Source organism: Haematobia irritans, chromosome 4, assembly GCF_050003625.1.
Source record: "Haematobia irritans isolate KBUSLIRL chromosome 4, ASM5000362v1, whole genome shotgun sequence".
Classification (NCBI taxonomy): domain Eukaryota; kingdom Metazoa; phylum Arthropoda; class Insecta; order Diptera; family Muscidae; genus Haematobia; species Haematobia irritans.
Genome location: NC_134400.1, coordinates 203,883,251 through 204,027,429, shown reverse-complemented (window position 1 = coordinate 204,027,429; position 144,179 = coordinate 203,883,251). Strand labels below are relative to the sequence as shown.

At 30.3% G+C, this 144,179-nt stretch overlaps 1 protein-coding gene and 2 long non-coding RNA genes across 11 annotated transcripts; 1 reads left to right on the top strand and 2 right to left on the bottom strand.

The window, feature by feature from the left end:
• Nucleotides 1-47,930: 47,930 nt before the first annotated feature.
• Nucleotides 47,931-49,641, bottom strand: LOC142234074 (uncharacterized). Its single transcript, XR_012721553.1, has 4 exons — nucleotides 49,320-49,641; nucleotides 48,891-49,254; nucleotides 48,495-48,826; nucleotides 47,931-48,430 (listed from the first exon to the last, which is right to left on the bottom strand). It is a non-coding gene; the product is annotated as an uncharacterized LOC142234074 (long non-coding RNA).
• A 192-nt stretch (nucleotides 49,642-49,833) lies between these two features.
• LOC142234482 (uncharacterized) lies at nucleotides 49,834-50,306 on the top strand. Its single transcript, XR_012721632.1, has 3 exons — nucleotides 49,834-49,969; nucleotides 50,034-50,139; nucleotides 50,205-50,306. It is a non-coding gene; the product is annotated as an uncharacterized LOC142234482 (long non-coding RNA).
• Nucleotides 50,307-62,709: 12,403 nt separating this feature from the next.
• On the bottom strand, nucleotides 62,710-132,927 carry sty (sprouty signaling antagonist). Of its 9 annotated transcripts, none has more exons than XM_075308527.1 (4): nucleotides 132,717-132,927; nucleotides 122,666-122,900; nucleotides 121,183-122,354; nucleotides 62,710-66,743 (listed from the first exon to the last, which is right to left on the bottom strand). In XM_075308527.1, the coding sequence occupies exon 4, from the start codon at nucleotides 66,500-66,502 to the stop codon at nucleotides 64,289-64,291; it is 2,214 nt and encodes a 737-aa protein (XP_075164642.1). In that variant the 5' UTR covers nucleotides 66,503-66,743; nucleotides 121,183-122,354; nucleotides 122,666-122,900; nucleotides 132,717-132,927; the 3' UTR covers nucleotides 62,710-64,288. The 9 variants fall into 9 exon arrangements, with proteins under 9 accessions (XP_075164642.1, XP_075164643.1, XP_075164637.1 ...); XM_075308528.1 differs by having other exon boundaries at nucleotides 121,183-122,236; XM_075308522.1 differs by having other exon boundaries at nucleotides 121,183-122,897.
• Nucleotides 132,928-144,179: the final 11,252 nt, after the last annotated feature.

Here is a 144,179-nt window from a genome sequence, read left to right as displayed (position 1 = left end):
CACAAAATTTTCTGTAGAAATAAAATTTTCTATAGAGATGAAGTTTTCACAAAATTTTATATAGAAATCATATTTTGAAAAAAATTTCTATAGAAATAAAAATTTGCAAAAATTTTTTCTAGAAATAAAATTTTGAAAAAATTTTCTATAGAAATAAAATTTTCACAATATTTTCTATAGAAATAAAATTTTGACAAAATTTTCTATAGAAATAAATTTTTGCCAAAATTTTCTATAACAATAAAATTTTGACAAAATTTTCTTCAGAAATAAAATTTTGACAAAATTTTCTACAGAAATAAAATTTAGACAAAACTTTTTATAGAAAGAAAATTTAGACAAAATTTTCTATAGAAAGAAAAATTTGACAAAATTTTATACAGAAATAAAATTTTGACAAATTTTATACAGAAATTAAATTTTGAAAAATTTTCAATAGAAATAAAATTTTGACAAAATTTGCTATGGAAAGAAAATTTTTACCAATTATTCTATAGAAATAAAATTTTGACAAAATTTTCTATAGAGATGAACTTTTCGCAAAATTTTATATAGAAATCAAATTTTGAAAACATTTTCTCTAGAAATAAAATTTTTACAAAATTTTCTATAGAAATAAAAAAAAAAACAAAATTTTCCATAGAAATAAAAATATTTCAACATTTTCGTTTGAAATAATATTTTGACAAAATTTTCTATAGAAATAAAATTTTGACAAAATTTTCTATAGAAATAAAATGTTGACAAAATTTGCTATAGAAAGAAAATTTTGACCAATTATTCTATAGAAATGAAATGTTGACAAAATTTTCTATAGAGATGAACTTTCGCAAAAATTTATATAGAAATTAAATTTTGAAAAAATTTTCGACAGAAATAAAATTTTGAAAAAAAATTCTATAGAAATAAATATTGGCAAAATAAAATTTTGAAAAAAATTTCTATAGAAATAAATATTGGCAAAATTTTCTATAGAAATAATATTTTGACAACATTTTCTATAGAAAGAAAATTTTGACCAATTTTTCTATAGAAATAAAATTTTCACAAAATTTTCGATAGAAATAAAATTTTCTATAAAGATGAACTTTTCGCAAAATTTTATATAGAAATCAAATTTTGAAAAAAATTTCTATAGAAATAAAATTTTGACAAAATTTTCTATAGAAATAAAATGTTGACAAAATGTTCAATAGAAATAATATTTTGCCAAAATTTTCTATAACAATAAAATTTTGACAAAATTTTCACAGAAATAAAATTGAGACAAAACTTTTTGTAGAAAGAAAATTTAGACAAACTTTTCTATAGAAAGAAAGTTTTTACCAATTTCTATAGAAATAAAATTTTGACAAAATTTTATACAGAAATAAAATTTTGACAAATTTTATACAGAAATAAAATTTTGACAAAATTTGCTATAGAAAGATAATTTTGACTAATTATTCTATAGAAATAAAATTTTGACAAAATTTTCTATAGAGATTAACTTTTCGCAAAATTTTATATAGAAATCAAATTTTGAAAAAATTTTCGATAGAAATAAAATTTTGAAAAAATTTTCTATAGAAATAAAATTTTGAAAAAAATTTCTATAGAAATACAATTTTGACAAAATTTTCAATAGAAAAAAACTTTGACCAAATTTTCTATAGAAATAAAATTTTTACAAAATTTTCTTTAGAAATAAAATTTTGACAAAATTTTCTTTAGAAATAATATTTTGACAAAATGTTCGATAGAAATAAAAATTTTTCAAAATTTTCTTATGGAATAATATTTTGACAAAATTTTCTACAGAAAGAAAATGTTGTCCAATTTTTCTATAGAAAAAAAAAACTTTGACAAAATTTTCTATAGAAATAAAATTTTCGCAAAATTTTTTCTATAAATAAAATTTTGACAAAATTTTTCTATACAAATAAAATTTTGACAAAATTTTCTATAGAAATAAAATATTGACAAAATTTTTTATAGAAATAAAATGTTGACAAAATTTTCTATAGAAATAACATTTTGACAAAATTTTATATAGAAATACAATTTTCACAAATTTTTTCTATAAATAAAATTTTGACAAAATTTTCTATAGGAATAAAATTTTCACAAAATTTTTTCTATAAATAAAATTTTGACAAAATTTTCCATAGAAATAAAATATTGACAAAATTTTTTATAGAAATAAAATTTTGACAAAATTTTCTATAGAAATAAAATTATGACAAGATTTTCTATAGAAATAAAAATTTGACAAAATTTTCTATAGAAATAAAATTTTAACAAAATTTTTCTATAGAAATAAAATTTTGACAAAATTTTCTGTAGAAATAAAATATTGACAACATTTTTTATAGAAATAAAATTTTGACAAAATTTTCTATAGAAATAAAATTTTCACAAATTTTTTTCTATAAATAAAATTTTGACAAAATTTTCTTAAGAAATAAAATTTGTAAAAAATTTTCTATGGAAATAAAATGTTGACAAAATTTAATATATAAATAAAATTTTGACAAAATTTAATATATAAATAAAATATTGACAAAATTTAATATAGAAATAAAGTTTTGACAAAATTTTTTATAGAAATAACATTTTCACAAAATTTTCTATGGAAATAAAGTTTTGCAAAATAAGTTTTTTTGTTTGGTAATTTTTGGGTAAAATTTTCTACCAATTTTGTTAGATTTTTTTTTTGGTCCTAGATTGCAAATTGACTATGAAGGAGAATTTTTGGAACGTAACTGGTAAATTTCTAGCGACTACGACAAAGCTGGCAGAATAATGCCAAATATGAGATGTGCTGGACAGACAATCAAAAATCTTGCACGTATACTACGTTCACCATATGCTGCGTTGAGCAATGCTGTAGGCCTCAGGCAAATGGTACCCAAAGTGCAAAGAGTGAGCACTCTACGAGTGATACCTGCTTACCGTACAATCTTATTGGATCTGCTAATAACGGAAAGCTCTGAGATACGAGTGTTACCCTTTATATTTCGGGATTGGACAACTGTAATGTCGGCTACCCTAGTGTTGCAATCTCCCAACTAAATGCTCTATCGTAAAGTTTGACTTTTTTCAGGTTATACGTTTTCAAAACGTTTTGAAATACGAGCGATAGCTTTCATGTTTACATCAACTTAAAAGATTCATCTCGCATATCTCCCAGCAAGTTAATGTGAAAAACTGTTTACCAAGAGCCTTTTGTCCAATACCCTCAGCAATACCGTATTTCTCAGAATAATACGGTATAAAAAGAAAAATTCGGCTACCATGCTCATAGCGTATTCCCGCTTACAATTTAACTCTTGGGTAATGCTACAGAGAAATTCTTCCTCATAGGACATTCCCCTGCAAGATTAAGTAAGTGTAAGTTTGATCTAAGTTACCTCCAGCATTATTTGGTAATGAGAGTTTTCGCTAGGCTCAACTAAAAGGCTACACAATTTATCTTCACTTATACAGGTGCCTGACCGGGCAAGTTCAAATCAAATGAGATGACCAAAACTAGGGTCTGTCTTATACCAAGAAACTAATCGTTTGGTATTTCAAAATATCGTGTGGGCGGTAAAAAGGGCAATAATTTCTCTCCTCCAATAAAAAAACGTACACACTGAAAGGAAAAAGTACGTCATGAGGATGAATCTTTACATCACGGTGACGAATTTTTCGTCAAAAATGAGCTAACGTAACATTTCATCCCATTGACGATTTTATCGTCATAGCGATGAATTGAATTCATCCCTGTGATGAACTTATTTATATCCCATATACAACTATGTTACGTCCAGATGATGAATGTATTTCATCTATGTGATGATATTTTTCGTATCTGCGATTATTCTCTTTCATCCATGCGATGATGCAATTCTTAAAAGTATGATTCTCCTTCGTCATCGCTACAAACGCCATCGTCATAGCGATGAACTCTTTCCCTAAATTTGACGTAATCCATTCATCAATATGATGTAATAGATTCATCAATTTGATGTAATCGATTCATCAATACGATGTAAATCAAATTGATAAATTGATTATTAGAAATATTTTCTACGACACTTTTAATAAACAACCAAATTGTTTTTTATTTTAATTAAATTTAAATTTTATTTATTTGAAATATGTACAACTAACGAAGTAAAAACGTATACAAAATTTTCATACACATCTACCAAAGCTGTTGATTTTGATAAATTGACCATCTTGACACACAAACATTCTGTTACCTTAATTAGTGTTTAGATTACCAAGGATGAAAAGTTGTATGGTTTCATCCTGTGGAGTAAAAAAATTATAAAGAAGAATTTAAAAGTGAAAATTTTAAATTATTGTAAAATATATTCGATCTTTTTAGAACAAAATTTAACTCACCCTTTTTGTGCCCAACTGTTCCTTTTCGTTTTGAATTGTTTGCTCATCCAATTCATCTTTATTCTTTAATTTCTTTATCCGTATTCGGTTTTCACAGAACGAAAAATGTTGCGGCATTTACCTGTAAATTTAGAAATACTTCCATAAACATATAACATATAAATGTTAAAAAAAAAAATAAATTGACCAAAAAATAAAAAAATCGTCATTTTTACTCACATTTTTGTTTTTCTTTTCACTCTCACATCTTTAAGCATTAGCCCTTTATTTTCGGCACGCGCGACCACCTTTACACTTTGGACTAAACTCAACAACTGAGAGGAACCATTTGAAATGTTCTTACCGCACAGAAAAAAAAACAATATTTCTACCACACAACTACGTATGGATGTGTTATTGCATTAGTATTTGAATACATGTCAACGGAGTAGATTAAACTTTTCATCTATTTGATTACTATTTTCGTCAATTTGACGACTTTTATTGTTCTCATATGTCTTGGAAGCCAATTTAAAAACAAACATGTGAACAAATGTTTGCTCAAATACTCGTTTGAGTTAAGTTAAATGTGGAGAGAGCATGAAATACCCAACAAAAATAACTTAGCTCTCATTAATAAAAGCTGTGTACAGTTATTTTAAAAACAAAACGTAGCAAGCACATTTGGTTGTGTGTGTGTTTTTTTAGGTAGAGAAATAAACACACATCTATAGAACGTATGAATTTTATCATCACATTGAACACTGTTTCGTCACATTGACTATTGATTCGACTTTTAGGTGTTTCACTTTAGTACTAATGGAAAAATGTAAATTACAAACATCTATATACTATATACACCGTATATCGTTTTATGTTTTAGTTAGCATTGAGATTTTTTGATACACATTTCAGAGAAAAGTGTGTTTCATCAATTTGAAGATTCTTTCATCGCATTGACGAAAACCAGCATCCTTGATACATCATGAAAATAAAACACTTAAAACTTTTGTCCAACTTCTATTAATATGTGTAATTCATATACTGGGACTTCATATAAACGAAATTAATTTAAATCAAATGTTAAATTTGGTTAACTTTCGCTGAATCGGGAAGAAAATAATTTCGTCTCATAGACAAAACTAGATCATCAATGTGACGAACTATGAAAAGAACAAAAATTGACTTTGATGATTGATTTCGTCACGTGGACTACCGAAATACTCCCATGGACGAAACTTTTCATCGCATAGACGAAAACGCATTGATGAAACTCAATCGTCAAGGTGACGAACGCTTTTTCTTTCGGTGCACCAAGAGGCTACAAAGCTAATTTCTTAACTATCTGCGAAAAAGTTGTTCTCTAATAAAAATCAATGTATGTTAGTAATCAGATTTTTCTTATCTTGCTGTGGTATATGTCTCAGTTGAAGCATATCGTCCTTGGGTAGTAGAAACAATGTAACTTACGAGTAGCTATAGATTTTAATCACTTGTATTGAATTCCATTCTGCCCATAGTCGTAGCAGCACCATTCTTGAATGAATGAATATATTTTCTCGCTGTTCCCGGTATTGTATGATCGGTCTCGTCTTTTTTGTGTGTGTATGTGTTGGATGTACATCATTGAGCGGATGAATGGACGGTCGTCGTTCTGTTGGGTGTTTCGGATTAACTCATATTCTCTTTTTTTTTTGTTATGATTTGCAATTTGACGAGGTTGCCGTAATGTGGGTGCACATATATTTTGTTTTTTCTTTTTGGTTCCTCGCGCAGTGTTCAAAAATCATGTTATTATATTGTGAAGTTATTGAATGGATGTAATTGTACCGCTCTATATTTTGCTCTCTCCCTCTCTCTCTTGGGAACCCTTCCGAATGTGTTTTGCGAAAAAAAAAACTCTAGTGAAGTGTTAATTTTTAAAGATAACTTTGTCGAATTATTATTTATGTACGAGGGATTGGCGTTTGGCGGGATTGGACAATCTGCTCTAGCGTAAAACTTTACATTTTTGTGGATATACGTGCTCAAAACGTTTTGACATACAAACGCTATTTGTGTTGTTTACAGCAACTCAAAAGATTCACCTCGCCCAAAAAAGGGAATTAAATCTTGTGTGATTATTTTTTACAACATGGGCTAACTCAATAACAGTGCATCGATAGGTTAGTTAGGTTGTGTGGCAGCCCGATGTATCAGGCTCACTTAGACTATTCAGTCCATTGTGATACCACATTGGTGAACTTCTCTCTTATCACTGAGTGCTGCCCGATTCCATGTTAAGCTCAATGACAAGGGACCTCCTTTTTATAGCCGAGTCCGAACGGCGTTCCACATTACAGTGAAACCACTTAGAGAAGCTTTGAAACCCTCAGAAATGTCACCAGCATTACTGAGGTGGGATAATCCACCGCTGAAAAAGTTTTTGGTGTTCGGTCGAAGCAGGAATCGAACCCACGACCTTCTGTATGCAAGGCGGGCATGCTAACCATTGCACCACGGTGGCTCCCAACAGTGCATCGATGAACTTAATTCAATTTTTCGCTATGAAGCTCCGTCAAGGACCAGTGTTTATCGATGGTATGGAAAAATCAACCGAATTTCGTGAAGGTTGTACAAAATGAGTTGTTGTTTCGAAACAACTCAAATAATTGATCCAATTAATTTTTTGATTGAAACGTCTTCAATCACGAAATGGGTCCATTTCGGTCCACTTTTACGTATGCCCCCATATAAACGGACCCCCAAATTTGGCTTGCGATTGCTCTAAGAGAAGCAAATTCCATCCGATCCGGCTGAAATTTGGTACATGGTGTTAGTATATGGTCTCTAACAACCATGCAAAAATAGGTCCACTTTTACGTATAGCTCCCATATAAACGGACTCCCAAATTTGGCTTGCGATTGCTCTAAGAGAAGCAAATTTCATCCGATACGATTGAAATTTGGTACATGGTATTAGTATATGGACTCTAACAACCATGCAAAAATTGGTCCATATCGGTCCATAATAATATATAGCCCCCATATAAACCGATCCCCAGATTTGGTTTGCGGATCCTCTAAGAGAAGCAAATTTCATCCGATCCGACTGAAATTTGGTACATGATATTAGTAGTACATAGTCTCTAAGAACCATTCAAAAATTGGTCCATATCAGTCCATAATTATATATAGCCCCTATATAAACCGATCCTCAGATTTGAACTCCGGAGTCACTTGGACGAGCAAAATTCATCCGATCCAGTTTAAATTTGCAACGTGGTGTTAATATATGGCCGCTAATAACCATGCCAAAATTGGTCCATATCGGTCTACACTTATATATATATATATATATATATATATATATATATATATATAACCGATCCCCAATCACACAAAAATTGGTCCATATCGGTTCATAATCATACTTGCCACTCGAGCAAAAATAATCTAGCAAAATTTGTCGAAATTTTATTCCTATAGAAAATTTTGTCAAATTTTATTTCTACAGAAAATTTTGTCAAAATTTTATTTCTATAGAAAATTTCTTCTCAAAAATTTATTTCTATAGAAAATTTTGCCAAAATTTTAATTCTATAGAGAATGTTGTGAAAATTTTAAATCTTTTGAAAATTTAGTAAAAATTTTATTTCTGTAGAAAATTTTGTCAAAATGTTATGTGTATAGAAAATTTTGCTAAAATCGTATTTCTATAGAAAATTTTGTCCAAATTTTACTTCTATAGAAAATGTTGTCAAAATTTTATTTTGTCAAAATTTTATTTCTATAGAAAATTTTGTCAAACTTAATTATATACGTATTTAATCGGCCATTTTAAGTTTAATATATACCACGTATGGACTACGTGGTATATATTACGGTATTAGGAAGTTTTAAGATCGACAAAAGTTACCGCAACCCAAGTAAATCGATTGTGGATGACAGTCTTCAGTAGAAGTTTCTACGCAATCCATGGTGGAGGGTACATAAGCTTCGGCCTGGCCGAACTTACGGCCGTATATACTTGTTTTCAATTAATAAATTAATTGATACAATTAACTTTTTAATCAAGATATAAACATTAAGTCAATGATTGAAAATTTTTAATTCAATACAATGATACAATTAAGTTTTTAACCAAACCCGGAAGACTTAAGGTGCGGTCACACTGGCTAAATATTTGACAGAATTCAAAAAAGAATTATCTCAAAGAAACCTTGTTTTGTATATTGTGGCAGACATCGGGGACCATTCATATTTTGTGAAAAAATATTTCACTATTTTTAATGCAATGACGACGACACTTTTGAGTACCATTTTAAAATTCCGAGGAGAAAGCAAATAAAATTGGCTGTAAATGTTTTAAAAACCAATACTAATACCAGTAAAAGATGCTAAAAGGTCCTTGCGAGAAAATGCTCTTATCTCTTCCATGCGAGAAATGGTTTTCATCAACGTTTGATTCCGGCTTTTCGACAAGAAGACCCAAAACTTTTTGTTTTAATTTGGTGTTTTTTTTTTTTGTTTTGCTGCCAAGACTATGCATGCAAACGACTTATTCATATCTCGAACTGTCAGACTTCAATATGTAATTTCTATAATATAATTCGAATCATTTCTTTTATTTGCCAACAAAAACTCAAAGATTTCAAAATATTTAAGCCTGAGTGTTTCTGAAAAAATATCATTCATTCATTCATTAGCAGTCAACAGCAGACAGTTTTGCCATGGCATAAAACTGGAAATTTCTACAAACAATCATATATAAAAATTTCCCATAACACTTCAAAACATTTTTAGTTTTACTCCACGAAAAACGATAAACTTGTTCAAAATTTCACAAAAATGTACACACAAAAAGTACGAAATACAAACATTTAGCAAATTCTATTATTAACTACTCTCTATAATTAAACTACTCTCCTTGAGTAATAGAACTAATAACATGTTGGCTGATAAGTCCCCGGTCTGACACATAGATGGCGTCGCTAGTATTAAATGCATATTATTTTTATATAGTACCAACCTTCAAATGATTCGTGTAAAAATTTGACGTCTGTAAGTCAATTAGTTTGTGAGATAGAGCGTCTTTTGTGAAGCAACTTTTGTTATTGTGAAAAAAATGGAAAAAAAATTTCGTGTTTTGATAAAATACTGTTTTCTGAAGGGCAAAAATACGGTGGAAGCAAAAACTTGGCTTGATAATGAGTTTCCGGACTCTGCCCCAGGGAAATCAACAATAATTGATTGGTATGCAAAATTCAAGCGTTACCGACGAAAACATCAAAAAAATCCACTAAATTTTGAATGACCGTAAAATGAAGTTGATCGAGACAGCAGAGGCCTTAAAGATATCAAAGGAACGTGTTGGTCATATCATTCATCAATATTTGGATATGCGGAAGCTCTGTGCAAAATGGGTGCCGTGCGAGCTCACATTTGACCAAAAACAACAACGTGTTGATGATTCTGAGCGGTGTTTGCAGCTGTTAACTCGTAATACACCCGAGTTTTTCCGTCGATATGTGACAATGGATGAAACATGGCTCCATCACTACACTCCCCGAGTCCAATCGACAGTCGGTTGAGTGGACAGCGACCGGTGAACCGTCTCCGAAGCGTGGAAAGACTCAAAAATCCGCTGGCAAAGTAGTGGCCTCTGTTTTTTGGGATGCGCATGGAATAATTTTTATCGATTATCTTGAGAAGGGAAAAACCATCAACAGTGACTATTATATGGCGTTATTGGAGCGTTTGAAGGTCGATATGAAGAAGAAAAAAGTGTTGTTCCACCAAGACAACGCACCGTGCCACAAGTCATTGAGAACGATGGCAAAAATTCATGAATTGGGCTTCGAATTGCTTCCCCACCCACCGTATTCTCCAGATCTGGCCCCCAGCGACTTTTTCTTGTTCTCAGACCTCAAAAGGATGCTCGGAGGGAAATAATTTGGCTGCAATGAAGAGGTGATCGCCGAAACTGAGGCCTATTTTGAGGCAAAACCGAAGGAGTACTACCAAAATGGTATCAAAAAATTGGAAGGTCGTTATAATCGTTGTATCGCTCTTGAAGGGAACTATGTTGAATAATAAAAACGAATTTTGATAAAAAAATGTGTTTTTCTTTGTTAGACCGGGGACTTATCAGCCCACCTTTTACTTACATATTTATACCCTAAACCACATAGTGGTCAGGGTATAATAAGTTAGATCGGCCAAAAAATGTGCCTACCAGAAATATTGATTTTAGACCCCATAAAATATATACCGATCGACTCAGAATCACCTCCTGAGTCGATCTAGCGCTTGGTGTCCGTCCGTCCGTCCGTCTGTCCATGTATTCCGGTCGCAATTATTAACCGATTTTGATGAAATTTGGTACAAGGAGTTTTTTGGGCCCAAGGACGAACGCTATTGAATTTGGAAGAAATCGGATCAAATTTAGATATAGCTCCCATATATATGTATCGCCCGATTTCGACAAATGGGGTCACGTTGCGCTTTTTTTCAAACGGATCGTCACCAAATTTGGCAGAAGGTAATCTTTTTCACCGCCATTCAAGTCTGCAAAATTTCATGCAAATCGGTTCAGATTTAGATATAGCTCTCATATATATGTATAGCCCGATTTACACAAATTTGGCCACAAAACCTTTATTTTTCAACCGATCTTACTCAAAGTTGGCAAAATCTAATCTTCTATAGCACTAACTATATGTGCAAAAAATCATCGAAATCGGTTCAGATTTAGATATAGCTCCCATATATATGTATAGCCCGATTTTCACAAATTTGGCCATATAACCCTTATTTATTAATTGATCTTACTCAAAGTTGGCTAGATCCAATCTTCTATAGTACTAACTCTATGTGCAAAAAATCATCGAAATCGGTTCAGATTTAGATTTAGCTCCCATATATATGTATAGCCCGATTTTCCCAAATTTGGCCATAGAACCCTTATTTATTAACCGATCTTACTAAAAGTTGGCTAGATCCAGTCCTCGATAGTACTAACTATATGTGCAAAATTTCATCGAAATCGGTTCAGATGTAGATATAGCTCCCATATATGTATCACCCGATTTTGAAAAATTCGCCCCTAATAACCTTATGTTTGACCATACAGGCCTCATTTCTTAACTGATCTTACTCAAATCTTGCACAAGGTAACCTTTTGTGGTATTAATCAAACCCGCAAAATATTATGCAAATTGGTTCAGATTTAGATATAGCTTCCATATATATGCATCGCTCGATTTTCCCAAAATTTGGCCATAATACTCTTATTTATTAACCAATGTTACTCAAATTTCAAATTTTGATGTACTAGCCGATCGTACTTATATGTACTTGTAGCTCTTACATAAGAATATTGCTCGATTTTTACAAATTTGTATTTATTACCCACACTAATTTAACGATTTTCTCTTTTTTTAAGAATGGGCTCAATATTAGTGGCATACTAACCCCGTAGGTGCAATATCAACACAGCCAGTGTTGCTAGAAGTAGGGGAAATTCCCTAAATGTAGGGTTTTTCTAATATTTAGCGTCTTGTAGGGACGTAGGGCCACAATGTAGGACATTTTCACTCAACACAATTTGTAATAATTTTTACATTTTGGTGGATCTAGAGGACGAAATTAGAAGCCGACAAGGCTTGATCTTTAACAATGTGTGGTAAACTTTATTCCTGTAGAAAATTTTATTAACATTTTATTTCTATAGAACATTTTGTCAAAATTGTATTTCTATAGAAATTTTTTTCAAAATATTATTTCTATAAAAATTTTTCTCAAAATTTTATTTCTGTGGAATTTTTTTCTTAAAATTTTATTTCTGTAGAATTTATTGTCAAAATTTTATTTCTATAGAAAAATTTCTCAAAAAAAATTGTTTATAGAAACTTTTTCCAAAATTTTATTTTTATAAAGATTTAACAAAAAAGATTACTAATTTGGGTAGAATTCTACCAACTGTGGCAACCGTGGTGGTAATACAAATTTATGTTCTAAGTTATATACGTTGCATATTCATGTTTTAAGATAATAAAGTACTTAGAACCATTTTTGTTTTGTAAAATTTTTTAAATTTAACGAAAAATATAGTAGGGAAAATTGTTTGGGAATGTATAGGAAAGTAGGGAACTATTTTTGTCCTTGTAGGGTAAACCGAACATTTTCCCTGGCAACATTGACTATGAGCTATAGTCAGATTGACACAAAGCACCCATAGACATGTACCCCTTCATTTTCTTAAATATGCAACTGCGGTTTATCTCCCAGACCTATATGTTACCCCACAAATGCTTATGATTACTAATTCTGTAATGGTGGTTTAGGGTATGATATAGTCGGCCCCGCCCGACTTTCTACTTTACTTACTTGTTTTTTTAGAAAAATATTTGTCTAAAAAACATTTTTTTTTTAATTTTACGAAAATTGCGCTGCTTTACTCTTGTTACCACCTATTAAAAGTTTTGTCAATATTAACGGCTGTTTGTGCATAAACAGGGTTGCCAACAGTAACAATTGATTTCGATTTTTTTTACTATCAATATGTTCGTTAGTAAACGCCATCTAGAAAATATTAAAAATTTTAAGTTGAAAAGTTGACTTTTTGCCGCTAAAATCACGATTTCAGCCATAATGCAGTGGAAACCCCAAAAAATTGCTACTCGCGCCATCTCTGTTCACTGTGCAATAATCGTTGTTGTTTTTCGTCTACTGTGTTGGAGTATTAAATATTCTTCATTCATTCATGCTGATGAGGCAGGCACAGTGGTCGATCGCAGTTTGACTGAGTGGCTGCTGGTTTATTTTTTTCGCGTTCATATTACAATGGAGATTCGTCGTTGAATTGGCTGTTGTATGGTACTAATGTGTGTGTTTGTTTCCCTATACAAATGCTGCTGTTGTTGGTTGTGTTTTGCTAGTTTTCTGCATTATTGTCATTGGTCTTTTCTGTGATTTCTATTAGTTTCCATAAACAACAAACAGCAGATATGTGTAGTAAGTGTTATTTAATTCATTTATGGCTGGTACTTCCATTTCATATTCAACGTCGTTGACTACCGCCTCGGATGAATGATTGGTATGCATACCGATTACCCACACTTAACTTTTTGCGGATGTACTTTGCGAGTACTTTGTTTGACATTATTCTATGTTTGTTTTGTTGTTGCTCTCTCTCTCTCTAAACAATGGTTACCCCACACACACTCTCATTACAAAAGCAATACGTTTGTTTTTTTTTTTGGTTCATATGCAAATTATATAGGTACATAGCACACAGGGGGCTGGGCGGGGGTAGTTAGTACAAACTTGTGGATGAATGAATGAATATACTTAACGCACTGAAGAGTCACCACATCAACCACCCACTGAAAAATAGTAGAGAATTTTTGTGTCAGCAACAAAATATGTTGAATTTTAATGGACTATAGTTGCAATGACATCAAAATAAAATTGTTTTTTTTTTTTTTTTTGTATGAAGGAAATAAAATATCCGGTAACCGGGAATTGGGAATTGGGAATTGGGAAGAATTTTTTGTCATATATTATTGCAATTCTTAAGGTTTGGTCACACTATGCAAATATTTGACCTAAATGAGTTGCAAACATTTTTCCAGGGCCATTTTTGAAATATCTGGATACCATTTTTGGAAAATATTCCTATGGTGATGATACATACCCAACATGAGCTAAAATTGTTTGACTGTGGCAATGAATTCGTTTTTTATTTCCGTTCATATATTTGCCCTGTGTAACCGTACTGTTAGAGAAACCATGCAAAAATTGTGTTTTTTAATTTTTATACAAATTTGTATTGAAATTTTCGTATAAATTTTATTTCCAAAGACATTTTTGGCGTAATTTGATTGCTCACAGATACAGGAAATTAATTGTTCAAATTAATTGAAATTGCTTCAATCACGAAAGTGGTAGTACAAAAGACACAAATAAATTAGTTATAAAAAATATATACTTGATTAAAAAATTAAATTAAAGTTAACATTTTACCGTGGTGCAATGGTTAGCATGCCCGCCTTGCATACACAATGTCGTGGGTTCGATTCCTGCTTCGACCGAACAGTTTTTCAGCGGTGGATTATCCCACCTCAGTAATGCTGGTGACATTTCTGAGGGTTTCAAAGCTTCTCTAAGTGGTTTCACTGCAATGTGGAACGCCGTTCGGACTCGGCTATAAAAAGGAGGTCCCTTGTCATTGAGCTTAACATGGAATCGGGCAGCACTCAGTGATAAGAGAGAAGTTCACCAATTTGGTATCTCAATGGACTGAATAGTCTAAGTGAGCCTGATATATCGGACTGCCACCTAACCTAACCTAACATTTTAAAAATTTAATTCAATCATAACTCATACTCATTAAATTTTATAATTTAGGTAATCAATTGTTTAGATGAACATCACCTCCCTTTTCAAGGAACTGTTTGAATGAATTAAGTAACAAGTATATATGGGGGGGGGGGGGGGGGGTCCACATGTCAAATGTGGTGGTCGGTCCATTTGCAATACCATCTACACTCAAAACAAAGTTTACTTGAATCCAAAGATTTTGAATTTAAAATTTGATGTGACAACTTGGACGAATTTCTCCAAGATCTTTAGACACAGAAAAAAATTTCACGAACATTTTTCCAATTAAAGTCTTAATTGACTTTTAAAAAATATTCAATTAAAAGTTTAATTGATTCATCAAATTTTTTAATTGAAATTAAAATCAATCACAAAAATTAATAGTATCAATTAAATTTTTAATTGGAGCAATTAATTTTTTAATTGATACTATCATTTCAGTGATTGAAGACATTTGAATAAAAAAAAATAATTGGATCATCCCAGCAAAAAAAGAGCTTCCAAAAAAGTAGTTTGGATCCCCAATCTGTGATCCGGAAGTAGTGCAAACTTGAATCATCTCCAATGAATTTTACATGGGCTTGTCATAGGACGGAAGTACTCCCTTTTTGGATCCTTTGCATTGCTTTAGAAGTTGTGACCTGGAAGTTAATTTGAATGAAGAAATTTAAAAAGCGAAAAAAATTTTTTTCAACCAATTTCACTTTTTTTTCATCCATATGTTTTATTACACTATTATTTTCCTATTATCTATTTTTTACAATTTGAAAAACTTTTTCGCTCCGACCAGGGATTGACCCTGGGTTTACTGGCACCATAACAGAACGCCTTAGCACACTCAGCCACAAACGCCATTGAACATAAAGCGTCGAAAGGTCAATTCAAATGTTTGTGATATGATCGTAATACGACACCAAGGAATAACATTCTAATTGCTTCTCGAGATGTTCTTTATTAGTATGAATGAAAAAATAAGAAACGCAAGTTCAAATCTCACCAGCGGCAATTTTTTGTATCAAATATTTTTCTAAAAATATATTTTTTTATGTTATGCATCGTTTTTATACCCACCACCATAGAATGGTGCCGGGGGTATAATAAGTTTGTCATTCCGTTTGTAACACATCGAAATATCGATTTCCGACTATATAAAGTATATATATTCTTGATCAGGGAGAAATTCTAAGACGATATAACGATGTCCGTCTGTCCGTCTGTCTGTCTGTCTGTCTGTCTGTTGTAATCACGCTACAGTCTTCAATAATGAAGCAATCGTGCTAAAATTTTGCACAAACTCTTCTTTTGTCTGCAGGCAGGTCAAGTTCGAAGATGGGCTATATCGGTCCAGGTTTTGATATAGTCCCCATATAAACCGACCTCCCGATTTGGGGTCTTGGGCTTATAGAAATCGAAGTTTTTATCCAATTTGCCTGAAATTTGAAATCTAAAGGTATTTTATGACCATAAAGAGGTGTGCCAAAAATGGTGAGTATCGGTCCATGTTTTGGTATAGTCCCCATATAGACCGATCTCCCGATTTTACTTCTTGGGCTTATAGAAACCGCAGTTTTTATTCAATTTACCTGAAATTGAAAATCTAGAAGTACTGTAGGACCACAAATACGTGTGCCAAAAATTGTGAGCATCCGTCGATATTTTGGTATAGCCCCCATATAGAGCGATCTCCCGATTTGGGGTCTTGGGCTTATAGAAATCGTAGTTTGTATCCAATTTGTCTGAAATTGGAAATCTAGAGCTATTTTAGGACCATAAAGAGGTGTGTCGAAAATGGTGAGTATCGGTCCATATTTTGGTGTAGCCCCCATATAGACCGATTTCCCGATTTTACTTCTTGGGCTTCTAGAATCCGAAGTTTTTATCCTATTTGCCTGAAATTGGAAATCTAGAGGTATTTTCGGGTCATAAAGAGGTGTGCCGAAAACGGTGAGTATCGGTCCATATTTTAGTATAGCCCCCATAAGAACGATCTCCCGATTTAACTCCTTGGGTTTCTAGAAACCGTAGTTTTTATCTGATTTGCCTGAAATTGTAAATATTCTGGTATTTTAGGCTCACAAAAACGTGTATCGGATTAAGTTTTTATCGGCCCATTTGGTAATGCCTCCATATAGACCAACTTCACTTCTTGAGGGTGTAGAAGGCGCACTGATCATGAAAATTGCTTGAAACTCAATGTAAAATTTCCAGATTTTACTTCTACAGATTTAAGATTTCAAATCAAGACATTATTTTCTAATGTTCTTGCACACTCATCAGAGATGTTGATGATTCCTCTAAAACTCAAACAAAAATGGTTCTTATAAATCCAGAATCTGATATAGTCCTCATAGGTGAAATCTTTAAATTTATCTTCGGGAAGTGTCCTCAAGCCCTCCTGAAATTTCAAAAGAACCCCTAATATTTGGTTCATGGTGGTGGGTATTTAAGATTCGGCCCGGCCGAACTTAGTGTTGTATATACTTGTTTTTTACTAAAATTGTGTTCCACCCTAGTGCATTAGCCAACTTAAATTTTGAGTCTATAGATTTTGTAAAAGTCTATCAAATTCTGTCCAAATCGAGTGATATTTAAATGTATGTGTTTGAGACAAACCTTTATATATAGCACCCAACACATTTGACGGATGTCATATGGTATCGAAAATTTAGATCTTCAAAGTGGTGCAGGGTATAATATAGTCGGCCCCGCCCGACTTTAGACTTTCCTTACTTGTTTTTCTATAATTCTGTTTTTATAAAAAATTTCGTCGAATTTTAGTTTTGTACACAAATATTTTATCAATTTTTTTTTGAATAGCCTGAACATCAATGCCAGACACCTACAGCATATGCATCGTTAACTTTGCAAATTGTCTACAATTTAATTTAATGGCCAAAGAACGAGCAGAGCTTTCATTTCCGGGTCATTGGCTTCAATTACATTTCTCCTCTTCTCGATGGAAAATGCCCATGGTTACTAAAACCCAGTAAAAGTTCCCCATACAAAAAAAAAAAAACAGCAAAAACAGAGCAACAATAACAACAATTAATGTTGTGACAGCAGAAATACTACACGCATACATACGCACAATACCATGAATTGTTTAATTCAAGCTTCGACAATACCTCTGCTCCACGGTTTCGACAACAGCCCTAACAGAGTTACAAACTCAAAAGAAGAGAAAAACAAACATTTTCAACACACACACACACAAACAAACTCATATATGCAGAAAAATACATATGTGTATGAAAATGCATATCACGAATTGTTAGTAGAGATGCCAATATGCAAATTTTGTTTTTGCTTTTTTAACAATAAAGCGATTTTCGATTTTTGTCAACAAAGAAATTAGCAGAAAATACGATGAGACTACATGGATGTAAACCTTAACACATAAAGCAAATTACTCAATTGGCTAATACTCTCGAGGACTCACAATGTTTTCGCCCTGGGAAATTCATAATGATAGGTAACAGATGAGGTTTAATATGGCAGGTCGGCATGTCGGCATGTTTCCATTTTTCTTTCACATCACAAAAAAGTCGAGGAATGGCAACCTTAAAAAAATCTCAATTGCAAGAGTTATACGGCAGATCTTCAAGAAACTCGCAAATATAGACGCCATGCATGTAGTATTAGGTATGGAAAAAATTGATTTTTCCAAATCCAAAAAAAAAAAAAAATACCCAATAAAATTCCAAAATTCATAATGTGATTAAAATTAAACAATGAGTGCTGGCCGACTCTATGTTTAGTTCAATGCACGCAGAGAAGGAATATGATAGATAGTTTTTGCAGCAAAAATATTGTTTTCTCGCCAAACATAAAATGGTTGTTGATATCAGATACATAGTGTTGGAGAAAATAATATGGTTGTGATAATAAGAACTCAAAATAAGAGGAAAACAAACATTTTCAACACATACACACATACAAACACACTCATATATGCAGAAAACAAGTAAGTAAAGTCTAAAGTCGGGCGGGGCCGACTATATTATACCCTTCACCATTATGTAGGCCAAAATTTGTGTTACCATCTCAACTATAAAGCTATATAAAGGAAGCTATATAAAGGAGACAATTTTTTTACTTCTACAAAATCTCTAGAATTAAAATTTAAATCGGCTAACGCTATCCAGTTAATTGGAGGAAACTTCCATTGAAAATGGGTCTAAAATGTGTAACAGTCTACCATATTTCCCCAACTCTAGTGTACGTATATATGGGAGCTATATATAATCTGAACCGATTGACATGTATAGTTAATAATAATTCTGCTACACGCTCACAAAAAATCGCCTCTGTAACATATACTCCCAAACATATTTTGCTTCAAGCATATACATTTTTGGCTATTGCCCAAACATTTATATGTTTGATCTCTTCCAATATATAATATGTTTGAAAGCATATTGGTCTAAACAATATATGTTTGGGTAGTCAATTTCCAAACATTTTGTATTTTTGCATCCAAATTCAATAATGTTGTCTTCCAAAAAACAATATGTTATTATGTGAACATATAATATGTTTGGAAGCATTTTGCACCCAAAAATATTATATACTTAAAAAAATTCTCCCAAACAATATTGTGCTCAAAATTTTATTTATTTATTTATATATTTACAATCATAATGAATTATGAAAATAAACAGGTAATATAGGTGCTAACAACATAGGTTTTCGACCTGAATGCTCAAAATTTTGTTTCTGCCCAATTGTATATTCCCCCACATCTTTCTCACTTCCACGAGACTTTTTAGTTCTTAGCACCTTTTTCTGTAATACAAACATTGTAGAAGAAATTATTCAATTGTATGATTTTTTTATTTTAATTTTACCTTTTGCTGGACGGGAATTCGAACAGCGGCCCACACAGTTTGTAAGGATCAAAGAAGTAGCTGATCAATTGCCCAAGGAAAAATAAAATGTTAATTTTGTAATAACAAGCAACAACCACCAACTTAATTCAATATCGCTCCCTGTTAAATAGCGCTCCAAGCTACTAAACACATATATGTTTATAGGCTATTTCTAAATTAATATATGTTTGCATCCAAGCATATTATATTTAAAAACATTTTATGTCCCAAACATAATATGTTCTAACATATTAACATATATGTCCCAAACATGTTATACTAGTTTATGAACATTATATGCTTGCACTCAAAAATTTGTGTTCCAAACATATAATGTTTATAGCCAAACATATAAAAACAGTCTTTTTCATCCGTGTATCTATGCGAAATTTCACGTAAATGGGAGTATAACTTTGGCCCCCCTGGTCATATGAGTGCAAATCGGACGGAAGATATATATGGGAGCCATATCTAAATCTGAACCGATTTCAACCAAATTTGGCACAATTACTACTAAACGTACTCCTTGTGCGAAATTTGAAGCAAATCAAGGCAAAACCCTGGATTTTGAGGCCATATAAGTTCAAATCGGACGAAAGATATATATGGGAGCTATATCTAAATCTGAATCGATTTTGACCATATTTGGCACATACAATAGTATCGTTAAAAGTACCACTTGTGCAAAATTTGAAAGAAGTCAGGGCAAAACTCGGGCTTTTGAGACCATATAAGTCCAAATCGGGCGAAAGATATATATGTGAGTTTTATCTAAATCTCAACCGATTTTAACAAAATTTTACACACTTAACGATACTATTAAACGTACCCCTTGTGCAAAATTTGAAGCAAATCACGGCAAAACTCTGGCTTTTGTGCCCATATAAGTTCAAATCGGACGAAAGGTATATATGGGAGCTATATCTAACCGATTTGGCTGATATTTTGCAGGATTTTCGAGATTCATAAAATATTTGGATGTACGGAATTTGAGGAAGATCGGTTGATATACACGCCAATTATGACCAGATCGCTGAAAAATATATATGGCAGCTATATCTAAATCTGAACCGATTTTTTCCAAAATCAATAGGGATCGTCTTTGAGCCGAAACAGGACCCTATACCAAATTTTAGGACAATCGGATTAAAACTGCGAGCTGTACTTTGCACACAAAAATACATCAACAGACAGACAGACAGACGGACAGACGGACATCGCTAAATCGACTCAGAATTTAATTCTAAGCCGATCCGTATACTAAAAGGTTGGTCTATGATTACTCCTTCTTGGCGTTACATACAAATGCACAAACTTATTATACCCTGTACCACAGTAGTGGTGAAGGGTATAAATATGGGAAACGTTTAAATCTGAAGCAATTTTAAGGGAACTTCGAAAAAGTTTATTTATGATTTATCGCTCGATATATATGTATTAGAAGTTTAGGAAAATTGGAGTCATTTTTACAACTTTTCGACTAAGCAGTGGCGATTCTACAAGGAAAATGTTGGTATTTTGACCATTTTTGTCGAAATCAGAAAAACATATATCTAAATCTGAACCTAGCTATATCTAAATCTGATCCGATTTCAACCAAATTTGGCACGCATGGTTACAATGCTAATTCTACTCCCTATGCTAAATCGGAGCAAAAAATTGGCCTCTGTGGGCAAATGAGTGTAAATCGGGCGAAAGCTATATATGGGAGCTATATCTAAATCTGAACCGATTTGGCTGATATTTTGCAAGTTTTTCAAGACTCATAAAATATTCGGATGTACGGAATTTGATGAAGATCGGTTGATATACACGCCAATTATGACCAGATCGGTGAAAAATATATATGGCAGCTATATCTAAATCTGAACCGATTTTTTTCAATAGGGATCGTCTTTGAGCCGAAACAGGACCCTATACCAAATTTTAGGACAATCGGACTAAAACTGCGAGCTGTACTTTGCACACAAAAATACATCAACAGATAGACAGACGGACAGACGGACAGACAGACAGACGGACATCGCTAAATCAACTCAGAATTTAATTCTAAGCCGATCCGTATACTAAAAGGTTGGTCTATGATTACTCCTTATTGGCGTTACATACAAATGCACAAACTTATTATACCCTGTACCACAGTAGTGGTGAAGGGTATAAAGAGCTTCTAAAAAAGTAGTTTGGATTCCGAATTTGTGATCCGGAAGTAGTACAAACTTGGATCATCTCCAATGTATTTTATATGGGCTTGTCATAGGACGGAAGTATGAACTCCAGTTTTGGATCCTTTGTATTTAGGAACATAAAGAGGTGTGCTAAAAATGGTGAGTATCGGTCCGTGTTTTGGTATAGCCCCCATATAGACCGATCTCCCGATTTTACTTCTTGGGGTTATAAAAACCGTAGTTTTTATCCAATTTGCATGATATTCGAAATCTAGAGGTATTTTAGTATCACAAAGAGGTGTGGCAATAATGGTGAGTATCGGTCCATGCTTTGGTTTAGCCCCCATATAGACCGATCTCCCGATTTTACTTCTTTTTGGGCTTCTAGAATCCGTAGTTTGCCTGAAATTGGAAATCTAGAGGTAGTTTACTACTATAAAAAGGTATGCCGAAAATAGTTAGTATCGGTCCATGTTTTGATACCGCGAAAAGAGAATGGAAATTTGATAAATGAGATTTTATTGGTCCTAGACCTAAGCCAGATAGATCGCTAAAAAATATCTTTATTTTAAAGAAGCCGCATCTTTGGCTCGGAATCAATACCAAAATCCTTAAAGGAAGGTCAAAATCTTTGGATCCAAGTAAACTTTTTTTTGAGTGTAAGGTTAAAGTGGCAGCCCGATTAAGATTCAGGCTCATTTAGACTATTCAGTCCATTTTGATATTTTATTGAGTGTGGGTAAAATTTTTAAATTTTTCTTCGGGAAGTGTACTGGTTGACCTGCTCTGGTTGGGCGAATAACTATCATCAAACCCCCCTGAAATTTCAAAGGAAACTATAATATTTGATTAATGGTGGTGGGTATTTAAGATTCGGCCCGCCCGAACTTTCTGCTGTATATACTTGTTTTTGGAACACTTTTATTTTCTTATTATCAAAATTTTACAAATTGAAAAACTTTTTCGCTTCCACCGAGGGTTGAACCTGGGTCTGTTGGCATCATAACATATATATATATATATATATATATATATATATATATATATATATATATATATATATATATATATATATATATATATATATATATATATATATATATATATATATATATATATATATATATATATATATATATATATATATATATAGTCATTTCCATGTGCATTGCTTCCGAAATATGCAATACTTTGCTAATGCAGATAATCTCATTTGATTGCAAAAACAAAATATGTTGAATTTCTTATGAGATAACCTTTGGTATTGTCTCGCTAGCAATATTTTCACCGAATGCTTGCATTCGCTAGTAGGTGATCAGGCAAATCAAAACCAACGTGAATAATTTCTAATGTTTCTATTTTTGCATTTTGTCTTAATATCCAATTTTTTGAAGGGAGAAAAATTGCCGTAGTAAAGTCTCCATCATTTCGAAATGTTGGCCCATCGAAATTGGGGCTAAATAGGATAGGATTTCGATGGGTTATCTTTACATATGTATTAGAGGGAGCAAATACAACAAAGAAGACCATTAAGAATTTATTATACCCTTCACCACTACTGTGGTACAGGGTATAATAAGTTTGTGCATTTGTATGTAACGCCAAGAAGGAGTAATCATAGACCAACCTTTTAGTATACGGATCGGCTTAGAATTAAATTCTGAGTCGATTTAGCGATGTCCGTCTGTCTGTCTGTCTGTTGATGTATTTTTGTGTGCAAAGTACAGCTCGCAGTTTTAATCCGATTGTCCTAAAATTTGGTATAGGGTCCTGTTTCGGCTCAAAGACGAACCCTATTGATTTTGGAAAAAATCGGTTCAGATTTAGATATAGCTGCCATATATATTTTTCACCGATCTGGTCATAATTGGCGTGTATATCAACCGATCTTCCTCAAATTCCGTACATCCGAATATTTTATGAGTCTCGAAATACTTGCAATATCAGCAAAATCGGTTCAAATTTAGATATAGCTCCCATATATAGCTTTCGCCCGATTTACACTCATTTGCCCACAGAGGCCAATTTTTTGCTCCGATTTACTTGAAATTTTGCATAGGGAGTAGAATTAGCGTTGTAACTATGCGTGCCAAATTTACTTGAAATCGGTTCAGATTTGGATATATCTCCCATATATATGTTTTCCTGATTTCGACAAAAATGGTCAAAATACCAACATTTTCCTTGTAAAATCGCCACTGCTTAGTCGAAAAGTTGTAAAAATGACTCTAATTTTCCTAAACTTCTAATACATATATATCGAGCGATAAATCATAAATAAACTTTTTCGAAGTTTCCTTAAAATTGCTTCAGATTTAAACGTTTCCCATATTTTTATACCCACCACCATAGGATGGGGGGTATATTAACTTTGTCATTCCGTTTGTAACACATCGAAATATTGCTCTAAGACCCCATAAAGTATGTATATTCTGGGTCGTGGTGAAATTCTGAGTCGATCTGAGCATGTCCGTCCGTCCGTCCGTCCGTCCGTCCGTCCGTCCGTCCGTCCGTCTGTTGAAATCACGCTAACTTCCGAACGAAACAAGCTATCGACTTGAAACTTGGCACAAGTAGTTGTTATTGATGTAGGTCGGATGGTATTGCAAATGGGCCATATCGGTCCACTTTTACGTATAGCCCCCATATAAACGGACCCCAAAATTTGGCTTGCGAGGCCTCTAAGAGAAGCAAATTTCATCCGATCCGGCTGAAATTTGGTACATCGTGTTAGTATATGGTCTCTAACAACCATGCAAAAATTGGTCCACATCGGTCCATAATTATATATAGCCCCCATATAAACCGATCCCCCGATTTGGCTTGCGAGGCCCCTAAGAGAAGCAAATTTCATCCGATCCGGCTGAAATTTGGTACATGGTGTTAGTATATGGTCTCTAACAACCACGCAAAAATTGGTCCACATCGGTCCATAATTATATATAGCCCCCATATAAACCGATCCCCCGATTTGGCTTGCGAGGCCCCTAAGAGAAGCAAATTTCATCCTATCCGGCTGAAATTTGGTACATGGTGTCAGTATGTGGTCTCCAACAACCATGCAAAAATTGGTCCACATCGGTCTATAATTATATATAGCCCCCATATAAACCGATCCCCCGATTTGGCTTGCGAGACCTCTAAGAGAAGCAAATTTCATCCGATCCGGCTGAAATTTGGTACATGGTGTTAGTATATGGTCTCGAACAACCATGCAAAAATTGGTCCACATCGGTCCATAATAATATATAGCCCCCATATAAACCGATCCCCCGATTTGGCTTGCGAGGCCTCTAAGAGAAGCAAATTTTATCCGATATGGCTGAAATTTGGTACGTGATGTTAGTATATGGTCTCTAACAACCATGCAAAAATTGGTCCACATCGGTCCATAATTATATATAGCCCCCATATAAACCGATCACCAGATTTGACCTCCGGAACCTCTTGGAAGACCAAAATTCATCTGATTCAGTTGAAATTTGGTACGTGGTGTTAATATATGGCCTCAAACTCCCATGAAAAAATTGGTCGATATCGGTCCATAATTATATATAGGCCCCATATAAACCGATCCCCAGATTTGACCTCCAGAGCCCCTTGGAAGAGCAAAATACTTCCCATTCGGTTGAAATTTGGTACGTGATGTTAGTATATGGTATCCAACAACCATGCAGGAATAAGAAGTTTTAAGATACCACAACCCAAGTAATTCGATTGTGGATGACAGTCTTTCGTAGAAGTTTCTACGCAATCCATGGTGGTGGGTACATAAGATTCGGCCTGGCCGAACTTGCGGCCGTATATACTTGTTTTTACTAATATTGTGTTCCACCCTAGTGCATTAGCCGACTTAAATTTTGAGTCTATAGATTTTGTAGAAGTCTATCAAATTCTTCCAGATCGAGTGATATTTAAATGTATGTATTTGGGACAAACCTTTATATATAGCCCCCAACACATTTGACGGATGTGATATGGTATCGAAAATTTAGATCTACAAAGTGGTGCAGGGTATAATATAGTCGGCCCCGCCCGACTTTAGACTTTCCTTACTGGTTTTTTTTTTATCAATTAGTGCTACAAAAAACAGGAACCTATTAGTCTGGTCATAAGACTCTAGAAATGAAAGAGAGGCCAGATCACCATCGATCACCATTATTTGTTAGTAGGATGATGTTTGTGTTGATGAAAACGTCAATGAAATTTGCAAGTCTAAGATCGCTTCTAAACCCAGCTCCAAATACGATGTATTCACACTCGAGATTCTTGCATAATGATCCAGTAAATCTATGATGTGCTGTGAGGAAGAAGGGAGAGCTCGTGTTCTATGCAGTATTCGCGACAACACTAGCATGTACAGCAGCAAATTCAAACTTGATGGTATTCAGTGTTGCCATTATATTTCTAGCTATTGTCCCCAAATTATGATGTTTTCGTCCCCAAAAATCCAAATCCCCAATTTAAATTTAAATTCCTCACAAAAATCCCCAATACACTTTATTTCTATGGCAAATTTTTTTCAACATTTTATTTCTATAGAATTTTTTTTCAACATTTTATTTCTATGGAAAATTTTGTCAAAATTTTATTTCTATTGAAAATTTTGTCAAAATTTTATTTCTATGGAAAATTTTGTCAAAATTTTATTTCTATAAAAAATTTTGTCAAAATTTTATTTCTATGGAAATTTTTGTCAAAATTTTATTTCTATAGAAATTTTTGTCAACATTTTCTATAGAAAATTTTGTCAAAATTTTATTTTTATTGAAAATTTTGTCAAAATTTTATGTCTATGGAGAATTTTGTCAAAAATTTATTTCTATAGAAAATTTCGTCAAAATTTTATTTCTATAAAAAATTTTGTCAAAATTTTATTTCTATGGAAAATTTTGTCAACATTTTATTTCTATTGAAATTTTTGTCAACATTTTCTTTCTATAGAAAATTTCGTCAACATTTTATTTCTATGGAATATTTTGTCTAAATTTTATGTCTATGGAGAATTTTGTCAAAAATTTATTTCTATAGAAAATTTCGTCAAAATTTTATTTCTATTGAAAATTTTGTCAAAATTTTATTTCCATTTAAATTTTGTCAAAATTTTATTTCTATTGAAAAGTTTGTCAAAATTTTATTTCTATAGAAAATTTTGTCACAATTTTATTTCTATAGAAAATTTGGTCAACATTTTATTACTATGGAAAATTTTGTCAAAATTTTATTTCTATGGAATATTTTGTCAAAATTTTATTTCTATGGAAAATTTTGTCAAAATTTTATTTCTATTGAAAATTTTGTCAAAATTTTATTTCTGTAGAAAATTTTGTCAAAATTTTATTTCTATGGAAAATTTTGTCAAAATTTTATTTCCATGGAAAATTTTGTCAAAATTTTATTTCCATTGAAAATTTTGTCAAAATTTTATTTCTATGGAAAATTTTGTCAAAATTTTATTTCTATGGAAAATTTTGTCAAAATTTTATTTCTAGAAAAAATCTTGTCAAAATTTTATTTATATAGAAAATTTTGTCAACATTTTATTTCTATTGAAAGTTTTGTCAAAATTTTATTTCTATTGAAAATTTTGTCAAAATTTTATTTCCATTGAAAATTTTGTCAAAATTTTATTTCTATAGAAAATATTGTCAAAATTTTATTTCTATAGAAAATGTTGTTTTATTTCTATGGAACATTTTGTTTTATTTCTATACAAAATTTTATTTCTATACAAAATTATTTCTATGGAAAATTTTGTCAAAATTTTATTTTTATAGAAAATTTTGTCAAAATTTTATTTCTATGGAAAATTTTGTTAAAATTTTATTTCTATGGACAATTTTGTCAAAATTTTATTTCTATAGAAAATGATGTCAAAATTGTAATTCTATAGAAAATTTTTGTCAAAATTTTATTTCTATACAAAATTTTATTTCTATCGAAAATTTTGTCAACATTTTATTTCTATAGAAAATTTGGTCAAAATTTTATATCTATAGAAAATTTGGCCAAATTTTATTTCTATGGAAAATTTTGTCAAAATTTTATTTCTATAGAAATTTTTGTCAACATTTTATTTCTATAGAAAAATTTGTCAAAATTTTGTTTCTATGGACAATTTTGTCAAAATTTTATTTTTATAGAAAATTTTGTCAAAATTTTATTTCTTTAGAAATTTTTGTCAACATTTTATTTCTATAGGATATTGTGTCAACATTATATTTCTATAGAAAATTTTATTTCTATGGAAAATTTTGTCAAAATTTTATTTCTATAGAAAATTTCGACAAAATTTTATTTCTATACAAAAATTTGACAAAATTTTATTTCTATGGAAAATTTTGTCAAAATTTTATTTCTATGGAAAATGTTGTCAAAATTTTATTTCTATGGAAAATTTTGTCAAAATTTTATTTCTATAGAAATGTTTGTCAACATTTTATTTCTATAGAAAATTTCGTCAAAATTTTATTTCTATTAAAAATTTTGTCAAAATTTTATTTCCATTGAAAATTTTGTCAAACTTTTATTTCTATAGAAAATTTTGTCAAAGTTTTATTTCTATTGAAAATTTTGTCAACATTTTATTTCTATAGAAAATTTTGTCAAAATTTTGTTTCTATGAACAATTTTGTCAAAATTTTATTTCTATGGAAAATTTTGTCAAAATTTTATTTCTATTTAACATTTTGTCAAAATTTTATTTCTATAGAAAATTTTGTCAAAATTTTATTTCTATGGAAAATTTTGTCAAAATTTTATTTCTATAGAAAATTTTGTCAAAATTTTATTTCCATTGAAAATTTTGTCAAAATTTTATTTCTATAGAAAATTTTGTCAAAATTTTATTTCTATTGAAAATTTTGTCACAATTTTATTTCTATAGCAAATGTTATCGAAAATTTTTATTTCCTTAACATATTTGTCAAATTTTTATTTCTATGGAACATTTTGTCAAAATTTTATTTCTATGGAAAATTTTGTCAAAATTTTATTTCTATGGAAAATTTTGTCAACTATATACAAATAGAATTTGCTAAATGTATGTATTTCGTAGTTATTTTGATAGTTTTTTGTGTGTACTTTTTTGGGAAATTTTGAAGAGTTTTATCGTTTTTCGTGGAGTAAAACTAAAAATGTTTTGAAGTGTCATGGGAAATTTTTACATGTGATTGTTTGTGGAAATCTCCAGTTTTATGCCATGGCAAAACTGTCTGCATTTGACTGCTAATGAATGAATGAGAGATTTTTTTTCAGAAACACTCAGTTTTAAAAATTATGAAATCTTTGAGTTTTTGTTGGCAAATAAGAGAAATGATTCGAATTATATTATAGAAATTACATATTGAAGTCTGACGGTTTAAGATATGAATAAGTCGTTTGCATGCATAGTCTTGGCAGCAAAAAAACAAAAACACAAAATTAAAAAATTGGTTTTTAAAACATTTACAGCCAATCTTAATTGCCTTCTACTCGGAATTTGAAAATGATACTCAAAAGCCTCGTCATCATTGCATTAAAAATAGTGAAATATTTTTTTACACGAAATATTAATGGTCCCTGATGTCTGCCACAATATACAAAATATTAGTATATTTATCTCAAAGAAGCAAGGTTTCAGTAGTAACTGTAGGCTTCCGTGCAGAAAATTAATCTGAGGCTCGAAAAAAGTGCTGGAAAAAATAATCCGCTCGTAAGGACTCAAGAGTGCACAATATACTTCACATGCATCTCTGAGCTATGGATAGCTGTGGCTCATATATTTCTTGTTTACAAGAACCTACACATAACAGGTTGGCTGATAAGTCGCCGGTCTGACACATAGATGGCGTCGCTAGTATTAAATGCATATTATTTTTATATAGTACCAACCTTCAAATGATTCGTGTCAAAATTTGACGTCTGTAAGTCAATTAGTTTGTGAGATAGAGCGTCTTTTGTGAAACAACTTTTGTTATTGTGAAAAAAAATGGAAAAAAATAATTTCGTGTTTTGATAAAATACTGTTTTCTGAAGGGAAAAAATACGGTGGAAGCAAAAACTTGGCTTGATGAGTTTCCGGACTCTGCCCCAGGGAAATCAACAATAATTGATTGGTATGCAAAATTCAAGCGTGGTGAAATGAGCACGGAGGACGGTGAACGCAGTGGACGCCCGAAAGAGGTGGTTACCGACGAAAACATAAAAAAATCCACAAAATTATTTAGAATGACCGTAAAATGAAGTTGATCGAGATATCAGAGGCCTTAAAGATATCAAAGGAACGTGTCAGCGACCGGTGAACCGTCTTCGAAGTGTGGAAAGACTCAAAAGTCCGCTGGCAAAGTAATGGCCTCTGTTTTTTGGGATACGCATGGAATAATTTTTATCGATTATCTTGAGAAGGGAAAAATCATCAACAGTGACTATTATATGGCGTTATTGGAGCGTTTGAAAGTCGAAATCGCGGCAAAACGGCCCCATATGAAGTAGAAAAAAGTGTTGTTCCACCAAGACAACGCACCGTGCCACAAGTCATTGAGAACGATGGCAAAAACTCATGAATTGGGCTTCGAATTGCTTCCCCACCCACCGTATCCTCCAGATCTGGCCCCCAGCGACTTTTTCTTGTTATCAGACCTCAAAAGGATGCTCGCAGGGAAATAATTTGGCTGCAATGAAGAGGTGATCGCCGAAACTGAGACCGAAGGAGTACTACCAAAATGGTATCAAAAAATTGGAAGGTCGTTATAATCGTTTTATCGATCTTGAAGGGAACTATGTTGAACAATAAAAACGAATTTTGACAAAAAAAAAATGTGTTTTTCTTTGTTAGACCGGGGACTTATCAGCCAACCTGTTACCATAATTAAAAAATTAAAAAAAATAATAATAAAACGTTGAAAAAGGCTTGGATTACAAAAAAACAACTAAAATTGCAAACATTTTTGTTAAGGAGTAATCGTATGATCGTTGTGTGAACTAGAAAGTTGTTCATAAATATATAGGCTACATTTCTTACCTGGATTGTTTCGTAAAATTTTCAATAGTTCATGAGCTATAGTAGGAAAAACGAAAAAATCGGTCAAAAACTGTAATTTTTTTCGACATTTTTCTGCGTTTTGAGCATGAAGATGAAATTTTTCAGCATTTTTGTTTGCCTAGTCGAGAGCTACAACTTTGCTGAATGATGCAAAAACAAATAACACAATTTTTTGAGGCATTTATAGCAATTACTCTAAAAAGGGGCGTGGCCCGCCCATTTTTTCTAAAATATTTTTTTTATAACTACAAATCTACTCACCAAATTTTGTGAAGCTAACTTGGTGGGAAGTATTTTTTGCTGCTAAAATCATGATTTCGCCCATAGTGCATAGGTGAAATTGGAATTGAAGCGATGACCCTTTATACCATTGCACCACGATGACTTCTAAAAGGCCATACTATTTTTATACCCACCACCATAGGATGGGGGGTTTATTAACTTTGTCATTCCGTTTGTAACACATCGAAATATTGCTCTAAGACCCCATAAAGTATATATATTCTTGGTCGTGGTGAAATTCTGAGTCGATCTGAGCATGTCCGTCCGTCCGTCCGTCCGTCCGTCCGTCCGTCCGTCCGTCTGTTGAAATCACGCTAACTTCCGAACGAAACAAGCTATCGCCTTGAAACTTGGCACAAGTAGTTGTTATTGATGTAGGTCGGATGGTATTGCAAATGGGCCATATCGGTCCACTTTTACGTATAGCCCCCATATAAACGGACCCCAAAATTTGGCTTGCGAGGCCTCTAAGAGAAGCAAATTTCATCCGATCCGGCTGAAATTTGGTACATGGTGTTAGTATATGGTCTCTAACAACCATGCAGAAATTGGTCCACGTCGGTCCATAATTATATATAGCCCCCATATAAACCGATCCCCCGATTTGGCTTGCGAGGCCCCTAAGAGAAGCAAATTTCATCCGATCCGGCTGAAATTTGGTACATGGTGTTAGTATATGGTCTCTAACAACCATGCAAAAATTGGTCCACATCGGTCCATAATTATATATAGCCCCCATATAAACCGATCCCCCGATTTGGCTTGCGAGGCCCCTAAGAGAAGCAAATTTCATCCGATCCGGCTGAAATTTGGTACATGGTGTCAGTATATGGTCTCTAACAACCATGTAAAAATTGGTCCACATCGGTCCATAATTATATATAGCCCCCATATAAATCGATCCCCCGATTTGGCTTGCGAGGCCTCTAAAAGAAGAAAATTTCATCCCATCCGGCTGAAATTTGGTACATGGTGTTAGTATATGGTCTCGAACAACCATGCAAAAATGGGTCCACATCGGTCCATAATTATATATAGCCCCCATATAAACCGATCCCCCAATTTGGCTTGCGAGGCCTCTAAGAGAAGCAAATTTCATCTGATATGGCTGAAATTTGGTACGTGATGTTAGTATATGGTCTCTAACAACCATGCAAAAATTGGTCCACATCGGCTCATAATTATATATAGCCCCCATATAAACCGATCACCAAATTTGACCTCCGGAACCTCTTGGAAGACCAAAATTCATCTGATTCAGTTGAAATTTGGTACGTGGTGTTAATATATGGCCTCAAACTCCCATGCAAAAATTGGTCGATATCGGTCCATAATTATATATAGGCCCCATATAAACCGATCCCCAGATTTGACCTCCAGAGCCCCTTGGAAGAGCAAAATACTTCCCATTCGGTTGAAATTTGGTACGTGATGTTAGTATATGGTATCCAACAACCATGCAGGAATAAGAAGTTTTAAGATACCACAACCCAAGTAATTCGATTGTGGATGACAGTCTTTCGTAGAAGTTTCTACGCAATCCATGGTGGTGGGTACATAAGATTCGGCCTGGCCGAACTTGCGGTCGTATATACTTGTTTCTATTATTATATCTTGTTTTGTTTTTATACCCCCCACCATAGGATGAGGGGTACATTAACTTTGTCATTCCGTTTGTAACACATCGAAATATTGCTCTAAGACCCCATAAAATATATATATTCTGGGTCGTGGTGAAATTCTGAGTCGATCTAAGCATGTCCGTCTGTTGAAATCACGCTAACTTCCGAACGAAACAAGCTCTCGACTTGAAACTTGGCACAAGTAGTTGTTATTGATGTAGGTCGGATGGTATTGCAAATGGGCCATATCGGTCCACTTTTACGTATAGCCCCCATATAAAGGGACCCTCAGATTTGGCTTGCGGAGCCTCTAACAGAAACATATTTCATTCGATCCTGCTGAAATTTGGTACATAGTGTTGGTATATGGTCTCTAACAACCGTGCAAAAATTGGTCCACATCGGTTCATAATTATATATATAGCCCCATATAAACCGATCCCCAGATTTGGCTTGCGGAGCCTCAAAGAGCATCAAATTTCATCCGATCCGGCTGAAATTTGGTACATGGTGTTGGTATATGGTCTCTAACAACCATGCGAAAATTGGTCCACATCGGTCCATAATTATATATAGCCTCCATATAAACCGATCCCCAGATTTGGCTTGCGGAGCCTTAAAGAGAAGCAAATTTCATCCGATCCGGCTGAGAGTTGGTACATGGTTTTGGTATATTGTCTCTAACAACCATGCTAAAATTGGTCCACATCGGTCCATAATTATATATAGCCCCCATATAAACGGGCCCTCAGATTTGGCTTGCGGAGCTTCTAAGAGAAGCAAATTTTATCCGATCCGGTTGAAATTGGGAACATGTGTTAGTATGTGGTCTCTAACAACCATACCAAAATTGGTCCATATCGGTCTATAGTTATATAGCCGATCTCCAATCACACAAATATTGGTCAAAATTGTATTTCTATAGAAAATTTTGTCAAACTGAATTATATACGTATTTAATCGGACTTTTGTAATTCAATAAAGGGTGATACGGTCAAACTTTGGTCAAGGGAAAACGCGTGTAAATCGGTGAAATCGTTTATTTAAAAAATCAAATTAAATTTCTTTTTCAAGTTCAATTAGTATAAAATTCAGGAAAAATATTCAGTTATGCTTTCGCTTTTCCAAATCCGAATTGCCGGGCCTCACGCTTGACACCTGCCATCAGATTTTGTACAGCCACCTTGTCCACCTTCTTCGCCGCAGAAAGCCAGTTTGCCTTGAACTGCTGCTCGTCCTTAGCAGTTTTTTTGGTCTTCTTTAGGTTCCGCTTGACAATAGCCCAGTATTTCTCAATTGGGCGGTGCGCTGGCGTGTTGGGAGGGTTCTTGTCCTTGGGAACCACCTGCACGTTGTTGGCGGCGTACCACTCCATGGCCTTTTTACCGTAATGGCAAGATGCCAAATCCGGCCAAAACAGTACGGAACAACCGTGTTTCTTCAGGAAAGCAGCAGACGTTTATTCAAACACTCTTTCACGTAAATTTCTTGGTTGACAGTCCCGGAAGCTATGAAAATGCTGCTTTTCAAGCCACAGGTACCGATGGCTTGCCAAACCAGATATTTCTTTGCGAACTTTGACAGTTTTATGTGCTTGAAAATATCTGCTACCTTTCCCCTTCCTTTTGCCGTATAAAACTCCTGTCCCGGAAGCTGCTTGTAGTCGGCTTTGACGTAGGTTTCGTCGTCCATTACCACGCAGTCAAACTTCGTCAGCATCGTCGTGTACAGCCTCCGGGATCACGCTTTGGCCGTCGTATTTTGTTTATCATCGCGATTTGGAGTCACTACCTTCTTGTAAGTCGATAGTCCGGCTCGTTTTTTGGCTCGATGCACGGTTGTAGACGATACACCCAGCTTATTTGCGGCATCTCGGAGAAAGAGGTTAGGGTTTCGCTTGAAACTACCGGCAACTCTCTTTGTCATCTCAGCGGCTTCCGGTTTTCGATTTCCCCCCGATCCAGACTTCCTGGCTGTCGACAAACGTTCCCCAAACACTTTCATTACATTCGTAACGGTTGATTTGGTAACTTTTAGCGATTTTGCGTGCGAGTAGCTCGGATTTTCGCGATGCGCGAGCAAAATTTTGATACGCTGCTCGTCTTGCTTGGACGGCATTTTGACAACTGAAGAGTGAATTCCAAAATCAAGATAGGAGCAACATTCTACACACACACACCTTCAAAATGAGGGGTGTTCAGGTTTTTTAAATGCAAAATTGAAATAAATACGTCAAGTTTATATTGACCAAATTTTGACCGTATCACCCTTTATATCACACCGTATGCACTTACTTGCAATTTAGAAGACGGTGTTAGGAGGTTTTAAGATACCTAGCCATCGGCAAGCGTTACCGCAACTCAAATAATTCGATTGTGGATGGCAGTGTTTAGAAGAAGTTTCTATGCAATCCATGGTGGAGGGTACATAAGCTTCGGCCTGGCCGAACTTATGGCCGTATATACTTGTTTTTTTTTTTTCAGTGAAGATATTAAATATTTTCGCTACAAGTGCCTAAACATATTTTAGTATTGCTCTAATTCTAATTCTAATACTGTCTACAGTTTATTTGTCTCTGCTTGCGATTATTTCAACTTTTAACAGGATATCGTTATGGATGGTCTAGTTATGTAAAAAGGAAACTATCGGTTGTAGTATTCTTCAAAAGGTAGTTTTGTCTTTGATCAATTAAGTTGTAAAATGAAATGACAACATGAACAAATATGTTTCCCCCCCCATAGTTACAGTGGGCCAAAGCAAACCATCGGAGAAAATCAATACCATAAGGAATTAATAGCAAAATATTCATAATTTCTCACTAACAAATATTAGTATATATTTTAGAATATTATTATAAATTTATTATTTTTGCTAAAGTGTGTATCTTTGGGTTACTGTATACATAGAAGCGAGAAAAAGTGCACATGCACATCCGTACATGCATTGGGGGGTACTTAAATTGGAGACAGTCTGCAATTTGCTTGCAAACTAAATGAGACGACGTCTTTGAGAGTAGCATAATAGCGTTGGCAGCGACAACAGCAGCCGCAGCAGTAATAACAAAAACATTACAATTTATTAAAAACAAATCAGCTTCATATTCAAAATAAGAAAAATAACAGCATCAGCCCTAACAGCAATAGGCTGCAACATCAATGAAAATGCTAAACGATGACATATCGAAAAACGGAGAGAGAGAGAGAAAAAAAGCAAATCACAAATATTGAAATACACACGGGGAATAGTAACAAGAACAGACCCCGAACCACTGTGGTTCTAAAGGGATTTAAGTGAAAGTTCATATGTGGATTGTAACAATATTCGCTTCCTAGGATTGAACATGTTCTCAAAAACTATTGGAGGAGGTCCCTTGTCTTTAAGCTTAACATACAATGGGACAGCACTCATTGATATCAAAGGATAAGAAATGTAGAAGTTGGTACAAATGTACTAAATTTTGTACATTTCACGCATACACCAGAGCTTGTGGTACACCTCATGCGGCCACGGGACCATATTTTTGCAGGAATGAAATGATAATGAGAAAAATCACTTTTGCCATAAGTGGTGTGCACTAGAGATTATTAATTCACCACTGTGATATCACAATGGACTGCATTGTCTAAGTGAGCCTGAAATATCAGGCTGCCACTATACCTAACCTAACCTTCTGTAGAAATAAAATTTTGACAAAATTTTCTATAGAAACAAAATTTTGACAAAATTTTCTATAGAAATTAAATTTTGACAAAATGTTCACAAAACTTTCATTAGAAATAAAATCTTGACAAAATTTTTTATAAAAGTAAAATTTTTACAAAATTTTCTATAGAAATAAAATTTTCACAAAATTTTCTATGGAAATAAAATTTTGAAAAAATTTTCCATAGAAATAAAATTTGGAAAAAATGTTCTATGGAAACAAAATTTTGACAACATTTTCTATAGAAATAAAACTTGGACAAAACTTTCTTTAGAAATAAAATTTTGACAAAATTTTCTATAGATAAAAATTTTGACAAAACTTTCAATAGAAATAAAATTTAAAAAAAAAAATTTCTATAGAAATAAAATTTTGACAAAATTTTCTATAGAAATAAAATTTTGACAAAATTTTCTATAGAAATAAAATTTTGACAAAATTTTCTATAGACATAAAATTTTGACAAAATTTTCTATAGAAATGAAATTTTGACAAAATTTTCTATAGAAATGAAATTTTGACAAAATTTTCTATAGAAATAAAATTTTGACAAAATTTTCTATAGAAATAAAATTTTGACAAAATTTTCTATAGAAATAAAATTTTGACAAAATTTTCTATAGAAATAAAATTTTGACTAAATTTTCTATAGAAATAACATTTTGACAAAATTTTCTATAGAAATAAAATTTTGACAAAATTTTCTATAAAAATAAAATTTTGACAAAATTGTGTATAGAAATAAAATTTTGACAAAATTTTGTATAGAAATAAAATTTTGACAAAATTTTCTATAGAAATAAAATTTTGACAAAATTTTCTATAGAAATAATATTTTGACAAAATTTCTATAGAAATAAAATTTTTACAAAATTTCCTATAGAAATAAAATTTTGACAAAATTTTCTATAGAAATAAAATTTTGACTAAATTTTCCATAGAAATAAAATTTTGACAAAATTTTCTATAGAAATAAAATTTTGACAAAATTTTCTATAGAAATAAAATTTTGACAAAATTTTCTATAGAATTAAAATTTTGACAAAATTTTCTATAAAAATAAAATTTTGACAAAATTGTCTATAGAAATAAAATTTTGACGAAATAAAATTTTGACAAAATTTTCTATAGAAATAAAATTTTGACAAAATTTTCTATAGAAATAAAATTTTGACAAAATTTTGTATGGAAATAAAATGTTGACAAAATTTTCTGTAGGAATAAAATTTTGACAAAATTTTCTATAGAAATAAAATTTTGACAAAATTTTCTATAGTAATAAAATTTTGACAAAATTTTCTATAGAAATAAAATTTTGACAAAATATTCTATGGAAATAAAATGATGACAAAATTTTCTGTAGGAATAAAATTTTGACAAAATTTTCTATAGAAATAAAATTTTGACAAAATTTTCTATGTAAATAAAATGTTGACAAAATTTTCTGTAGGAATAAAATTTTGACAAAATTTTCTATAGAAATAAAATTTTGACAAACTTTTCTATGGAAATAAAATTTTGACAAAATTTTCTATGGAAATAAAATGTTGACAAAATTTTCTGTAGGAATAAAATTTTGACAAAATTTTCTATAGAAATAAAATTTTGGCAAAATTTTCTATAGAAATAAAATTTTGACAAAATTTTCTATAGAAATAAAATTTTGACAAAATTTTCTATGGAAATAAAATGATGACAAAATTTTCTGTAGGAATAAAATTTTGACAAAATTTTCTATAGAAATAAAATTTTGACAAAATTTTCTATGTAAATAAAATGTTGACAAAATTTTCTGTAGGAATAAAATTTTGACAAAATTTTCTATAGAAATAAAATTTTGAAAAAATTTTCTATGGAAATAAAATGTTGACAAAATTTTCTGTAGGAATAAAATTTTGACAAAATTTTCTATAGAAATAAAATTTTGACAAAACTTTCTATAGAAATAATATTTTGCAAAATAAAAATTTTTGTTTAGTAGTTTTTTGGTAATTTTGTTTTTAACAATTTTGGTAGATTATTTTTGGCTCGAGTGGGAACCGTGGTCGCTAGCCGTCACGGTATCAGAGAATGAAGCAGATCCGTTTTTATCGGCGGCTAACACTAAATGTTTGCCTTCGGCGGCGGTGGCTTTACGGCTAAGCTGAAATAAATTTGTCTATTGTGCGGCGGATAATTATCCATTATAAAATCAATTTGAAGTTATGCGAATGGTAATGAGATTAGTTGTACAGACGATCTTAAAAACAAATTTACACTTCATAAAAATTTTCTGAGGTAAATTTTTGCAAGCTTATTATAGTAAATTTATAGGGATTGATTGTGGGTGGAAGGTTCAAAATTTCGGCAAAAAATACAACTATAGTTAATAACCGTTTCTGATATAAATCAATATTTATGTTTAATTGGCTGCTAAATTTGAGTCGATATATTCGGCGGCGGTGTCGACGGGCAAAAACTGCTCGGCGGCGGCTATAATCGGCGACTTCATTCTCTGCACGGTATTCCGTCGCGAATTTTCGGCTTGCCTTAAGAAATACACGTAAACAAATGTTCGCCTATCGTCAATCGCAATGGTTGTATTTACCCACTTAGGATAAAGTGATTTTGGCTAGAGTTCATATTTTAATTTATAAACTTAAAGAAGATTCAAAACGCTATCAAATGTGTCGCGAGGATACCACGCTCCCTATTTTACTCAAATATATAAAAAAAAATATATGTATATATGTATCGCCTGATAAATCATAAATGCTCTATTGTACAATTGCATTAAATTTTCTCTCGCTTCATAATTCGCATATTCGATATATAGGACAATTTTAGTAATATTTACAATTTTTGCTACTCATCAGTGGTGATTTTATATTGGTTAGATCTCGTCAAGATATCCCAGCAAAAAATGTTTCAGCAGTAAAATTTAGTTGCGCTTTTTGGTATACAATAAAGTAGGCAGTGCATCCACACTGCATATATCGGCGGCAATAACGTAAACGAGTAATCAAACAAGTTTATGATCATTCGTTTACGTTATTGCAACCAATTCATGCTGTATAGATGCGCGAAAGGTAGTGCTGTTTTCCTTCATACCAATAACAATATTGCTCACTTCTGAGCAATATTGCTACTGAAATGAGCAATTATATCAGCGCTATGTCCCGATTTATAGCAGCTTCAACACTGCTATAAATCGGGACATCGCCCACAAACATCAGCGCTGATTCGGTTGTTTTGTGAGCAGTTGGTACTGCCTCTCTCCCTTACAATCCTGCTGAAATAGTGCTCCATTTTTTGTTGGGATGTGGTCAAGTGTGGGTTGTGATATATTATTTGGTCAAGTCGGGCGACTTGAAGCCTTATTTAAAAGTCAACCGTTCTGTCGAAATTCTGGCATTACAGTGTGTAGGATAAAGGGTGATACGGTCAAAATTTGGTCAATATAGACTTGACGTATTTCTTTCAATTTTGCATTTAAAAAACCTGAACACCCCTCATTTTGAAGGTGTGTGTAGAATGTTGCTCCCATTTTGATTTTGGAATTCACTCTTCAGTTGTCAAAATGCCGTCCAAGCAAGAAGAGCAGCGTATCAAAATTTTGCTCGCGCATCGCGAAAAACCGAGCTACTCGCACGCAAAGCTGGCAAAATCGCTAAAAGTTGCCAAATCAACCGTACAAATGTAATTAAAGTGTTTGGGGAACGTTAGTCGACAGCCAGGAAGTCTGGATCGGGGGGAAATCGAAAACCGGAATCCGCTGAGACGACAAAGAGAGTTGCCGGTAGTTTCAAGCGAAACCCTAACCACTCTCTCCGAGATGCCGCAAATAAGCTGGGTGTATCGTCTACAACCGTGCATGGAGCCAAAAGACGAGCCGGCAGTGTTGCCAATTTGGTGCTTTTAGCACCAAATTTAGTGCTTTTTGATTTCTAAAAAGCACCAAATTGCCTTTTTGGTGCCTTTTCAAAAAAAGCACCAACTTGGTGCTTTCTGGCATTTTCATTTAGTGCTTTTGGTGCTTTTTTTTATTTTGAACAGTATTAAGTTTAATAGATACAAAAATTTTGATTAGACTTTCAAGAGAAACTGAAATTTATTGCCAAATATAGAATTTGATTGTTATGAAGTTGGTATTGATTATTTTTTAATTAATATTGTCATTTAGGGTATTCTGTAGGAAAGTCGAGTCATGAATGTCGAATTTTTGAATTTGGTAAATATGTCATTAAAAACGTTAGTATTAAATCCACATAAGCACGCACAACTGAATTTTGAAAGTTGAAAAACATCACTGATCAAAATGAATTTGACGAAAGCATTAAAACTGATGAAGGTGTATACTTGAATAGCGGTTCATAATGGTGAGTACTAAATTTGAGTTTGGCTCTAAAGTGAAAACTATATCAGTAAAAATGGGCATAAAATTATGCATAGTTGCTGCAAATTTTATTATAACTTGATGGGGAGTAGCCAAAAGCAAATTTTCACAAAGTTTGTATTCCTTAAAATGATTTATTTAAGGAAAGTAATTGTGAAAAAAATTACTATTTTAGCGGCTAATAATACCCACCTTAACTTCTTGAAATTCAATTCACAAAAGTTCTATAATACATCTTCGGAAGTTTTTTTTTTTTTTTTTTTTTTTTTTTTTTTTTTTTTTTTAGTAGAGCATTTTAGATTTTGTTGTGGAAGGTGGTATGTTAGAATTTAGAATACTTTGTTTGGTGCTTTTTGGCCTTGGGGAGTTGGCAACACTGCGAGCCGGCCTATCGACCTACAAGAAGGTAGTGACTCCAAATCGCGATGATAAACAAAATACGACGGCCAAAGCGCGATCCCGGAGGCTGTACACGACGATGCTGACGAAGTTTGACTGCGTGGTAATGGACGACGAAACCTACGTCAAAGCCGACTACAAGCAGCTTCCGGGACAGGAGTTTTATACGGCAAAAGGAAGGGGAAAGGTAGCAGATATTTTCAAGCACATAAAACTGTCAAAGTTCGCAAAGAAATATCTGGTTTGGCAAGCCATCTGTACCTGTGGCTTGAAGAAATTTACGTGAAAGAGTGTTTGAATAAACGTCTGCTGCCTTTCCTGAAGAAACACGGTTGTTCCGTACTGTTTTGGCCGGATTTGGCATCTTGCCATTACGGTAAAAAGGCCATGGAGTGGTACGCCGCCAACAACGTGCAGGTGGTTCCCACGGACAAGAACCCTCCCAACACGCTAGAGCTCCGCCCAATTGAGAAATACTGGGCTATTGTCAAGCGGAACCTAGAGAAGACCAAAAAAACTGCTAACGACGAGCAGCAGTTCAAGGCAAACTGGCTTTCTGCGGCGAAGAAGGTGGACAAGGTGGGTGTACAAAATCTGATGGCAGGTGTCAAGCGTGAGGCCCGGCAATTCGGATTTGGAAAAGCGAAAGCCTAACTGAATATTTTTCCTGAATTTTATACTAATTGAACTTGAAAAAGAAATTTAATTTGATTTTTTAAATAAATGATTTCACTGATTTACACGCGTTTTCCCTTGACCAAATTTTGACCGTATCACCCTTTATGGGGAAATCATCACAGAATTTTGTGTAAAATGTGGGAATTTTGGCCATATTTGTATAAACCGGAAAAGCGAATATATGGAGGCTTTATCTAAATCTGAACCAAATTAGATCAAACTTGACACGCTTAAATATCATATTAAATATATTCTCTGTGGAAGCACTATCCAGTCAATTGGAGGAAAATCCCATTGAAAATGGGTGTAAAATATGAAACAGTCTACCATATTTCCCCAACTCTGGTGTACGTATATATGGGCGCTATATATAATCTGAACCTATTTTGACTAAATTTGACATGCATACCCAGCAAAAAAATTTGGAAGTTCTTCCAAAGGCACAACTTTAAAAGCACTTCCAGAAGATGTACTCCCAATGATGTTCTTTATTTTTACTACACAGGAAGTTCTTTTCATTCAATTTTTTATAACATGCTTTTTTCATATTTTTAATGGAATATTTTAACTTTTTTCTTTCAAATTGGTTAAAAACAGTATAAGAATTCATAAAATGGTACAAATCATTTAAACTTTGTCGAAAAAATGCTAAATCCTATCTGAAAAAATTGTGAATTTTTGAAAATATTTGAGGTTAAACGTTTCCGACAAGCGTTAGAATCTATTAAAAATTATAAAAAATTATACAAATTATTTATTTGACAAAATATCACAGAATTTTTTAATTTACATCCAAAACATTGAATTCGGATCACACCTAAAGAAGTGATGCAAATTCAGTGCAACGGCCGGTAAAATGGAGGACTTCCGTCCTATGACAAGCCAATGTTAAATTCATCGCTTCTGCGTCAATTTTGCAACACTTCCGGATCCAAAAAGAACATTTTCATTACTTTTTTGGCGACGCTTTTTTTGCTGTTAGGTAGTTAGAATAATAATTCTGCAATCTCTGCAAAATTTCACGTAAATAGGAGTATAACTTTGGCCCCCGTGGTCATATGAGTGTAAATCGGGCGAAAGATATATATGGGAGCTATATCTAAATCTGAACCGATTTTAACCAAATTTGGCACACTTACCGATACTATTAACCGTACTCCTTGTGCAAAATTTGAAGCAAGTCAGGACAAAACTCTGGCTTTTGAGGCCATATAAGGGCAAATCGGTGGAAAGATATAAATGGGAGCTAAATCTGAACCGATTTCAATCAAATTTACCAAGCATTGATAGAATGTCAATTCTACTCTCTGTGCAAAATTTCACGAAAATTGGTAGTAAACTTTGGCCTCTGTTGCCATATGAGTCTAAATCGGCCGAAAGATATATATGGGAGTTATATCTAAATCTGAACCGATTTGGCTGATATTTTGCAAGTTTTTCGAGACTCATAAAATATTCGGATGTACGGAATTTGAAGAACATCGGTTGATAAACACGCCAATTATGACCAGATCGGGGATAGATATATATGACAGCTATATATAAATCTGAACCGATTTTTTCCAAAATCAATAGAGATTGTCTTTGTTCCAAAAACCAATCCTATGCCAAATTTGAGGACGATCGGACTTAAACTGCGACCTGTACTTTGCGCATAAAAATACATGAACAGACAGACAGACGGAAATGCTAAATCGACGCAAAAATTAATTCTAAGACGATCGGTATACTAAACGATGGGTCTCAGACTTTTCCTTCTTGGCATTACATACAAATGCACAAACTTATTATACCCTGTACCACAGTAGTGGTTAAGGCTATAAAGGGACTAACTTTAACTTTATCAACTCCGATGTATTCACACTACGGTTTGGCGTTCACATTTAGCGTTTAAAAAATCTGGGGAAGCCAAACTCCTCTTCATCAATATGTTTACACATAAGAGAAGAAAAAAAATCCAAACCAAAATCTCATTGCTGAAAAGCCTATCGCAACTACAGTGCAACAGTAAGTTAGAGGGAAAATGCCAGAATAAGAACCAACATCATCAGCAGCAACATTCAGATCAATGTGTTCAGTCGCCACAAGCGACCAACAAATGAACGACGACGAATGAGGCAAAATAAACTAAACAGCTGCTTCCGGTGCTTGATTGATAGTGAACTGCCACAAAAGAGTGCTGGCTTGCATGTTCTCGACTACGATTACGACGACGACGACCAACCAACGAACCGACACCAACGAATAAGCTACAGAAAATCAGAGACAAGTAGCCAAGCTAGCCAGCTAGGGAGCAGCATATTTGTAGCCATTGCTGCTGTTGCTACAGTGCGGTTATGATTCTGCCATGTCATAAAAATGAGCGTGTAGAATATTGAGTTGCCATACTACGACTACACATAGAGTAGGCTTTTGAAAATTTCACAATCATAGTCGAGAGCAGCATAGATGAGAAGAAATATTGTTTGCCATAAAGGATCTTGCAATCGTTCTATATTTTATAGCATCTTTTATAAGGATACACAATAAATATTGTTTCACGGGAGCAAATAAATTTTTTAAAAGCTACTACTTCAATAGCAGAAATCTAACCAGATTTGATGGAATTTTATTAGTTTTAACTAGATACAATACCATATATGGCTAGATCTAATATCAGATCTAACTAAATATAGGATATAACAGGTTGGCTGATAAGTCCCCGGTCTGATACATAGATGGCGTCGCTAGTATTAAAATTTTGACAAAATTTTCTATAGAAATACAATTTTGAAAAAAATGTTCTATAGAAATAAAATTTTGACAAAATTTTCTATAGGACTAAAATTTTGACAAAAATTTCTATAGAAATAAAATTTTGACAAACTTTTCTATAGAAATAAAATTTTGACAAAATTGTCTATAGAAATAATTTTTTTTCATTCGTTTTGTTTTGTTATTGTTGGTTTTATTCTTTAAGCATTGTTGTTGTTTTTTTATTTCAGCTTAAAACCATGCATTGACTAAACTACAAGTGTAGCTTAACCAACAGAGGAAAATAATGTTTGTTAGATTTATTTGGCAAAGCTCTATAGACTGCAAGATGGTTGGATGGACGCACGTTTCGGAATGGTTCATTGTTGCGTTTAATGAACTGCCTGAATTTATCTGATAATTGGTTGATAGTTTTGCTGCAAATAGAGGATGCTGATGAGGAATGTGGTAATTCCGAAACGTACGTCTATCCAACAATCTTTCAGTCTATAGGGCTTTGTCCAAATAAATTTGACAAACATTGTTTTCCTCTGTTGGTTAAGCTACACTTGTAGTTTAGTCAATGCATGGTTTTAAGCTGAAATAAAAAAAACAACAACAACAATGCTTAAAGAACAAAACCAACAATAACAAAACAAAACGAATGAAAAAAAATATTTCTATAGACAATTTTGCCAAAATTTTATTTCTATAGAAAAGTTTGTCAAAATTTTATTTCTATAGAAAATTATGCCAAAACTTTATTTCTATTGAAAATTTTGTCAAAATTTTATATCTATAGAAAATGTTGTCAAAATTTTATTTCTGTAGAAAAGTTTGACAAAATTTTATTTCTATAGAAAATTTTGTCAACATCGGTCCATAATTATATATAGCCCCCATATAAACCGATCACCAGATTTGACCTCCGGAGCCTCTTGGAAGACCAAAATTCATCTGATTCAGTTGAAATTTGGTGTTAATATATGGCCTCAAACACCCATGCAAAAATTGGTCGAAATCGGTCCATAATTATGTATAGCCCCCATATCCCCATCTCCAGATTTGACCTCCGAAGCCTCTTGGAAGAGCAAAATTCATCTGATTCGGTTGAAATTTGGTACCTGAAGTTAGTATTATGGTATCCAACAACAATGCAGGAATTAGTTCATATCAGTCCATAATCATATATAGCCCCCATATAAACCGATCCCCAGATTTGACCTCCGGTGCCTTTTGGAGAAGCAAAAGTCATCCGATCTGGTTGAAATTTTGTACGTGGTGGTAGTATATGATATTTAACAATTATGCCAAAAGTGGTCCATATCAGTCCATAATCATATATAGCCCCCATATAAACTGATCCCGAGATTTGGTTTTGGAGCCTCTTGGAGGAGCAAATTTCATACGAGTCAGTTGAAATTTGGTACATTGTGCTATTATATGACCGTTAACAACCATGCCTAACTAAAGGGTGATACGGTCAAAATTTGGTCAAGGGAAAACGCGAGTAAATCGGTGAAATCGTTTATTTAAAAAATCAAATTAAATTTCTTTTTCAAGTTCAATTAGTATAAAATTCAGGAAAAATATTCAGTTAGGCTTTCGCTTTTCCAAATCCGAATTGCCGGGCATCACGCTTGGCACCTGCCATCAGATTTTGTACAGCCACCTTGTCCACCTTCTTCGCCGCAGAAAGTCAGTTTGCCTTGAACTGCTGCTCGTCCTTAGCAGTTTTTTGGTCTTCTTTAGGTTCCGCTTGACAATAGCCCAGTATATCTCAATTGGGCGGAGCTCTGGCGTGTTGGGAGGGTTCTTGTCCTTGGGAACCACCTGCACGTTGTTGGCGGCGTACCACTCCATGGCCTTTTTACCGTAATGGCAAGATGCCAAATCCGGCCAAAACAGTACGGAACAACCGTGTTTCTTCAGGAAAGGCAGCAGACGTTTATTCAAACACTCTTTCACGTAAATTTCTTGGTCGACAGTCCCGGAAGCTATGAAAATGCTGCTTTGCAAGCCACAGGTACAGATGGCTTGCCAAACCAGATATTTCTTTGCGAACTTTGCCAGTTTTAGGTGCTTGAAAATATCTGCTACCTTTCCCCTTCCTTTTGCCGTATAAAACTCCTGTCCCGGAAGCTGCTTGTAGTCGGCTTTGACGTAGGTTTCGTCGTCCATTACCACGCAGTCAAACTTCGTCAGCATCGTCGTGTACAGCCTCCGGGATCGCGCTTTGGCCGTCGTATTTTGTTTATCATCGCGATTTGGAGTCACTACCTTCTTGTAAGTCGATAGTCCGGCTCGTTTTTTGGCTCGATGACGATACACCCAGCTTATTTGCGGCATCTCGGAGAGATAGGTTAGGGTTTCGCTTGAAACTACCGGCAACTCTCTTTGTCGTCTCAGCGGCTTCCGGTTTTCGATTTCCCCATGACCCAGACTTCCTGGCTGTCGACAAACGTTCCCCAAACACTTAATTTACATTTGTAACGGTTTGATATGCTGCTCTTCTTGCTTGGACGGCATTTTGACAACTGAAGAGTGAATTCCAAAATCAAAATAGGAGCAACATTCTACACACATACCTTCAAAATGAGGGGTGTTCAGGTTTTTTAAATGCAAAATTGAAAGAAATACGTCAAGTTTATATTGACCAAATTTTGACCGTATCACCCTTTAGGTCCATATCGGTCTATACACTAATAGAAAAAATTACGTTTCACAATCGTGAACGGACGTTGTCAAAATGAAACGGAAACGTTCACAAAAAATCAAAACGGAATGTTCACGATTTCGTCCACGGGCGTTCACGATTTCATGAACGGCAGTTGTTTTTCTTTGGCCATGAAAAGTTTTAAAATAATCGTTAGACGTTGTTATGGCAACTCCGCCGTTGGTGCAATGTGCAAAGGCGACTGTTAACGCGTATCGTGCAGGCAACACAGGTTCGAGTCACGGTAGCGAAAATATTTTTTTTAATTTTGTTTATAAATTCGTAACCGTTACGTTACATTGACAACGTATGCCCAATAAACACACCCAATAAACACAAACGTTTGAAAAATACTAAAATTCAATAATTTTTCAAACATTTTTTCAAAGGATTAGGGTAATATTCAAGTTGAGAAATTGTTGAGAAAATCGCGTTCTCAACAAAAAACAGACATTACCCTCAATAGTAAAATTCAACACAATAGCAATAATTTCTCAATTGTAATCCTCAAATTGAAATGCATCGCTACTCAATAATTTCTCAAACAGTTTTCAATGTGAGAAAAATAAAAAACTAGCATTGTTGCGAATACTTTCAAACCACAATTTGTATGAAAGTCAATCCTAGTTCTAACTGAAAGTCAATACTATTTTCTAGGGATTTTGTTTTATTTTATTATTTTTTCGTTAACAAATATAATAATCTTAAAAATAACATTAATAATATATGAAAATAATAATATTATACCAATCAAAATGTAATTATCTTATTAAACGTATTAATAAATAAAACTATGAATACAACTTTAAATATCTTAAACATTTTTACATGTATAATTCCATTTCCTCCATAATGTTGGTGTCATTAATATGCTGGTAATTTGAAATAATTACTATCGAGGAACTTGCTGGCTTGTGTGTTAGAATAGATTCCAGCAAGAGGAAATCACAAAATATCAAACTGATGACGGGATGTAAATTGATGTAATGCACATTTTCATCCAGAAGTTCTTGATATAGGAATTGTTGCACTTTGTTTTAATTGGTTGCACTTTGTAAGTTTTCTGAAAACTTTTCTTTGTTGTTTCCTTCATCGGTTTTTCATCGGCCAACATCTTCCAAGAATATACCATTCAATGATTTTAGTTTTCTGCAAAACAATCGAGTTTTGTGATTTCCATTATGTTTTCATTTCACTTTTTATTTTGACTTACCAATTTGTATTTCTTCCAACTGACCACGTACTTCGTGATTTCCTCAAGAACGTTGGTGTTACAAAATTGTTGTTATTAAAATACTGGCAATTTTCAGGAACTTGATGACCAGATAATTGGAATAAATTTCCAGCAATTTCAATTCACAAAATAACAAATTAAACCGATGATGCACATTTTCATCCAGAAGTTCTTGATATAGGAATTGTTGCACTTTGTTTTAGTTGGTTGCACTTTGTAAGTTTTCTGAAAACTTTTCTTTGTTGTTTCCTTCATCGGTTTTTCATCGGCCAACATCTTCCAAGAATATACCATTCAATGATTTTAGTTTTCTGCAAAACAATCGAGTTTTGTGATTTCCATTATGTTTTCATTTCACTTTTTATTTTGACTTACCAATTTGTATTTCTTCCAACTGACCAGGTACTTCGTGATTTCCTCAAGAACGTTGGTATTACAAAATTGTTGTTATTAAAATACTGGCAATTTTCAGGAACTTGATGGCCAGATAATTGGAATAAATTTCCAGCAATTTCAATTCACAAAATAACAAATTAAACCGATGATGCGATATAAATTAAACTATCGATGTGATGCGAATTATCATCCAGTAGTTGTTGATATGGAAAAGCATAAATACCAAGTTTTTTTGGTTGCACTTTGATTTATGGAAACTTTCTCTTCTCGATAAGCCACTACCATTTTTCATCGGCCAGCCTCTTAATGTGTCCAAAAATCAGCATCCAAATATTTTAGTTGTCTGCAAAGAGATTTGAGTTTAGTGACTTCCTTAAAGTTTTCATTTCGTGTTTTAGTTTTACTTACCAATTATTATAAGCAATTTCAATTGATTATTAAAAAATTTCCACATTTTTGTATTTCTTCCACGAACTTTGTTGTCCAAAGTAGTATTGAAAACCATGTGGTTTTTTCGTTGCATTTCAGGGTAGTGTTTTGTCAAAGTTTTCTCCAATTATCTTCAACACATTTTCAAAGTTTTCGTCAACATTTTGCCAAATTGGTTGTAATTCGCAAACAATTTGAAGATGAATTGAAGATGAGCTTTTTCAAGTCAAGTTGAATTTATGTTGAAAATGATATTTACCCTCAAACTGAAGAGGTGTTGCATTTGAAAAACGCTCATCCTGTGTTTATTGGGCAGGATGAGCTTTTTTCAAATGCAGCAGCTTTTCAGTTTGAGGGTAAATATAATTTTCAACTTGACTTGAAATAGCTCATCTTCAATACATCTTCAAATTGTTTGCGAATTACTTCCAATTTGCCAAAATGTTGACGAAATCTTTGAAAAGTTGTTGAAGATAATATGAGTAAACTTTGACAAAACACTACCCTAAAATGCAACGAAAAAACCATGTGGTTTTCAATACTTATTTGTGCAACGAAGTTCGTGGTCAATTGCAAGAAATAAAAAATGGAAAATTTTAGACAAATAACCAAATAGTTTATAAAAATAGGTAAGTGAAAATAAAAAATGAAATAAAACTTTAAGGAAGTCACTAAATGTATATCTCTTTGCAGAAAACTAAAATTATGGATTCTACGCTCTTGAAAACATTAAAAAGCTGACCGATGAAAAAATGGTGGACAATTAACTGGAACTGCTTCAAATAGTTTATAATAATTGGTACGGCAATATGAAAAATTAAATCAAAACTTTAGAGAATTCACTAAATTTAAATCTCTTTGCAGAAAACCAAAATCTTTGGATGCTACATTCTTGCAAACATTAAGAAGCTGACCAATGAAAAATGAGTGGCTTATCGACAAGAAAAAGTTTCGAGAAACATTACAAGTGCAACCAATTAAAATTGTTAAAAACAACAAATTGTTGAAATCAACAACTTCTGGATGAAAATGGGCATCACATCATCAGTTTAATTCATATGCTATTATCAGTTTAAAATGGATATTTTGTGAATTCCTTCTGCTGGAAATCAATTCTAACACGCGGTCCAGTACGTTCCTAATTTCAACTTGCTCGCATGTTAATAAAAGGAAAGAACCAAAAGGATGGAAATCGAATTATCAATGCAAAAGTGTTTACTAATAATGTTTAAGATATTTAAAGTTTTGTTTGTTCTTTTTTGTTCTTATTTATTGATATGTTTAATAAGATTATTATTTATCAATTGGTATTGTAGTGTATTATGTAGTATAGTGTATTATATATTTTATTTTGATGAAAATGAATAAATTATACAAAATTCATAGAATTTTGGTTTTGACTTTCAATTTGAAGTGGGGATATCATTCATACAAATTTAGGTTGAAAAGTATTTGCAACGATGTTAATTTTGAATTTGTCTCGCATCGAAAATTGTTTGACAAATTATTGTGTAGCGATGCATTTCAATTTGAGGATAACACTTGAGATATTATTGCTAATGTGTTGAATTTCACTGTTGAGGGCAATGTCTGTTTTTTGTTGAGAACGCGATTTTCTCAACAATTTCTCAACTTGAATATTACCCTAATCCTTTGAAAAAATGTTTGAAAAATTGTTGAAATTTAGCATTTTTCAAACGTTTGTGTTTATTGGGATGGTGTCATTTTTACGTTGTCGGATTGACCCCATCTGTTCTCAGTTTGACAACACATGTGTGTTGACTCACTTTCATGAACGGATCGTTTCGAAATGACTACGCCGTTCATGATTTTTTCTATGGGTGTAGTTATATATTGCCATTAGATAAATCGATCCCCAATCACACAAAAATTGGTTCATAATTGTATATAGCCCCCATATAAGCGACCCCCATATTTCTATTGTGGCTCTCTACGTATTGTCTAATACATACCACGTATGGACTAACTCACAATTTAGAAAACGATGTTAAGAAGTTTTTGGATACTACAACCCAAGTAATTCGATTGTCGATGACAGTCTTTCGTAGAAGTTTCTACGCAATCCATGGTGGAGGGTACATAAGATTCGGCCTGGCCGAACTTACGGCCGTATATACTTGTTCCCTTCTCAAGATAATCGATAAAAATTATTCCGTACGCATCCCAAAAAACAGAGGCCATTACTTTGCCTGCGGACTTCGGAGACGGTTCACCGGTCGCTGTCCACTCAGCCGACTGTCGACTGGACTCAGAAGTGTAGTGATGGAGCCATGTTTCATCCATTGTCACATATCAACGGAAAAACACATTTGAAGGTTGGTACTATATAAAAATAATATGCATTTAATAACAGCGACGCCATCTATGTGTCAGACCGGGGACTTATCAGCCAACCTGTTATATATCACAATTTAATTTCATGAAAAATTTAATACGGCAACACTAATTTGTAATGATGTCAATTTCTTACTACCGTTATTTTCATCAACACCATTGCAAGTGCTCTCTCTCCCTCTCTCAATTCTGGCGAAAAATTCCCAGTGTATACAAAATAATCCCTAAATTCATTCGTACCGAAGCAAATTTTGTTGCCTTTACCATATGTATGAAACACAGGAATATGCATAGCCTAACCCGTACGCACCAGCAGCAGCAACAACATGCGTGTGTCTCAAATGTGTCTGTGTCTATGACACACGGTTAAGTTTATTTTATTTATAGTCATCGGATCCTCGAGAAAAAATTCAACGAAAAGGGCGGAAGGTATGGGCACTACGCACCACATGTATAAATACGTACCAATATAGCACATACGTATTTTATGTAGGAGAGGTGGGCATAACATTTCTTATTTTAGCATTTTTATTTGTAGAGGACAACTCCTCAGAAAAAAATTGCGTGGAGAGGGAGAGTGGGAGATTTCTTTATCTGTTCAACAATTGATCTTTAGATGAGACTTTGTATTAACATTGCAGCATTGTATATCTGGTAAAAAGTTCATGTACTTAATCTGCTGTGTGTGTATTGATCAATGGTGTCTTCTAATTGTATATGACTTTAATAAATTGCTAAAGATTAATAAGAAATATAGCATATTGAAATTCTAAATTACGCTAAACAAAGCAACATATAGTAGAACGAAATGGTAAAGCAGTGTATTGTATAGGCAAAAGAATGTGGAAGGGATAATTTGTTCCAAATTTTGGGGGGTGTAAGAGAGAGTCGAGTATAGGTTAACCCATTAACGCCCAATATGGGAGTCGCTTATATGGGGGCTATATACGATTTTGAACTTGATATGGACCAATTTTTGTGTGATAGGAAATCGCTTTATCTGAGGGATATATATAACTATAGACCGATATGGCATGGTTTTTAACGACCATATACTAGCACAATGTACCAAATTTCAACTGACTCGGATGAAATTTGCTCCTCCAAGAGGCTCCAAAACCAAATCTCGGGATCGGCAATATATGAAATATATTACCAAATATATGGGATAATATATGATTATGGACTGATATGGACCACTTTTGGCATGGTTGTTAAATATCATATACGATCACCACGTACCATATTTCAAGCTGATCGGATGAATTTTGCTTCTCCTAAAGGCACCGGAGGTCAAATCTGGGGATCGGTTTATATGGGAGCTATATATAATTATGGGCTGATAGGAACCAATTCATGCATGGTTGTTGGATACCATATACTAACATCACGTACCAAATTTCAGCCGAATCGGATAAAATTTGCTTCTCTTAGAGGCCTCGCAAGCCAAATCGGGGGGATCGGTTTATATGGGGGCTATATATAATTATGAACCGATGTGGACCAATTTTTGCATGGTTGTTAGAGACCGTATACTGACACCATGTACCAAATTTCATCCGGGTCCGTTTATATGGGGGCTATACGTAAAAGTGGACCGATATGTCCCATTTGCAATACCATCCGACCTACATCAATAACAACTACTTGTGCCAAGTTTCAAGTCGATAGCTTGTTTCGTTCGGAATTTAGCGTGATTTGAACAGACGGACGGACGGACATGCTCAGATCGACTCAGAATTTCACCACGACCCAGAATATATATACTTTATGGGGTCTTAGAGCAATATTTCGATGTGTTACCCATCCTATGGTGGAGGGTATAAAAAATCTTTTTTTTTTCCAAAAATTTATTTCTATAGAAAATTTTGTCAAAATTTTATTTCTATAGAAAATTTTGTCAAAATTTTATTTCTATAGAAAATTTTATTTCTATAGAAAATTTTTTGTCAAAATTTTATTTCTATGGAAAAATTTGTCAAAATTGTATTTCTATAGAAAATTTTGTCAAAATTTTATTTGTATAGAAAATTTTGTCAAAATTTTATTTCTATGGAAAAATTTGTCAACATTTTATTTCTATAGGAAATTTTGTCAACATTTTATTTCTATAGAAAATTTTTTGTCATCATTTTATTTCTATGGAAAAATTTTGTCAACATTTTATTTCTATATAAATTTTTTTCTCAAAAATTTATTTCTATAGAAAATTTTGTCAACATTTCATTTCTATAGGAAATTTTGTCAAAATTTTATTTCTATAGAAAATTTTGTCAAAATTTTATTTCTATGAAAAAATTTGTCAAAATTTTATATCTATAGGAAATTTTGTCAAAATTTTATTTCTATAGAAAATTTTGTCAAAATTTTATTTCTATGAAAAAATTTGTCAAAATTTTATTTCCATAGAAAAATTTGTCAAAATTTTATTGCTATAGAAAATTTTGTCAAAATTTTATTTCTATAGAAAAGTTTTTCTCAAAAATTTATTTCTATAGAAAATTTTGTCAAAATTTTATTTCTAAAGGAAATTTTGTCAAAATTTTATTTCTATAGAAAATTTTGTCCGAATTTTATTTCTATGGAAATATTTGTCAAAATTTTATTTCTATAGAAAATTCTGTAAACATTTTATTATAGAAAAATTTTTCTCAAAAATTTATTTCTATAGAAAATTTTATCAAAATTTCATTTCTATAGAAAATTTTGTCAAAATTTTATTTCTATAGAAAATTTTGTCAAAATTTTATTTCTATAGAAAATTTTGTCAAAATTTTATTTCTATAGAAAGTTTTGTCACAATTTTATTTCTATAGAAAATTTGTCAGAATTTTATTTCTATGGAAGGTTAGGTTAGGTTAGGTTAGGTGGCAGCCCGATGTATCAGGCTCACTTAGACTATTCAGTCCATTGTGATACCACATTGGTGAACTTCTCTCTTATCACTGAGTGCTGCCCGATTCCATGTTAAGCTCAATGACAAGGGACCTCCTTTTTATAGCCGAGTCCGAACGGCGTTCCACATTGCAGTGAAACCACTTAGAGAAGCTTTGAAAACCCTCAGAAATGTCACCAGCATTACTGAGGTGGGATAATCCACCGCTGAAAAACTTTTTGGTGTTCGGTCGAAGCAGGAATCGAACCCACGACCTTGTGTATGCAAGGCGGGCATGCTAACCATTGCACCACGGTGGCTCCCATTTCTATGGAAAAATTTTTCAAAATTTTATTTCTATAGAAAATTTTGTAAACATTTTATTTCTATAGAAAATTTTGTAAATTTTTTTTTCTATAGAAAATTTTGTCTAAATGTTATTTCTATAGGAAATTTTCTTAAGAATTTTATTTCTATAAAAAAAAAAAAAAATAAAATTAAACTCCACAATTTTATTTCTATAGAAAATTTTGTCAAAATTTCATTTCTATAGAAAATTTTGTCAAAATTTTATTTCTATAGAAAATTTTTTCAAAGTTTTATTTCTATAGAAAATGTTGTCAAAATTTTATTTCCATATAAAATTTTGTCAACATTTTATTTCTATAGAAAATTTTGTCAACATTTTATTTCTATAGTAGACAGACACGCTCGATATGTCACCAGAACTCAAGCGCCGCCGATGGTATGGCAGGCCTGGACAGACAAACATTTCGGCCACAGAGCAGTGTTGCCAGTATTTTCCTGCCTGTTGTCCCTTTGGTCCCCAAAAATCCCCAACTTGAATTAAAATTCCCCACAAAAATCCCCAATAAAATGTTGAAGAGTTTTTTTTTTAATAAATAATAAAATAAAAATATGCTCTGCTACAGAAAATCCCTAATAATTAACAAAATTGAAAGAATAGGAACATTTTGTTAGGTCAGTTTGCGTGTTAAAATAAGATGAAGATTTCAAAACTAAATATCGTCCGATACCTCATCATCTCGTCTTCTTCGAGAAATAAAAATAGGAGGCCAACATGGGAATCAAAAATTACTTCTAAAACTAAGTCAAGAAATAAAATTAGGCGATCGATCAGTATGAAGGCGTTGCAGATTATGTATTGGATATATTTTTCAAATCAGTGATGTACGCTACATCATATGCGAAACAATTTCACAATAGTAAAAAAAAAATATTAACCAATCAGAGTAAATTATTAATTAGCATTTGGATACCCAAATAAATGAAGTTTTTTATATGTTTTTGAAGATTCGAGCAATGTTTTAAGAATGTAGAAGAAAAGAATTTCATATAAGCCATAACTCTGAATCTGGACAGATTTCGAAAATTTCCTACAAAAACTTCTTGAAATTCCCCACCAAGTCCCCGACTCAAACACTTCGTTGCGATCGATGAAAACATATAGCCGACTTGGGGGAAATTACCTACACAAATCCACAAAATTTCTTGAAATTTCCAACCAAGTGCCCAAATCAAATATTTCGTCCCCATCGACAAGAAACTCTAACCAAATTGGGGCAAATACCCAATCCTGGCAACAGTGCCGCAGAGCAGGGCCATTCCAACAAGACTCAGCTCCAAAGCACATAGCCCGCTTAAAAGGAGATGTCTGGTTTCATTACTACAGCAAAATGGCCACTAAAATCTCCAGATCTCATTCCATTGGACTTTTGCGCGTGGGAAATTCTTGAGAGTAAAGTTGACCCTAAAAATTCCAATGTGTCCTGGTTTTATCGGCGTGTCATTGGTAGCCAATTCGAAGACATTTAAACTAATTCTACAATTTGTTGTTATTTACGACATTTTTTTTTAACAAATAAATTGATTAAATTTGCTCCTTCAGCAGGCTCCAAAATAAAATCGGAGGATCGGTTTATATGGGGTCTATATATGATTATGGATCGATATGGATAAATTTTAGCATGGTTGTTAGAGGCCATATAGTAACCCATGTACCAAATTTCAGCCGGATCGGATGAAATTTGGGTCAAACCAAATCTGGGGTACGCAAGCCAAATCTGGGGATCGGTTTATATGTGGGCTATATATAATTATGGACCGATATGGACAAATTTTCCCATGCTTGTTAGAGACCATATACTAACCCGTCGTACCAAATTTCAGCCGGATCGGATGAAATTTGCTTCTCTTAGAGGCTTCGCAAGACAAATCTGGGGATCGGTTTATATGGGGGCTATATATAATTATGGACCGATATGGACCAATTTTTCCATGCTTGTTAGATACCTCGTACCAAATTTCAGCCGGATCGGACGAAATTTACTTCTATTATAGGCTCCGCAAGCAAAATCTGGGGGTTCGTTTATATGGGAGCTATACGTAAAAGTGGACCGATATGGTCCATTTGCAATACCATCAGACCAACATCAATAACAACTACTTGTGCCAAGTTTCAAGTCGATTGCTTGTTTCGTTCGAAAGTTAGCGTGATTTCAACAGACTGACGGACGGACGGATGGACGTGCTTAGATTGACTCAGAATTTCACCACGAACCAGAATATATATACTTTATGGGGTCTTAGAGAGTAAACATTATAGCTCTTTACTTTATAACAGTAACATTTCCTTTAGAGATTCCCATCCAGATTCTTAGAAACTTTCATCTAGGGATAGCCATTAGGACTAGAATCGATTCACATTAAGGGATGCCATTTTTTTTTTTTTTACAACACTGCTGCCTTTTTGTTAAATAAAAAAAATCATTGATTTTATTTTTTTCATTTTAAATCATTTGTATCATTTATTATTAAATATACTTTATTTGTTAAAAAATAATAACAAAAATACATAAATGTAACTTAAAACTTTTTTCATTCTGTTTTGATGCTTCTGCTGTAGTTATTGTTTGTTTGTTTTATGGAAAAATAATTAAATGGAATTATGTAAAAATTCTAAAAATTACTTAAAAACTGTTAAAAAGTAAAATAATAATAATAATAATAATAGTAGTAATAATAATCATAATTATTACTTATAATTTTTTTATTAATTAATTAATTAATAATAATAATAATAATAGTTATATACATATATGTATATAGATTTGTTTTTGTTAAATTTCATTAACCATTTCAACTTGACTTAGATATTGAACAATGTATATAAAAAATAATGAACAAAAAAGATAGTTACTCAAAATTTATGAAATAAAAAACGAAAACAAAAAAAAATAATAAATAAATAAAGAAAATTAAAAATTGAAATTTAGCGGATAAGAAATGTTATATATTCTTGATGTTTTATATGTTTGTTTGTTTGTTTGTTATCAGATATCTGTTACTAATGCCCATTAGTAGTAAAAATGTAAATAAATGAAAGATTTTTGGAAAAACAAAAGCCGAAACGTTAAAACGGCAATAAACTAATGATATACATTTACTTTTTGTTATTAAAGAATAATTGATACTCGCAGAAAATGAATGTTTATGGATTTTAATTTGGTGGATACATTAAAAGTAGTGTAGTGATCATGTATGTATGTATGTGTGTGTATATGTTTGTTTATTTGAGTGGATTGGATTTTTTAAACATTTTTGTTTTTCTCTCATTTAGATGTTTCTTTCTTTCTTTTATAGTTTAAATAACATTTCTAATTATTAGTAATTATCTGTTTGCAGTCTTTGGTTATTCATTTATTTTGTTTACACACCGCTATATATATATATATATATATATATATATATATATATATATATATATATATATATATATATATATATATATATATATATATATATATATATATATATATATATATATATATATATATATATATATATATATATATATATATATATATATATATATATATATATATATATATATATATATATATATATATATATATATTTCTTTTATTCTTCTTCATAATCTTCTTATATATATGTTTTGTATGTGTCCATGACAAGGAGTTGAGCCTCAAAATACTGGCGATTATCATAAATCTTTAATTTAATTAAACAAAAAAATCAGTCAATTTCTCTAAAGCCTTGGTGAAATCCTTAGTATTATACTACAATTTATATTAAATATGTAACTACTTTGGAAATGTAATGCTAAGACAGTTTCATATTATTTCTTCCCTCTCGGTAAATTCTGATCTAGGTTCTACACAGAAAAAAATTTCACGACCATATTTCCAATTAAAATTTTAATTGATCTGTAAAAAATATTCAATTAACAATTTGATGGATTGAACAATTTTTCCTAATTCAAAGAAAAATCAATCACAATTAATTTTTGGATCAATTAATTTTTTTAATTTACTTTCAATTAATTTTTTAATTGATATTATCATTTCTGTGATTGAAGACATTTCAATTAAAAAATTTATTAGATCAATTAATTTCGTGATTGAATCAGAAAAAAAAATTGCTTGTGTGTATGATATATATCCAAGCGCAATTATAGTTAAACATATGTTGGTGATACGAAAACTAAAAAAAAATATGAAATTTATTGATCAAATTAATTTTTTTTAATGGAAATTTCTTCAATCTGAGAAATTATAGTACACAGAAAAAAAAAAATCACCAAAAAAAATTTCACGACCATATTTCCAATTAAAATTTTAATTGATCTGTAAAAAATATTAAATTAACAATTTAATGGATTGAACAATTTTTTCTAATTGAAAGAACACAATCACAATTCTAATTCTAATTGAAAGAAAAATCAATCACAATTAATTTTTGGATCAATTAATTTTTTAATTGACTTTCAATTAATTTTTTAATTTACTCTCAATTAATTTTTTAATTGATACTATCATTTCTGTGATTGAAGACATTTCAATTCACAAAATTTATTAGATCAATTAATTTCGTGATTGAATCAGAAAAAAAAATTGCTTATGTGTATGATAAATATCCAAGCGGAATTATAGTTAAAATTATGTTGTTGATAGGAAAACTAAAAACAATGAAATTTATTCATCCAAATAATTTTTTTAATTGAAATTTCTTCAATCTGAGAAATTATAGTACACAGAAAAAAAAATCATCGAAAAATATTTCCTATTAAAGTTTTAATTGAATTTTTAAATATTTAATAGATTCAACAATTTTTTTTTTTACTTAAAACAAAAATCAATAACAAAAATTAGTAATATGAATTAATTTGTTAATTGGATCAATTAATTTTTTAATTGATTTTGGTGATTGATACCATCATTTCTGGTCAATCACAATTAATTTTTGGATCAATTAGTTTTTTAATTTACTTTCAATTAATTTTTTAATTTACTTTCAATTAATTTTTTAATTGATATTATCATTTCTGTGATTGAAGACATTTCAATTCACAAAATTTATTACATCAATTAATTTCGTGATTGAATCAGAAAAAAATTGCTTATGTGTATTATAAATATCCAAGCGGAATTATAGTTAAGATTATGTTGGTGATAGGAAACCAAAACAAAAAAATTTTTTGTCAGTTATGAAATTTATTCATCCAAATAATTTTTTTAATTGAAATTTCTTCAATCTGAGAAATTATAGTACACAGAAAAAAAAAATTCATCAAAAAATATTTCCTATTAAAGTTTTAATTGAATTATTAAATATTTAATAGATTCAAAAATTTTTTTTTACTTAAAATAAAAATCAATAACAAAAATTAATAATATGAATTAATTTGTTAATTGGATCAATTAATTTTTTAATTGATTTTGGTGATTGATACCATCATTTCTGATCAATCAAAATTAATTTTTGGATGAATTAATTTTTTAATTTACTTTCAATTAATTTTTTAATTGATATTATAATTTCTGTGACTGAAGACATTTGAATTAAAAAATTTATTGGATCAATTAATTTCGTGATTGAATCAGAAAAAAAATTGCTTATGTGTATGATAAATATCCAAGCGGAATTATAGTTAAAATTATGTTGTTGATAGGAAAACTAAAAAAAATGAAATTTATTTATCCAAATAATTTTTTTAATTGAAATTTCTTCAATCTGAGAAATTATAGTACACAGGAAAAAAAATTTCACCAAAAAATATTTCCTATTAAAGTTTTAATTGAATTTTTAAATATTTAATTGATTCAACAATTTTTTTTTACTTAAAACAAAAATCAATAACAAAAATTAATAATATGAATTAATTTGTTAATTGGATCAATTAATTTTTTAATTGACTTTGGTGATTGAGACCATCATTTCTGATCAATCACAATTAATTTTTGGATCAATTAGTTTTTTAATTTACTTTCAATTAATTTTTTAATTTACTTTCAATTAATTGTTTAATTGATATTATCATTTCTGTGATTGAAGACATTTCAATTCACAAAATTTATTACATCAATTAATTTCGTGATTGAATCAGAAAAAAATTGCTTATGTGTATGATAAATATCCAAGCGGAATTATAGTTAAAATTATGTTGGTGATAGGAAACCAAAACAAAAAAAATTTTTTGTCAGTTATGAAATTTATTCATCCAAATAATTTTTTTAATTGAAATTTCTTCAATCTGAGAAATTATAGTACACAGAAAAAAAATTCATCAAAAAATATTTCCTATTAAAGTTTTAATTGAATTTTTAAATATTTAATAGATTCAACAATTTTTTTTTACTTAAAATAAAAATCAATAACAAAAATTAATAATATGAATTAATTTGTTAATTGGATCAATTAATTTTTTAATTGATTTTGGTGATTGATACCATCATTTCTGATCAATCAAAATTAATTTTTGGATGAATTAATTTTTTTTAATCAAACTCGGAAGTGTAAGACAGTTAAAAAATGATGGATTGTTTTTGTTTTTTTTTTTTCAAAATTCTTAATTCTTAAGACAGTTAAAAAAATTATGGATTGTTTTTTTTTTTCAAAATTCTGTCTACGCCAGAATTCGGCTCGAAGGACCAAATGAAAAATTAAATTTTTTTCAAACTATAAATTTTTGAATCAAATTAAAAAAGATTAAAAATAGTTATAGAAAGTGATTGAAATATAGTATAGCGATTAAAAATAGTTTCGTGTTTAATTAAAAAATTAATTGAATTTTGCAATCAACATCAATTAAAAAATTTATTGAAATTTGCTAATGAAATCAATTAATTTTTTAATCAAGTATTTTTTGTTTTTGATTCTCAATTAAAACTGCGATTCATACTATCATTTTCGCCATTGAAGACATTTGAATTAAAAAATTTAAATATATGTAGCAATTAAAAATAGTTTCGTGTTTAATTAAAAAATTAATTGAATTTTCCAATCAATATCAATTAAAAAATTTATTGAAATTTCCTAATAAAATCAATTAATTTTTTAATCAAGTATTTTTTTATTTTTGATTCTCAATTAAAACTGCGATTCATACTATCATTTTCGCGATTAAAGAGATTTGAATTAAAAAATTGACATATATGTAGCGGTTAAAAATAGTTTCGTGTTTAATTAAAAAATTAATTGAATTTTCCAATCAATATCAATTAAAAAATTTATTGAAATTTCCTAATAAAATCAATTAATTTTTTAATCAAGTATTTTTTGTTTTTGATTCTCAATTAAAACTGCGATTCATACTATCATTTTCGCCATTGAAGACATTTGAATTAAAAAATTTAAATATATGTAGCGATTAAAAATAGTTTCGTGTTTAATTAAAAAATTAATTGAATTTTCCAATCAATATCAATAAAAAAATTTATTGAAATTTGCTAATGAAATCAATTAATTTTTTAATCAATTATTTTTTTTATTCTCAATTAAAACTGTGATTCATACTATCATTTTCGCGATTGAATATATGATATATATATCCAAGCGCAATTATAGTTAAACTTATGTTGGTGATACGAAGATATTTCAATTAAAAAAATTAAATATAGTATAGCGATTAAAAATAGTTTCGTGTTTAATTAAAAAATTAATTGAATTTTGCAATCAACATCAATTAAAAAGTTTATTGAAATTTGCTAATGAAATCAATTAATTTTTTAATCAAGTATTTTTTGTTTTTGATTCTTTGAATTAAAACTGTGATGCATACTATTATTTTCGCGATTGAAGACATTTCAATTAAAAAAATTTCCTGTGTAGCCACATCTAAGAGGTTTCAATGTATCTTATCATTTGATTGTTTGGAAAAATAATCCAAGAATTTTTTTAAGCTCCTTAGAGAGCTCACGCTCTTCTTCACCCATAACCTCAATTACTACAAATATCCAAGGATTGTAAATATTTTTGTTTTATCTATAAAACAATTACCGACCAGAATTTAGAGATGGATACTTAAACAATGTCTACAAAGCTATTAAAAAGAATATACAAGGTTAGAAAGAAGATATCTCTTCTTATTCCTGCAAATCAAAAAATATTCGATATCAAAAAAAAAAAAAAAATTCGAGCTTATTGTAATAAAAGGATTTGAAAGGAAAAAATATTGATTTAATACGACCACCTTTGTAGTTTGATCTACTCAACTCCTGTCGTATTTTGTTGGATTTGATTAGTTGATTTTTTTGTGTTTTTTTTTAGTTTTCTCCTATTTTTAGGTAGGGGGGATTTTGAAAGGCCTTGCGTTCTTATTACTTGTTTTGTTGTTTTTTTTTTTGCCTAAGCAAAAGAAGATCTTGGAGATCTTCATTTTACAGGCTTGTCCATAGACCTTCCATGGTTTAAAACATACTTAAAGAGTTTTGAATTTATTTACTTGGTTTTTTTTTAATGCATAATAATGTGTGATTTAATTTAATTTAATTTGATAATGATTTGTTTACAATTTCTTTATTATTATTATTTTAGTTTGCTGTATGTTTTTGTTGTGTTTTATAGTTTTCTGGTATCATTATTATTTTTGAAATAATAATTATCAAAAAGGATTTTTTTTTTAATTTTAATTTGTTGTATTTTTTATTTATGTTTGTGTGGATAACGTGCTTGAGATTTTATCTAAATACAGTTTAGTTAGTTTTGGTTGGTTTTTGTCTTTAAATATATTTATGTTCTTCCATCTTGTTTTTCTGTGTGTGTATATATATATATATATATATAGAATTATACATGTACAATATTTACATCATAAATGCTTCGATATTTTGTTCTTGGTTTCTATGAGAAAACCGCACCGCACCGCACCGCCACCACCATCAACATCATCATAGTAATAATGGATCCTTCTTCACACAGCATATTCGATTAGACCTTAAGCGAATAATGGTTATTAAATATTCACATTATATTTTAATGAATAATCATCGTAGGCTGTAAATAATCCATACAGAGTTGTTGTTGGTTTGGAATATTTTTTGGTTTTCTCTCTCTCTCTCTCTCTATTTTTGTGGAGGGGGTTTTCCATATCAGGCATTTTGTTTTTTTTTTTTTTGTTTTTTTTACTTTTGCCACTAACTCTGACTACAAGAGAAATTCATAATATTCTGCTTCTTCTTCTTTTTCTGCGTATTCTTCTTCTTCTTCTTTTGCTTCTTGGTTTTCTGTACATTTGTTTTACACCTAACGGTTTTAACTATATTCTTGGTATAGGAAGTCATTTCCGGTCAAGTGTTTTTTTTGTTTGTTTTTGTTTTTGTAATTCTTTGTTGTCGTCATTCACCACCGCACTTAGTGGTATTGGTGGCTGCTGCTGCTGCTGCTGGAATAGATTTCACTAATACTCTGGACTGGAATCAAGTAATCTTTTTTCAGGCGTTAAATCTCCTTTTCGTAATATCCTACTTGCCGCACTATTACACTCATTATGATGATGATGATGCTGATGCTGATGGGGATAATGGTGTCCTCCCATATCGGTGGCCGCCGATTTCTCCGTATTGCCGCCCGTATTTGCTGGCATGCCATTGCCATTACTTAAAGCCATAATATTACTACCATTACTGCCGACCGACGTTATGGGAAACATACTTGACGTTGAGCCGATCTGTTGACATCTACAACCCCTTCGGGCAAAACGGCCATAGCATTTCTCGCATGCGGATACACAGGCTCGCATGGGCCAATAACACCAAAGGCAGGGTAGTACTATGGACAAGGCACCCAACCAGCCCCAACGCTGTGTTCGTTTATATGGACCACACGAGCAGGGATTATCAACGCAGGGTGTACCCGAACCATCATCGCAATCGAGGTCATTGTCCCGGGCACAGTGATAGAAGAGAGCCTTGGCACAACATAGGCAAGAGGCATAGTCTATGATGGATTCGGCACTGCAAAGACAGGTTTTGTTGCATACCCAGGTCTGCGGTAGGGGACGTGGACTCTGGCATTGTTCACAGCGACAACGATCGCAACGTGGGCAAGTTATTGGATTCAGCGATGATGGGGCATCACTGCTGCCAATGACAATGGGCGTCGTCAGGGGACTGGCCCCATTGACCGCCGATATCATGCCCTGCGATGTGGGTATACCAGTAGCTATATTATGGATATCAAGCAATTCATCGAGTGCAGGTAATTCCTTAGCAAATTTACAGGAATTGACATTGTTAGACAAGGCGGGTTGTTTGGTAATTGGCTGGATTAGCCCAGACGAGGCAAATCCCCGGGGATCCGTTGGCGATGACAATTTACCCGTCACCGGCATAGGCGGCGTACCCTTGCTGACCTGATGGTGGAGTTGGTGGTGGTGGTGTTGTGAATGTAATATGCCATCCGTGCCATCGACCCCGCCGCCCAGTGTTGTTGTATTCGCCGATCCAGCAGCTGATCCAACTCGTTGGGTGTTGTGGTGTTGATGGACTTGGTGCAATTGGTGATTTTGTGTTTGCTGCAGTTGGCGTAATTCGCGTTGCGGCAGCAACAGCAGGTGATGCGTTGTAGTTTGGCCATTGTCATGCTCACCAGCCGGATGTTGGATACGCGTTGCATTCTGCAGCTGTTGCGCCGTACGCAACGGTGTGTCCACATACTCATTGCCGAGCCGTTCGGACTCGGGTCTCGGTTGCGCCAGTGTGACGGTGGATGCTTGCACCAGCTCCGGATTATGGAAATGATTAAGGAAACTGTTATTATTATTATTGTTGTTGTTGTTGTTTGCGTGGTTACCACTGATTGTGAGTAGTGGTACTGCAGCTGCTGGCGTTGCTGGAGGCGGCCTACGTCTTGTAAAACTATTCGCAACTGTTATGGCGTTCGTCGAAGCCACTGAAGAGCCCACTGACGTCGTCGATGTTGATGAGGAGGTTGTGCTAATTTGACTACCGTTGCGACTTAAATTGCCCGGCCGTTGGGGTAGGAAGGTTAAATGATGGATTTGATAATCGTCTGCTAGGCCTCCACCAGGTTGCTGTGTGATTACATCAATGTTGCCAATGTGATTGTTGTTGCAACTGACACGATTGTAACGAATGTTATTGCCAACCACTACCAAGCCACTACCAGAGGAAATGGGCGGCGTTGCCGTTGACAATGGGGCACAGGAAATGGATGATGATGACGATAATGAAGATATGGGATTTATAGCAATTGACGCCGGCGCCGCTGTGTTCGTCGTCGTTGCCAATGTAGTCGATATAGTTGACAACGTTTGGTTAATACTAATTTGATGTAGTTGTTGTTGTTGTGCTTGATTCAAGTTATTATTTCCACTTAAATCCGTTTGATTTGTACATTGAGGTGTATTGATAACTTCCGTTGCTTTCCCTGTCACTTCTGTTGAGGATGATGTTAAGGATGCTTTTGCCGTTGCCGTTTGATTCACTGATCCCACTACTGTTGTTGCTGATGCTGATGCTGCTGCTGCTGTTGCTGTTGATCTACTATTATTCATCATCTCTGGCTCGGGAGCTCGGGGACGATGGATTTTTGGTAATAATTTAGGGGGCCGAGGAGGCGCCAAGGGATCGCCGCCATTTCTGCGATCCATGTAGCGTTAAACTTCTCTGTATTCTAACCTCAATCCCCTCGATATTTTTTCTGGGGACCATCAGTTTCCTTCATCCTATCTGCAGTCAATAACTGCTGAATTTTTCGCTTCGATGATGTGATCAAATCTGGAGATTTTTAAAACTTTATTTCTCTCTCGCTCTCTTTCTAGTTCTCTGTGATGGAAATCCTCCCCTTTGGATTGTAGAACTATTGCTGTATTCTTCAAAATCGTTTGCTTTCTGTAAGAAAAAAAGAAATAAAGGATCACAAATTAGTTTTCTATTTTAGTGAGTAACGTCTTAATTATTATTTTTAAGGATCTTAAGAATTAAAAAGAAAAATTAAATTGTGGTTTAGGTTTAATTCAGCAGTTGCAACGGTAGCATAATCGGCAATGACGTTGACTGTTTAATCGCAGCTTTGCACTTTGGTCTTTTTCGCTCATGGTGAAATAAGACAGACAGTGTCACATCTACACCCAGAGAAAGAATATCATCAGAGTTGACACAATGATTTTTTATTTTGGACCAACATATCATTTAAAAGTTAAAATTTTTCCAAAATTTTACTTCGATAGAACATTTTGTCAACATTTTATTTCTATAGAAAAATTTGTCACAATTTTATTTCTATAGAAATTTTTGTCAAAATTTTATTTCTATAGAAACTTTTGTCAAAATTTCATTTCAGTAGAAAATTTTATTAAAATTTTATTTCTATAGAAAATTTTGTCAACATTTTATTTCTATAGAAAATTTTGTCAAAATTTCATATTTTTAAGAAATTTTGTCAAAATATTATTTCTATAGAAAATTTTATCAAAATTTTATTAAAATTTTAGCTCATTACAAAATTTTGTAAAACTTTCATACACAGAAAAAAATATCACCAAAATATTTCCAATTAAAAAGTTAATTGAAGTTGAAAATGTTTTCAATTAATAAATTAATTGATACAATTAACTTTTTAATCATGATAGAAACATTAAGTTAATTAAGCCAGTGATTGAAAATTTTAAAATTTTTAATTAAAAAATTAATTGATACAATTAACTTTTTAATCAAATTCGGAAGACTTATTCAGTAAAAAAAAATGCTGATTTTTTTTATTTTTAATTAAAAATGTATTTCAAACAATGATTTGTTAATCCAAATAAAAACTCTAAGTCAATTCAGAAAGTAATTAAAAATAGTTACCTTTTTCAATTAATAAATTAATTGAGTTTTGCAATCAACATCAATTAAATTTTTAATTGAATCAATTAAAAAATTAATTGAAATTTGCTGAAAAAATCAATTAATTCTTTAATCAAGAATTGTTTCTATGCCCAATTAAAACTGTGATTGATACTATCATTTTCGTGATTGAAGACATTTCAATTAAAAAATTAATTGGATCAATTAATTTGGTGATTGAATCAGAAAATTTTTTTTTTGTGTGTAACTGTAGAAAATTTTATTAAAATTTTAGGTCATTAGAAAATTTAGTCAAAATTTCATATATTTAGAAAATTTTGTCAAAATTTCATATCTTTAGGACATTTTGTCAAAATTTTATTTCTATAGAAAATTTTATTAAAATTTTAGATCATTAAAAAATTTTATTAAAATTTTAGTTCATTAGAAAATTTTTGCCAAAATTTCATATCTTTAGGAAATTTTTTCAAAATTTTATTTCATAATTTTGTAAATTTTAAAATTTTTGAAAAATTTAGTTCATTAGAAAATTTTATCAAAATTTCATATCTGTAGAAAATTTTATTAAAATTTTAGTTCATTAGAAAATTTTGTCAAAATTTCATATCTTTAGGAAATTTTGTCAAAATTTTATTTCTGTAGCAAAAACAGTTTTTTTTTGTACAAGATATTCTTCCTACACAAAATTTTTACATAATTTTGTAAATTTTTAATTTTTTTTTAAATTTTAGTTCATTAGAAAATTTTATCAAAATTTCATTTCTGTAGAAAATTTTATTAAAATTTTAGTTCATTAGAAAATGTTGTCAAAATTTCATATCTTTAGGAAATTTTGTCAAAATTTTATTTCTATAGAAAGAAAGTTTTTCACAAAATATTCTTCCTACACAAAATTTTTACATAATTTTTGTAAATTTTAAAATTTTAGTACATTAGAAAATTTTGTTAAAATTTCATTTTTGTAGAAAATTTTATTAAAATTTTAGTTCATTAGAAAATTTTGTCAAAAGTTCATATCTTTAAGAAATTTTGTCAAAATTTTATTTCAATAGAAAATTTTATTAAAATTTTAGTTCATTACAAAATTTTGTAAAAATTTCATTACTGTAGAAAGTTTTATTAAAATTTTAGTTCATTAGAAAATTCAGTCAAAATTTCATATCGTTAGGAAATTTTGGCAAAAGTTTCATATCTATAGAAAATTTTGTCAAAAAATTTTGTCAAAAAATAGATCATTAGTTCATTAGAAAATTTTGTCAATATTTCATTTCTGTAGGAAATTTTATTAAAATTTTAGTTCATTAGAAATTTTTTTCAAAATTTCATTTCTGTAAAATTTTATTTCATTATTTTGTAAATTTTAAAATTTTTGAAAAATTTAGTTCATTAGAAAATTTTATCAAAATTTCATATCTGTAGAAAATTTTATTAACATTTAGTTCATTAGAAAATTTTGTTAAAATTTCATTTTTGGAGAAAATTTTATTAAAATTTTAGTTCATTAGAAAATTTTGTCAAAATTTCATATCTTTAAGAAATTTTGTCAAAATTTTATTTCTATAGAAAATTTTATTAAAATTTTAGTTCATTACAAAATTTTGTAAAAATTTCATTTCTGTAGAAAATTTTATTAAAATTTTAGTTCATTAGAAAATTTTGACTAAATTTCATATCTTTAGGAAATTTTGGCAAAATTTTCATATCTATAGAACATTTTGTCAAAATGTTATTTCTATAGATCATTAGTTCATTAGAAAATTTTGTCAATATTTCATTTCTGTAGGAAATTTTATTAAAATTTTAGTTCATTAGAAATTTTTTTCAAAATTTCATTTCTGTAGAAATTTTTATTAAAATTTTAGTTCATCATTTTGTCAAAATTTTATTTCTATAGAAAAAATTTTTTTACAAAATATTCTTCCTATACAAAATTTTGGCAAAATTTTGTTTCTATAGACAAGTTTTTTACAAAATATTCTTCATATACAAAATTTTGACAAAATTTTATTTCTATAGAAAATTTTGTCAAAATTTTAGTTCCATTGAATTTTTTTTTTACAAAATATTCTTCCTATATAAAATTTTTGCATAATTTTGTAAATTTTAAAATTTTAGTTCATTAGAATATTTTATCAAAATTTCATTTCTATAGAAAATTTTATTAAAATTTTAGTTCATTGGAAATTTTTGTCAAAATTTCATTTCTGTAGAAAATTTTATTAAAATTTTAGTTCATTAGAAAATGTTGTCAAAATTTCATATCGTTGGGAAATTTTGTCAAATTTTTATTTCTATTTCTACATTTTTTTTACAAAATATTCTTCCTATACAAAATTGTTGCATAATTTTGTATCTCTATAAAATGTTTTAAAGTTTTTTTATCTACAAAATTTTGGCAAAATTTTATTTCTATAGAAAATATTGTTAAAATTTTATTTCTATAGAAATTTTTGTCAAAAATGTATTTCTATAGAAAATTGTCAAATTGTTAAAGTTTTATTTCGACAGAAATTTTTGACAAAATTTTATTTCTACAGAAATTTTGTCAAAATTTTTTATTGATATAAAATTTTGAAAAAATTTCCGATTTGACGAAAATGGACCAAAATCAACCAATCCGACAATCGGACCAAATTTAAAAATTAATAATTTTTTGACCCAATTTTGGTCCTATCGGACCAAAACGGCAACCCTAAATATGATCACTTCCTAAAGCAAAATGTTATTTTTGGACGGTGAACATGTAACATATTTTCTAGGACATTCATTATAATATCCGATTTCGACAACCATTTCATGTTTGGCGGGAAATAAACATTTCTGTTTAAAAATTGGATTAAATAGATTTTGCTCTAGGTGGTGATCACTTTCCTTATCTGTGTATACAAAATAAAACACATCAATGGAACTATTTATAATATTATTTAATTTCAATTAAATTTATTTCAAAATGGGACTAAAACAATCCCAGTATAACCTCACACACATTTTTTTTCGGAATCAATCACAACATTAATTGATCCAATTAATTTTTTAATTAAAATGAAAATGATAATATCAATCATTAAAATTAAAAAATTAATTGATTTCATTAGCAAATTTCAATGAATTCAATTAAAAATTGGAAAACTCAATTAGTTTTTTCATTTAAAATATTTTGAATTACTTTCTTAACTGACTTACGGCCATTTTCATGTAGCACCGTTAGGCTTTAACTCCCAGTTAACAGAAAGTAAATTGCAAATATCTTCTCTCGGGTTAACAATAACTGAAAATTTTTCGGCAGTTAAGTTCCTAACAGGCATATGGAATATATAGGCAATATGGCAGCTGTGTCCATAATACGGTTTAAAAGTTCGTTAGTTAACGTAGCACTAACGGAGCTTCATGCAAATGGGGGTTAGTGTTTTTAGTTTGATTAAAAAATTGATTGTTTGAAATAAATTTTTAGTTAAAAATTAAAAAATTTCCATCACTTTTTTTAATGACTTAGTCTTCCGACTTTGATTAAAAATTTCATTGTATTAATGAAGTTTTTATTTAAAAATTTCAATCATTGACTTAATTAACTTAGTTTTTCCAATTGTATCAATTAACTTATTATTTGATTTTTTTTTTTTCAATTTTTTTTCAATCAATCAACATGTCATCGAAGAATGATCCATACGTTTAAAATATTTTTTGTTTTCAATTACGAAATTAATTTGAGCCAATTCATTTTTCTATTGAAATTTTTTCTTCTGATCTAATTAAAAAAAAATAATTTATACAATTATTTTTTGTGTTTGTTTTAATTAAAAAATATGTTGAATAACCTAATTTTTTATTTCATTCTTTATGTTTTTGTTTTAATTAATTTAATTTTATTCTTTAATAACCTAATTTTTTATTTTATTCTTTATGTTTTTGTTTTAATTAAATTAATTTTATTCTTTATGTTTTTTTGTGTTCGTTTTAATTAAAAAAATTGTTCAATAACCTAAATTTTTATTTTATTCTTTATGTATGATTTTTTTTATGTATTAAAAAATATGATTGCTTATTTATTTAAACTAAAATAATTTTGTAAAGTCATTCTCCGTTTAAGAAAACTTCGAAACGAATAGATTTTATTTAGAATCCATACATTTAAAATATTTTTTGTTTTTCAATTACGAAATTAAATTGAGCCAATTAATTTTTCTATTGAAAATTTTTTTCTGATCTAATTAAAAAAAAATATACAATTATTTTTTGTGTTTGTTTTAATTAAAAAATATGTTGAATAACCTAAATTTTTATTTTATTCTTTATGTTTTTGTTTTAATTAATTTAATTTTATTCTTTAATAACCTAAATTTTTATTTTATTCTTTATGTTTTTTTTTTGTGTTTTTATTTTATTCTTTATGTATAATGATTTTTTTATGTATTAAAAAAGGTGATTGCTTATTTATTTAAACTAAAATAATTTTGTAAAGTCATTCTCCGTTTAAGAAAACTTCGAAACGAATAGACTTTATTTAGAATTCAAATATTTACTTCTTGTCGTGTATACTGGCGATATCATCTATATGAAGAAAATTTAAGTTAATGGCGTTATGCCATAAAAACTATTCAAAGGTGAGATAGACACGTGCAAAGAAACTTACTTTAAAAGACAGAAATGATATTTACGATATCACCAGCTGAGATTTGCTTGGATTTCTTTAAAATCAGTGGCGCCAGTGTTTTTTTTTTGGTTTTAAGTTTCATTGGCTTATTCACAGATTGTCTTTCATAGCTCATGGGGATCTATGATTACTTGGTCCACAATAAACAAAAACAAAGATATAACTAATATAAATAATTATTAATTATTAAAATTCCCCACAAAAACAAAAAAAAAAAAAAACAAAAAGAAGCACAAAAGTAATAACCACGAACCTCACTGCCAAGTTATTCGATTCGATCTTCAATAGTTTTATTTAATAATTTGCATATTTTTATGTATATATCTTTCAGTTTTTTTCTCGCATTTTAAATCATCTGTTAATTTATGCATAAATAAAAATACAAAAAAAAAATAATTTACAAATTTCTGACGCCAGTTGTATTTCCCTAGGGGTCTATCCCAAATTACTAAATAGACACTATACAACCTGATGAACTGATTTCTTCTGCAAAGATATCACCTTTCAATTCAAGATGAAAAAAAACCGGCAATACCCAAAATAAAATAAATAAATTCTGTGTTAACAATTCCTTACTGTTCAGATTATGTATTTGAAAAAATCTGGTTTGTTTAAAATTGTCGAAATATTCGAACGTAGTGATTTTTTATTAATGAAAAATATTCTTGAACATTTGTTGCGATTCTTGACAAATTCTCAATGAATGAAATTCTCAATTAACGCTTGATGCACAGTAAAAAATCTCAACTGAGTAAAAATCTAAACATTTGTATAATAAAGAATGATCACTTGTATAATAAATCTGGTCTGCTTCCTAACTATTATAGAAATAGACTCAAAATTTAAGTCGGCTAATGCACTAGGGTGGAACACAATGTCAGTAAAAAAAATATGGGAAACATTTAAGTCTGAAGCAATTTTAAGGAAACTTCGCAAAAGTTTATTTATGATTTATCGCCGGATATATATGTATTAGAAGTTTAGAAAAATTAGAGTCATTGTTACAACTTTTCGACTAAGCAGTGGCGATTTTACAAGGAAAATGTTGGTATTTTGGCAATTTTTGTCGAAATCGGAAAAACATATATATTGGAGCTATATCTAAATCTCAACCGATTTCAACCAAATTTGGCACGCATAGCTATAATTCTAATTCTACTCCCTGTGCAAAATTTCAACTAAATCGGAGCAAAAAACTGGCCTCTGTGGTCATATGAGTGTAAATCGGCCGAAAGCTATATATGGTAGCTATATCTAAATCTCAACCGATTTCAACCAAATTTGGCACGCATAGCTACTATGCTAATTCTACTCCCTGTGCAAAATTTCAATTAAATCGAAGTTAAAAATTTTCCTCTGAGGTCATATGAGTGTAAATCGGGTGAAAGCTATATATGGGAGCTATATCTAAATCTGAACCGATTTCAACCAAATTTGGCACGCCTAGCTACAATGCTAATTCTACTCTCTGTGCAAAATTTCAACTAAATCGGAGTAAAAGATTGGCAACTGTGGTCATATGGGTGTAAATCGGCCGAAAGCTATATATGGTAGCTATATCTAAATCTCAACCGATTGCAAAATTTCAACTAAATCGGAGTAAAAGATTGGCAACTGTGGTCAAATGAGTGTAAATCGGCCGAAAGCTATATATGGTAGCTATATCTAAATCTCAACCGATTTCAACCAAATTTGGCACGCATAGCTACAATGCTAATTCTACTCCCTGTGCAAAATTTCAACTAAATCGGAGCAAAAAATTGGCCTCTGTGGTCATATGAGTGTAAATCGGGCGAAAGCTATATATGGGAGCTATATCTAAATCTGAACCGATTTCAACCAAATTTGGCACGCATAGCTACAATACTAATTCTACTCCCTGTACAAAATTTCAATTAAATCGGAGTAAAAGATTGGCCACTGTGGTTATATGAGTGTAAATCGGACGAACGATATATATGGGAGCTATATCTAAATCTCAACCGATTTCAATCAAATTTGGCACACTTGACTACACTAATAATTGTACTCCTGGTGCAAAATTTCAACCAAATTGGGGTAAAACTCTGGCTTCTGGGACCGTATTAGTCTATATCGGGCGGAAGATATATATGGGAGCTCTATCTAAGTCTGAACCGATTTCAATAAAATTTGGCACACTTGACTATAGTACTAATTGTTCATCTTGTGTAAAATGTTAAGTAAATTAGGGTAAAACTCTGGCTTCTGGGGCCATATAAGTCCATATCGGGCGAAATATATATATATGGGAGCTATATCTAAATCTGAACATATTTCTTCCAAAATCAGTAGGGTTCTATTCTGAGCCAAAACACATACTTGTGCCAAATTTGAAGTCGATTGGACTAAAACTGCGACCTATTCTTTGATTAAAAAGATGTGTTCACGGACAGACGGACATAGCTATATCGACTCAGGAGCCCACCCTGAGCATTTTTGCCAAAGACACCATGTGTCTATCTCGTCTCCTTCAGGGTGTTGCAAACATATGCACTAACTTATAATACGCTGTTCCACAATGTGGCGCAGGGTATAAAAATGTTTAATTTACTTTGAAGAAAACTTGTTAGCATTAAAAGAAAACTTTGCTAGTCTAAAATGTCATTCCTCAGAAAAGAAATGTCTTCTTTCCACGATGAAAAAAAAATTGAAAAACTTCATAAAATAAACATTGTTTCCCATTATTAAACACCTCGCTTCTTTGGCTCGGAATCAATACCAAAAAAATTAAGAGAATATTTTTGAAACTGGCTAAGTTTTTTCCATGTAATCAGCGATACAAAAATCGAACATCGACGATTAGCCAAAAACAAGTGGCCAGAATCGTGTTTACAAACAAAAACGTATTTCAATCACGAAATTAATTGATCCAATTAATTTTCAATAGAAATGTCTTCAATCACAGCAATGATAGGTTAGGTTAGGTGGCAGCCCGATGTATCAGGCTCACTTAGACTATTCAGTCCATTGTGATACCACATTGGTGAACTTCTCTCTTATCACTGAGTGCTGTCCGATTCCATGTTAAGCTCAATGACAAGGGACCTCCTTTTTATAGCCGAGTCCGAACGGCGTTCCACATTGCAGTGAAACCACTTAGAGAAGCTTTAAAACCCTCAGAAATGTCACCAGCATTACTGAGGTGGGATAATCCACCGCTGAAAAACTTTTTGGTGTTCGGTCGAAGCAGGAATCGAACCCACGACCGTGTGTATGCAAGGCGGGCATGCTAACCATTGCACCACGGTGGCTCCTTATCACAGCAATGATAGTATCAAATAAAATTGAAAATCAATTAAAAACTTAATTGATATTATTAATTTTTGTGTTTGATTTTTGTTTAAATTAAAAAAAAAAATGTTGAATCAATTAAATTAAATAATTGAATATTTTTTTTTTAACTCAATTAAGATTTTAATTGGAAAATTTTTCGTGTAATTTTTTCCGTTGTAGCTACGATCCATTAATTGAACTTTTATACACCGCAAATTAAAAAAACAAAAATCAATTGTATACGAGATGGAATATTTACATTTTATTAACAATTTTTCTTTTTGTTATTATTAAAAATTTTTAGGGTAAAAAAACATCGGATAAGTTTCTTTAAATATTCTGCTTTATTTTTGCCAACCTCGAATTTAGTTAAAATGGAGGGGGTGACTTTGGGTTCATTGTAATACGATTTTCGTAGTGATATTCTGTTCAAAAACAGTTGAACTTCTCAATCGGGGACTAATATTTATTAGGTAGACACATAAACACATAGAGAATTGTAGTGGGATAATGTTACAAAAACTCCATTAATAGATCTCGTTTTATTGGATGAAATTAGCAGTAATGTAATCGAACGCCTTCCAGTACTAATTTACAGTTTTTAAATCATTTAAAACAATAGGCATATATTTATGTTAATTAACTATTTCTCAAATGTAAAATGTAATCTCTCTCTGGCTCTGTTTTGTTGGATTTTTGGAGTAATTTTGAATATTTGATATTATCATAATATACATATTATCGCGAAAACAACTAATCATGGAGTTTTCCCTCTTTTTGCAATAAAGTTTCACTGTATTGGTCGACTCTCAAATGTCAAATTGATCTCTCTTAAGTCTGGCTCTCTTTTGTTGTTTTGGAGTAAAACAACGTTTTTCAGGAGTAATTTTGGATTTGTCATATTATTAAAAATTATCCAAAACGCGAACTAATATATCATGGAGTTTTCCCCTTTTTTCAATAAAGTTTCACTGTTTTGGACAACTCTTACATCTTACATCCAAATATCGAAGATCATAAAAAATCGATACATTTCCGATAATAATTACACAGACGCACACACTCACATACACACACTTCTAATCACCTTAGTTCATTGTTATCAAACTAACGGCTGTTTGGATTATAGCAATCGGTCATTTAGGTTTGGTCAATTCTATTGCGAGGGAAATGTAGTAGGCTCTTAACATAGTTAAGTTCCATTTTATGGAATAATAAGGAAATATACAAATAGTAAACCCCCAAAAAAAAAAGAAATCGTGTTCTAGAAAATTACAAAATTTTTCTTTTTACTAATGAGTGTCTACTGAATGAGCAGAAGAGAAGAAGTGGTGTAGTAGTAGAAGCACAGCAGCAGCAGCAGTTAATGTGAACGTTGCCGTTGATGCAGGTGTTTACAAAATGTATGTATATACGTTTCAATTTAAACATTGTGCGTGAGTGTGTATACTCTTCTTCTTCATCTTTTTTTTTTTTCATAGAGATCGCTCTTTTATTTGGTGGTAATGTTGTTGTTGTTGTTCTTATTGTTGTTTTTCATGTTTTGTTTTTCTTGATTTCGTATGAATGTATATATGTATAGGAGTATGTATGCATGCTCCAACCATAGATATTTTAGATACAATGGCTCCTATAATAGATGATGTTTTAGATGTGAGAGGTACAATTATGGATGTGTGTGTGTGTTTGTGTGTACAAAACCTACATATATATGGGGTATGGATAGACGACGACTTACGTTCACATTAAGTATATGATGATGGGGGGGCGGGGGGTACACTCTGTAGGTTGTTGTTTTGTTGGCCGTTTTTAAATGAAATAGAAATGCTCTTGAGATACTTGCCATTCATTCAACGTGTGTGTATGATGTATGTCTGCATTTAAGTGTATCTGCTTGGGTGTTTGTACGATATATGATGGGTATAGATGTTTGTGTGCGTATATGAATGAGTATACAACTTTTTTTTTATTTGATTTTGAGTGCCGGATATGACGTCAATAAGTGGGCGTATTGTGTTAATTATTTATTTCGTCTTTTTTTTGTTTTGGGTTTATTTATAATGTAGCTGGTGCTATTGTTGTTGTTGATGGTGGTGTTGGTTGGCCAGTTGGTTTTTGCTTTCATTGCCTTTGAATTTCAATCATTTTTAAATGTGATACACAACAGCAAAACCTATTTATGCTATCCTTTGTAGATAAAGCGCCCCAACCCCTTCACTTCACCTCCCCACCATCTGTCGTTGTTATTCTATCACTTATACTTATTATATGTGTACAGACCACTCAAAGTCCTGAATTGCTATTTTTTATTCCTTTTTGGAAACACCGAAAAAAAAATGATCTTGGAATATGGGATAAAAAAAATAATGAACTTTTATATTTTATTCTAATTTAGAGTTTTAATTGTCAATAATTATTCGAATCATTGCAACAATTGGACACTCTAGTATATATAGGACGTATCATTTCTATATTATATACACACACGTAAATTTTTTGTTTCCCTCTAAATACCCAGTAACAATAACCCAAAAATAAAATGATTTCCTATCAGTTCGTCTGATTTGTAGCCACATTTCTACTACTAGAAAAATCCAGTTTGTCGGCATTTGCAAATCCAGTTTTAGAAAATCGGCAACAACAAAAACAAAAATCAGAAACCCCACACACACACACACCAATAAGCACCCATTTGTTTTGCGAATAGTCTTTAATTAATGTCATAAACACACAAGCGCCGACATGGCGACAACAACAAGAACCCTGTCCTTAGTAGTATCCTCTTATCACTACAGAACGGAAGTTTAGTTAAAAAGTAAACAGACCGACACCACCGATCTACCAAAGCCGCCAATTGATGTTCTCGTGAATTAACAAGCAATAGAAGAAAAATAAGATGTTTAGTAAAAAGCAAAAAAAACACATGGTATTTATTCTTAGCACTATAACTAACTAGCTAACAGAACCACCACCCAGTCATTTGACATGAGGGTCAAGTGATGTTTGCGTTTAGTTTGTTTTTTTTTGCGCTTGTTTTTTAGTTTCTAGTTTGCTTGTCAACCATTCAACTCGTTTGTCATTCAGGAAAATTGATAATTGAAACCATTCATCCATCCGCTGCATATATGCGGCAGGCCTCTATACTTGTTGTTGAATGATCACTGTGACATTTCTAACCTTAAATTCAGCTAATATATGGAGGCTGGAGTGGCCTATGCAGTGGTTGTATAAAATTTAATAAATATTAATTTTTATAAAATATTTTAAAATAAAGAGAAATTCAAGATTTGAGTTTTATTTTATAAAAATACAGTCAGAAATGTTCGACAGACTTTACACCCAAAGAAAAAGTACTTTCCTCCAGAGCGATATTTTACACAAACTAAATTTCCCTTTCTTATAAAGTATTCTCTTTGAGAGCAATTACACCCGAATTTATGGCAAACAATTTGGCGATTGTTTCTAGATTTATTTGTTTTTAAAGACATTTTTTAGCGTCAAAAGAAATCTTCGTTTGCTCCTCCAAAAAGAAAACTTTTCTTTCAGTGTTCTTGGCGATGTTCGTATTTTTAATTTAATTTGATTACATAACATGTAATTTTATTTTGTATTATATAAACAAATTAACGGGAAATCTATTACTAGTAAATGTTTGTTTTAATTTAAGGTCTACGTTATTTAAATTATTTAAAGTTTAAATTAATTGAGCCTAATTTAATTAAAATGGTCTTATTTTTGTAATTTTATATAGTTTAATTTAATTTAAAAAAATAGTTTATTTATTTAATTTTTAATTCGATTTATTTTATTTTATTATAAATTAATTGAGTCAAATTTAATTAAAATGGTCTTATTTTTGTAATTTTATATAGTTTAATTTAATTTAAAAAAAAATAGTTTATTAATTTAATTTTTAATTCGATTTATTTGATTTCTTTATTAAATTTAATTTATTTGTTTAGTGTTTTAAGAATTAGTATTTAAATATTTTATTTTTTTTTACCTATGTTAGATCTAAAACGGGATTTTAACGTTTTTTTATACATTTAAATAAAAACGACTTTATTTCATATTATTTATTTGTCCAGTTTGTTTATTTATAAAGAAAATCTCCCGGAAAACAATATTTAATAAATCATATGATTGTATTTGACCATTAAGTATCATGGATTTCTCATGCATCCTATTAAAACATATGAACGTTTATTTATTCTTTCCAATTTCTTCTAAAAAAGACCTTCTCTCATAAAAATCGATTACTCCGTGATATGCACTACTCTCCCATGTCACCTCATTATAATAACAACAGTGAGTACTTATATCATGAGAAGTTTGGTGATTAATGTCTAATAGCTAACATACAGCGAGAGAGAGAGAGAGAGTGAGTGTAGCGAGGTGAGGTGAGCTGACACTTTAAAAATACAATAACAACAACACTAAAACCATACCAAATGTAATGAAACTGAATATTTTCTTATACAGGAGATAAAAACTAAATATTCCTCCTTAAATACAGCATAATTGTAAAATAAAACTATGTGTGTTCGTAGCTTACTATACATACTACTTTGCTTCTCTTCCTCTACAGAATAAAAACTAGAAACAAACAAAAAAAAAACATACCATTCACTAAACAACAACAATAAATAACAACATCATCTGCGACTTGATATGTTAGAGCTGTGCACGCTCTCTAGGTCTGTCTATTATGCTGTTTTGTTTTTGTGCTACCTGATGGTACACATAATGAAGAACGACAACAACAACAACAATATTATGAAGAGGGAAAACTACATTCAGACAATATCATACAATAAAACTCCATCAGATAATAGGGAATGGGGATGGTTGGATGGGGGATAGTAGTAGACGACATAAAGAATGAAAGATGGAAAACAAGAAGAATCAAAATGGACAGACAGACATAAAGACATGACTTGAGAGGAAAAGAATGAAATACTTGTCGTAGTTGCTTGTTTTTGGTTATGCGTATATGCGAGTCAGTCAGTGTGTATGTGTGTGTGTGTGTCTATCTTTAAAGAATAGCAAACTCTCTTAACAGCTGTAACCATCTATAGTGTGTGCCCCAACAAACTGCTCAGTCAGTCAGTCAGCCAGCCAGCCAGCAAGCAAGCAAGTTCAGTTCAGTCAAAGCAGACATTAGACGACAATGATTACGCTTGGTAGTGTTGGAGTAAGAAGTGTGGAATAAGTCTATGAGTATCTTTTTATGTTGTATTTTTTTAGAGGTCGATCACTTTTGTTTGCTCATTGCTTGGTCTTCTCAAATATGTTGTTGGTAAATGCTGCTGCTGCTGCTGCTACTGCTGTTCATAGCACAAATTGTTTACCTTAGCCAACTGCTGCACACATAAACATATATATATCTATTGTATGTATGTTACATACCGAGGTATAGTCTTATTTATGCCATCCAAAGACTAGGATGGGGGGGACCACATGAAAGAGAAAAAAATGAATGCGTCACATTTAGCCATCCATCTGTTCTTACACATATTCCAAAAAATTTCACTTCTAATAAAATCGTATTTCTTAGGGAAAATATAATTACCAAGATTATATTTACTTTGACCTCCATTCATACTATTATTTACATGTGCATGGCACCTCCTACTACACCTAGGTAAACTTTGTGATCAAACAAAATATTGTTTTATTAGCATGTTTTTATCCATTTATGGCGTTTGATGGATTATCGATTAGTGTTATGATCAGTGTTATCATTGCAATGAAACAGTCGAGCATTGGCAACACTAGGTTTAATAATTACCGTTAATCTATGTTAAACCATTTTAGCCGGGTAATCTATAATTATTGCTATTACTACAAACGTGGTATTGACTTAAATCGAAGAACAATGGCAACCCTGCATGTAATTATTACCATAGACCAATTAAATATAGAGACATACTTTGATAATTCACCATGGCTTTGTTTATTTGCAGAGCACAGTCATTGCACTCAATTGTGCAGTCAAGTGACTCAATTTCTTTTTGGAAAACGAGAATTACCGTACAAATCAGTCAATTTGTATTACAAAAAAAAGGTGTGGATGTATAGAATTTTATATGCTTTTACAATATTTGGTGTTTCATCAAGAAAACAAAGGAAAGAAAACAAATTAAAGCCAAATTAAAAAATCACTCAATTGCAGACGTAAAAGAGCCCTCTACGGTGTGCAGACAAACTACAGCGCTGTGAATTCACTTGAGATGTCTATACCTTCCTTGGTCTATGTTATTATCGTTAAACTATGTTTGACAATTATAACAGTTAGTGGATAGCTATAGACGTAACGTGGTGTAAAAACTGGGATTGTTAAAGAATTTTGTTTTTGCGAAAGGCTTCTTGACAAAACGAAGTGTGGTTATTTTAATTGTGATTAAAAACATTAATTAAAAAATAAAATAATTAATCATGTAAAAGAAAATATACTTTTTTAATTGTTGCTTTGGATCATTCTTTTTCAAGTTACAATAATAAAATGATAAACAAAAAATTATATCAGCTATATTGTTTTTGTTTTTTGGAACGTTTTTTGTATCCAATAGAGGATATCAAGTTTGAAAATTCTTTTCTATTTGAAAAAATAATATTTTTATTCTGCTTTACAAATTTATTGATGATATTTGCGTAAAAAAAAACTCGAAGTAAGTATGAAATTTAAAATATAGACTTTAGAAAATAGAATTTTGAATTGTCACTTTGGACCATTCCATTGCAAGTTATAATAAAATGACAAACAAAAAATAATATTAGATATATTGTTTTTCTTTTGACCTTTTTTTTTGTATGCAATAGACGATCTCAAGCTTGAAAATGTCTTTTCTATTTGAAACAAAAAAATTGTTTAATTCTGCTCTAACAGATTTATTGGTGGTATTTGTCACAAAACTCGAATTTACTAACAACCTTTAAGGGAATATTTTTTCACAAGAAAATTACTTATTATCTCTGTTTCTAAACCTTCTCAGTATCTTATTTACCCACAAATGCAACAGCGAATTGTCTATTTGTCTGACTTTATATCTGACATATAGTATGTATGACTGTCTGTCCATCCATCTATCGGTCCGTCGTCTATCCATATGTCCATCGTCTTGTGATGAACAAATTTAAGAAAGAGTAAAATATTTTACTTTGGATTCGCGGGCATATTATTTTTATGAATGCACTGACGATGTTAATTTTTGGCATCCAACAACATAATGTCTATGGCATAAGATAAAAACAATCCATTGCCACTCCCCTATCCCCAACCTACCCGTACCCCAATCATCTTCGGGAATGGCAAGCAACGATAACAAACAAATATTCAGATCTACAGGCAGTAGTAGTGTGACGTCTACGACAACGACAAAGACGTAGACCACATAAACATGTGATTTGAATTTATGAAAAATTTTTAAATCTTATTTGTTGTTTCTATATTTAAATTGTTGTCAATTTTAAAATTTTCCTTAAGATCTATTTAAAACTTAACACAAATTCACAAAACACAAGCAACAACAATAAATTTGTGTGATCACATTGTTGATGATGGAGATGATGATGATGATGATGCTGATTGCGATGGCAGTTTCTATTGGTGGCCTATACAGTGAAGAGGAAAGAAGGCAAAAATCAACCAAACAAATTACCATCGAATAAAAGACAACAAAAAAAAAAAACAATTGCCAAATTCAAAAAAGGAAAGGAAAAAATAAAGCTTTAAGACTATATGGGATTTTTTGTTTTGCACTTCATCTTTATGTCGTACAAGAATGGGGTCTATGGACAGACGTACGTCCTATGGATAATGTACAAGTAGAACGCATACATATAAAGGGTGATTTGTTAAGAGCTTGATAACTTTTTTTTTAAAAAAAACGCATAAAATTTGCAAAATCTCATCGGTTCTTTATTTGAAACGTTAGATTGGTCCATGACATTTACTTTTTGAAGATAATTTCATTTAAATGTTGACCGCGGCTGCGTCTTAGGTGGTCCATTCGGAAAGTCCAATTTTGGGCAACTTTTTCGAGCATTTCGGCCGGAATAGCCCGAATTTCTTCGGAAATGTTGTCTTCCAAAGCTGGAATAGTTGCTGGCTTATTTCTGTAGACTTTAGACTTGACGTAGCCCCACAAAAAATAGTCTAAAGGCGTCAAATCGCATGATCTTGGTGGCCAACTTACCGGTCCATTTCTTGAGATGAATTGTTCTCCGAAGTTTTCCCTCAAAATGGCCATAGAATCGCGAGCTGTGTGGCATGTAGCGCCATATTGTTGAAACCACATGTCAACCAAGTTCAGTTCTTCCATTTTTGGCAACAAAAAGTTTGTTAGCATCGAACGATAGCGATCGCCATTCACCGTAACGTTGCGTCCAACAGCATCTTTGAAAAAATACGGTCCAATGATTCCACCAGCGTACAAACCACACCAAACAGTGCATTTTTCGGGATGCATGGGCAGTTCTTGAACGGCTTCTGGTTGCTCTTCACTCCAAATGCGGCAATTTTGCTTATTTACGTAGCCATTCAACCAGAAATGAGCCTCATCGCTGAACAAAATTTGTCGATAAAAAAGCGGATTTTCTGCCACTGATTTTGGTAATAAAATTCATTGATTTGCAAGCATTTCATCTATTCATGATGAAATGTCAAAGCATACTGAGCATCTTTCTCTTTGACACCATGTCTGAAATCCCACGTGATCTGTCAAATACTAATAATACTAATAAAGAGTTTATACGTAGGAAAGCATTTTTAAAAGAAGCCAATGAATCCTTGTTGTTTTTGCGTATCTATTCTAGAATAATACTACGAGGTGCAATAGTTAACATATCCACCTTGTATACATAGGGTTCATGGATTCAAACCCCAAAATCCCTCAAAGAAAAGGTAGGTCAGCGATTGTTGAATGAAAAATGTCTTCACATATCCCACTATAAATTACAGGAACAGCTGATTTCACATAACCAAAATCATTTCCTAACATGTAGTACAGACACGGTTGCCACTCGAGCCAAAAATAATCTACCAAAATCTTGAGAAAATTTTACCAAAAAACTACCAAACAAAAAAACATTAATATCTATAGAAAATTTTATCAAAATTTTATTTCTATAAAAATTTTGTCAAAATTTTATTTCTATAGACATTTTTGTCTAAATTTTATTTCTATAGAAAGTTTTGTCAAAATTTTATTTCTTTAGACAATTTTGTCAAATTTTATTTCTATAGAAATTTTTGTCAACATTTTATTTCTTTAGAAAATTTTGTCAAATTTTATTTCTATAGAAATTTTTGTCAAAATTTTATTTCTATAGAAAATTTTGTCATAATTTTATTTCTATAGAAAATTTTGTCAAAATTTTATTTCTAAAGAATTTTTTTTTCAAAATTTTATTTCTATAGAAAATTTTATCAAAATTTTATTTCTACACAGAAAAAAAATTTCCGTAGTTAAACTAACACTAAATTTAACTTATTTTTATTGGAAATAAATTATTTGCTGGTAGTTAAATTTTATTATTTTTTTTTCGAAATTTTCCACAGCTTAATGAAATTTTACATTTTTTAAGTATGTCTCAAAAATTTTATGAACTAAACGTGGGTATAAAGTTCAATGACCGTACAAATAAGTTCAATATGAACTAAAGCAAAAGAAGATTTTCGTACGATTCTCAAAAAATAGTAAGAATGAAATACTGTATGGTTAAAATGGTCATGGTTTGGCGCCAATGATTTTCTTCTTTACTTTTAGTTAATTTTTTCTTCTATGAGAGGATGTAATTTCGTGAACTGCAGTTAAAAAGTACAACAGTGCATTAAATTTCCCCGGTTTAACAACGCTTTGTGGAAATCTCAAAATGTGGAGTAAATTTTAGTTAAATTTTCGTGCGAGCTAGTGCATTCTTCCTATAAAACAGTTTACTTTTTTTCGGTGTATAGAAAATGTTTTCAAAATTTTATTTCTATAGAAATATTTGTCAAAATTGTATTTCTTTAGAAAATTTTGTCAAAATTTTATGTCTATAGGAAATTTTATCAAAATTTTATTTCTATAGAAAATTTTGCCAAAATTTTATTCCTATAGAAAATTTTGTCAAAATTTTATTTCTATAGAAAACTTTGTCAAAATTTTATTTCAATAGAAAATTTTTTCAAAATTTTATTTCTATAGGAAATTTTGTCAAAATTTTATTTCTACAGAAAACTTTATCTAAATTTTATTTCTATAGAAAATTTTGTCATAATTTTATTTCTATAGAAAATTTTGTCAAATTTTTATTCTATAGATAATTTTTTCAAAATTTTATGTCTATCGGAAATTTTGTCAAAATTTTATGTCTATAGGAAATTTTATCAACATTTTATTTCTATAGAAAATTTTGTCAAAATTTTATGTCTATCGGAAATTTTGTAAAAATTTTATGTCTATAGGAAATTTTATCAAAATTTTATTTCTATAGAAAATTTTATCAAAATTTTATTCCTATAGAAAATTTTGTCAAAATTTTATTTCTATAGAAAATTTTGTCAAAATTTTATTTATTTATTTATTCATTTCGTCTATGGAATAGTACATCCTTTCAGACTACTGGCTAAAAATAAATAACATCTAAAATATTTTTAAATCTTTGTAAATTATAACTAAAATCGAGATCACAGATCAAATTAATTCTATTAAATTCTATTAAGGCCTTTAAAATTGGTTCATTCATACAATAATTGTTTCTATGCATCGGTATGTTAAACATTTCAACTCTTCTTAAACGTCTACATGGTACATTGAAACTTATGAGATTAAGAATATAAGAACAATCTATAATTCCACAAATAACTTTATAAACAAATAACATAGCCTGAATATGCCTGCGATTAATGAGTGTAGGTAGATGAATAAGCTTACATCTCGATTCGTATGACGGCAAAGGTAAACAGAAGTTCAAAGAATTATTTCTATAGAAAATTTTGTCAAAATTTTATTTCTATAGAAAATTTTTGTCATAATTTTATTTGAATGGAAAATTTTGTCAAAATTTTATTTCTATAGAAAATTTGGTCAAAATTTTATGACTATCGGAAATTTTGTCAAAATTTTATGTCTATAGGGAATTTTATCAAAATTTTATTTCTATAGAAAATTTTGTCATAATTTTATTTCAATAGAAAATTTTGTCAAAATTTTATGTCTATAGGAAATTTTCTCAAAATTTTATAACTATAGAAAATTTTGTCAAAATTTTATTTCTATAGAAAATTTTGTAAAAATTTAATTTCTATAGAAAATTTTGTCAAAATTTTATGTCTATCGGAAATTTTGTCATCATTTTATTTCAATAGAAAATTTTGTCAAAATTTTATTTCTATAGAAAATTTTGTCAAAATTTTATGTCTATCGGAAATTTTGTCAAAATTTTATGTCTATAGGAAATTTTATCAAAATTTTATTTCTATAGAAAATTTTCACAAAATTTTATTTCTATAGAAAATTCTATTTCTATAGAAAATTTTATCAACATTTTATGTCTATAGGAAATTTTGTCAAAATTTTATTTCTATAGAAAATTTTCTCAAAATTTTATTTCTATAGAAAATTTTATTTCTATAGAAAATTTTATCAAAATTTTATTTCTATAGAAAACTTTGTCAAAATTTTATTTCATTAGAAATTTTTGTCAAAAGTTTATTTCTATAGAAAATTTTATTAAAATTTTATTTCTATAGAAAATTTTGTCAAAATTTTATTTCTATAGAACATTTTGTCAAAATTTTATTTCTATAGAAAATTTTTGTCATAATTTGATTTCAATAGAAAATTTTGTAAAAATTTTATTTCTATAGAAAATTTTGTAAAAATTTTATTTCTGTAGAAAATTTTGTCAAAATTGTATGTCTATCGGAAATTTGTCATCATTTTATTTCAATAGAAAATTTTGTCAAAATTTTATGTCTATCGGAAATTTTGTCAAAATTTTATGTCTATAGGAAATTTTATCAAAATTTTATTTCTATAGAAAATTTTGTCAAAATTTTATTCCTATAGAAAATTTTGTCAAAATTTTATTCCTATAGAAAATTTTGTCAAAATTTTATTTCTATAGAAAATTTTATTTCTATTTCTGGAATTCAAATCCTTTGGTTTGAAAATTACTTGAATGTCCAACACGTTTCTCGTGTCCACTCCATAGGTTTCCAATAAAACTAGAACCATTTTCTCCAAATTAAATGATGTGGTCGTTTTTTACCAATTTATTGCAAGTGTACCTCGTAAAAATTTATCGTAAAGAATTTTTGCCTGACTATAATAATAAATTGACATAAATCTATGTCATCAAAAAGCGTTTTCTCTCTCTCTCATGGTGCACATGCAACCAAAAGAACAGAAGGCAGGTAGAATAAAGTAAATTAGTTGTTGCGGTACTATATATCGGAGCAATATCAGCTCGCGATTGTATCTATGTTTATTTGTATGCGGAATTAATAGCATTAAAATGTCAAAGGTACCATATAAATCTTAAGGTATATTTGTGTGTGTGTTCTAAATGCAAGCATACTTCTCATTACAAAATGACATCCTTAACAAAGTGGCAAAGTGGGCGATAATTAGCATAGTCAATAGTTTTTACAAATACAAAAGCAGCTAGTAATGCAAGTTTGTCATCGTAAACTTTTGGAAATTTCAAATTATATTCCAATTAGCCTATTAAGGGTTTTGCAACATTGGTATATTGGACAAATTAATCAAAAGTGCTATTGTGAATAAAAACTGTCACTTTTCAAAAATTCAACATGGCAACACTGGCGAAAGTTGTTTGGATGACATTAATTTTGGGATAGAATATCAGTGCAACTATACTCTAAATAGCTCTTGTAAATGTTAATAGGGTCAATATGAATATTAATATTCATTTGCATTTTTATACCCACCACCATAAAATGGTGACGGGGGTATAATAAGTTTGTCATTCCGTTTGTAACACATCGAAATATCGATTTCCGACTATATAAAGTATATATATTCTTGATCAGGGAGAAATTCTAAGGCGATATAAGCATGTCCGTCTGTCCGTCTGTCTGTCTGTCTGTTGTAATCACGCTACAGCCTTCAATAATGGCGCTATCGTCCCGAAATTTGGCACAGATTCGTTTTTTGTTTGCAGGCAGGTCAAGTTCGAAGATGTGCTATATCGGTCCAAGTTTTGATATAGTCCCCATATAAACCGACCTCCCTATTTGGGGTCTTGGGCCTATAAAAACCGTAGTTTTTATCAGATTTGCCTGAAATTGGAAATCTAGAGGTATTTTGGAACCATAAAGAGGTGTGTCGAAAATGGTGCTCATCGGTCCATGTTTTGGTATAGCCCCCATATAGACCGATCTCCCGATTTTGCTTCTTGGGCTCTAGAAACTATATTTACCATCCGATTTGCCTGAAAGTGGAAATCTAGAGGTATTTTGGAACCATAAAGAGGTGTGTCGAAAATGGTCCGTATCAGTCCATGTTTTGGTATAGCCCCCATATAGACCGATCTCTCGATTTTGCTTCTTGGGCGTCTAGAAACTATATTTACCATCCGATTTGCCTGAAATTGGAAATCTAGAGGTATTGTGGGACTATAAAGAGGTGTGTCGAAAATGGTCCGTATCGGTCCATGTTTTGGTATAGCCCCCATATAGACAGATCTCCCGATTTTGCTTCTTGGGCTTCTAGAAACTATATTTTCTATCCGATTTTCCTGAAATTGAAAATCTAGAGTTCTTTTGGGACCATAAAAAGGTGTGTCGAAAATAGTGCCCGTCGGTCCATGTTTTGGTATAGCCCCCATATAGACCGATCTCCCGATTTTGGGCTTCTAGAAACTATATTTACCATCCGATTTGCCTGAAATTCTTGAGCTTCTATAAACTTTATTTATTACCCGATTTGCCTGAAATTCGAAATCAATATGTATTTTTAGACCACTAATAAGTGTGCCGAAATTGAGGTATATCGAGGTCCATTTTTTGGTATAACCCCCATATAGACGGATCTCTCTATTTTTACTTCTTGGGCGTCTAGAGACTATATTTTTTAGCCGATTTGTTTTAAATTGAAAGTCTGGAGGTATTTTAAGATCACAAATATGTGAGTAGCAAATGATACCTATCGGTCCATGTTTTGGTATAGCCCCAATATAAATCGATCTCCCGGCTTTATTTCTTGGGCTTCTAGAATCCGTAGTTTTTATACGATTTGCTGGAAATTAATAATCTATAATGAAATTTTAGACAAACGGAATTTCCTTTTCTTATAAAGTATTTTCGTTTATTCAAGGGTTGTCTCTAAAATTTGTGTCAAAAAAACTTTGCTTGTCTTAAATTACGTTTCTCAAAAAAGAAAACACTTCTTTCATGGTCATGAAAATTGCTTGAAACTGAAAGTAGAATTTCCAGATTTAACTCATCGTATTTGTTTAAATAATGGCGGAAAAAATCTACAGATTTAAGATTTCAAATCAAGGCGTAATTTCATCATATACACGATATGTTTATGATTCTCTAAAACTCAAACAAAATTGGTTTTCATAAATCCAGAATCTGATCTGGTCTTCATATGTAAAATCTTTAAAGTTTGTCTTCGGGAAAAGACTTGCTTGGGAGAAGATTTGTCATCAAACCCCCTGCAATTTCTATATATTATCAAGTAACCCACTACGACGAAGAGTTTTCAAAGTAAACTATTATATTTGATTCATGGTGGTGGGTATTTAAGATTCGGCCCGGCCGAATTTACTGCTTTATATACTTGTTTTATTTAAAAATTACATTTTTTTATGAATGCCATTTTCGAACGCCTTAACCCATGGTTTTATGTTCACATTCAATAAATTGTTGGCTAACCTTCAGATAGTAAATACAAACATATGGACATACATACGTATATACGCATTACCACACATAACATTATCATTCTAAGTAAATTTTACTTGAGGAGTTTCCTTTATTATATTCTTAGTATTCATTTCACATCAAAAAAATATTCAAGATGAAAAAAGAAAAATCCCTTACCATAGCACTCTACAACCGGAAATGGTTTTAACAACACATGTCTGTACTTAGTGGTGTCTACCCCCTCTTGTATAGTGGATATGTAAAGAAGAGAAAAATACATGCTTGAAGTCGTCGGCATCGTCGTCGTCGTAGTTACAACAAACTAAGCAATCCAACCGAACCGCAACAAACCATACCGATAAACATACAGCGAGCAACACAGTCAAGCTGGCCAGGCAAACAACTAAACTAAACGAAAATACCAACAAAACAAACAAGTTGCGGATATCCGGTCATAAAGCAGAAAGAACATTTAGCAAATCAAGGCAGCAAACAAGCTGGCAAACATTGCCATCGTTTTCGTCATCATCACCACTACCATAATCATACACGACGACAACTACTATCATAATAATTGTTCATCGTACTTTCTCGTTTCTCAATTTGGTCATACTAATATATATATATACGTTCTCATCCGTATGGTTCAATTGTTCGATCGGACAAATATGCCTACACAGATAAATCATGATGTAGTTTCACCAGTTTCTAGTACAATTGCTGTGATGAGAAAAATGAAATTTTTTAAATCAATCATGAATGAGAATAATGAAAAAAAAGACCGGTTGAAGATTGGCTTTGATGGGTTTTTCAATTGTGTAGTTGGCAACACTGACTTATTTACATATTGCTGGAAAATACACACACACAATCATAGCGATGGTCGGTAAATGAAAGCATTTTAAGCGAGTAATTTATATGAAAATTTTGCGCTGGTTACTGGCGTTTTCTCAATTCGAATTCCTTGATGACAGTGTCGCAACCAGATATTATTTTTAAGCTCATTATACGGCCAATAATGAATATTATAAACAGACTTCACCAAAACGTAGTGGAGGAAAATCAAATATGTACATATCAGAGAACGGCTGCAATCTACCGCAACCGACCAGTGTATTTAGTAAACATCAATATTTGCAATCTTAAAACACCAATTGGTAAAAAAAAATTCAACCACCAATATCCAATGCAACCGACCAGTGTTGCCAGTATTTTCCGAACTCTTGTCCCCAAAATGGATCGCTTTTATCCCCAAAAATCCCCAATTTAATTTAAAATTCCCCATAAAAAACCCCAAGAAAGTTTTGGCAAGTTTTTTGAAAAAAAAGTAAACGAATAGACTTTGCTGTAGAAAATTCGTAAAAAAATTATAAAAAAAAAAATTAAATAAAATAGAAATATGCAATTTTTGTTATACCAGTTTGCGAGTTACAAAAAGATGAAGATTTCAAAACACAAAACCAGGAGACGGGTGCTCAAAATATCATCCGATACCAGCCCCCCATCAGAGTTAATTATTGGTATGAAGAGTCATCGAATCATCTTATGCAAATCCTCTTCTAAATGCTCCAGACAAAAAATTGGGAGTTCGGTTAACATATAGACAAGAAATAAAATTGACTTATCGATCAAAATGCTTTGCTGTCCCGATATGAACTCTACTCTATGTGTACGGGATATGGGATATATTTTCAAAATCAGTGATGTACGCAGATTAGTCCTTACGAAATAATTTCACAATAGTAAAAAATTTCTTTGGAAAAAGAGCAAATTGTTAAGAAGCTATTGGGCCACCCAAAAAATTCCGTGGAATAAAGAGGAAGAAAGTTTATTTTTTTATTTTTGAGATTCTCTGTACTTCTTTAAGCCTTTTTTAAGCATGTAGAAGTAAAGAATTTCATATAAACCATAGTTTTTACTGTGATAATTATACTGAACAGATTTCGAAAATTCCCCACAAAAATCCCCAAATTTGTGGAAATTCCCCACCAAATCCCCAAGTCCCCAACTCAAAAATATTGTCCCCGTCCATGAAAAAATATCCTCGATTTGGGGGGAAAATCCCCAATACTGGCAACACTGCAACCGACGACCCGCTGGTACATGGAACTAATTTTGTTCCAGAATGTAGCTAGTAAAGTGTAGTAGTTCCACTTCTGATTACGTTCAATAGGTTTGAGTGGCGAATTTAACATGGACATGTCCTACGCGGGTATGAATTGCCCCCGTTTCGGTTACTGATTCACCCTATCAGAATTAGTTGTTTAGTTATTTGAGTTTGGGTAGTAGAACGAAACCATTGAGCAATGGTTCCTAAACGATTACATTGTAATCATAAAGGGTGATTCTTTTGAGGTTAGGATTTTCATGCATTAGTATTTGACAGATCACGTGGGATTTCAGACATGGTGTCAAAGAGAAAGATGCTCAGTATGCTTTGACATTTCATGATGAATAGACTTACTAACGAGCAACGCTTGCAAATCATTGAATTTTATTACCAAAATCAGTGTTCGGTTCGAAATGTGTTTCGCGCTTTACGTCCGATTTATGGTCTACATAATCGACCAAGTAAGCAATACGTAAATAAGCAAAATTGCCGCATTTGGAGTGAAGAGCAACCAGAAGCCGTTCAAGAACTGCCCATGCATCCCGAAAAATGCACTGTTTGGTGTGGTTTGTACGCTGGTGGAATCATTGGACCGTATTTTTTCAAAGATGCTGTTGGACGCAACGTTACGGTGAATGGCGATCGCTATCGTTCGATGCTAACAAACTTTTTGTTGCCAAAAATGGAAGAACTGAACTTGGTTGACATGTGGTTTCAACAAGATGGCGCTACATGCCACACAGCTCGCGATTCTATGGCCATTTTGAGGGAAAACTTCGGAGAACAATTCATCTCAAGAAATGGACCGGTAAGTTGGCCACCAAGATCATGCGATTTGACGCCTTTAGACTATTTTTTGTGGGGCTACGTCAAGTCTAAAGTCTACAGAAATAAGCCAGCAACTATTCCAGCTTTGGAAGACAACATTTCCGAAGAAATTCGGGCTATTCCGGCCGAAATGCTCGAAAAAGTTGCCCAAAATTGGACTTTCCGAATGGACCACCTAAGACGCAGCCGCGGTCAACATTTAAATGAAATTATCTTCAAAAAGTAAATGTCATGGACCAATCTAACGTTTCAAATAAAGAACCGATGAGATTTTGCAAATTTTATGCGTTTTTTTTTAAAAAAAAGTTATCAAGCTCTTAACAAATCACCCTTTATATGGTCAAATGTATAAATAACTTCAAAAGCCCTAGTGCCCACCTTTATTCAACAAATCAATCACAATAAGTTGCTATTGAATCTGAATCTAGAAAATGTTACATGAATCTAGAAAATGTAGCTTCATTATTATACAATCTGGCAACACCGATGCACACCATCATTAGGGCTGTTTTCTTTTAGCACTGGATACCCTAAGCAGTGAGGGACTAAAAGAAAACAGAGTACTCGTTTATCCAGAACATCTCCAAAAATTTGCAACACTGTCATCAGCTGTTTAAAAACAATCACAAAAAAGAAGTGAAATCTTGCATTTTTAATGTATGAAATGCTCCAATTAGTAATAAATATTTACTGCGGCGATTATTTATGACACTGTACCACATTGATTTTTATGTTTTTCGATAAATTAGTCACAATAAATTGCTATTGTGAATCTTAAAAGCGTCACTTCATCAAAATGCAATCTGGCAACACCGACGCGACTTGCACTGATGAGTTGTTCTAGATAGAACACCAGTGCAACGATGTTCTGGATGGCCCATACAATTGTGTCATCCAGTGCTGAAAGAAAACAGCCCTATTGTATTTTATATGATCCATATATCAGCATTTCTTAAGTACACATCAATATGATATATGATAAATAATATTTTTTCCAGTGTATAATTTTATCAATGTATAATTTTTTTTTTGTATATATAATAAATTACATCCTCTTTGTTGTACATATCTATTATTGTCATATATATATAAAAAAAAAATAGTCATACTACATGCTCACACGTATTTCGACAATTTCCTGAATTTGTATTTAGCTCTTTGGTCTTTCGATCAATTTAATTCATATTCCTTCCTCCACTCTATAATAATTCTTTATTATTTATGAGTACCGACAACCAGTCATTATTGGAATTTTGTCTATTTGGATGTTGGCAATAGCCAACAATAACAACAACAACAATAATAAAAGGCTACAACAACGAGACAACGTTGGGCGACATGGTTGTGTATGTAACAACGGATGAATGTTGTACCATGCACCTTCTCGTTGTTTATTTATTTTTGGAGTTCATCTCTCTCTTTTTCTTTTGCGCGCGCTCTCTCTCTCTCTCTGTCTATTCATTGCACGCAATTAGTAGCATGACCATATATTCAATTTTCCCCATTCATTGTGTGACTTTTTTGGGATTTCCGTTCCATAAAAAACGTTATCGTCGTATATGTAGATGTGTAAATAGTGGGAGAGGAGATATGATTTGTATATTCTATGAATTATATTCAATAAAAACAAAAAATTCTAAATATGCAACAAAGGGTTAACGATAGGGTTACCTTGCTGCTGTAATAAATATTTTCTTATTCCTTTAGGTGAGTATTAAGTTTCTAAAAATATTAAAAATTTTCTAAAATTAACCTAAAGTTTTCTTCCTGGTGGTTTCACTGTTTTTTTTTTTTCAGTGTAGAAATAAACTTTTGCGATAACTATCTATAGAAATTAAAGTTTGAAAAATTTTCTATAGAAATAAAATTTTGACAAAAATTTCTATAGAATTAAAAATTTGACAAAATTTTGTATCAAAGTAAAATTTTGGAAAACTGGTCCGCTGGTATACTGAAAAAAATATTTACGTGATATTAAAGATTACGCAACCTCAATTTTAGGATGCGTAATTTACACACTATTAAGGACAATTTTTATACCCACCACCATAGAATGGTGACGGGGGTATAATAAGTTTGTCATTCCGTTTGTAACACATCGAAATATCGATTTCCGACTATATAAAGTATATATATTCTTGATCAGGGAGAAATTCTAAGACGATATAACGATGTCCGTCTGTCTGTCTGTCTGTTGTAATCACGCTACAGTCTTCAATAATGAAGCAATCGTGCTGAAATTTTGCACAAACTCGTCTTTTGTCTGCAGGCAGGTCAAGTTCGAAGATGGGCTATATCGGTCCAGGTTTTGATATAGTCCCCATATAAACCGACCTCCCGATTTGGAGTCTTGGGCTTATAGAAATCGAAGTTTTTATCCAATTTGCCTGAAATTTGAAATCTAGAGGTATTTTATGACCATAACGAGGTGTGCCAAAAATTGTGAGTATCGGTCCATAGTTTGGTATAGTCCCCATATAGACCGATCTCCCGATTTTACTTCGTGGGCTTATAGAAACCGCAGTTTTTATTCAATTTATCTGAAATTGGAATTCTAGAGGTATTGTTGGACCACAAATACGTGTGCCAAAAATTGTGAGTATCGCTCCATGTTTTGGTATGGTCCCCATATAAAACGACCTCCCGATTTGGGGTCTTGGGCTTATAGAAACCGTAGGTTTTATCCAATTTGTCAGAAATTGGAAATCTAGAGGTATTTTAGGACCGTAAAGAGGTGTGCCGAAAATGGTGAGTATCGGTCCATATTTTGGTATAGTCCCCATATAGACCGATTTCCCGATTTTACTTCCTGGGCTTCTAGAATCCGAAGTTTTTATCCAATTTGTCAGAAATTGGAAATATAGAGGTATTTTAGGACCGTAAAGAGGTGTGCCGAAAATGGTGAGTATCGGTCCATATTTTGGTATAGCCCCCATATAGACCGATTTCCCGACTTTACTTCTTGGGCTTCTAGAATCCGAAGTTTTTATCCTATTTGCCTGAAATTGGAAATCTAGAGGTATTTTCGGGTCATAAAGAGGTGTGCCGAAAACGGTGAGTATAGGTCCATATTTTAGTATAGCCCCCATAAGAACGATCTCCCGATTTAACTCCTTGGGTTTCTAGAAACCGTAGTTTTTATCTGATTTGCCTGAAATTGTAAATATTCTGGTATTTTTTGGCTCACAAAAACGTGTATCGGATTAAGTTTTTATCGGTCCATTTGGTAATGCCTCCATATAGACCGACTTCACTTCTTGAGGGTGTAGAAGGCGCACTGATCAAGAAAATTGCTTAAAACTCAATATAAAATTTCCAGATTTTACTTCTACAGATTTAAGATTTCAAATCAAGACGTTATTTTATAATTTTCTTGCACACTTACAAGAGATGTTAATGATTCCTCTAAAACTCAAACAAAAATGGTTCTTATAAATCCAGAATCTGATATAGTCCTCATAGGTGAAATCTTTAAATTTATCTTCGGGAAGTGTCCTCAAGCCTTCCTGAAATTTCAAAGGAAACCCTAATATTTGGTTCATGGTGGTGGGTATTTAAGATTCGGCCCGGCCGAACTTAGTGCTGTATATACTTGTTTTTTTAAATAATGATATTTTAATTAAAATAAAGTTTATAATCTTTGCTTCAAAAATTTTTTTCATTAAATTTAGGACACACATTTTGAAAATTTGCGTCCCTTCGTTAAAACTACACGTCTTTAAACTAAGGAAAATTTTCCTTAAAGTAAAGAAATTTGATTTAAACAAATCGTCCTTAAATTAACTGAAATATTGTATCTTTAGATTTAAGATAAAAAAACGCTTCAAATATAGGCTAAGACTTATTTTAAGGGTTTAGAATCTTTGGTTTAAAGTTTTTTGCAATTAAGAAAATATTTTTTACTTCGAAGTATCCGTCATAATTTGGATTTTTAAACTGGCATTTCCTTTTTTTAAAGAACCCGCATCTTTGGCTCGGAATCAATACCAAAATCCTTAAAGGAAGGTCAAAATCTTTGGATCCAAGTAAACTTTTTTTTTTTTAGTGTCTTGGTCCAATTTTGGAAAAATTTTGGTCCAATATAAAAATTGATTGTGGCAACGCTGATCCCTGATGTAAATAGATTTTGATCTTGTATCGAAGAGGGTTGCCAAATAGGCCAAAACAAAAACATTTCTATCAAAGACAATAGAAAAGTAAAAGATGGGAAATTGGCTTGCGTCATACCAAATGTTGGATTGACGGCGCTAGGCCGTAGTAATTTTTTATGGAAAGCTTAATTTTTTTAAATGAAACTATGTTATATTTTGAGCAATAAATGAGAAATTGCATTTTCCTGTTTGTTCCAAGTCATTTCCAGCTCTTAATTTCTTTTTATTTGTAGATAATAGCGCCTTTAAGGGTTTGATGTTCTCAGCAGCCAATTTCCCATCTTGTACTCTCTATTGGCTTTGATTTCTATTGTAGTTTTATATTTGAATCTTATTATGTATATTTATTTCTACCATATTTTAAATATATTCTCCTAAACTAAAAAGGCAAAGAGTTTTGGTGATAAGTCATAATATAAGATGACATGCAAGACCGGTATTCCAAGTTCATAGTATATTTCACTCAGAAGTATTTTTGTGTGTGTGTACCCACCCGGTCTTTTAGGATATATGTACATTAACATATAGCCATACCCACGTGCATATCTTCTGAAAAGCCCCATCTGCCTATTCCGGTGATACTCCCGTAGTACTTTTGGTGAACTTTTTTTATTTTATTTTTCATTAACTTTCGTATAACACCCGTGTATTATAAATAATGTGTGAAGGCACGCACACATCTACACACAAAACAGTTGACGCCTGAACAATGCTCTTTTTTTTACTTGAATTCTATGGGGGTATTATTATACATACTTACATAGACGTGCGTGAGTGTTTGTACCTATGCTAGATCTTTTTAGGACTGTGTGTTTTGTTACCAGTGCTAATTCCGCACTGCTGAGATGGGCCTCCTTTTTCTGTGTGATGTGTGTGTGTGTGTGTGGGAGAGTATTTTTATAAGGCAAGTCTATGGGGGCTCTTCACATTTACATACTTCATTTTATTGAGGAGATATATTCGTGCTTAAGAGTTAATGTTACGGTGGGTCGTGTAATACAAAAAGCATATGAGCATTAGATTGTCGCAGTCCCATCAAGACCAATCACAGAAATGAATCTACTATGTACGTCTGCATGCTTTTCCAGCAAGGGTATATGGGTGTATACATGGAAATTTCACTTATGGATTTGTTACAAACAACTAAATAGAGTTGAGGTTTCAATAAAAGAAAATCGACTACATTTACTCACGATGTAGAAAATGGTATATTCTTGTATTTTTTTTTTTGGTAAAATTAATTAATTGATTAAAATTGACAGTAGTAATCAATTCCTAAATTTTTATATTTATATATCAAATGGTTTTTGTAACGTAGTCTACATATAGTAGTAAGATATATACTTAGTAGGTGTGTTCCTTTACTTTACTCGTAGTAAAAAGTAGTAAAAGAGAGAAATATCGAAAATCCTCTCAGATTTCTAAATTTTTTAAATGTACAGGAACGAAAATATAGTAAAAATGTCAAATAAAAAACAAAAGAAGCATTGTGATTTGAATAAATATTTTCAAAACATGTAGGTAAATACTTAAATACTTTTATATCGCAATTATTTTAACAAATGGCAGATTTTTTGCAGGAAACTTTGAAATCCTTATTACGATAGAAAGAAGCTATGGTTTTTACTTTGTTATAAAAAGTACTCCTTTTGCAAAATTTTTAATCAAAGTAAAACCCTGGCTTCTGGGCCATAAAGTAAAAAAATAGCGCATATTATCAGTATCTTATAAGGTGGGGTTTTTCATTCCGTTTGTAACACATACAAACGAATTCTGACTATAGAAAGTATATATAGTCTTGATCAGGGAGAAATTATAAGGCGATGTCTCTCTGTCTGGCTATCTGTTGTAATCAGGCTACTTCCTTCAATAATGAACCTATAGTGCTGAAATTTTACCAGACACGTTTTTCTTCTACAAGCAGGTCAATTTTGAAGATGGACTACATCGGCCTAAGTTTCGATTTTGCTTCCATATGAACCGACCCCCCAGTTGGGGTCTTCATGACATAGACATTAAAACTTTTTTCCGATTTGCATGAAATTCAAAACGTAGAGGTACTTTTGGTCCATTAAAGGGTGCGTCGAATTTGGTGTGAGTCGGTCAATGTTTCGGTACTTTTTTCGAAACAAGTGGTATTGGTTCGGCATTGTTTTGAAATTCCAAATTGTGGAGTCTACACGGATGAAAAAGACTGTTTTTCATATGTTTGGCTATACACATTATATATTTGGAGCACACATTTTTAAACACAATATTATTGAGTGCAAGCATATAATGTTCATAAACTAGCATAACATGTTTGGGACATATATGTTAATATGTTAGAACATATTATGTTTGGGACATAAAATGTTTGTAAATATAATATGCTTGGATGCAAACATATATTAATTTAGAAATAGCCTATAAACATATATGTGTTTAGTAGCTTGGAGCGCTATTTAACAGGGAGCGATATAGAATTAAGTTGGTGGTTGTTGCTTGTTATTACAAAATTAACATTTTATTTTTCCTTGGGCAATTTATCAGCTACTTCTTTGATCCTTACAAACTGTGTGGTCCGCTGTTCGAATCCCCGTCCGGCAAAAGGTAAAATTAAAATAAAAAAAATCATACAATTGAATAATTTCTTCTACAATGTTTGTATTACAGAAAAAGGTGCTAAGAACTAAAAAATCTCGTGGAAGTAAGAAAGATGTCGGGGAATATACAATTGGGCAGAAACAAAATTTTGAGCATTCAGGCCTATGTTGTTAGCACCTATATTACCTGTTTATTTTCATAATTCATTATGATTGTAAATATATAAATAAATAAATAAAATTTTGAGCACAATATTGTTTGGGAGAATTTTTTTAAGCATATAATATTTTTGGGTGCAAAATGCTTCCAAACATATTATATGTTCACATAATAACATATTGTTTTTTGGAAGACAACATTATTGAATTTGAATGCAAAAATACAAAATGTTTGGAACTTAGACTACCCAAACATATATTGTTTAGACCAATATGCTTTCAAACATATTATATATTGGAAGAGATCAAACATATAAATGTTTGGGCAATACCCAAAAATGTATATGCTTGAAGCAAAATATGTTTGCGAGTATATGTTACAGAAGCGATTTTTTGTGAGCGTGTACACGTTAAATCTAAAGCACAAAGGTGCACAATTTTTTCCTCCAGAATACGTAGAATTTTATAAGGAATGTAGTTAAGAAAATATAACAACAATCGATCTTAAAACTATCCTTCTAGACTCAAAATACAGACCCACTTTGTTCAAATTTTGCAAAAAAATAAATTGTAAGGCCCTATCTCGCAAATATTAGATATATTCGCACACATACACAATCTTTTTATGGTGGTTTATAAGTTCTATCCAGCAAATCATGAAAATCGGTGCATAATTGCGCGTTTGCCAAGTAAAACTAAATTTCATACATCCGAGGTGTTCAACTTCCAACGTCTATAGGCCAGCCCGTGAATCCACTAGGGACCTACAAACCTCTAAATATAGAGAAAAACATCTCAGCTTTGGCACAAAGAAAAAATTATGGTGATATCTTATTATTATTTCCAAAAAAAAAAAAACGATTTGGAACTACTTTAGTTTGTAAAATTTGAAAACAAATAATTATTTTTGTCATGACATATCTACAACTTTTACTCGAAAGAATTTGTCGAGTAACTTGTAGTAAAAAATTTTTAAAAGAGACATGCATTTTGACATTGTTCTCTTAAAATTGTTTACTACTTTTACTATTTTTTGGGGTTGAGGAACGGTTTCTAGTAAAAACTAGTAAAAGTAGTAACTAGTAGTACGTAAAGGAACACAACTAGTAATAAGGTGTAATAATGTCAAGTTTTTGCAGTCCTTGATTGTAGTCCTAATTATTTTTATAATTTCTTTTTTAAGTAAATTTAAAGTAATTCCTTATTTTGAGTATCCCTGTAGCCGTATATGGCCATTTCGGCTTGGTTGTAAAATGAGTTAAATAAATTAATTAATTAAAAAAAATTAAATTAATTAATTAATGTTATTTCATATAATTGGTCAAATTTTTAATTGTAGGAAAAATAATTGCCTCGTGAGTGTGGTGAGTTTCAAAAATCAAGAATAAAGGACAACACTATATCATATACAGCTCAGGAGCAGAGTTTACTTAGCAGCGTTTGTCGCTACATTAGTCTTTCGCAGAGGGACAAAAATTAATTGTGTGTCCTTTATAGCGGTTTTTAGACTTTTTGATTTTTAGTAAACATAAATAAATTTTTGGCCACGAAAAATAATGTTCAACTTTTGATGAATGGTTTAATCGAGCCGAGCTTCGTCATTACAGCTCAGCAACAGATTTTATTTAGTACACACAAAGAAAATTTCATTACAAGTCAACCAACGAAAAATTTTCATTGATATAACGAAACATTTTCATTAATACAATGAAAATATTCGTTAATAGTACGAAACGTTATGTTGATTGACAGAAAATTCGTTATAATAACGAAAAATTTCGTTGTCGTAACGAATTTGTTTCGTTGGCTGACTTTTAACGACACATTTCGTTAATAAAACGAAGCTTTTTCTATTAGTGTAGCATTGCCAATTTGACTTCTTTCCCGCTAGAAATCTGGCTTTTTAAATTATTTTTTATTTTTTTTTTTAGAAACGGGAAAAATTAATTTCGTGTCATTTATTGCGGTAAGGCCGGTACTATGTTGATTCTTGCGAAAAAATTTTATAGAAACCATTTTTTCGCACATAGAAAGCGTTGTTTATTTAGGTAACAAGGAGCTACACAGAAACCATCTCCAGAAAATGTTAAAACATTGACATCATTAAACTATCGATTAATCGACTAAATGTACCCGTTTTTTAGATCCCTAGCATTTATGTAAAAAAATCTAGCCTTTTTTTATTATGTCAATAAGTCTGTATGCTAGTAATAGTTAACTGGGTGGTGTCATATCTAGTTTGACAGGATTTATATCCATCAGCCTAAACTCATATACATATCCAAACACATACCCACACAAAGAAGCAAACACATAGATACAAGACATCCTAGCTATTTTTATTTGACTATCTGATGTATGGAAGCAGTAAAGTGGAAATTGTAGGTGTAGGTTTTGTACATAGATCATTGACGTCATCATTTTACACACAATGACATGAGGTGAAGGTGGATACCATTTTAGAATTGTTCAATTTTGCTTTGTTTTAAGGCGAAAGGAGGATGAGGTCTTAAATACAATGGAGGCTGAATGAATTGCTGTTGTATATCTTCAAAAAGAAAATCCATTAATTATTTTAATAAATGAATTATTATTCGAAAAGCATTGATTGAATTAAAAAATATGAAATTAAAATTGTTCATTCGTTTTGCTAAAAATGGTACTAAAGTATTACAAAAAAAAATGCAATACAAAAACACAAACCCTGTTCATTTGCGCTCTGTTTTCTGTTGCCAAAAACAAATATGTGTCTTAGTTAAACCACTAGGTCTGGCAATCCTACTCCAAGGGATTTCCTAGACCTTGACTTGATGATGTCATTTAAGCTAATTAGAAAATTATTGTCAAACTTTTATTTCTATAGAACATTTTGCCAACATTTTATTTATATAGAAAATTTTTTCAAAATTACATTTCTATAGAGAATTTTGTCTATGGAAAATTTTATCAAAATTTTATTTCTATAGGAAATATAGTTGAAATTTTATTTTTATAGAAAATTTGGCAAAATTGTATTTCTATAGAATATTTTTGAAAAATTTTATCAATAATCGATTGTTTCTATGACCTCAAGCCGAACAAAATTAATAATCAGAATAAACATAAATTAGGTCAACAACACTCAAAAATATTTTTAAAAAATTTATTTATATAAAAAATTTTGTTAAAAATTTTATTTTTTCAAAATTTTATTTCTATAAAAAATTTTTGCAAAATTTTATTTCTATAAACAATTTTTGCAAAATTTTATTTCAATAGAACATTTTTGCAAAATTTTATTTCTAAAGAAAATTTTGCCAAAATTTTATTCTTATAGAAAATTTTGTCAAAATTTTATTCTTATAGAAAATTTTGTCAAAATTTTATTTCTATAGAAAATTTTGTCAAAATTTTATTTCTATAGAAAATTTTGTCAAAATTTTATTTCTATAGAAAATTTTGTCAAAATTTTATTTCTATAGAAAATTTTGTCAAAATTTTATTTATATAGAAAATTTTTTCAATATTTTTTTTATAGAAAATTTTGTCAAAATTTTATTTCTAAAGAAAATTTTGACAAAATTTTATTTCTATAGAAAATTTTGTCAAAATTGTATTTCTATAGAAAATTTTGTCAAAATTGTATTTCTATAGAAAATTTTGTTAAAATTGTATTTCTATAGAAAATTTTAGCAAAATTGTATTTTTATAGAAAATTTTAGCAAAATTGTATTTCTATAGAAAATTTTGTTAAAATTGTATTTCTATAGAAAATTTTAGCAAAATTGTATTTGTATAGAAAATTTTAGCAAAATTGTATTTCTATAGAAAATTTTTTCAAAATTTTATTTCTATAGCATATTTTTTCAAAATTTTATTTCTATAGAATGTTTTTTTTTTCAAAATTTTATTTCTATAGAATTTTTTTTTTTCAATATTTTGTTATAGAAAATTTTTGCAAAATTTTATTTCTATAGAAAGTTTTCCAAAATTTTATTTCTATAGAAAATTTTTGCAAAAATGTATTTCTATAGAAAATTTTGTCAAAATTTTGTTTCTATAGAAAATGTTGTCAAAATTTTAGTTCTATAGAAAATTTTGTCAAAATTTTATTTCTATAGAAAATTTTGTCAAAATTTTAGTTCTATAGATAATTTTGTCAAAAATTTATTTCTATAGATAATTTTGTCAATTTTTTTTTTCTATAGAAAATTTTTTCAATATTTTGTTATAGAAAGTTTTGTCAAAATTTTATTTCTATAAAAAATTTTTTCAATATTTTGTTTATATAGAAAATGTTTGAAAATGTTATTTCTATAGAAAATTTTTGCAAAATTTTATTGCTATAGAAAATTTTTGCAAAATTGTATTTCTATAGAAAATTTTGTCAAAATTTTATTTCTATAGAAAATTTTGTCAAAATTTTATTTCTATAGAAAATTTTGTCAAAATTTTATTTGTATAAAAAAAAATTTTCTATATTGTCAAAATTTTATTTCTATAAAAAATTTTATTTCTATAGAAAATTTTAGCAAAATTGTATTTCTATAGAAAATTTTAGCAAAATTGTATTTCTATAGAAAATTTTGTCAAAATTGTATTTCTATAGAAAATTTTTTTCAAAATTTTATTTCTATAGAATTTTTTTTTTCAAAATTTTATTTCTATAGAAAATTTTGTAAAAATTTTATTTCTATAGAAAATATTTTCAATATTGTATTTCTATAGAAAATTTTTGCAATATGTTGTTTTAGAAAATTTTGTCAAAATTTTATTTCTAAAGAAAATTTTTGCAAAATTGTATTTCTATAGAAAATTTTGTCAAAATTGTATTTCTATATAAAATTTTGTCAAAATTTTACTTCTAATGACTTTTTTATTATGACTTTAATCCTTGTATTTATTGGGTAGCATAATTTGAACTTATTATCTTATTTTCCACATTTTTCCCTGCCTATTAGTATTATCCGGCGATTGTTGTTGCTTTTGCCCTGTTAGTTATTACTATTGTTGTTGTTTTTATTACAAATCAACTTGTTCTTGTATTTTTGTTGTTTTGATTTCATTCGATCGATGGGATCCATCGCTGTTGAATGTGTCTTTCTTGAAGTTTATAGTGGTTTGTCTTCGATATTATACGAGTATTGTCGTTGTTCTCATTGCCTTCGCTTATGTTGTAGTTGCTTAACCGGTTTATTTGTTGTTTTTGTATAGATCGTTTCTCGAGCCTTCTCTATTGTTCTCAGCTTGGTGTTTGTGTGTGTGTGTGTGCTGATATGTTTGTTTTGTTTCCATTTCCATTGAATGAAAATAAGACAAAGTTTTTTTTATTATTTTGTTTTTGCTTTGGATTTTCTTTGGTTGTATAATAATTGTGTTTGTAGCTTTTCTAGCTTAATTTTTGTTTTTGGCTTGAGCATGCCATTTAAGAATAAGAATTCTTGAAATCCTTGGGATATATGTGTTTGTGTCAACATTTATAAACAGCTGATATTGCTGTAGTAAGTTAGCCTTCGATGACACTTGACTGAGTTGTATCATAGGGAGAGACTCAAAATACAAAATAATCACAAATACAAAAAGCAAACCCAAAACAAAATCATAGGCTTTTATAGATTATTCACAATAGGCTCGAAATCCACTAAAAGTGGATTGGAAATCCCCTTTTTTCAAATAGGGCAAATCTAGTTAAAGTGGATTTTTAAAGTATAAGGAATAACAGCAAAAATAATAAGATATTTTTGATATGATGTGCAGCTATATTGTTTTGGGGAAAACGAAGAAGAAAATCACATGGGTAATCGAAAACAGAGGGAACACTAATACAGGCAGCGAAAAACTGTTAGCCATGCCTATTAAAATTATTGTATCCTAAACACGGTCGCCAAAGTTGGTTGAATTCTATCAAAAATGGTACATTTCTTACTGTTTGGTAGATTGGTCGAGCTCTTGATATTTTGGTAGATTTAGCAAAATATTCCTCAACAACTAAGAGGTATTTCACAAATTTTCTATAGAAATAAAATTATGAAAAAATTTTCTATAGAAATAACATTTGGACAAAATTTTCTATAGAAATAAAATTTTGCAAAAATTTTCTATAGAAATAAAATTTTAACAAAATTTTCTATAGAAATAAAATTTTGACAAAATTTTCTATGGAAATAAAATTTTGACAAAATTTTCTATAGAAATAAAATTTCGTTTTGTTTGTTATTGTTGGTTTGTTCTTCAATCATTCAATCATTATCGTTGTTTTTGATTTCAGCTTAAAACCATGCATTGACTAAACTACAAGTGTAGCGTAACCAACAGAAGAAAAGTATACTTGTCAAATTTATTTGGCAAGTATACTTTTCTTGGATGGTTGGATGTACAGCGGTTTCGGAATTACCACATTCCTCATCAGCATCCTCTACTTGCAGCAAAACTATCAACCAATTATCAGAATAAATTCGTGTAATTCACTCAACCCAAAGTGAACTACACTTGAACCTTCCGAAATAAGGAAGGCTACTGCCTAAGCAAATTTCCTTTGCCAAACTCAAATCATCGATTTGAATGTAGTTGGCTGGGTTTGTTTTCGAGCGTGCTTCCTCTATCTTCATTCGTTTTGTTTGTAATTGTTGACAAAATTTTCTATAGAAATAAAATTTTGCAACAATTTGCTATAGAAATTTTGACAAAATTTTCTATATACATAAAATTTTGACAAAATTTTCTATATACATAAAATTTTCTATAGAAATAAAAATAAATAAGCTGAAATCAAAAACAACAAATAGAAATAAAATTTTATAGAAATTTTGACAAAATTTTCTATATAAATAAGATTTTGACAAAATTTTCTATAGAAATAAAATTTTAACAAAATTTTCTGTAGAAATAAAATGTTGACAAAATTTTCTATACAAATTTTGACAAAATTTTCTATAGAAATAAATTTTTTCAAAAATTTTCTATAGAAATAAAATTTTGACAAAATTTTCTATAGAAATAAAATGTTGACAAAATTTTCTATAGAAATAAAATTTTGCAAAAATTTTCTATAGTTGTGAAATTTTCTATACAAACTTTGACAAAATTTTCTATAGAAATAAAATTTTCTATAAAAATAAAATTTTGACAAAATTTTCTATAGAAATAAAATTGTGATAAAATTTTCTATAGAAATAAAATTTTGATAAAATTTTCTATAGAAATAAAATTTTGAAAAAATTTTCAATAAAAATAAAATTTTGAAAAAATTTTCTATAGAAATAAAATTTTGCAAAAATTTTCTATATAAATACAATTTTGACAAAATTTTCTATAGAAATAAAATTTTGACAAATTTTCTATAAAAATAAATTTTGCACACATTTTCTATATAAATAAAATGTTGCAAAAATTTTCCATAGAAATAAAATTTTAACAAAATTTTCTATAGACATAAAATTTTGCAAACATTTTCTATAGTTATGAAATTTTCTATAAAAACTTTGACAAAATTTTCTATAGAAATAAAATTTTCTATAAAAATAAAATTTTCTATAAAAATAAAATTTTCTATAAAAATAAAATTTTGACAAAATTTTTTACAGAAATAAAATTGTGCAAGAATTTTTTATAGAGATAAAATTTTGCAATAATTTTTTATATAAATAAAATTTTGCAAAAATTTTCTATATAAATAAAATTTTGACAAAATTTTCTATAGAAATAAAATTTTGCAAAAATTTTCTATAGAAATAAAATTTTGCAAACATTTTCTATAGAAATAAAATTTTGCAAAAATTTTCTATAGAAATACAATTTTGCAAAGATTTTCTATATAAATAAAATTTTAACAAAATTTTCTATAGAAATAAAATTTTAACAAAATTTTCTATAGAAATAAAATTGTATAAAAATTTTCTATAAAAATAAAATTTTGACAAAATTGTCTATAGAAATAAAATTTTGACAAAATTTTCTATAGAAATAAAATTTTAGCAAAATTTTCTATAGAAATAAAATTTTGCACACATTTTCTATAAAAATAAAATTTTGCAAAAATGTTCTATAAAACTAAAATTTTGACAAAATTTTCTATAGAAATAAAATTTTACAAAAATTTTCTATAGAAATAAGATTTTGACAAAATTTTCTTTAAAATTAAATTTTGAAAAAATTTTCTATAGAAATAAAATTTTGCAAAAATTTTCTAATAAATAAAATTTTAACAAAATTTTCTAAATAAAATTTTAACAAAATTATCTATACAAATAAAATTTTAACAAAATTTTCTATAGAAATAAAATTTTACAAAAATTTTCTATAAAAATAAAATTTTGCAAAAATTTTCTATAAAAATAAAATTTTGACAAAATTTTCTATAGAAATAAAATTTTGCAAAAATTTTCTATATAAATACAATTTTGACAAAATTTTCTATAGAAATAAAATTTTGCAAAAATTTTCTATAGAAATAAAATTTTAACAAAATTTTCTATAGAATAAAATTTTGCAAAAATTTCCTATAGAAATAAAATTTTGACAAAATGTTCAATAGAAATATTGAAAAAAATTTCTATTGAAATAAATTTTTGAAAAAATTTCTTTAAAAATAAAGTTTTGCAAAAATTTTCTATAGTAATTTTCCGCTCTGGAACATTTTTCAAAAATAAAATGATTTTTAGTCGGATACCATATTGTTAATAAAATAATTTGTTTTTTCACTGATATTAATTTTTCTAAAGACCTGATGTACTAAGTATATCGGTTTTTTTTTGTCCATGTCCATTTTGGGTCATATATTAGATGTGAAACACCTTGCTAGTCAGCAAAATATTTACCATGATTTATAACAGCTTACACATACATCTAGACGTGACCCAAATCCCATATTTTAAAATTTAGTTTTGTAAGCAAAACACAAATCCCACCTCCACATATTCATTTGAATAGTTTGCAATTAAAATGACAATTTTTTTGTGTGTGGACTAACGCCTTCAATATTATAAACCAAAAAGAAAAAACAAACCTAATGACCATGAACAAATGGCTAAGTCGACAGTATTGCACTAAGTTACAATGTTACGGGGTTTTGTTTTTTGTACAATCGTATAAGAAATTTTAGTTTATAAAAGTTCTTTATTTGATTTTAAGTATACAACATTTGTGGGGGAACACGAGAGTTGAAATAAATATAATTTATAACTAGAATTATAATATTTGAAACAAAAGGAAAAATAAATTATTGGGATCTTTAAAATAACTAAAATTTTTTTTCGTATTTTTATAATGATTGTTTCTTTTTAAATAACTAAATTTTTAAAATTAATGTTAGAATTACATTAATTTATTTGTAATAATTAATTATATTTTTTGTTTTTTCATGTAAATACAATTTCATCATTTTGGTTGTTTTTTGGAGGGGAACTCGTGATAGCATGGTCATATAGAAAATTTCTCTTACAATTGCCTTCAAACAAAATCACGTTATTGTTCTTACATTCGATTGCAATAACAAACAAAACACACAAAAAAAATATTTATAATAAATGACAGCTTCGAAAATCCTACTACTAACAAATGCCGTTATCTAGGCTTACTAAACCATGTTGACCGCTTATCAATGCTTTAAACCTCCCTCTCCACCCTGTTTCCCCAACATTACAGAAAAGCCCTTTAGACACAAAAAAAAATCCAAAAATACTCCACTCCATATCAAATTTGTTTGCATAAGACGACAACTACAGGTCTTCTCGTATCTTTTACATCGAAAACTGTAGTAGGCGCAGGTAGTAGAAATACTATGAAATTGTGGCAGTAACGGGAGGGGAAAAAAAGAAACAAATCGAAATATTTTGACGACCTCAATAGCTCTACTTAGTTTATTTATTTTTATGTATTCGATAACAGTTATGTTATGTCCGTCCCTCCGTCCATCATTCTCTGCTTGTTTTCGTTTTCCAAAGGGCTTGGTAAGTGCAATAAGATATGTAAAACTGAATGGACGATAAGAACCCTAATCTACACAATGGGTAGATCAATGCCTTTTAAAGGCCTTTTCTTTCAGAAGTGGAACACCCGCTGATTTTACAAGTACCATATGTGGCCAGCTGTTTAAGGAATTATTTCCTATAAGAAATTTTACAAAACCTTTTCAAATGTTTGTGTCTTTAGGTACAAATTTCATTAAGGTAAAGTTTTTGTGTTAGACATGTGTTTTTTTTTTTGGATTATTGACAATCAGCTGTTTGTTCTCCTAAATCCTAACAGCTGTAATTCTCTTCTCTTCTGTCTCAATTACTAATATGTTACTCTGTGGTTTTGAGGGAATTCTCTGAGAATTCCCTCAAAATCCCCATATATACATATATTCAACATAGGCTTTGTCATCCTTTTAATAGGCCCAAAAGAAATCATAGAGAGAAAGGAAAATATCTAAAAATATACGAAATTTGTTTTAAGAACAAAAAAATCTGTTAACGAAATTAATAATTTGCAAATATTTTATTTTCTAATAATTATTAAAAATAATATATATATTTTTTTTTAAATTTAGTTCTGTGTATAGTGGGACATAGTCATTTTGTAGAATACTGAGTCTCAAAATTAAGCTAAAAAATAGGGGAAAATAAAATTGGATCAATTAAATAAAGGAGAAATTATTTAATAAACCAGCAAAAATAGGGGCGTAGGTAAAAATAGCAGTGAAAATGTTCTTTTTTTTTTTTTTTAAACCGGGAGAGGTGCAAAGAGGTGACTCAGAAGCAATGAATTTCACATCAACTGGAAAAAATATTTACGTGGTATTAAATATGATCACCTCAAACATGTTTCAAGAGCAAAATGTTATTTTTGGAGCAAATTTTTATTTTGGTTTCAAGAGCAAAATTTTATTTTTGGATTTTTGCAAAATTTTATTTCTATAGGTTAGGTTAAAGTGGCAGCCCGATTAAATTTCAGGCTCACTTAGACTATTCAGTCCATTTATTTCTATAGAAAATTTTGTCAAATTTTTATTTTTATAGAAAATTTTATTTCTATAGAAAATTTTGTCAAAGTTTGTATAGAAAATTTCATAACTATAGAAAATTTTTGCAAAATTTTATTTCTATAGAAAATTTTGTCAACATTTTATATCTATAGAATATTTTGTCAACATTTTATTTCTATAGAAAATTTTTGCACAATTTTATTTCTATAGAAAATTTTTGCAAAATTTTATTTCTATAGAAAATTTTTGCAAAATTTTATTTCTATAGAAAATTTTTGCAAAATTTTATTTCTATAGAAAATTTTTGCAAAATTGTATTTCTATAGAAAATTTTTGCAAAATTTTATTTCTATAAAAAATTTTATCAAATTTTTATTTCTATAGAAAATTTTGTCAACATTTTATTTCTATAGAAAATTTTTGCAAAATTTTATTTCTATAGAAAATTTTTGCAAAATTTTATTTTTATAGAAATTTTTGCAAAATTTTATTTTTTTTGTTGATATTGTTGACCTTTTATTTTAATTTTTATGATTTTTATCTCATAATCTCGGCTGTAGGTCTATAAATTAAACTCGAAATTGTCAGTCAGTAGAAAACCAGACAGCGAAGTAACAAGACATCGGATAAAATCCTTGAAAACGGTCTGACGAAGTCAACCGAAATATCGGAAAATAAAAAACTAGAAACCAACAATTTCGAGTTTAATTTATAGACCTACAGCCGAGATTATGAGATAAAAATCATAAAAATTTTATTTCTATAAAAAATTTTATCAAAATTTTATTTCTATAGAAAATTTTATCAAATTTTTATTTCTATAGAAAATTTTTGCAAAATTTTATTTCTATAGAAAATTTTTGCGAAATTTTATTTCTATAGAAAATTGTGTTGAAATTTTATTTTTATAGAAAATTTTTGCAAAATTTTATTTCTATAGACAATTTTTGCAAAATTTTATTTCTAGAGAAAATTTTGTTAAAATTTTATTTCTACAGAAAATTATGTATCTGTTTTCGGAAAGCATGTTATGTTTGGCGAGAAAACAAAATTTTTGCAACAAACATATTACGTGGTCACCATCCAAAAATAAAATTTTGCTCTTGAAACCAAAATAAAAATTTGCTCCAAAAATAAAATTTTGCTCTTGAAACAGGTTTGAGGTGATCATATTTAATACCACGTAAATATTTTTACCAGTTGATGTAAAATTCATTGCTTCTGAGTCACCTCTTTGCACATTTCCCGGTTTAAAAAAAGAACATTTTCACTGCTGTTTTTTACCTACGCCTATTTTTGCTGGGTTTTTAAATAATTTCTCCTTTATTTAATTGATCCAATTTTATTTTCATATCAGCAAAAAAATTTGGAAGTTCTTCCAAAGGCACAACTTTAAAAGTACTTCCAGAAGATACACTCCCAATGATGTTCTTTATTTTAACTATCCAGGAAGTTCTTTTAGTTAAATTTTTTTATAACTTGGTTTTTTCATACTTTTAATGGGTAATTTTAACTTTTTTTTGTTTCAAATAGGTTAAAAACAGAATAAAAATTCGTAAAATGGTACAAATCATTTAAATTTTGTCGAAAAAAATGCTAAATCCAATCTGAAAAAATTGTGAATTTTTGAAAATATTTGAGGTCAAACGTTTCCGACAAGCGTTAGAATCCATTAAAAATTATAAAAAATTATAAGAATTATTTATTTGACAAAATATCTCAGAGTATTTTAATTTACATCCAAAACATTGAATTGGGATTACACCTAAAGAAGTGATGCAAATTCAGTGCAACGGCTGTAGAAATGGAGGACTTCCGTCCTATGACAAGCCCATGTTAAATTCATCGCTTCTGCGTCAATTTTGCACCACTTCTGGATCCAAAAAGAACATTTTCATTACTTTTTTGGCGACGCTTTTTTTGCTGGGTATTCCTTCTCTGGGTGTACGCTCCCTAAAGGTGATTATTAAGTTCGTGTTTACATACGATATATATGGGAGCTATATCTAAATCTGAACCGATTTCAATAAAATTTGGCACACTTGACTACACTACTAATTGTACTCCTAGTGCAAAATTTCAACCAAATTGGGGTAAAACTCTGACTTCTGGGGCCATATAAGTCCATATCGGGCGAACGATATATATGGGAGCTATATCTAAATCTGAACCGATTTCAATAAAATTTGGCACACTTGACTATAGGACTAATTGTTCTTCTTGTGCAAAATTTTAAGCAAATTAGGGTAAAACTCTGACTTCTGGGGCCATATAAGTCCATATCGGGCGAACGATATATATGGGAGCTATATCTAAATCTGAACCGATTTCAATAAAATTTGGCACACTTGACTATAGGACTAATTGTTCTTCTTGTGCAAAATTTTAAGCAAATTGGGGTAAAACTCTGACTTCTGGGGCCATATAAGTCCATATCGGGCGAAAGATATATATTTGGGAGCTATATCTAAATCTGAATCGATTTCTTCCAAAATCAATAGGGTTCTATTCTGAGCCAAAAACACATTCTTGTGCCAAATTTGAAGTCGACTGGACTAAAACTGCGACCTAGACTTTGATTATAAAAATGTGTTCACGGACAGACGGACATGGCTATATCGACTCAGGAGCCCAACCTGAGCATTTTTGCCAAAGACACCATGTGTCTATCTCGTCTCCTTATGGGTGTTGAAAACATATGCACTAACTTATATTACCCTGTTCTACAGTGTGGCGCTGGGTATAAAAATGTAGAATTTCACTTATTTTCCGACTCGTTCGTATTTAAACAGCTGACAACAGCGTTGGACAATTTCGTACGTTTCGTCTGGATAAACGAGTACTATATTTTCATTTAGACCCTCAGGGCTTGCTAGAAGAACACAAGTCTATACGAAATATATATTTGTTTCATCAATATAACACAAAATATATTCCCCATATATTCTATAATTGAAATTTTGTTTTTTATTGAATCCCCATATCAATGACCTCTTTCGAAATATTGCAATATTTATTACAACAAATTGTCATTGATTGTTGTGCCTTGTGCTGTGGTATCATAGTACAAAAATGGCATTTCTCAATTAAACTAAATTTCACATTACAAAGAGTTCATTGCAACGTAAGCGCTAACATAATGGTTTCATATTCTTGGAATTTGAAAAATAATATCTTTCAACTTGGCGTCCATCTTCCGGTCATCACCAACATCATCATCATCATCATCATCGTTATTGCTATTGACACCTTATGATGATTGAGTTTCATATTCACTAGATTTCTTTGGGGTTTTGATGTGAATGAATAGCGTAGAAGAAGAAATATATCTAGGTTGACTATGCAATTACCGGGGGTATTGCTTTTGGCTTGCTCTGATGGGCTCAAAATCAAATGTGAATCATGCTGTGAAGTCAAGCAAAATGGGTGAGTTACACAAACCACGAACAGACAAACAAACAAAAACCTAAGCATGAATTGAGTTTCGAAAGTAAACTAACGAAATTTACTATTAAGCGAAACAAAATAATAAGACGAAGGAAAATGATACTGACAATAATGAGACGCTCAACGAATGCCACGTAAAGAACGAAAAAAAAAAACAGAAACAGAAACAGAAACAGAAACAGAAACAAAGAAATACATTTTTGCACTTACAGCAGCACAGAAAACCATATAAAATTGTCAGACGGATGGATATACATATAAATGGATGGATTCTACTATTGTTGCTTCTTTTCTCAATGAATTTGAATTTTGGTTTATTTTTTCAAATCGTTTGTTGAATAACGAAAATAAATAAGAATTAAAAACAAAAAGTAAAATAATGCAAGAAAGAGCAGATGTTAGAAGTCTTTGTTCTTAATTGCATTTCATTGCATTATAATGGCAATGGTCTTGAATTGTATTTTGGTCATGAAAACAATTTTAGCTATACATATTATTGGAAAGAAATAACTTTGATCTCATTAAGAAAATCCTTAAAATGCTTTCCTGGGCTAAGAAGTAGATAAAACTCCTAAATGAGAAGCTTAGAAGAAACAAACACATAAAAACAATGAAGATCAAGTAACAAATCAAATTCTAGGTTAGATTTGAGTTAAATATCATTTAACATTGTTAAAATTGTTGATTAATCGTAAGACAAGAATAAAAACTTGTAAGAATTTTAAAACAGATTGGTTTTGTTAAATTTTATTGCATCACAAATTCACAATAGTTTGCTATTGTGAATGAAATACACAAAAATTCTACACCGGTGATTTGTAGATCTGTAAAATATTTTTATAATTATTTTTATAATTTTGGTTTTGTTAAATTTTATTGCAGCATTAATTCACAATAGTTTGCTATTGTGAATGAAATACACAAAAATTCTATACCGGTGATTTGTAGATTTGAAAAATAATTATAAATAATTATTTTTATAACAAAAAAAATAGACATGAGCTTTATAAGGAGAAAGTCCATAACTTTGTAAAATATAATATCTCGCTGAAGATGGTCACCGATGGTGTATCGAAATATCCGAGAACAGCAACATCTCAATAAAAAAGTAATGAAAAACAACAACAACACCAGCATTTTTCATTAGCCCATGACCTCAAGCCAAACGAATAATACCAAAATTTCAAAAAAATAATGTTCATAAAAATTTTTGTTAAATTTTTTTTCCACCATTCAAATCTCCAATAAATCCCAAATTATATTATTTAAGTAGAAAAAGTGTCATACCTCAAACTCTTTAAATTCCATTGCCAAATTTATATAAATTAATATTGTAACTATTATTAAGGCCGGTATTCTGTTCGGGTTTCGCGTTGAAATTCCATACAAATCCAAAAAATGCGAAAAAATAGTGAAATTTTTTCCATTTGTTTTACTTTGTTTTTCGAGATGAAAAACTGACGTGTTTAGCATGGCGCCATTTGCAATGTGAATTAAGAAATAATAATTTATTTATTAAAACTATTTGTGTGGATTTATAACGCAAACACGGATCATATTATTGTTCCGAAAATATACAAAGGATCAAAGGAGTAGCAGATTAATTGCCCAAGGAAAAAGAATATGTTAATTTTGTAATAGCAAGCAGCAACTACCAACTTAATTCAATATCGCTCCCTGTTACCTAAATAAACACCGCATTCTATGTGCGAAATAAAGGTTTCTATAAATTTTTTTTTCGCAAGAATGAACATAGTACCGGGCTTTAAATGATAAAGAAAATTGAAATTTTGAAATAAGCTGCTATTGTGAATAAGTCAACCAATCTCTTTTTGCGTATACCAATGTACGCAAACAAAAACCTAACCAGAAAAAATGTTTCGTCCTCCATCACGAAATTAATTGATCGAAATAATATCTCAAAAATATTTCAGCTTCCAGATGAAAAAGAATAGGCCTGCTCTTCCAAAAAAAACAAAAAGTTCCATTTATCTCTATATCAATCAATCACAATAGTTGGCTATTGTGAATGTAGAAAATTATATTTTTACTATGATGAATAAATAAATCATCTGTAAAAACGTTTCTATTGAAGCCGTTATCATCCTTTACATCTTTATATATTTTTTTTGAAAGAAATCTACAAAAACTCAATCTAAATTTGAAAATTCAAATTTACAAAAAAAAAAAAACAAAAACTTTCAATACAACATCATTGTTGTGTGGTTTTGCATCCACCTACTCAAAAATAGGCATATTACACTGCAAAAAGAAAACACAAATAAAAGTTATTTTTATCATATGATGATGGGGGGGGGGCAGCATCTAGCAAATATTTTGTCACTTTCTCTTGCACAAGCACTCTAAATAGCAAGCAATTGCTTAGAGGAAAATGGAAAGACGGACAAATAATGATTGCTTGGACAGACAGAATGTGTACATTTTTAAATATTTCTATGTCCGTCCGCCTGTCATTACATTGCATGTTGTCTCATAGGTTCGAAATAAAAATGCATTAAAAGAAAATAGAGGATGTTGTTGCTCGTATTTGCTTCTCTACAAAACCCCAAATGAATATACTTCATATGATGTTTAACGAGAAGACCTATTAGAAGTAGCATAATCAAGAATATTTTTCTAGTATTGCAAAGCAATGCCGAACTACAATACCATATGCATTGATGATGATTCTATAGATTTTTTTTTTTAATTTTATTGCTATAGAAAATTTTTCCAGAATTTTATTTCTAAAGAAAATTTTGCCAGAATTTTATCTATAGAAAATTGTGTCAAAATTTAATTTTATAGAAAATTGTGTCAAAATTTTATTTCTATAGAAAATTTTGTCAAAATTTTATTTCTATAGAGAATTTTGTCAAAATTTTATTTCTATGGATGCCAGGACATACCGGATTAAGATAAAATGTCAAGGTAAATGACTTGGTGATAAGAGCTAGAATAAATAGGGAAGTGAACTTAGAGAACGCAAAATCCATAGAGGAAATGCGGGCCATGATGGATATTCATCCGTGGGAGACACATAAAGCGATGTGGGTTAAGGACTACGAAAATACTGACAAAATTCTCTATAGAAATAAAATTTTGACAAAATTTACTATAGATATAAAATTTTGAAACAATTTTCAGTAGAAATAAAATTTTGACAAAATTTTTTATAGAAAAAAAATTTTGACAAAATTTTCTATAGATATAAAATTTTCTATAGAAATAAAATTTTGACAAAATTTTCTACAGAATTAAGATTTTGACAAAATTTTCTATAGAAATAAAATTTTGAGAAAATTTACTATAGAAATAAAATTTTGAAAAATCTATAGAAATAAAATTTTGACAAAATTTTCCGTAGACATAAATTTTGAGAAAATTTTCTACAGAAATAAAATATTGACAAAATTTTCTATAGAAATAAAATTTTCATAAAATTGTCTATAGAAATAAAATCTTGAGAAAATTTTCTATAGAAATAAAATGTTGACAAAATTTTCTATAGAAATAAAACTTGCTATAGAAATATAATTTTCTATAGAAATAAAATTTTGACAAAATTTTCTATAGAAATAAAATTTTGTAAAAATTTTCTATATAAATAAAATTTTGAAAAAAAATTTCTATAGATATAAAACTTTCATAAAAGTTTCCATAGAAATCAAATTTTGACAAAATTTTCTAGAAATAACATTTTGTAGAAATTTTCTATAGAAATAAAATTTTGACAAAATTTTCTATAGAATTAAAATTTTGACAAAATTTTCTTTAGAAATAAAATTTTGAGAAAATTTACTATAGAAATAAAATTTTGATAAAATTTTCTATAGAAATAAAATATTGACAAAATTTTCTATAGAAATAAAATTTTCATAAAATTGTCTATAGAAATAAAATCTTGAGAAAATTTTCTATAGAAAAAAATGTTGACAAAATTTTCTATAGAAATAAAACTTTCGATAGAAATATAATTTTCTATAGAAATAAAATTTTGACAAAATTTTCTATAGAAATAAAACTTTGTAAAAATTTTCTATATAAATAAAATTTTGAAAAAAATTTCTATAGATATAAAACTTTCATAAAATTTTCCATAGAAATCAAATTTTGACAAAATTTTCTAGAAATAACATTTTGTAGAAATTTTCTATACAAATAAAATTTTGACAAAATTTTCTATAGAAATAAAATATTTACAAAATTTTCTATAGAAATAAAATATTGACAAAATTTTCTATAGAAATAAAATTTTGACAAAATTTTCTATAGAAATAAAATTTTCATTTTGTTTGTTATTGTTGGTTTCTCTTCATCATTATTGCTGTGTTTGATCTCAGCGTAACACCATGTATTGACCAAACTACAAGTGTAGCTTAACCAACAGAGGAAAAGTATGCTTGTCAAATTTATTTGGGCAAAGCCCTATATACTGCAATGGGAGCCACTGTGGTGCAATGGTTAGCATGCCCGCCTTGCATACACAAGGTCGTGGGTTCGATTCCTGGTTCGACCGAACACCAAAAAGTTTTTCAGCGGTGGATTATCCCACCTCAGTAATGCTGGTGACATTTCTGAGGGGTTCAAAGCTTCTCTAAGTGGTTTCACTGCAATGTGGAACGCCGTTGGGACTCGGCTATAAAAAGGAGGTCCCTTGTCATTGAGCGTAACATGGAATCGGGCAGCACTCAGTGATAAGAGAGAAGTTCACCAATGTGGTATCACAATGGACTGAATAGTCTAAGTGAGCCTGATACATCGGGCTGCCACCTAACCTAACCTTCTACAAAAATAAAATGTTGACAACATTTTCTTTAGAATTAAAATTTTGACAAAATTTTCTATAGAAATAAAATTTTGAGAAAATATACTATAGAAATAAAATGTTTAAAAAATTTTCTAGGGAAATAAAATTTTGAGAAAATTTTCTATATAAATAAAATATTAACAAAATTTTCTATAGAAATAAAATATTGACAAAATTTTCTATAGAAATAAAATATTGACAAAATTTTCAATAGAAATAAAATTTTGACAACATTTTCTATAGAAATAAAATATTGACAAAATTTTCTATAGAAATAAAATTTTCATAAAATTGTCTATAGAATAAAATTTTGAGAAAATTTTCTATAGAAATTAGGGAGCCACCGTGGTGCAGTGGTTGGCATGCCCGGCTTGCATACACAAGGTCGTGGGTTCGATTCCTGCTACGACCGAACACCAAAAAATTTTTCAGCGGTGGATTATCCCACCTCAGTAATGCTGGTGACATTTCTGAGGGTTTCAAAACTTCTCTAAGTGGTTTCACTGCAATGTGGAACGCCGTTCGGACTCGGCTATAAAAAGGAGGTCCCTTGTCATTGAGCTTAACATGGAATCGGGCAGCACTCAGTGATAAGAGAGAAGTTCACCACTGTGGTATCACAATGGACTGAATAGTCTAAGTGAGCCTGATACATCGGACTGCCACATAACCTAACCTAACCTTCTATAGAAATAAAATGTTGACAAAATTTTCTATATAAATAAAATTTTGTAAAAATTTTCTATATAAATAAAATTTTGAAAAAAATTTCTATAGAAATAAAACTTTCATAAAATTTTCCATAGAAATTAAATTTTGACAAAATTTTCTATAGAAATAACATTTTGTAGAAAATTTCTATAGAAATAAAATTTTGATAAAATTTTCTATAGAAATAAAATTTTGATAAAATTTTCTTTGGAAATAAAATTTTGACAAATTTCTCTATAGACATAAAATTTTGACAAAATTCTCTATAGACATAAAATTTTGACAAAATTTTCTGTAAAAATAAAATTTTGACAAAATTTTCTACAGAAATAAAATATTTTCTAAGTTTATTTCGTTTATCGACTTTTTTCCTTAATTATTAGCTTTTGTTTTTTAATGGGCTTTCAAGGTCACTTTAAAATGCGAATAAAGCAAGAATAAATATTTTCTATATAAATAAAATTTTGTAAAAATTTTCTATAGAAATAAAACTTTCATAAAATTTTCCAGAGAAATAAAATTTTGAGAAATTTTTCTATAGAAATAAAATTTTCATAAATTTTTCTATAGAAATCATCTTTGGATAATAAGATTTTTCGTTTAGTAGTTTTTTGGTAAAAGTTTCTCCAAATTTTGGTAGATTTTTTTTTTTTGGCTCGAAACTTATAGCAGAAATAAATATTTAGTTGCCTTTAAGGAGGCCACTTTAAGAAAAAGAAGAAAACTTAGTTGGTTTAAAATTTTATTTCGGAGGAAAGAATTATTTTTTTGTGTGTGATTCGCTTAGTTTTCATACTACTTGTAGAACCTCTATTAATAAGCCATAGTTTAATTTTTATTAGCTTTTATTTTGTTTTTCTTAAACATATTTTTAAGATTTATTAAAAAAAGAGGCCAGTTAACTTACATTCTTTGTTAAAAAAGCAATCCCGTAGTTTCCTTGGGTGTTGTTGCTTGGTTGGTAATCCTTTTTGGTATTTATTTAATTTTGAAAATAAAAATCCACTCTATATGTTTTTTAAACGATAAATTTGGAATTTGTTTTTCTTTTTTATTTTGAATTTTCTATTCAAGATTTCCAACTGCAAATCCTAGTTTATAACTCTCTTCTTATTGAGTGAGGGTTTCTACTCTTTGTTGTTGTAGTAATGCAGTCAAATCTTGCTGTTGTAATAATCATCCACACAGGAAATGACAGATGTTCATGCGTATTTCGAGTGTGTGTTACAGATGATTGCGCGACGAAGTTTGCTTAAGTTCGTGCGTGTGTGTGTGTATGTGGGTTTGGTGAGTGTTTATGCGTTTGATACGGGGGGCAATGGGTATGTTTCTTCTTGTCTGCTAATGCTTCTTCTACTTCTTAGTATTTCCCGATATTTATTTCTTTCAGAGAGAGTTTATGTTTGATCGTTTTGTGATAGTGTTATACAATATTACAACTACCAGTATTTCTTAATTTATGAATATTGTGGTTTTTTGTTTTTTGTTTTTGGTTCTTGTTTTGATTTAGAGTTTTATGTAATTGTTGTAATCCTTGTCAATTTTAAGAATTGACATTAAGAATGATGATTCTCTATGGTTATTGGTATTGTTGTTGTTGTTGGTTATGTTGATCGTAGTGAGGCTAATCGTTGTTGTTATTGTTTGGGATGATAAACAGAAAAGGAAATCCTCTTATTAATCACTGTTGTATGAATATTGTTTTTAAAATTTCTTTTTCTTTTCTTCTATGTTTTTTTTTTTGTAAATTCGTTTTATTTTTCTTTTTCGTTTGTTTTTTTTTTTTTTTATTTTATTTATTTTTTTCTTATTGGCTTGTTTTAGTTGTTGTTGTTCTGTGATACGTTGATTTTTGATTCATTCATAAATTTTTTTGCTGTGGTATGGTGATGGGGCTGCTGCTGCTGCTGTTGCTATTATTGTTGTTGTTTTTGATGATCTTCTCATTGCTCATCTCATATCTATATAATATAGACAGACAGACAGACAGACACACACATATATATGTATAAAGACATTCATTAAAAAAAGGCAGATGCACACACACTCAATCACATGTATATGTATATTTATCTATACCTATGGATAGATATGTAAATAAATTTATACATTTTTATATATATCTATCTATGAACAATATGTATATTTATTTATTTTTTTTTGAAATATTTTTTGTTGTTATTATTTTTTTTCCTCAGTATGATGATGTATGTACGATGATGATGTTATTGTATTTGTGTTTTGATGTGTATTTATGTTAAATGTAGCTCACACTTAATTCACATAATTTTTGTGTATTTATTTTTTTTTTACATATATATATATATATTTTTATATTTATTTTATCTATTTTGTGCTATATATTCGATATTTTTGTTGTTGTTGCTTACTTCAATTCTTGATTGATATTATATTTTTTTGTGTATTTCATTTGGTTTTATTTTTAGGCACTGAATGAACTTTTCGTTTTGTTTTCTTCTCTTAGCTTTTCTTGATGTGTGTATTTTCTACATATGCTTTTCGTTTTTGTTTTTTTTTTTGTTTCTTGTTTAATTTTATTTTAATTATATCCAATGATGATGGTATTGCTGCCTCAGTTGGCTGCCTTTTATTTTACACTTGCTGCTGTGGGCGAGGGATAATGAATGGATGAGTATTGTTTTTTATTTTTATAAGATTATTATAAAAAACAAAAATACAGTGTATTTATTTTTTATTTTTAAAGAAAAGCCCGAAATTATTTGTTTTTATATATATATATATATATAAAAAAGGGGATTTGGTGTATTTTCAATTCAGGATAATACTAAAGTGAATTTAATTTACACAAGATGGGCACTCACAATTTCTTTTATAATTTTTTAAATATAATTTTAAACACTTAAAAAAAATAACCCCTGGTCTAGGAAACAACAAAATTTTTCATATATGTATATTTATTTTTTGTGTTTTTGTTAAGGCCGCCCGTGTTATTCGTTTCCAAAAGGTTTTTTTTTTTTGTTTTTTGGTCGTCGCTCGCTCACTCGGTCGATCGATTGGTCTCGTTGGTCGACAATACGCGTCTACACTCAATATCTAACTGAATGAATGAATGAATGACAAAAGGGGATTGATTTTCTTTTCAGTGTGCTGCGGCGGCGGCGGATTTTTTATTCCAACAAGCGACAAATAAACCCAAGTGGTTGTATTGCGGCGCACAGACTATCTCGAACTAATGTCGTTCGTGGTGGTCGTCGGTCGTTGGCTACTGCATATAAGTGAGCCTCCGTTGTCTCCGTCGTCGTCGTCACCATATCATCACTCTCTTTCTCAACATACATCCCACCACAATTGGGTTGCATATAGCAGTAGCAACGATTGAGCATAAAATCTTATTGAGCGAGAGAAAAAGTGAGAATCTTATTGAGCGAGAGAAAAAGTGAGAAGCTCACATAATAAAGAAAATTCATTAAACAAACAACATGGTTAGATTGCCTCCTAAGGCTCTGAACAAGGCTGGTCTAAAAGATGGAAATTTTGGTTTATGGGTGAGTTAGTGTGACAGTGTCAGTGGGGAGAGAGAGAGAGGAAGAGATATTGGAACATTGTTTCACAGTGGGTTTGAAGTAGGTAATGAAAATATTTGTTTTGCCTGTGAATGTGAACTAGAAATGATTAAATTCGCTGTTATCATTGAGTGCTTCTACACTGAAAAAAACAGTGAACCCACCAAGAAGAAATTATACACAAATGAAGCATAACGATTAACTAAAATCGTGTCTCCCACAAAATAGTTCAGCATTTTGTAAATTTAACAAATAATGAACCCACCACGAAGAAATCTTTTCGTTAAGTTGAGAAAATTTTTAATATTTTTAGAAAATTTTAACTAAATAGTATTACATACGCTGTAACATACGACCGATATCACAAAAATAAGTAAATATTTTTCGACAAATTCAAGAAAAATTATTCGACATAATTAATTTTTTTCACTTGTTAAAGAAAATTGTGTAGTTTGAAGGAAAAAAATTGGAGTTCAAAATTGCAAGAATGTCTTTGGTGACATACGAAGTTCATCATGAGCGCATTTGTAGTAAAATTTACAAATTTAAAGAAATAATTAACTATCTTGTGAGAAATACGAATTTAGTAAATATTTATGCTTAATTTGTTTATAATTTTTTCCCATTTTTTAGTTCAAAAAATTATTAGAGTAAAGGAAACTTTCTCCAAACATAATAATTCCATGAACTAAAATAAAGTTAAATTGGCTTTAGTGAAATAGAGAGTTCACTTTTTTTGAGTGTAGATTCTATGTTTTAGAAGTAATTCACCAGAATCAAGATAGGGAAAATCGAAATTTCACCTTTTTAAATTTTTTTTTAATTTAGTTCACTTTAGTAAAATTCCTACACTGGGAAAAAATTTTGAACTAAATTTAAGGACACGCAATTTACATAATGGTAAGGACTTTTCTTAATAAATGAATTTAATTAATAGAAAGTTCATATTAAATAATGGGTTCCTTTAAATTTATGATTAATTTGGATTAAATATAAAAAGCCTCACGTACACTGAAAAAACAGTGAACCCACCAGGAAAGATAACTTTCGATTAATTTTAGAAAATTTGGAACTTTTTTAGAAAATTTTAACTAAACGGTATTACAAGCGCTGGCATCATTCCGATATGGCAAAAATAAGTAAATATTTTACGACAATTTCAAGAAAATTTATTAGACATAACTAAATTTTTTCAGTAGTTAAAGAAAATTTTGTAGTTTTAAGAGAAATCTTGGAGTTCAAAATTGCAAGAATGTCTTTAGTGACATACGAAGTTCATGATGGACACATTTTTGGTAAAATTTACAAATTTAAAGAAATAATGAACTATTTTGTAAGAAATACGAAATTAGGAAATCTTTATGCTTTATTTGTGTATAACTTTTTCCCGTTTTTTAGTTCATTTAACTAATATACGCAAAAAATTATTTGACTAAAATAAACTTTTTCCAAACATAATGATTCTATGAACTAATATAAAGTTAATATGGCTTTAGTGAAATAGAGAGTTCACTTTTTTTTGAGTGTATCTTGAGGATTCGGCATATTTGGTTTATTTATTATTATTATTATTATTATTATTATTATTATTATTATTATTATTATTATTATTATTATTATTATTATTATTATTATTATTATTATTATTATTATTATTATTATTATTATTATTATTATTATTATTATTATTATTATTATTATTATTATTATTATTATTATTATTATTATTATTATTATTATTATTATTATTATTATTATTATTATTATTATTATTATTATTATTATTATTATTATTATTATTATTATTATTATTATTATTATTATTATTATTATTATTATTATTATTATTATTATTATTATTATTATTATTATTATTATTATTATTATTATTATTATTATTATTATTATTATTATTATTATTATTATTATTATTATTATTATTATTATTATTATTATTATTATTATTATTATTATTATTATTATTATTATTATTATTATTATTATTATTATTATTATTATTATTATTATTATTATTATTATTATTATTATTATTATTATTATTATTATTATTATTATTATTATTATTATTATTATTATTATTATTATTATTATTATTATTATTATTATTATTATTATTATTATTATTATTATTATTATTATTATTATTATTATTATTATTATTATTATTATTATTATTATTATTATTATTATTATTATTATTATTATTATTATTATTATTATTATTATTATTATTATTATTATTATTATTATTATTATTATTATTATTATTATTATTATTATTATTTTTTTTTTTTTTTTTTTTTTTTTTTTTTTTTTTTAATTAAGAAAAGATTGAATAATCGATAAGTGAGATCTCTATTCTAATTTTATTGTTAATGGTATTTATTGTACATTTAAAATTGAATTATGCTGAATTGGCTAGGAATCCATATCAAAATAAAATTAAAGTAAACACAAAAAATTTTTTTTCTGATTCAATCACGAAATTAATTGATCCAATTAATTTTTAATTGAAATGTCTTCAATCACAGAAATGATAGTATCAATTAAAAAATGAATAGAAGGTCAATTAAAAAGTTAATTGATCCAATTAAAAAATTAATTGATACTATTATTTTTGTGATTGATTTTTGTTTTAATTAAAAAATTTTTTGAATCAATTAAACTTTTAATTGAATATTTTTTAAAACTCAAGAAAAATTTTCGTGAAATTTTTTTGTGTGTATTGAAAAAATCTTTGGAATGGTTTAAGCTTTTTGTAAGATAACACAAAAAAAAAATATTATAATTTTTGAACTTACAATAAATTGTTGTTAAAGAAAATTTTTAAGTTCAACAAAATTTTTGTTGATATAACAAAATTGGTTGCTAATATGGCAAAATATTACTAAAGTCGTAATTATATTTACAAATTACGTTGTTAGCTCAAATTTAATACACAATTTTAATTGTATTAACAAGAAAATTCATTGATTTGTGTGAATAAGATTTACATTATTATTAGCATTTATAATACGCTCAACCAAAGATTTTCATCTTCTCTTAAGGTTTATAGATAGTTATTTAGCTTTAAGTCCAGGCTCTTTATAATTAAAATTAAGATAAAGTTCTCATTCATCGTATATTTATTCACTTTTTGCTACATTAAAAAGAAAAAAAAAACAACTATTCACATAAAAAAATCAAGCTAAAACTCAACATTATAGCAGACACTTCAAAGTACCCCCAGGAAAAAGTGTTTTCATTTTCAACATGATACAAATATTTTATTTATTTTTTTTTTAAATTGAAGAAAATTGATTAAAAATAACGATTTTTTTCTGTTGTTAAAAAAAAAATAATATTTGGAAGAAAAAATTAAATTAAAAAATTTTTAAGATTTCTTTAGCGCTATATGAAGTTCTAGACATACACAATTTAAGTAATTTACTTATTTGAGTGAAGTTACTATGAACTTAGTTTCAGCAAATTTCACCCATTTTAGGAAAATATGAACTATTTTCATATTTAGTAAAATTGTATACTTCACTTGTATAACAATTTTATTCACGTCATTAAAATAATAAAACTATGAAAAATTTTCTCACATCTGGCAAAATCAACTAATTTTCATGAACTAAAATAAAATTAAATCGCACTGAAAAAACAGTGAACCCACCAGGGAGAAAACTTTCGGTTAATTTTAGAAAATTTTTAATATTTGTAGAAAATCTTAACTAAACAGTATTACAAACGTTGGCATCACGCTGATGTCATAAAAATAAGTAAATATTTTTCGACAAATTGAAGAAAATTTATTAGACATAACTAAGTTTTTTCACTTGTTAAAGAAAATTTTGTAGTTTGAAGGAAAAACTTGGAGTTCAAAATTGCAAGAATGTCTTTAGTGACATACGAAGTTCATGATGGACGCATTTTTGGTAAATTTTACCAATTTAAAGAAATTCTGAACTATTTTGTGGAAGACACGAATTTAGTTAATCTTTATGCTTCATTTGAGTAGATTTTTTTCCTCGGTTTTAGTTAATTTAGCTAACGTACACAAAAAATTATTAGAGTAAAGGAAACTTTCTCCAATCATAATAATTCCATGAACTAAAATAAAGTTAAATTGGCTTTAGTGAAATAGAGAGTTCACTTTTTTTTGAGTGCGGCTATAAAAAATTTCATTGTCTTTTTTCTGGGGGTATCTATTATAATTGCAAAAAACAAAGACTTTAAACCTAAAATGAAAAGTTCTCAAAATAATTATTAGTTCATACACATTAAAAATAAAAAAAAGTGAACCCTATATTTCACTAAAGCTGATTTAACTCTCTTTTAGTTCATGGAATTATTACATTTTAAGAAAGTTTCCATAACTTTTTTTTTGCATACGTTAGTTAAACTAACCAAAGCAGAGGAAAAAAAAATTATACACAAATGAAGCATAACGATTAACTAAAATCGTGTCTCCCACAAAATAGTTCAGAATTTCTTTAATTTTGTAAATTTAACAAATAATGCGCCCATCTTGAACGTCGTATGCCACTGAAGATATTCTTGCAATTTTGAACTTCAATTTTTTCCTTCAAACTATAAAATTTTCTTTAACAAGAGAAAACAACTTAATTATGTCTAATAAATTTTCTTGAATTTGTCGAAAAATATTTACTTATTTTTGCGATATCGGCGTGATGTCAGCGTTTGTAATACTGTTTAGTTAAAATTTTCTAAATATAATCGAAATTTTCCAAAGTGTTTCTTCCTGGTGGGTTCACTGTTTTTTCAGAGTATATAAAATCTATTTTCCAAAGATTCAATAACTTAATTCATTTAAAGATTATTTCTTTAAATCAAAACTGTTTTTTTGCTATAAGGTAAGTACTACACGCACAGAAAAAACATGTTTGGACATGGTTGCCGCATCCATTTAATGCTTATTTAGAGTATGTAATTGTCGCGAAAACCATGTATTTTGTCTTTGTAAAAATAATTTTCGAGCGGAGAAAAATATATGTTGGCAATAAGCATTTAAATGGTTCTCAAATGACGCAAACATGTTCTATTATTTAAATGATAGAATTTGAGACCATTGTATGGTCAGGAAAATCATGTACCTGACCATTCAATTTTTTTTACTTTTTTGCAGAGAAAAAAGTATTTTTATAGTTTACGTATAGACATGTGTAGAACCATTACATGGTCATAAAGACCATGTACATTGTTTTCGTGACCATTTAATTTTTTAATTTTTTTGCAGCGACAAGAATTTTATAAAAACATTTAGCAGGTACACACGATTTTCATTTTGCGCGTCAGTCGTGTGTTGATTGTTTCTTGGAATGGACGCAGAATACGGAATTATTGTGTTTTGTGTTAATTTATTTATTCAGAAATGGCACGTGGTTTTATGTGAATACAAAAAAGGAAAGTGTAATTGAAACAAATGTACCTGGTTTTTGTTCTGCATTTTGACATATGGTATAATTTATTTTTATTTGCAGTTATATGATGTCTGTGTTTGTACATTTGATGGGCACGAAGTAAATATGGAATGATTACTTATTGTTGAAATTGAACCAAACTAGAGTGTGTAAAAATATGTGATGTTTGCTTGCACGACATTATAAATACAAATAAACAATGAATTAGTTTATAAATAAATTAAAACAAATAAATAAAGTTGATTTTGTGTTTTCTTTTCTCAAGTGGCGTCCTTTTTTCGACGACGAAAAAAGTTTTTTCATAAAAATCAAAACATTTTAGGTTGTGACCATGTTCTTTTAACTAGAAGAAAAACATTTTTGACGAATAACATAACATTTTAGATCGTGACCATTGTCTTTTAATGGAAACAAAAATCTTTTTATCAATATAATAACATTTTAGATGAGGACAATTGTATTTTTCTTAGAACCATGTTCACTGAGCCAACATGGTTGCAGGTTAAAATGTTACATGGTCGCCGCAAAAATTGCTGCTATCATATTATTTTGCTCTTCGAATATGATTGTGACAATCATGTTTCTTCTCTGCGTGTATGTTCGGGTTTTTCACCAAAACACTAAACTAAAAGTACAAAAATATGTATGAAGACGATTATATTTTGATCAAGTCTTACCAAATAATGGAAGGAAAAGATCCAAGGAATTGATTGCAAATAATTTTATATTTCTATATTAATTAATTAAAAAAAGCTGGTTTTCAGCTTGAAAACTGAACATAGTACTCAGCTATAAGGAAAATTCGCCTTACACTAAACATATACGACGTAAATTTCAAATTTTGTGTCCTAAAGTTAAAAATAATATTATAAATGTATTTTGAAAATATTTTACATCAAAGATTATGAACATTTTTTTTTAGTTAAAAATTCTTAATTTAAATTTGTCCTTAATTATGTTTAAATTGCAAGACCTAAGATTTAGGTTGAATAATCCTTTATGATAGGCCAATTTTTTTTCAGTGTATATATTTAATCTGTTAGAACTAAGATCCCATACTCATAGATGTAACCAAAAATAATGGAAGATGAAGATGGGAAAATGGCAGCAGAGGGTATCAAACCATTGACGGCGTTCGATGCAAACGTGTCGTTTATGATTTTGTGGAACAAAAAAATTAAACTAAGAATAAAAAGAAATTTATATCAGGGAATGACGTAGAACAATCGGTCAAAAGTTTCTCATTATTATTTACACAAAATTTAACATCATTTGTGAGTTTTTAACAAAAAATATTGCAAATTAAAAATGAACGAACGTGTATGTATCGAACACCGTAAATGCAACTTTTGGTATGACGTCGCCCATTTTCCCGTCTTCATCTTCCATTGTTTTTGGATGTAACATTGATTTTTACATATTTTTGATGTGTGTTACAAACCAAAGATTATAGAAGAGGAAGATGGGAGATTGGCTACTGAGCACATCAAACCATTTACCACATTAGTTTAATACTCGAACCAAACGCGTATACGACAAGTATTGACATAGCATTAAAATGCAAATAAAAAGAAATTAAGAGCACGAAATAAATTTCCATAAAGGGGAAAATGTAATTTTTTTGTTGTTGCCTAGGTTAGGTTAGGTTAACCTAACCTAGCATTAAAATGCAAATAAAAAGAAATTAAGAGAACGAAATAAATTTCCATAAAGGGGAAAATGTAATTTTTTTGTTGTTGCCTAAAATTTAACATTGTTTCATTAAGAAAATTAAATTTTTCATTAAAAAAATAAAAACGAAAAACAACTAAAAGATTACAAACATGTATTGAACTAATCTGGTAAATGCAACATTTGGTATGACGCAAGCCAATCTTCCTCTTTTATCTTTGTTACAAACCACTGTGTATTATTACTATATAATCTCTCGCATTGGTCTCTCCCTCTCTCTATCTCGTTAATTCTCTTTACAAAGAAAATGTGGTTATGAAGAGGCCTCATATATCAATAAGGAATGATATAGCTGAGGGTGTGTGTGTGTGTGTATTAAAATATCTACGTTTTGGACTCTTGATATTTGTATCTCTGAAGATCGCTTAAATATTCATTAAAAGTACTTCTTTTGAGAGGTTTAGTATTTTTTTTTTTTTATTTTCGCCGTGTTTATCGATGACGTAGATCTTTTTTGCCGACAATTCTCCCCACTTATTATGTATGGGCATTCATACAGGCGTGCACACGCACACACACACACGCCCATTTCTAGAAACGCTCACACAACACATTTTGAGCACAAGTCATACATGTGAGTGTGAATATCTCTTATTGACTTGTTATTTTTCATTTTCTTATTAATTAAATTCAATTTCCATTTGCAATTTATAATCGCCGTTGTTGGTGGAGTAATATTGAGTGGGTTGCTTAAGCGAAAAAAGAAGGGGTTCAGGTATTTGTAAAAATTTGTTTTTCCTTTTTCAGATTTCTTTCAATGTATGTTATGTACCATGTACCATGAATGGGGCGGATGTGTAAGTTGTTTGTTTGCATTTACTCTCAACAGACACTGGGTTTGGCTATGACATAAATATCTAATCAAATACTTGGAATATTTGATTTTAATATTTTCTTTCCTTATTTCTCAAATATTTGCGTTTATTGTTTTTTTTTTGCTCTAGGATACTAAATTTTAATAAAATTCTATTTGTTTTTTTTTTTTTTTTGGTATATCCAATAAGCATTCATTGATTAACTTGTTGATGTGTTGTTGTTTTTGTTTTCTTGCCATCCCTCGTTCATAGTAGTCGAGAAGCAAGAAAACACGTTTATTCGTTCGTTCGTTCGTTCATACATGCATCTATGTGTGACGCGGCGACGACTTCAACGGACAATGCGGCGAAAAGATTTTAGCGAATACGAAAATGAATCCACAACGAACGGCCATCACGACAAACGACGAGCGACGACCAACAACGACATTTGCTTGGCAAGGCGGTATTGTTGTATTTGTGCGACAGTCAAAATCAAGAATCGCCGGCGTTATTGCTGTCACTGCTGCTGCAGAGCTATTAATTCATTTGAAATACACTTTTTTCAATGAATGAATTTTGCACAGTTCGATAAGGTCGTTCGTACACAGTATATTTTCCTTTTTTCTTTTATGCCTGCGTTTGTTTTGCTGACTGTCAACGGTTTTTTTTTCTTCTGGTTGTATTTTTTGCCTTTATATTTCTTTCTTTTCTTCTTACATTGGCCTCTTGCCGTCAGTAGTGTGTTGCGGTCCGTCCATTATTTGTCTGTCTGTTGGTTGGTTGGTTTTATTCGTTCTACCATCCATCCATTGATGTTGTTTTTGTCATTTCTGTTCTGTTCTGTGTTGAATGTCTATAGGCGAGGCAATTTATTCTTTTCTTCTTTAGGCTGTTTTTTTTGGTGTATTTTTGTATGCCTACCAATCATTCTTCTGCTCAACGAAGGTATTCACTTTAATCCACACATAAAATAAAGGCAGTATTTCCCACAAATGTTTGTTGCTTTATTGTTGATTGGGAAATAATTCAAAAATTCTCTTTTTTTCTTAATTTGACAAAAGAAAAATGCCGTGTTTTAGCTGTCCAAGAAAACGTACTCTCCTCACGCGCACTTCGCACCGTCCGCTCTACAGGAAATATGAAAAACGACTGATTCGCACACATACATTGCCTCTCTGTTTGACAGAAGAAATTGCCACATACACACACACACCATTAATCAGTCATGTTCTGCTCTCTTGCTGTTTTTCTCTTTAGCGAATTATAAAAATTCTCACAAGTGCTCGCAAAAACAAAAAAAATGCTGATGGCTAAAGGTAGGATTGGCATCTTCATGTTTAGAGCGCATGTATTGGGTGAATATAACCTAGCGAACAATTTGCAAACCACTGAACCCTAGTAGCGATTATATGAGCAAATTTTCGTCGGTTGTTGACTCTATCTTCTATAAGAAGCCTATGTCACAAGCGTACTAATGAAATTATTTTCAAACTTAGATTAATCTGGTATGCACTTTGTATTAGAAGTGTGCGCGTGACACGAAATTCTCGTGGCATGCGTGATTCACGCGTGAATCACGTGAGTCGTGAGCAAAATCCAAAGCAACTCTCGTGAATGTGCGTGAATGGGACTAAAATAAATATGTCGTGCGTGAGAAATAAAATCGGTTCGTGAATGTGCGTGAATAAAATATCTGCAAAATCACGCTTACGAAAAAATCAAGATTTAATTCATACTCGTATGTTAACTGAAATTAATTTAGCTCTCGAACTATATTCTATTTTTGAATTTTTTTACCTCTGCTGATTTCCGTTTGGAAAATGTCGTGAGTCTCGTGAATTTGTCGTGAATCACATAAATTGTCGTGCGTGAGTCTTTAAAAGTAGTTCGTGCGTGAGCGTGCATGAGTACTGGCTTTCATTTCGTGAATGTGCGTGAGCGTGCGTGAATAAACATTTTGCCTCGTGAATGTGCGTGAGTGTGAGTGAAATCTCAGTCACGCGCACATCTCTACTTTGTATTATAACCGATAATGCTGTACTCACTCACTTAGTAATGTCCATCGGGTGGGTATATGCACTCAGAGAAGGAATATGATTACCTCAAACATGTTCCAAGAGCAAAATGTAATTTTTGGATGGTGACCATGTAACATTTTTATGGCAACCATGTTATTTTCTCGGAAATTATGTATATGGTTTCGGAAAGCATTTTATTTTTGGCGACAAAACAACTTTTTTGCGATAAACATGTTACGTGGTCACCACCCAAAAATAACATTTTGCTCTTGACACATGGTTGAGGTGATCATATTCCTTCTCAGCGTGTATAGAAATGAGAAAAAATGAAATTATTTCTACTGTGACTGTCTCAGACAGGTTCATGAGGACCTGTCTATGGATTGGTCCCACTAAACTGCCTTTGGAATGAGTCGAAGTAGTGTCCTAAAGTATCAATTTTTGCATGATTGTTAGAGACTAACAGCTTGGCTGATAAGTCCCCGGTCTGACACATAGATGGCGTCGCTAGTATTAAATGAATATTATTTTTACAACATATATATTAACTCAACGTACAAAATTTCAACCGAATCGGATGGAATTTACACCTCCAAGAGGTTCCGAAAGCCAAATTTGGCGATCGGTTTATATGGGGGCTATATACAATTATGGACCAATATGGAGCTATTTTTGCATGGTGTTTAGAGACCATATAAATTTGCTCCTCCAAGAGGTTCCGAAAGCTACATCTGGCGATCGGTTTATATGGGGGCTATATACAATTATGGACCAATATAGACCTATTTTTGTATGGTCTGACACATAGATGGCGTCGCTAGTATTAAATGAATATTATTTTTACAACATATATATTAACTCAACGTACAAAATTTCAACCGAATCGGATGGAATTTACTCCTCCAAGAGGTTCCGAAAGCCAAATCTGGCGATCGGTTTATATGGGGGCTATATACAATTATGGACCAATATGGAGCTATTTTTGCATGGTGTTTAGAGACCATATAAATTTGCTCCTCCAAGAGGTTCCGAAAGCTACATCTGGCGATCGGTTTATATGGGGGCTATATACAATTATGGACCAATATAGACCTATTTTTGTATGGTGTTTATATACCTTATACTAACACCACGTACCAAATTTCAACCGGATTGGATGACATTTGTTTCTCTAAGAGCCAAATCTGGAGGTCCGTTTTAATGGTGGCTATACGCACAAGTGGTCCGATGGATGGGCCACTTGCAATACCATCTCACTTACATCAATAACAACTACTTGTGCTAAGTTTCAAGTCGATAGCTTGTTTCGTTCGGAAGTTGTGTGATTTCCACAGACGGTCGGACAGACGGACCGATATCGCTACACAGAAAAAAATATCACCAAAATATTTCCAATTAAAAAGTTAATTGAAGTTGAAAATTTTTTCAATTAATAAATTAATTGATACAATTAACTTTTTAATCATGATAGAAACATTAAGTTAATTAAGTCAATGATTGAAATTTTTAAAATGTTTAATTAAAAAATTAATTGATACAATTACCTTTTTAATCAAATTCGGAAGAATAATTCAGTTAAAAAAAGTGCTGATTTGTTTTTACTTTTTTAATTAAAAATGTATTTCAAACAATCATTTGTTAATCCAAATAAAAACTCTAAGCCAATCTAACTAAGTAATTAAAAATAGTTACCCTTTTTAATTAATAAATTAATTGCGTTTTGCAATCAACATCAATTAAATTTTTAATTGAATCAATTAAAAAATTAATTGAATTTTGCTGAAAAAATCAATTAATTTTTTAATCAAGAATTTTTTCTATGTCCAATTAAAACTGTGATTGATACTATCATTTTCGTGATTGAAGACATTTCAATTAAAAAATTAATTGGATCAATTAATTTGGTGATTGAATCAGAGAAAAAATTTTTTGTGTGTAGATGTCGTCTCAGAATTTCACCACGATCCAGAATATATATACCCGGCAAAAAAAGCGTCGCCAAAATTGGCGCAGAAGCGATGAATTTAACATGGGCTTGTCATAGGACGGATGTCCACAATTTCAATAGCCGTTGCACTGAATTTGCATCACCTCTTAAGGTGTGATTCGAATTCAGTGGTTTGGATGTGAATTAAAAAAATTTTTTTTCAATATTTTGCCAAATAAATAGTTTTTATATCTTCTTATGATTTTTAATGCATTCCAATGTTTGCCCTCAATTATTTTCAAAAATTAGCAAATTTTTCTACAATGGATTTAGCATTTTTATCGGCAAAATTCGAATGATTTGTCCGATTTTGTTAATTCTTACTCTGGTTTTAATCTATTTGAAACAAAAAAAGAAGTTACAATTACCCATTAATTATATGAACAAAATCGAGTTATAAAAAATTTAATTAAAAGAAATTCCTGTATAGTTAAACTAAAGAACATCTTTGGGAGGACACTTTTGGAAGTGCCTTTAGAAGGACTTCCAAACTTTTCTTTGCCGGGTACTTTATGGGGTTTGAGACCAATATTTCAATGTGTTACACACTGAATGATAATATTCGTCCCGGTTATGGAACATGCTTAGCGCTACCATGACATTTTCTCGAACATTGTGTAGCTAATTGCGGCAACCATATATATGTTTGCCGAGAAAATAATGTTTTTGCTATAAAAATGTTCCATGTTGACCGTTCAAAAATAACATTTTGTTCTTGAAACATGTTTGGGGTGACCATGAATCTTCTCTGCGTGAATAGTTGTGTTTTTTATACCCTCCACCATAGGATGGGGGTATATTAACTTGGTCATTCCGTTTGTGACACATCGAAATATTGCTCTAAGACCCCATAAAGTATATATATTCTGGGTCGTGGTGAAATTCTGAGTCGACCTGAGCATTTCCGTCCGTCCGTCTGTTGAAATCACGCTAACTTCCGAACGAAACAAGAATCGACTTGAAGCTTGGCACAAGTAATTGTTATTGATGTAGGTCGGATGGTATTGCAAATGGGCCATATCGGTCCACTTTTACGTATAACCCCCATATAAACGAACCCCCAAATTTGGCTTGCCGATCCTCTAAGAGAAGCAAGATCCAGCTGAAATTTGGTACATGGTGTTGATGATATATGATCTTTAACAACCATGCAAAAATTGATCCATATCGGTCCATAATTATATATAGCCCCCATATAAACCGATCCCCCGATTTGGCTTGCCGATCCTCTAAGAGAAGCAAATTGTATCCGATCTGGCTGAAATTTGGTACATGGTGTTAGTATATGATCTCTCATGACCATGCAAAAATTTGTCCACATCAGTCCATAATTATATATAGCCCTCATATAAACCGATACCCAGATGTGACCTCCGTAGCCCCTTGGAAGAGCAAAATTCATCCGATTCGGTTGAAATTTGGTACGTGATGTTAGTATATGGTATCCAACAACCATGCAGGAATTGGTTCATATCAGTCATAATTATATATAGCCCCCATATAAACCGATCCCCAGATTTGACCCGCGGTGCCTTTCGGAGAAGCAAAATTCATCCGATCTGGTTGAAATTTGGTACGTGGTGGTAGTATATGATATTTAACAACCATGCCAAAAATGGCCCATATCAGTCGATAATCGTATATAGCCCCCATATAAACCGATCCCGAGATTTGATTTTGGAGCAACTTGGAGGAGCAAATTTCATCCGAGTCAGTTGAAATTTGGTACATTGTTTGTACATTACAAATTTCTTGGTTGACAGTCCCGGAAGCTATGAAAATGCTGCTTTTCAAGCCACAGGTACAGATGGCTTGCCAAACTACCTTTCCCCTTCCTTTTGCCGTATAAAACTCCTGTCCCCGAAGCTGCTTGTAGTCAGCTTTGACGTAGTTTTCGTCGTCCATTACCACGCAGTCAAACTTCGTCAGCATCGTCGTGTACAGCCTCCGGGATCGCGCTTTGGCCGTCGTATTTTGTTTATCATTGCGATTTGGAGTCACTACCTTCTTGTAAGTCGATAGTCCGACTCGTTTTTTGGCTCGATGCACGGTTGTAGACGATACACCCAGCTTATTTGCGGCATCACGGAGGGAGAGGTTAGGGTTTCGCTTGAAACTACCGGCAACTCTCTTTGTCGTCTCAGCGGCTTCCGGTTTTCGATTTCCCCCCGATCCAGACTTCCTGGCTGTCGACAAACGTTCCCCAAACACTTTAATTACATTTCTAACGGTTGATTTGGCAACTTTTAGCGATTTTGCCAGCTTTGCGTGCGAGTAGCTCGGATTTTCGCGATGCGCGAGCAAAATTTTGATACGCTGCTCTTCTTGCTTGGACGGCATTTTGACAACTGAAGGCCGGTACTCTGTTCGGTTTTCGCGTTGAAACTCCATACAAAACCAAAAAATGCGAAAAATTTGCGAAATTTTTTCCATTTGTGATACTTTGTTTTTTCGTGTTGAAAAACTGACGTTTATAGCACGGCGCCATTTGCAATGTGAATTAAGAAATAATTTATTTATTAAAAACTATTTGTGCGGGTTTATAAATCAAACACGGACCATATTTTTGTTCCGAAACTATACAAAGGATCAAAGGAATAGCAGATCAACTGCCCAAGGAAAAATAAAATGTTATTTTGTAAAAACAAGCAACAACCACCAACTTAATCCAATATCGCTCCCTGCAAAATAGCGCTCCAAGCTACCTAAAAAAACGCCGCTTTCTATGTGCGAAATAATGGTTTCCATAAAAATTTTTCGCAAGAATGAACATAGTACCGGCCTTGAAGAGTGAATTTCAAAATCAAAATAGGAGCAACATTCTACACACACACACCTTCAAAATGAGGGGTGTTCAGGTTTTTTAAATGCAAAATTGAAAGAAATATGTCAAGTTGATATTGACCAGATTATATTGACCGTATCACCCTTTACCACAGAATAGTGCCGAATTTTGTTAAAATGTTTAAATTTTACCAATAATGAGACCATCATGAACTTCGTATGACACTAAAGACGTTTTTGCAAATTTGAACTCCAATTTTGTTTTTTTTTTTTTAACTACGAAATTGTCTTTAAGAAGTGAAAAAAAAATTATTTTGTATAATCAAGTTTCTTAAATGTTACGAAAATTATTATTTTTTTTAATCCGGATGACATCAGCGTTTCTAATACAGTTTAGTTAAAAATTTCTAAAATGTTCTTGCTGGGTGGGTTCACTGCTTTTTTAGTGTACCTTCGTATTTTAGTAAATTTTTCCCATAAATTAATCTGCATGTAATTTCATGCTGGCTTCACATTATTTTCCTTGAGAGGCTACACTAATTTCGAAATACAACGGCAAAACTTTAATTTTTCTTTGCTGGGTTCATTGTTTTTTTTTAATTGTTCAACGGTAGCTGTATTGAGAACATACATCCGCTGACATGAAAAAAAAGACAAAACAGCCAGAGAGAGAGAGCGAGAGCAAGCGGCAATTTATAAAACGAAGAGCAAACAGGAAAATGTGGCGAATTTAATCACGTACATAGCTATTCATTTGTTGCCCATCGGATGTGGTATTTTTCTACACTATTTTCAATACTAAATTTTATTTGGCAGTTTTATTTTATCATGCAAACTTAGTATAAAGCAAAATCATGACAACGAATAAAAAAAAAAACACGACAAGAATACTACAACAACAGCACCGAACATCGGCGACAGCAACAGTACACGCTGATAGCAAAAATTTCATTGATAAATAACAAGGAAATTTCAATTCACACATACAATAATAACAACAACAACAATAATAATAACAATAAAACTTCAATACAAAATTCACAGTGGGGTGGCATATAGCAGCTTTCGTTCCATCATCATCATCATCATCGTCGTCGTCGTCGATTGTGTAGGGGCCACAACTTAAACACACCGCACCGCTCGTCTCAGAAAACGGCTAACAATCACATATTTACGTATACATTTGTATGTAGGCCAGTTCGCATATGTTTGACGATCATAACCAAAGAACTACGTTCAGATCGTTAGACCCGATAGACGGTCATATTGACCGATGAGTATGTGGATGTCACTTGCCATCACCCCCTCCCCTCTCACTATTTTCCATTAGAAATGTTTATCCAAAAACTACCAACAACAACAAAATCGTAGTATTGTCAACTAATGAGTGTATGGGTGCGTTTTAAATGAATGTCTCCCCCCCATATGAATGATACGTCTGCGTATCTTCGTATACGTACCGTATAAGAAAAATTCCATACTAGGCTGATTATGATTTTTTTTTGTCTGGTCTATACATTTTTTGGGTGTTTTTTTTTTTCTTATTTAGTAAGCGGTGTAATTTGGCCGCCTGCTTGCCAATGCCTTTGGACTGAATGTCACAAAATAACGTACACCTAACCATCTACTCATTGCAGTGGGGAGAGGGAGTGGTGGCAAATAAAAAAAAAAAAAAACAAACAAACCAAATAAGCAACAAACGGAAATTGAAAATATGAAATATGCCAACTTGTGGGCGCACGCTCTTTTGCTTAAATCATAAGCACAAACAGTGAACGAAAGATCATGTGTGTGTGTGTGTGTGCGTGCGCTCATGTATGGAATGGTGTGGGGTGGTAATCGGCACAGTCATTTAAAGTTTATGGCAGCTATGATGTTGTGTTTTTGTTGTTTTTTTGTTTTTTGCTGGGTGTTGATGTCGTTACTTATGCACTGGTATGTGTTGGTGAGAAGGGGACACATGGGGGCATCTATGCGGCGAATTTATGTCTGTTGTGTTGCTTCATTCATTCAAATTTGGCGTGAGTGTAAAAAATCCCATTCAATGTTGTACTCTTTCTGTTGTTGCCCCCATGCATGATGTCGGAGAAGTTAAGCAAAATACCTGACGTAAACTTTTTTCTTTCATAAAGAGTCAATTGTATACAAAAATACCAAAAAGAGCTTGGATACTTGTTTCAATCAGAGATGCCAAGTTGGTGTTTTTAGCATTAAATTAACAAAAGCGTTTGTATTAAATGCACAAAAGCACTCATAACTGAAATAAATATTTATATTTCCAAATTTAATGTCGAAAAAATGTTTTTCTCCTCTAAAAGAAATATTTTGAAATTTGAAAGACATTACTGATCAAAATGAATTGGATGAAAGCATTCAAAGTGATCAATACATCTTAGGCAGTTGTTTATTTTTTTGTAGAGCATTGACTTTTAGTTGGCTTTAAGAGTTTTTGTGGTGGAAGGTGGTATGTTAGAATTTATAATACAGTTTTAGTGCTTTATGCCTTCCGGGAGTTGGCACCACTGGTTTTAATCTCCTCGAAAGTGGGAAATTTTAAAAGCCTCAGTGTAGGAGAATATGATCTTGTTATACCTCTCTCTCTGAGTATTGTTCATTCACATACTCTTGCTTTAAGTAGACTTAATCAGGGCTGCCAATAAAATTTCAAGAATAATCGTCACTTTTTTCGAAAAAATCTTAATAATCGTCACTTCCATTTTAAAAATCGTCAAAAAATCTGCAATGTTAATAATATTAAAACCAAACTCATTTTTTGGTTAAAAACAAAAATATTTATTTCATATAAAGAACAGAAAATTAACACAACTATGCATTTCAATAACAAAATCATAATGAATTCAGTCTTGTATAAAAATAAAATGAAAAAAAACAACATTTTTATGTAATGCTATGCAATTCAAAAAATAATATAAAAAATATTTTTTTAATATATAGTTTTACTTCAGTAAATTTTTTTATTTAAAAAATAAAAATCTTTAATATTTACATATGTGTTGCCAGATTTTCCAAAATTTGATAATTTACAAAAATTTTATTAAAAATTAAATTTAGCAAACTTTTCTTAGAAATACAGTTTTTTCATAGAAATACATTTTTGCAAGAATATTCTATAGAAATGAAAATGTGCAAAAACTTTCAGATATAAAGGCTTGAGAAAGTTTTCTATAAAAATAAAATTTTGACAAAATTTTCTATAAAAATAAAATTTTGACAAAATTTTCTATAGAAATAAAATTTTGACAAAATTTTCTATAGAAATAAAATTTTTATAAAATTTTCTATAGAAATAAAATTTTGACAAAATTTTCTATAGAAATAAAATTTTGACAAAATTTTCTATTGAAATAAAATTTTGACATAATTTTCTATAGAAATACAAGTTTGAAAACATTTTCTATAGAAATAAAATTTTGACAAAATTTTCTATAAAAATAAAATTTTGCCGAAATTTTTTATAAAAATAAAATTTCCTATGGAAATAAAATTTTGAAATAAATTTCTATAGAAATAAAATTTTGCCGAAATTTCTATAGAAATAAAATTTTGACAACTATTTCTGTAGAAATAAAATTTTGACAAACATTTTATATATGAATAAAATTTTGCCGAAATTTTCTATACAAATAAAATTTTGAAAAAAAAAATTCTATAGAAATACAATTTTGAAAAAATTTTCTATAAAAATAAAATTTTGACAAAATTTCTATAGAAATACAAGTTTGAAAACATTTTCTATAGAAATAAAATTTTGACAAAATTTTCTACAAAAATAAAATTTTGACAAAATTTTCTATAGAAATAAAATTTTGACAAAATTTTCTATAGAAATAAAATTTTGACAAAATTTTCTATAAAAATCTAAAATCTACAAAATTTTCTATAGAAATACAAGTTTGAAAACATTTTCTATAGAAATAAAATTTTGACAAAATTTTCTATAGAAGTAAAATTTTGACAAAATTTTCTATAGAAATACAAGTTTGAAAACATTTTCTATAGAAATAAAATTTTGACAAAATTTTCTATAGAAATAAAATTTTGCCGAAATTTTCTATAAAAATAAAATTTTGCCGAAATTTTCTATAAAAATAAAATTTCCTATGGAAATAAAATTTTGAAATAAATTTCTATAGAAATAAAATTTTGCCGAAATTTCTATAGAAATAAAATTTTGACAACTATTTCTGTAGAAATAAAATTTTGACAAACATTTTATATATAAATAAAATTTTGCCAAAATTTTCTATACAAATAAAATTTTGAAAAAAAAATCTATAGAAATAAAATTTTGACAAAATTTTCTACAAAAATAAAATTTTGACAAAATTTTCTACAAAAATAAAATTTTGACAAAATTTTCTATAGAAATAAAATTTTGACAAAATTTTCTATAGGAAAAAAAATTGACATTTTCTATAGAAAAAAAATTTTGACAAAATTTTCTATAGAAATAAAATTTTGGCGAAATTTTCTATAAAAATAAAATTTGCTATAGAAATAAAATTTTGAAATAAATTTCTATAGAAATAAAATTTTGACAAAATTTTCTATATAAATAATATTTTGCCGAAATTTTCTATAAAAATAAAATTTTCTATAGAAATAAAATTTTGAAATAAATTTCTATAGAAATAAAATTTTCCCAAAATTTTCTATACAAATAAAATTTTGAAAAAATTTTCTGTAGAAACAAAATTTTGACAAATGTTTCTATAGAAATAAAATTTTGGTGGCTCTAAATGTGTAAACGAACTGCTTCTAGTCCAAATTTTTGAACCGAGCTAAAATCGTAATTTTTGGTGCAAAAATCGGAAAATCGGCATTTGTTATTTTTTTAGTAAAAAATCGTCAAAATGCCGATAAATCGGCAAAATTAGCAGGCCTGTTGCCATTTTTCCGAGATTCGCAAATCTAGTTTGTGCAAAGGTCTTGTTTTTTCACTAAAAGAAATGTTTTTTAACCTTTAACTGTCCACATGGTGGTCAAATTAACCACCTCGCACACTCGTTTACATGTATTATAAATAAGACGTGTGAAATAAAGTGCATGTTAATTATTGAAAGTACATATAATATTTCGAAATATTGTTTTATTTTCGTTAAATACAATGTGTTATAATCAACAAATGTAATAATGATAGAACAAAACTATTTTTTATAACAAAAATATTTTTATAAAAAAAATTTGTATATTCAGCGGCGGACAAATATCCATTAAAATTAAATGATCTGAGCTTAATTATGCTTAAAATTATTACAGGCACATAATATTTATTGATTGTAGGTGGAAGGTTAAAAATTTTACCAAAAAATACAATTGTTAAAATATTTTTCTGATTTAAATCAATATTTTTGATTAATTGGCGGCTAAATTTGAATCGAGATCAGTCGACACATTCGGCGGCGGCGTCGACTGGCAAAAAAGGTTGGGCGGCTTCATTCTCTGAACTATAGCAATGGACGAACATTATTTGTTTACGTGCATTTCTTATAATTTTAAAAATACTATTTTTATGTGCAGACAAGTCAAGTTCGAGGATTATCTGATTGAAATGCCAATTTGACATTTTAGGCA

Excerpts from the sequence above, each read along its gene's own strand:
- sty (XM_075308527.1), bottom strand. The coding sequence starts at position 66,502 with ATGGATCGCAGAAATGGCGGCGATCCCTTGGCGCCTCCTCGGCCCCCT.